The 101,048-nt window shown below is 42.5% G+C and overlaps 2 protein-coding genes and 2 long non-coding RNA genes across 9 annotated transcripts; 2 read left to right on the top strand and 2 right to left on the bottom strand.

Moving 5' to 3' along the window:
- Positions 1 to 296: 296 nt before the first annotated feature.
- Positions 297 to 22,171, bottom strand: EXO1 (exonuclease 1). Of its 4 annotated transcripts, XR_014524489.1 has the most exons (15): positions 19,690 to 19,870; positions 17,761 to 17,945; positions 15,745 to 15,864; positions 14,447 to 14,570; positions 13,594 to 13,731; positions 12,278 to 12,490; positions 11,082 to 11,269; positions 9,697 to 9,793; positions 8,939 to 9,167; positions 8,247 to 8,499; positions 5,334 to 5,823; positions 4,190 to 4,844; positions 3,292 to 3,963; positions 1,628 to 3,091; positions 297 to 656 (listed from the first exon to the last, which is right to left on the bottom strand). XR_014524489.1 is itself a non-coding variant. In XM_083496833.1 (14 exons), exons 1-14 carry the CDS (start codon positions 22,016 to 22,018, stop codon positions 506 to 508), a joined length of 2,532 nt encoding a protein of 843 aa, XP_083352959.1. In that variant the 5' UTR covers positions 22,019 to 22,171; the 3' UTR covers positions 297 to 505. The 4 variants fall into 4 exon arrangements, 3 of the variants coding, with proteins under 3 accessions (XP_083352959.1, XP_083352961.1, XP_083352960.1); XM_083496833.1 differs by lacking the exons at positions 3,292 to 3,963; positions 19,690 to 19,870 and adding an exon at positions 21,974 to 22,171 and having other exon boundaries at positions 1,628 to 1,821; positions 4,740 to 4,844; XM_083496835.1 differs by lacking the exon at positions 3,292 to 3,963 and having other exon boundaries at positions 1,628 to 1,821; positions 4,740 to 4,844; positions 19,708 to 19,869.
- Positions 22,172 to 25,867: 3,696 nt separating this feature from the next.
- Positions 25,868 to 93,754, bottom strand: WDR64 (WD repeat domain 64). 2 transcript variants are annotated; one of them, XM_083496806.1, is made up of 28 exons: positions 93,401 to 93,754; positions 92,935 to 93,065; positions 86,048 to 86,150; positions 84,749 to 84,852; positions 79,671 to 79,700; positions 77,370 to 77,480; positions 75,062 to 75,279; positions 74,492 to 74,626; positions 72,622 to 72,701; positions 67,266 to 67,405; positions 52,463 to 52,589; positions 50,985 to 51,133; positions 50,470 to 50,593; positions 50,083 to 50,255; positions 48,782 to 48,964; positions 47,656 to 47,783; positions 47,223 to 47,315; positions 45,915 to 46,008; positions 44,172 to 44,214; positions 42,944 to 43,092; positions 42,285 to 42,390; positions 41,158 to 41,219; positions 39,582 to 39,691; positions 37,963 to 38,151; positions 36,356 to 36,455; positions 34,285 to 34,365; positions 28,157 to 28,252; positions 25,868 to 26,026 (listed from the first exon to the last, which is right to left on the bottom strand). In XM_083496806.1, exons 1-28 carry the CDS (start codon positions 93,552 to 93,554, stop codon positions 25,961 to 25,963), a joined length of 3,279 nt encoding a protein of 1,092 aa, XP_083352932.1. In that variant the 5' UTR covers positions 93,555 to 93,754; the 3' UTR covers positions 25,868 to 25,960. The 2 variants fall into 2 exon arrangements, with proteins under 2 accessions (XP_083352932.1, XP_083352933.1); XM_083496807.1 differs by lacking the exon at positions 84,749 to 84,852 and having other exon boundaries at positions 93,401 to 93,544.
- On the top strand, positions 39,675 to 42,230 carry LOC310704067. The gene is made up of 2 exons (XR_014524547.1): positions 39,675 to 39,776; positions 41,474 to 42,230. It is a non-coding gene; the product is annotated as an uncharacterized lncRNA (long non-coding RNA).
- On the top strand, positions 75,286 to 84,735 carry LOC310704044. Of its 2 annotated transcripts, none has more exons than XR_014524516.1 (3): positions 75,286 to 75,713; positions 80,918 to 81,070; positions 83,988 to 84,735. It is a non-coding gene; the product is annotated as an uncharacterized lncRNA (long non-coding RNA). The 2 variants fall into 2 exon arrangements; XR_014524517.1 differs by lacking the exon at positions 75,286 to 75,713 and adding an exon at positions 76,051 to 76,553 and having other exon boundaries at positions 77,200 to 81,070.
- Positions 93,755 to 101,048: the final 7,294 nt, after the last annotated feature.

Genomic DNA, 101,048 nt, shown 5'->3' with positions numbered 1-101,048 from the left:
GGGGGTCGACGTTCAAAACCCCTACTGCTGCATGTGGCCCTTTGGATCAAAATGGGCTTTCAGATATATTATTGTGATCTACAATTTTTGTTAACCTTAGGACACAACAAATCTTTTACACTTACTTTTCCTTAAGCTTTCCCCCCTGTTCCTGGGCCATCTAGAAGTGGTATATTTACCAAAGAACCAAAAGCCACAACTTTTTAAACCGACCCCCCCCCCCAAGCTCACTTTCTTTTTGATAGCATTTTGCTTTTATATTTATACTGGATAGATAAATCTTGTCCAGCAATAGATTTGTAGCCAAATTTATTTTATTAAAGCAAATATAAACACTGTAGTTCATTTTACTTCTTTCAAAACAGAAGCGGACAAGATCTCTGATAAGACTAAAATATACAGCTCACATCCAAATGTTCATTTTGATTTGTGTGTCCAGAAGCAAATTTGCCTGGACATTACGTTGGTCAATGGCTATAGTTCTGGTCATATCTGCAAGATCAGTTCATTTAAAGATTTTCCGCTGTACATGACTGAATTCAAGTTTATTTAAAGTGGCATCGTCTGTCTCTGGAGTGAGCTGGATGTTATCTTGGTTATCTTTGATTGGAGACAGTGGCTCTGGTTTTCTACAGGACGGTAGCCTTTCAGAATCCCTGCAAAATGAAAGCAAACTGTTAGTGCCCAGAAGTACTAACTAACAGTGCTTACAGACAGTACCTATTTATCTAGTTCAAAGTGTATTTATAGCATTGTGAGCCTCTGATAGGACATTCTGAGAGGAGCTGCAAGTGATTTAAAATCTGCCAAATGTCCATTAATTTTTTTTTATCCTTGGTTTAAAAATTATTTATGAGACATATTCTACAACCAGAGAAGATCAAAGTCTGCTTCCTAGGAAATGTTCATTTCTACCCAACTAGAATAATATGCCAAGTAGGAGGAAAATCCCAAAGACTTACTCCTTGAATTAGGCAAAGAGGAATGAGAATGAGGCCTATTTGATAACATTCTTGTTCAATCTTCCTCCTTCAGCGAATACTAACACTAATTTTATTATTTATATACCACCCAGCCACTCTGGGCAGTCTGAACTAGCCTAGGTAGCCTTTATGAATCTCAGCAGTCTGATGATGCCAACATGCCTACTTCAAGAGCTGCAACAGCTAATATTTTGCCAGAAAGACACTTTTAAATTATTTATTTCACAACTTTTATATAACACTTGATTGAGATCCTATTACAAAGCACTTTACAAAGGCTAACAAAGTGCTTAGCGGTCATATATCATCTTCATCAGTATGCAATATTTAAATAAAGTTGATGAAGATCTAGTAGAAGGAAACTGTTGTATTGAGATACAGTGGTACCTCTGGATGCGAACGGGATCCGTTCTGGAGCCCCGTTCACATCCTGAAGCGAACATCATACGCGACTGCACGTCTGTGCATGTGCAGGTTGCATTTTGCCACTTCCGCGCATCATTTTGAGCGTCTGCGCATGCAGCGAAACCCAGAAGTAAAGTAACGTGTTCCATTACTTCCAGGTCGCCGCGGAGCACAACCCGAAAACGCTTAACCTGAAGCGTATTCATCCCGAGGTATGACTGTATAGGAAAAACATTCACCTTTTAAACTGGAAGGTCCTCCAAAGTTCATTAATTGTCACCTGCAACCCTGCCTTATTTTCAGAATCATGATGTTTTTTCTTCTTTGCACTGGCTGTTTTCTTGCTCAGACCACTAACTTTGGCAGGCAGCAATCTCTTGTGTTCTGTCACAGCGTGGGATTTCGCAGAATTGCCTTGAAGTAATCCAGGAAGCTGGAGATGGAGAGAAATATCAGCTGCTGTTCCATTAAAGTCCTTATGATTTGTCAGTAAAATGATCACATTGCATCACCAACAAGTGCAATTTGTTCAAAAACTCAATGTAGAGCGTCATTATATTCTGATCCCTCCCTCCCAAATGATCTCTTTACCAACAAAAACTTGTCCATTTCTAAATAGCTCTGTGTGCATTTATATATATGTATCTATATTTATGCGTATATAAAGTTACACATGTCCGACTGACATGCGACTCTGCATGCGGGAATCACACAGAACCTGTAAATGACTTTTGAAATGGCAAAACAACTATCATAAAGTTTGCTAAGCAGCAGATTTGTCTGGACACAAAGAAGAGAGGGGACCTGGTGGATTGCCACAGGGAAGACATTCTAATTTTGGTATCCCCATCAAAAGGTTCAGCTTCCTGTACCACATCTCCCATAACAAGGGAACAGAGAACACGGCTTGTGGCATTGATCTTAAGGCCTGGGCAAGAGTCGGTTCATCCTGGAGGAAGATACTCAGGTAAACAGGCTTAGGAAATCTATAGACTGCAAACACAGTTGTCCCTTAAAGCTTCTACTATTTCTAATCTGCTAGAGCAGTATTTGTACTAAAGTCTCAGGGTATCAGGGCTGCTTACAAGCAGTGCTAAGCAACGTTAAAAAAAACTAATTAAGAGAGACAGTATCCCACGATTCTAAGAAAGCATTTTGTGCAAGCATGTCTGTACACACACTTTTAGGAAAAGGAATCTGTCCCCACACAGTGAAGTCACTAACCACAAGAGGTCACTATAATTCTGAAGAATACAGAATGCTATTTAGAGTCTTAGTAACATGTGTTATAAAGAAGTTCTTTTTATGTATATAAAAAACCTGCTAGTAAACACTAGTCATGAGGATGCTCATTAGACCTGCACAGAAGCTTCTCCTTTAAGCAATCAATTACACAAAAAATCCAGAGATGTTTACATCAACCAGCACAATCTTTCCCATGCCTTCTTTATTATGAAGGGTGTTTCTCAGAGCTTTTTGGCATCGTTGCCAGTGATGAAATTCCATCTGCACCACAAAGAACAACCGTAGAATTTGTTCTCAGCTCAAGCCTATCATTAACCAAGGAACCCACAGCCTATATTGTCTTCTCAAAAGAAAGGGAAAGATGACTGATGCAATGAGGGAGACATACTAGAAAAACTGGAGAATCCAACAACTCAGCCAGGGCTGAGATTACTGGAAATGAGCTGCAGCCGCTCAGGCTAGTACAGTGGTACCTCGGGTTAAGAACTTAACTCGTTCTGGAGGTCCATTCTTAACCTGAAACTGTTCTTAACCTGAGGTACCTCTTTAGCTAATGGGGCCTCCCGCTGCCGCGCAATTTCTGTTCTCATCCTGAAGCAAAGTTCTTAACCCAAGGTACTATTTATGGGTTAGCGGAGGCTGTAACATGAGGTACCACTGTATTCCCCATTCCTTCCTCCTTCATGCACAAGAGAATAATTTTAATTAATATATTAAGTGTTCAAATGACTTCACATGCATTATTTAGTTGCAATCCTTACAACAACCTTGTAAGGTAAGTTGATATTATTATCCCCCACCCCCCACAATATTGCAGATTTGTCAGTGGGGAGGGACGAGTGGCTTGTCTAACACCCCCCCCCCAGTGAAATCATGACAGAGGCTAGATTTGAATCAGGGACTTCCCGATTCCCACCTCAGTCTCTTAGCTACTATACTGCAGCAACTCTCAGGTTAGTGAATAACCAAGGATCTGAAAACCACAGGTTCATTCTTGTTCATCTTAATTTTGATTAGAGCAAACCACAGTTCCACAATTTTATACATTATGTGTGGCTGGCTTATTCGAACGTGTGGGCAAAAATACACATCAATGCATCATTACAACGAATAGTCTAATAACTATTTGTTTCAAGGTATAACCTGACAATCCAAACAGCATCCTTGAGTAAACTCTTAGCCTGATTTACATCACAGGGTGTGAAAAGAAATAAGATCGGGGATAGTCTCTGATCTGTAACAGTCACAATAGGAAATATGTGCAAATAAAATAAATGTCAGATGAGGTCCCTAGTTCTAAAAATTTACAATCCAGGTCTTACCCGTAAGACTCATTACAGTGGTACCTCGGGTTAAGAACTTAATTCGTTCTGGAGGTCTGTTCTTAACCTGAAACTGTTCTTAACCTGAAGCACCACTTTAGCTAATGGGGCCTCCCGCTGCTGCTGCTGCTGTTGCACGATTTCTGTTCTCATCCTGAAGCAAAGTTCTTAACCCGAGGTTATATTTCTGGGTTAGCAGAGTCTGTAACCTGAAGTGTATGTAACCCAAGGTACCACTGTATTTCTATTTGAATGCCACTTTTCCACAAAAAATATGCCCAAAGTGGTTCACAACACAACAGCAAAATATATACCATTGCATCTTTACAACAAAGAGCCTAATAAATATTCATTTCAAGACATAACCTGGCAATCCAAACAATTAGTATAATAAAATCTAACAATTAAAAATGTACTATGAAAATAGGCAACAGCAATAATTTACACACCTACAAATTGATACTGTTTATTTTGAAATATATAAACCAGAGTCAGATAGGATAAAATTTTCCAAGGCATTAATAAATAATATAGCCAGCAGACAGTTCCTCAAAAGTGCCAAGCGACAGATATGACAATCAGATTTCTTAGAGCTTGGATGTGATGATCTCCAACATGTGCTATTCTTAAAGGAGCCAACAGAGATGGGGGGCAGGGGGTGATGTTTCATCTCTTCCGCTGTGCTCCCGCTAAATTTCAATGCATAGGTATGCATTTACATACCAAAAAAGAAAAGAACAGAAAAATTGAACATAAAAAACTAAAGAGGAAAAAAAAGGCATACCTTGCTATTGAACTCCATATCCTTATTTTCAGTACACAATGAGTCACAGAACTGAAAGATTTGGGAATTCAAATTACATTTTGATTCCGGACTGCAGTCAGGTTCCTACGGTACAAAAAAAGCGAAAAAGGCAAGTGTTATTTTATATATAATTTAACGTTGGCTTGTATATCATAATCTAAACAGAGAATTTCATGCTTGTTTTTAAAAGTTAAGTGACTGAAGATATGTCCCAATGGCAAAGATAAAATAATAAATGTAAGTTGCTCTTGTCTTTCTTAGTAAAGTAAAATCAGTATTTTGGTTTACAGTAGAGCTGGGCTACAACTCCCATTATCCTTATTAGCGGCCCTGTTGGCTGAGGTTAATGAAAGTAGAAATCCAACCACATGGGGGTGGGGTACATAGGGCTAGACACACTGGTTGATAACAACAGCCAGACGGACTGGCAGGGGGACCAAGAGTTTCGTCAGAACTCATTTTACAGTGGAGAACCAGATGTATTGGAATAAATGAGAGCTGTAGACTATTCCCTTGAGATGCAAGTGGCAATTTAATTAACTGCTTAACTGAAGCACAGGGTGGTGATCTTACTCTGCCAGAAGGAGCCTTTTTCTTGGTCATCCGTGAATATTCCAAAGTGCCCAGGCTATTTTGCGACACTCTGTCAAGCTCCTGTTCTGATGAGCGCTGCAGTTCTTTTAAAGGGGAAGACTCTTCATCCGACTCTTTACTTGCCGTGGTGTTTAGCGTTTGTGATCCAGACACCTCACAACTCTGGGAGGTGACTTTGCTGGGTGTGCGTCGGCGAAACTGCTGTAGCAATGCTATACTTTGCAATGGACTGGGTGTCCCAGGCCTATCTGCAAAGCTTCGAGTCCAGTTGAAACAGCTTGTCTGTGTTGTCCTGGGTGACAGCAAGGCAGTTCTAGTTTTTCCACTCTCTGAAGAGGAAGGACCAAGATCCTCTGTTACTGTATTTCCTGCTTCCACAATCTGAGAATCCACTTCACTGCCCTGCGGTGATTCATGGGTCTCACCCTTTGATGTATTGTCAGGCTGATCCATCACTTTGCAGAAGAACCTAACATACATTGGAAGAACAGAGGTAATAAATGGGAAGGAGGGATAAAGTGAAATGGCTGCAAGCATGAAGGACTCTTTGCAATTTAAAACAGCACAAATTCACCAAAAGGAAGCAACTAGGAATATTTGTTAAGGTGTCACGGATACTATTTGTTTGTTATTATGGACACTTGCTAAGTAAAACGTGGGTATTAATAAATTATACCAAACAGATAGACCTACGCTTCTCACAGCTCTTAAGAGGATAGGTACTCAACTGATTGTGTTGCAAAATGTAGCAGCAGTAATTATTATTTACTAATTTATATACCACTCAAATGCCAAAATGGCTTCTAAGCAGTTTACAGCTATAAAGTCAAACCATAATTCAAGTACACAAAACATTAAAGCATCCTTAATTAAAAATATAATTAAAACAGTGAAAACGGTAAAATCACATGTTCGGTTGGGGGGTGGGGAATGCTTGCCTAAACAGGTGTTTCTTCAGGAGCTGGCAGAAGACCAACACTGATGGACCAATAAGACTCTCCACCTAATAGTGCCAGCATAACTAAAACCTCCTTTGTACAAGCACAATAAGAGAATGGGCTTTTAGTGGAGGTATTAGAGGCATCACAGTATAGGAGATCACAGATGTCGTAGTCAGAAAGCCAGAGATTGCTTTCTAGCCTCATTGCACAGTCCACTGGCATAATCCTAGAGCAGTGACTAATACCCTGCTTCAGAAACTGAACATGGCAGTATTTTATATACCACTAAGCACTGGCGTGACATTTTTCCTGCAGATGAGTGTGCTAGAAGGCTCACCATCCATTCAGTAGCAACTTGAAAACAAGCCGGTATTTTGTGATGCCAGGTTCATTTCCTCTTGCTGTTCTTACTTTTCATTCATATAATTAAATACACAACTATCAGACTATGTGCTAAGGATGCACTATTCTACGTGTAACTAATGGACAGTGCAAAGGGAGTGCAAAAGGAGGAAATGCAAATGGGAAGCTTGTTTTTAAGGTTTTATTGCTGTAAATCACAATAGTGATGGAATGGAATGTAATATATAGTGGCATACAAATATTTTAATGACTAACCAAACCAAGAACCTGGTGCACACAACTTGCACTACGGAAGCCCTGGGTAATTTTGTTGTCGCTGCTGGCATTGTTGGAAGAGAAAAACACATTTTCATAATCAAGTGGCAGACTTTGGGGCATGTTTGTTGTTTCTGGGTTATGTGAAATCTTCATAGGCTTCCAGAACTGTATTCTAGTTCTTGAAATGTTAGGAGAGGATAAAATATGGAGAGCTATTTGAGGAGAGCAGTAACACTCTGCTGTGGGAAAAGGCAAGCTGAGTAATCCCCAATCACTCTCTCAACCTTAAAGAAAAGGTTTTTTTGCTGAAAACACCAGGAGGTTCCCATGTCTTCTCCAGATGATTTGCACTTATCTAGAATGTGCTGAATTTTTTTTTTTTTTTTTTGTATGTAGGCATACATACCAAGGAATCATTTTCCATGTACAGTACTTCCCAAGAGCAAACTTTCATATTCAATTTTGCTTTGTATAGGAGGAGTGGGACATGCAGAACGAGAATATAAAATCACTGAGGACTTTGGTGATGCAAAGATGTAGAAATCCACCCTTCACCTGACCTGCCAACCTCTTACTGACACACCCTCCTCCCCAGTTGATATTACAGTGCGTTTTGACTAATTTGAGTTGGGAAGGGTCTCAAGAGGCCACCAGATGAAAGCTTCTGCACACTGTTAATTTTGACTTTTACTTTCAGATGCCAGTTTAATATTGCTCCTCGGGCAATTTACGTCACATTTGTTTTGTGTTGTTAACTCCTAAGTCAATTTTTAAAAAGAGGATTTTATATGTAAAGCTGGTCTGGAGGCTGCTCTGACCAGATTATGATTCATCCTGCCCTTGTTCAACTTTCCTTCGGGGGGGGGGTATATATGAAGAAGCAAATCAATCCAAATTCTAGTACTGTACATGCACATAATTTATGAGCATGTAAAGGTAACTGCTTATTTACATGTGAATAGTTTTTCAAAGGAACCAAAGACTTTGCCAACTAGATTTATTGCAGGTATCTGAAGAAGTGTGCATGCACACGAAAGCTCATACCAAGAACTAACTTAGTTGGTCTTTAAGGTGCTACTGGAAAGAATTTTTTTATTTTGACTATGGCAGACCAACACGGCTACCTATCTAGATTTATTGTGTCACTTTCTCTGACGTGTCCCCTAGGGTCTTTTAGAAGGTAGCCTAGTGTGCTGAATATATTATATATTTTTGTATTATATTTTGCTTTTGAGTATGCCACTTCTACTTTTTGTAATGAAGGGAAACTGCAGAGTCAAATTCCCCAAAGAATGTAACTTTTTACATACTGAACTTGAAGAAAGCATACCTGCTTCTAGTCCCTGGAACAACAACAACTGCATCCCTCTCTTCATTCTTCTTCCGCAAGATGAAGGCAAATTTATTTCTAAGCCTAGGATGGGAGATTGAACTTTCTTTGTCTCTGCAAGAGTCCTCTGAAGCAGCAATCGCAGACACTGCACCAACAAACGCAGGGTGCTCCCCATCTTCACTGCTTTCCATCTTAGGTTTTTTGGTGTTTGAAAAATACTGGCTTAGCAGGTCACCTTCTGACAGCTCTTCTAAATATATATATGAAAAATACACACTGTAATTGGGTCACAACAGAAAAAGACTGTAAGGAATATTTTTTAAAAAAAAAACCTAAAGAAAACCATTAAGAAATGTAGATATATTGATCTTAATTTGATTCCCTTTCAGTGTAGAAGAAACAAACACTAAGTCACCAAATATTACATTAATACATTAGTTTGCAGCAGCAGAAAATTGGATTGCTATGCAAAAATGGGATATTATAAATATATACCAACTATTGTTAAACTGATTGGATTCTCTATGCTAAAGAATCCTATTCCTTCAAAGTGTTTATAGAACGGGATAAACAAAATAAATATGTTATGAGGGGAAAGCTTTCAAGTCTAAAGCCTTCGAGAACATTTTAGAGTAAGAGGAAGGTTTTCTTTTTCACATACAATCTCTTTAGAGATTTAGCTATCATACCATGCCTTGGTCTTTTTGCCAATAGCGCTTTGCTGGGAAGCTTCAGCCCTTTAATGTTAACTAGTCGCTCCAGGCCTCTGGTTGTGGGTTTCTCCAACACTGAGGCTGAATTTGTTGTAATCTTGGCAGTGGAACCAGGTTTGTAGTCTCTGCTCCAAATGCTCTTTAAATTGGGTGGCTGCTCTTTGGCATATTTGTCGTCCCAGCCACGACTTCTGGGCTGTACAGACTATAGGAAAAGGAAACAAGAAGATGTATAATAGAGGAAAGAATGACTGGAGCCTGTTTCTCTTGAGACTGTAAAAAACGATGCAAATAATTTGATCGTTCTTCAATTCTGTTCCATCGATCTACTGCTGGCCATTGGCCAGTGTGGGAGGAACAATCCAGGGACATAATCAAGCCAACAAGTGGTTAGAAAGCAACACTGCTCTTCCTGTTACCTCATACACCTCTTATCCCCATGGGAAGAGGAGGAAGTGTTGATGTATTAGGTCTGCTTTGGGTCATCCAGGCAGCAGTCCTTTGAGCAGGCATCCCCCAACTCGGCCCTCCAGCTGCTTTGGGGACTGCAGCTCCCATCATCCCTAGCTAACAGGACCAGTAGTCAGGGATGATGGGAATTGTAGTCCCAAAACAGCTGGAGGGCCGAGTTTGGGGATGCCTGCCTTTGAGCGTGCAACCACAGGCCAACATGCAACTTCACATTCCTCACAAAGTCTCTAAAGGTGATGTGGCATTTAGAAGTAAAACACTACCTGTTGAGCATCAGGGTCGTAGTCATCAATTTGCTCCATGGTATTGATGTCTTTATTCCCAAGTGCTATTTGAAAAGCAGCGCTATCACCGATGTGCCTAAGTTAATCAAATTAAGGGGGAAATGCAGTTCTTCTATTGAAGAAGAGGAGTTTGGATTTGATATCCCGCCTTTCACTCCCTTTAAGGAGTCTCAAAGCGACTAACATTCTCCTTTCCCTTCCTCCCCCACAACAAACACTCTGTGAGGTGAGTGGGGCTGAGAGACTTCAAAGAAGTGTGACTGGCCCAAGGTCACCCAGCAGCTGCATGTGGAGGAGCGGAGACGCGAACCCGGTTCCCCAGATTACGAGACTACCGCTCTTAACCACTACACCACACCACACTGGCTCACTGCTTTTTTTTCTTGAAAGCAGCGTTTTATAAAGAGATTTAGCCTCTATATAATCAAAACTAAATTCTACATCTTCTTCTTTGAATGGATGAATGCCTCCTAACCACTTTGCACAACAGCTTAGCCAAGATATTAAAGCTTTACATCAGAATTAGCCCTTCTTAACTTTATCCCTGGAAGACTCTGTGCTAAGAGTAGGAGCCGTCATTCTAGTAGGCAATAGTTTTGTAGTTGCCTGAGGTATTTGAAGCAGCATTACTGTTTATACAAGTTTAGCATTCTCCCAAAGGAAAGAAGAGGTGCTAAACGGAATCTATGAAATGAACTGGTTTAGAAATAACAGTTATGTTCTGTTTTATAGTAAGAGTCCATGATAATTGAAGATTTCAAGATAGCCACCATTTATATAATGGATGGTGGAGGCGCTAAACAGCTTAGAAAGCCTTCTTAAAAATATGGTACTTTAGGACCTTTTAACTGAGATTTTAAGAACTACTGGATGAATGAAAAACCACTAGTAAGAATTTCTACATTTAAGAAAGAGATCAGATGGCCCACTCAATAGTTCACTTTTATCAAACTTTATTCAATGTTAGAAAGCCATTAAACAGCTAGTTTTCCTTGCAAAATTGATTTGAACAATGCAAAGGAAGGTCTACATTACATTCCTGAATATTTTAAACATACTTAAAGGCACCCATTTTTTTTTCAAATGGAGCAACAACTAGCACCAGTAAGTCAAATTTAAGGAGTTTATAAGTTCCACAGATTTCTACGCATGATCTTCAACTCTGATATTGTTGGTACTTATACCCATATCCTAGGCATGTTTAACCCTGCAGCGAAAGGTCTCAAGCGTTGCAGGGCTTACTTCCAAGTAAGTATGCACAGGACCACAGCCTCAGAAGTGCTTAACTTTGCCTGGCATCCCAGAGACCCCATGAAAAGGAAGAGACTATAAAGACATTATTATTTTTATTTGATAAAGGATACTTTCCTGCATAAAGCAGTGTTTCTGGATCAACACCATCTTCGTAAGCATTCAAAGGAACAAGCTGTCTCCTGACTGGGTCAAAAACCAACTGATAGAGGAAAGTATTATTAGCACGAGTAAATCCTTGTATGTATTCTTCTGGTACCAAAATATTCATCTTCAAATACTGCCCCATTTTCCGAATGACCTGGAAGAGAAAAGGGCATGTTATGCAATGCACAGCATACTTGCGAGACAGCAGGCACAACGGCTTGGACCATTTATTGCTTGGACCCATTCATGTAACAGAGAGGGCAATGTCCTCCAACACTTCCTTCCCTATGCCAACCCTCACACCCTTCCCAAGGTTCCCTCAAACTTCGAGAGCAGATTTTCAGCGGTTGCACCAGGAAAAGGAAGGATCAAAAACCCTGTTCCATTCACGGAATTAGGATCTATGCTCATTGTTTTGTCACTCTAAAAGCATTGTCTAGTATGTACTCCAAAGCAGAAATGGTTCTTGAAAAGAGGCATGGGGCAGACGAGTAATGTTTTAAGACCTTTGACAAACTTCCTTTTAAAAAAAACAAACAACAACAACAACCCAGATTTGATATTTCCCCAAAGTCCCAAGTATCTTTTCAGAGTGAGTGACGTACACTGGAAATTTGGACCAAATGTTATTTTCTGCCTTTATTTTCTCCCTCTCTTCAAATAGTACCGCAAACAAAACAAAACAAAAAATATCATCCTGGAAAGCTGAGGAGTAGGCATGATTTCTGAAACAAGAGTTTGGACTGTGGCCTTTTATATTTGCCAGTATGAAAATAATGATAAATCATTTAATAATGATAAAGCTTGTATATAGATAAAGTCTAGGGCTGCTTCGAATCTTGGCTCATTTACAATTATTAAAACCAAAAAATGTATTTGTATCTCTGCCAAATGGACTCATTTGGAAAGATCCTATATGTAAATGTAACAAGGAAGAGTTAAGCTTTAGTCAACACGCAACATACAAGAGTCCACAAAACATATTATTGCTTAACTGTTTTCCCCAATTTACGTGAACAGCAGAACAAATTTCTTTTGACAGGTATCTACATAATAACTCAATAGAGTACTTTCCCCAGAATTCCACCTCTCCAGAGTTGGCCTCACTATCTGTGGAGCTTTTGGAAAACATAAAGTTAACTCAAGAGCCAATAAAATTTACCTTTATAATATCAGGGTTATTGGCTATTTTTATCAGCCTGCAAGCCTTGCCTAATCCAATACCGTGAAGAGACGGAAGGTAGTCACAACCAGACAGAATACACATGTAACGGAATTTCTCTTCTGTAAACACATCACCAAGTTGTTTGCACATTCCAAGCCGACTCTGGTCAATTTCTAAGCCGTTTCCACACTTGTCAATTTTCAGAAATACCTTAAAATAAAATAACGGACAAGTCCTTGTATTATTGTAATATTTCTACAAATGGTGGCCAAACAAAGAATTCTTTCCCAGTCATCAGCGTATAAACGCCTTGTATATTTTACACTACAATTTTTCATCAATAAGCAATGCAACTTTGCATTTTCTATTACATACCTGTTGCATCTCTGTGACGTTTGCAAACCCAGCAATCCCGTTCCCCCATACAGACATTGTCAAATTCTGTCCAGCGGTCACAGCCTGCCTAATGTCAGTAATACTTAGCATTTATATGGCATTTTTTTGAATGTACAAAGACCTTCATTTACGTTATTCTCAGCAATCAGGGCCTCTCAGGAGACCAATATTATTCTCAATATATTCCAGACGGGGGAAGGAGAGGCCAACACTGAGAGATGCTGACCTAAGGTCCCCATCATGCAAATTGATGGCTGGGGAGGGTTTTTAAGCAGGAGCATGCCTCACTGCACACTCACAGAACAATAGCTGCCTGGGGTCATATAGGATTAGGGGGGGCCTTGCGCCACGCGCGGAGACGTCGCTCAGTCATGGCTCCCCGCATCTTCCCCATTGTCAAATTCCTGGTCAAAGGCGGCCTGGCAGGGGGGCCCCATCTACGTGGTTTACAGCCAAGGTTTGCTGAGTGGGGCGACGAGGGGGCCCGAGCCCTCTGAAAAGCCCAAGAAGTGTTCCCCCCCAGCTGTGGAAGAACAGGCAAAATATTTTGGCTGGAAGCTTCTGGCTGCCCCAAAGACTGAATTCTCTCTCTGCAGCTACTGGAACTCAGAGGTTCAGAGGACAATCGGCGCTCTCTCCGTAACCCCCACCAGGGCCTGTGAATATACCCAGAATGGATGGAAGTACATGAAGGACCTCGTCAAATGAAACCTCTCTGATAAGCCCCCCTTTTGCCTCCTTTAATGGGGAGGTCTTAAGCACCAGAGTCTGGCCCCCATTTCTCAAGGGCTGCAATAAAAGACTTTATAATAAGAAAAAATAAATAAATCAAAAATACGATTAGAGGACTGGGTTTCCATGTATAGCTGAGCCCTAGTGCTGTCCTTTTGAGAAACGAATTACTAGATCTTTCCTACCTTTTTACATCCAAAAGCAAGAAGATCAGAATCCTCTGTAATTATAGCTTCAACTAAGCCAGTCTTGTTAAGATAGGCGAGCTGAGCATCCGCTTCATATGGAGCAACAATGCAATCTATTCCCCGGGCTCGGGCAGCCTGCAAGAGCAAAAAAACAATTAAAGCCCCCATTATAGTGCTTTACAAGTGACCCTCCCTCCCCAATTGGTCTAGTCCCTAGTTCTTCCCCGCATGGTCCTACTTGCCTCTCCTGACCACCTGAAGTTCTCCTAGTTGCAGAATTTAGGATTTTTGCATGGAATAAGTTTCCATACAAAGAGCTGCATTTAGGCTCACTGATCGCTGAGTTGGTAAACAGTTTCCAGACAGTAACACTTTAGATTGCAGCTGTGGGGTTTTATAAGATGAATGCTTCTCAATACAAATATAATTCCTGCTCCCAAAGGAAAAGAGATGCATTACAGTGAAGGACTCCAGGCTACTTTAATCGATACAACTTATTTTTTGGTGGTGTTGGTGGGGAAAGAGTACAGGGAACAATGCAGTTATTATGAGCCCTCATCTGCAGTCTGAAATGGTGCAGCCCTGACATGGGTTTGCTCCTTCAGTGAGAAATAGGAGAAATATCTCTCTCTCCTATTTTATATATGTAATATATAATTACATATCTCCTATTACTCAGATACTAACTACAGCAAATGGTTGAATAAACAAACACTACAAACTTTGAGTCACTATCTCTTCTGCAAAGCCTGTATTATGCAAACATCAGGGTTATAAGAAATGCAGTTATTCTGCCAATAAATATAAAATGGGAAAGCAGCAACAACCTACCAGCTAAAAGGCAACTTACTTTAATCACTTCGCAGGCCATAGCATGCGTAACATTAATGCTACGTGCAAAACATTCTCTGGCTTCTGATAATTTCCCTTCACGAAGCAGCTGTTTCCCTTTCAGGAGGTTTGCTTGCCGTTTTCTTCAAGATAACAAAAACAAACCCGTCGCCTCAGTGTCACACAACCATAACTGAACAGGTGGACAGCACCAGCATTGCAATACACATGGGAGACATGTGCATAAACCCTATTTGAGCATTTCAAAGAAAGCCTTGGAGGAGGCACACACAACCTAGACACTCAATGTTGCTGTGTTTCAACTTCCTATGTTGAGCGATTATATGATCAGGAAAGCTGTGTTCTTAGGGTTCCTGATCTAAGGCTTGCTTAGAAGTCTCCCCCACCCCCCAGGCATGGGAAGGTCAGGATGGACTGAGTGGGGACCGTGGGAGCATTTCCCTTTACACTTTATGCCCTCAGGGTTGTTAATGCCTGAACTATGGTGTCTGAGTCTACTATGTAAGAGCTTGAAAGCCAGATGTAAAAAGAAGAAGCATAAATATATAAAATATATTGTGTAAACCTTAGGAAGGAAGTCCCTATTGAAGGAAATGGAACATAAGCATTTCACTGCACTGAAACTGTTACTAGAATACAATCCCATGATTTTAACTAGGGTGCGAGATTTCTATGACTGTGCCTAAGTACAGTGGAACCTCGGAAGCCTTTGAACTCGAACGGTTTGGCTCCCAAACAATTGAAAACCAAACGTGATTGTTCCGGTTTTCAAATGATTTTCCAATTGGAATCCACGCCTTGGTTTTCAAACTGTTCCAGGAGTCGAACGGACTCCCGGAATGGATTAAATTTGAAAACCAAGGTATGGCTGTACTTTGTTAAGTTCAACTTCCACTTCCAAAAGCAGTGCCTCATGCTATTTACCTGTTCCAGCAGGTTCAGGAACTTTCTGGAGCAGCTTTTCAGGGAGAAGGAAAGTCTGTGATACAGGAGTAGAAGTTCTATTTGTTGACTTTTGTTAAAGCTGAATGTGTTCGCTATTGAGATGGTTGTAGGATGTGTTCAGCACTGAGTTTTTGCAAATTTAGCTAATGTTATTGTTGACAGGATCATATGCCACACTGCAGCATTACGGATGTCTGCTTAGATTTCAGCACTGCATTGCTTTATAAATTCTGCTCTCATTACAATAACATCTGAATTGTTTTCATAAGGAAGCTACTGTCTTTAAAGCACACATATCCTGCAAATCACCAATTTGAATTTCTAATGGGGGGGGGGAGGCATAAGACTTACTCTCGTCGTGACTTTTCAACTTGCTTTTTGGAAGGCAGGGTACAGCCATCAAATACTAGAATGGGTTTGACCCCAAATGACAGAAGCATATCAGCAAGCTTCATGCAATAAGCTACATATCTGTAGAAACAAACACAGTTGCCATATATCAGTTAGGAAATGTTCACCTTAATCCTAAAATGTAAACTGCTAGGGGAAATTTAATTAGAAATAATAATTTTTATTTATACCCCGCTCTCCCCAGCCAAGGCCGGGCTCAGAGCGGCTGAAAGAGTCAAGGCACACTTAGCTTTGCAATTCCAACATGTCCACAAGATTAAGATTCCTTGACAGCATCCAAGGTGAGTTAATGTGGCATAATGGCTAGAGCGGTGGACTAGGAACTGCGAGACAAAGGTTCAAATCCCCAGTCAGCCATGAAGCTCATGGAGTGACACAGAGCCTCTTTCAGCATTGTTGTGAGGATACGATGGGGTGAGGAAGAACCAGGTTTGCTGCCTTGAGCTCTTTAGAGGAAAGCTGGGATAAAAATGTAACAATTCCATGCCTAATCCAGTACTTAGCCAACAGAAATTAATGATGTGAACGTAGTTGAAAAAACAGTAATGGTAATTATAGTAAACCTATATAGAAGAGGAACAGTCATCATTTCATTTTACGTATGAATTTATGGGTATCAGTGGCCGAAGATGATCACAGAGATTTCCACATTTTTCAGACTGCTTTCATTTTAGCTGCAATCCTGAGTGCCAGCTGTTTACATTCTATTGATTAAATGGGGTTTAAGTAGCCTGCAGCAGTCATAAGTAACTTAAAACACAACCACAAATTAATATTATTCCTTTTAATTTAATTTATGCATTGGATAGCACATTATGTACTTTTCCTATTTTTCTTGTCAACTGTTGCTAATTGATTACGAGATCTGTTAGTGGCAGTATTTTCCACATATATTTTCCCCCTGACCATTACACATCAAATAAAAGACTGCAAGTCAAAACTGTCTTCTAAAAACTGTATTACTATATCCAGACATAACTCTTCAATTAGAGATTCTTTGCCAAACAGCTTTAACTGATCTGTTTGACATTTAAAGTTGTTTTTATTGTAGTACTGTGTTTATAGGCTGTATACTGCCTTGTGCCATTTTATACGAAAGTGTGGTTAATAGATATTTTAAAAAATAAAATAACAAAGAGGGCAGGAGGTTAGCCCCTGGCCTGGGGGCCTGATCCAGTTCCCAATGCAATTTTTTCTGCTTGCCACAAGAAAACCCTAGCCTTCCCTTTCCCTTTTCTGTAGTGTCCTGTAGATTGGTCTGTCTTATCACTGACATTTATGAGCTGCACTGTGGGAGCCTTTTTTGTGCTAAGCAGTGGAATAGCAATTGCTTTAAATAAATAACAAGTCACTCTGCCTAGCCCAGCGACCTGAATGGGGATAGCAATTGCTCCCTACAGTCATAGTGATCTCATCATATCAAGCAGGGGAAGGAGCAACAACATTTGCATGCTTCAGCTGGAGTGGGGTGTCCCATACATTCCTGGGCATGGGGGCCTCACCCACATGTAACCACGAAAGTATCGGTCAAGAGTGAATGTAGTTCTCAACCCAAAAAAAAGTTCAGCACCACTCTTTTACAGGAAATATTTCCCCATTTTATTATTCTTTTTTATTTATTGAATTACCATATTGGCCCGAATATAAGCCGCTCCCTTAAAATTCTGCAGGCACTCACACCCGTTCCATTTTACCGTATGTCTATTTCAGCAACGATATCATAAAAAAGCAATTTTTTTGTAAGGTTGTGAAATTAAGCCACACGTTAACTTTTCTCAGTCGGAATTTGGGGGGGAAAGTGAGGCTTGTATTCAGGCCAATACAGTATATACTGTCCTATACCCGGAGGTCTCAGGAAAGATCAACTTAAAAGCAACAATACGTATATAACAACAACAACAACAACAACAACAACAACAACCCATGAACACCCAATCTGTCCGTCATTAAACTTACTGATCTGTGGGTTCTCCTTTGGCTAGCTTTTCAGCACATGCATAGGCTCCTTTGTGGAGCCAGCAGTAAGTATCCACAGCAACTACTTGTCCTTTGTACTTCTTTATATGAGCAGATTCAGCAGCCTCTTTGATAAATTGGAGCAAACCTTGGATCCCCATTGTTACGAAGTCAAATCCAGGAAACTAGGAAGGAAACAAAGTCAATACAACCTCAATCCTTGAGAAACAAAAACAAAACAACACTCTGCAACTAAACCAAATATCAGCATGAAACCACCAAGAGGTGAAACGGTTGAGCATGGCTAAAATAGTCAGTGCTGACCCCAATGTAAGAGATCCTAGAGTTACAGTTACCTGCCAGGAATTTTGTATAGTTACCCTATGTTTTTCATTCAAGGGACCGTTCAAATGATACAAAATACATGCATAAATAAATAAATTAGTGTGCAAGTTTCATCACTGGTACAGATAGGTTAGGTTGAGCATATGATGACTGCTCCCCCCTCCATTGTGTATATATGGGCAACATAAACACACACAGGGAAGCTGCTATCTACAATGGCTCCCTAACATGCATACACACTGCAAAATACATGTGATTTTCTATACTCAGTGCCATATAGAACAGCTGTTCATTTAATGATTTCGTGATGTTTGAAACAGTCTTTGGAATAAATGTTATGAGCCACAACAGTGAAGCAAAATCTGATGTTCACCAATCCACATCTTTCCATCTCTCCCTGTTCTACACAATGTGTAAGATCCCATCTGACCTGAATTGGGAAATTTTTATTAAAACAAACTCAGGGAAAGAATCAAGGGATTCTAGTAGCTGCTGAGCTGGCATACCCAGAACCCCTTCTACCAAAGACTTAGTAACTGAAAATCTGGCAGTTCAAACCCCTTGCCCCTAAATCCTAGGATGTTAATATTCAATGCCGAACTTGATCCACAAAAATGCAGAGGACTAGTAACTCATGTTCATTTTCACAACACAATTGTTTTGGCGGGAAGCACTTACATAAAGGTTGGATGGCAGAGCTCTTCCACTCCCCCCTCCCCCCCATGTAATTACACATAAAAGATTGCACCTTTTAAGTACAATACTGCAAGTCATGTGCTAATTGAAATCAATGAATATAAAGAAACCCATTTAACCGCATCAGGATAGTGGGATTTCCCCCCCACAGTCCAAATCACACTATTAAGTTCAGTGGGGCTTGCTTCCAAGTAAGCAAGCTGAATCAGGCAGCAATCCCTTCTAGCTGCAAGGGCAGAGGAGACTATAATCTTATTTATACATTGTAATCCAGGAGTGAGCTGGTGGGAACTATTGACTGAATTGGGTGATTTGCAACTGAGCAGCAAGGATTTCCCACGCAGACACGAAGTGATTACATCGCCCCAAAAATATACTGCTGAAATGAATAATGCTTGGGGTAATCAGGAGTGGATTTTTATACTGAAGGGCTATGAGCTCCCTTCAGTTCTGGTGCTCAGAACAAAAAATGGGTTCAGAATTGCATGTATATATGTGTTTGTGTTTTGTACTAGGCTTCGGTTGGCAGCTCTCCGGGTTCTAATAAATAATAATAATCATCATCATCATCATCATCATCGAAGTAGATTCGGCAAGTTTGATTCGGCAAGTAGATTCGGAAGTTTGTGCATCATTGATCGGGGCCTAAACAAACAAAACAAACAACAAACACACTACCCTTTGTGTGCGAAGTGGGAGAGTCAAGATCGTGCATTTGCTTTTCTCAGAAAAGGAAAGTATATTGGATTCCGCCCACGCACCCACTCCACGACCCATTGGCAGGGTATCAATCTGAAAACGGTACAAATTAGGCTCGCCCACTCGACCCTCGTGGGGAGTTCAGAAACGTACAGCCGACCCCCTTTGCGGCCGCCGCTAAGCTCCTACCTATTCCGGCCCCGGTACCTTCAGCACCGAGGAGGAAGCGCCCGTTGACAGCGACGGCGGACCGAACCGGACCGGCTCCGTCCACTAAGCAAGAAGAGCGCCGGCTGCGCAGCGCGGGAAACAGTAAAGACGATTTTCAAGCCCCGCGCGCCTTCCCAGCCTCCAAGCCCCGCCTCCTCCTCTTCGCATGCGCACTCCCGCTCTCTCTTCCCTCCCTCCCTCCGAGGAAGCGAAGGCACCTCCTCTCGACTACATCGCCCAGCATGCAATGCGGTCGCCAGGAGCGTGGCCCAGTTTTCCCAAATATAACCTCGCGCATGCTGGGCAATGTAGTTAGTGCACGCTGCTCGCTGAGGAGGGCAAATCCGTGGTGGACGGGGCCGTTTCGTTCTGTTCTCCCTCCGTTATTTATTTTTTATTTATTTGTCAATCGTTTTATTTGCATGCCGCCTTTCATGCTCTCCAACATTTTTCCAATGAAAATAGGGACGCCGTATTTAATAATAATAATAATAATACGGTAATACCCCATCTATCTGACTGGGTTGCCCCCTGCTATTCTGGGTAGATCACAATATATTTTAAAACGTTTAACATTAAAAACAACTTCCCTATACAGGATTGCCTTCAGATGGCTCAGGGGTTGGATGACCTCATACCCTCCAGTATTTCTCTTATGAAAATAGGGATGTTCTACGGAAAAGCGGGACATTCCGGGATCAACTCAGGAATCAGGATGGCTTCTATAAATCCGAAACTGCCCCTGGAAAATAGGGACATTTGGGAGGTCTGGCTTTTCCAAAGTTCAAGTAGTCATAAAGAACAATCAAACCATCAAAAAGTACACAACCAAATTTAACTGTTGCCACGTAAATCATAATAAGGTCTAAAATAAATAAAGATACAAAACATAATATCAACTCTGAACCACATTATACTCATTCTTTTAAGCATGGACTCTTACACATTACAGTTTCATCAATATAATAAATAGCTGGCATATATTCATTACAAAGCTAATTTGCTTCTTGGTTCAAATATGGTCTGATACAATGAATGTTTACTTGCAAGCAAGCTCCACTGAGCATAGGCCTGCAAGCCACTGAATACGTATGCAGCTTTGCAATAACTTGTCATAGATTGGTCAGACCTCATCATTCTAACTTGGCTAGTCTGGTCATTATTTTTGTTAAACTTTACAGCTGGGGTTGGTCATTTAACAAATCATTCCTCAGCCACTTTAATGTTTTGGGTGCTTAACTTGTAGTGAGATTTTATACAACTCACAGATTTGTGAGAAAACAGAGAACTCACTGTTTTCCCCCACTCTTCATCTGTGGGCTTCTTCATATTACTGTCACTCATATGCAAAATGTTTTCTTTTTCTAGTAGGTGTAAATTAACAAACCCACTCGAAGGACAAAAATATATTCACATTTGTCACTTCTTTACCAGCGATGTAAAGTGTGCAAGATGTCCCACAGCAAATATGCAAATATGGTGGTTCAAATATAGATATTGTTTTTCGCACCTCACCTGCAGCTTTTGCAGTCTTACGGCATCAATTGAAAACTGCAGCTCTTAGTCAAATGCTGCCTACACAGTTTAAAATCAATGTGTTGCTGTAACGCTTGAAAGATTGTGAAACAGGGATGTGTCAGGGGGAAAGTACGCAAATTGACAAAACGTATGGGCTTTTATTGGTTGCAAAGAAGCTTAGAGGTTGCTGACACTGGCCTGCAAAGATCATTATAATTACCATACCATAATATGCAGTTGAGGACTCTGACCTTTCCTGAGTGCTTGACAATCACCAGCAGCAAAATCTGCTCCTGGTGATTTCTCCCAGCTGAAGAGGGAGTGTAGTGTGGCTTGTGTAGTGTGTGGTATGTGAGAGTATGGCATGGCCACACACACACACACACACACACACACTTTTTGCCACACCTCGGGGTGAATGCCAAGAGTAAATGTGGTCCACAGCTGAAAAAGCTTCCCCACCTCTGACATAAGTGCAGCTTAAGTTCTCTTACACCCTCTTTTTTTCATTCTGTTTTTAAACCCAAGCACTGCTGAAGCCCTACCTCGTACTTGGCATTTTGATCAATTGGCCACAATTTGCCGTACAATTTCCCTGCTGAGAACAGGAGCAAAAGGGAGAGTTGCAGAAACCATTTCTGACATAGGGAGAAGAACATGGAAAGCTTTGAAAGGCTGTGCCAGATAATAAATTTCAGAAAGGCAAAGCAAGCCAGGTCAGTGGGGGTGACCGAGTTTCTTTTACAGGAATGCAATTTCTCTTTGTGTGTTGAGGGTGGCGTGGAGTCATCTGGCCTCGTTAAAATGCAGTGTTCCAAAATCGACAACCTCTGTATGTGGCTTTTGGTGACCTTCTTGCTGCCTTTGACAGGATTAATAGAAAGCAGCAGCAGCTGAAATTATGGAACACAAAGAATGAGAGGCAGTTACTTAATTAGGAAGTTTTATGCAGCTATGACGACAGGGATAAAAGTCTGAACCTAGGAGGTCAGCTGTTTTGCAGGACTGTACCTATTACCAAAGAAAACAGGGTTGTGCAGATTATTATTATTTTTTACGCTTGTTAGTCTTTTTTTGCCAGTGAAACCCCAAATTACTTAAAACAACAAATGCTAGATTTTGGAACTCCCCCCTCATTTTTGTCCTTCCTCCAGCAGGTGAAGAATTTCTTGTTCCAACAGGCTTTTGGGAACTGACTGCTTTGAATGAAAGGGCTGGTGCTGTTTTTATTGCAATTATTTGTCTTGTTTTACTAGGGTGTGTGTGTATATCTGTCTTCTGTCTGTCTGGGTGGGTGATTCAAACCAAAACTGGATTGGGGGGAAATGCATTAAAATGCAATACAGTGGTACCTCATGTTAAGAACTTAATTCGTTCTGGAGGTCCGTTCTTAACCTGAAACTGTTCTTAATGTGAGGTACCACTTTAGTATATGGGGCCTCCCGCTGCCACCGCGCTGCCGCCATGCGATTCCTGTACTCATCATGAAGCAAAGTTCTTAACCCGAGGTACTATTTCTGGGTTAGTGGAATCTGTAACTTGAAGCGCCTGTAAACTGAAATGTCTGTAACCCGAGGTACCACTGTATTTCATAAGAAATGTCAGGATAGATACAGAATAGATACAGATTGTGACTAATGTCCTGTGTACACTGCTTCCCAAACCAGGGGTGGGAGTGCACTGCATCCAAAGGATTCAGAAGTGTGTACACACAGCCTAAGTCAGCATTATTTATTTATTTAAAAGCATTTCTGTGAGACCTACGAGATTGCCTTACTGCACATGCGCTCACTCGACCGCTTCGATTGACAGAATTGGCACTGCCATAGGTGTCACATAATACCTGTTCCAGTGATACTCATTGCAAGAATCTGATTGCTTAGTGTGGCAGCACCTACACTTCGGAACACCCTGCCGTTTGAGATCAAGCAGGGATCTTCACTGTACTCTTTCCACACCTGCTTTTTGCTAAAAACGTTGTTTAGACAAGCGTACCCAGATGCTTTGAAAGTTCAGGCAATTATAATCTGTTTTCAGTACTGTTAACTTTTGCATGTTTGAAAGTACTGGTGTGAATTTTTCTTGGTTTTCTTGTTTTTTCTTTTTGAAAACCGCTTCGAGTTTTTTTGTTGTTTTTTTTAAATCAAGTGCTGTACAAATTTTATGAAATAAATGAATTTCTAAACCTCTAAAATGTCTAAGATTTCTAAAAACTCTTAAGGCAGTGTACAAAAAACACAAACATAAAAACAGTGGAACAGTATCATAAAAACAAGACATGAGGAAGGAACAAAAGTAGGCATTTTCAAGGTTACAAAACACAGCTAGGATTCTTCTGTGTGTAGAAAAGTATTATGGGATTAATGCACATAACAACACACTCTCCATTAGAAGTTAACTTTTATAAAAATGACCTTAAGAAGCATGTAAGTCCCATTAGGCTCTGTTTTCTTTCTCCACAGGAAGATGAAATCTAAAATGTAATCACAAAGCATCACACCGGTCGTGTCAAGCAAGGTCAGAACATACCTGGGAGACTTCTAATGGATGCTTAAGTGGTGCTGAGGACTCCATGCATTCATCTGAGAGCCAGTTCACGCACAGAATAAGGGTGTGCACTTGAAATGTGTGGGCTAACACATCTTAACCAGCACTCAACAAAATTCCAAGGTGTTGCATAAAGCATTTTGACATGAGATTCCTACACACAGGTTTATCAGCTAGTACCAGAAGCGCAATCCGAAAAGCATTTAAACCAGTCTGTTCACACTTAAAACAACAGCATTACATTGAAGTTTCACAGCTACTGTAGGTGACTTGTAGATGGTTGGGTCACAGAATTTTTACCCCTGCTTACTTTATAGCCACTCTGTGAACACTTTTTTTGCCTTGAAATGGGAGGCATGGATACCTATGTAAATCAATCGACAGATGTTTCTTAAGAAATTATGCATTAGGATAATATTAAGACAAGAAGAATCCCTTAAACATGGATCAGTAATATTAAAATATTGATGACTGATAAAATGTTACATTTTGTAAAGCATTTACAGTGATAAGTAGCAAAAAGTCCATCATTAGACTGGGCAGGGCAGCTTTTCCCAACCTCCATATAATTTGGACTACAATTCCCATCACCCCTGCCTATTGACCATAATGGCTGGGCCTGTTGGACGTTGCAGTTCAAAACATCTGAACCAAGTTGGGGGAAAGCAAGAGTCATCTATAGCAGGACTCACTTGGAGCAGGGTCTGGGACAGAAGACAAGAGCCCCAACCCATGTTCCAGTGTCATTAGCAAGTAGGTGCCCATCTTGAAGGATTGCATCATGGGCAGATTGTTCCTCTGGGTTGCTCCCAGGGAGCGTGGTACAACACAGAGGCCCAGTAATGTGAGTGGACTTGCATCCCTCTTCTTATTTCAAGGAAGGAAACTGGTTTATCTACCTTGTCACAGCTAGTTTGCATGAGAAGTTAAAGATGTCCCCTGAGTCCCCATTTGTTTCATGTATTTGGAAGGGATATAGCACAGGCTCATTTTCTCAGAAATATTTCTATATGTTGGGTTCTCTCTCAGTGCCAGGAAGACTGGCTTACTTGGCTATTCTATATGCCAGACAAATCTTATTGCACTCATAATATAAAGTGTGTACTGTACTTGCATATAAGCTAGTTTGAGAATGTGACTTCCCTCCCCTGCCAGTGCCTCATCGGCAGGATTAGGTAAAGGTAAAAGACCCCTGACAGTTAAGTCCAGTCGCGAACGACTCTGGGGTTGTGGTGCTCATCTCACTTTACTGGCCGAGGGAGCTGATGTTTGTCCGCAGACAGTTTTTCCGGGTCATGTGGCCAGCATGACTAAGCAGCTTCTGGCAAAACCAGAGCAACACATGGAAACGCCATTTACCTTCCCGCCCATTTATCTACTTGTACTTTGACATGCTTTTGAACTGCTAGGTTGGCAGGAGCTGGGACCGAACGGGAGCTCACCCTGTCACGGGGATTCGAACCGCCAACCTTCCGATCGGCAAGCCCTAGGCTCAGTGGTTTAGACCACAGCGCCACCTGCGTCCCAATTGGCAGGAAGTTTTCAACATGATCCAGAAGGGTATTCTTAGCCTTTTGCAGCAAAACCAACAGAGAGCCTCATAGCATCTTAAAGACTAGTAACTTTATTATGGCATATAAGTTTTCATGGACAAGAGTACAGTTCATCAGAGGCACAGTATCTTCAACTGGCAGGTATGAGTGTACAGAGGACAGGAAAAACTGCAAACATTGGGGTAAAAATGGCAAAGACATGCAAAAAGCACAGTCTGTAACAATTCAACTCAAGTCTAAAATAACACCAACAAACACAGAAATTATTCCCAACAGCAGTAACTAGTGAAAACATAATCATTTTAGCACTGCTCAGTAAATCAACACCTGAGGTGGAACAGGAAGCCACGGTTTCCATCTAAGCCCAAATAAACAGAATTAAATTTAGTTATTAGTTCTAGTTCAGATATAGTGTGCTGGAGTCTCACTTTAAAATTCCTCTGTTGGAGTACAACAATGGAAAAAGAAACTGCTGAAAATGATGTCTGTCGGCTTGTGCATGCCTAGTGTTTCAGATACAAAAATCCAGAGATCTTTCCTTTTGTGTTATCACGATTTTATTTTCACCGATGTTCATTGCAACACATCTTCCTGTTTCATGGTTTTCATACTTGGATTGGCATTAGAGGAGGTTAGAAAGGAGGGGCCTGATGGGTTTTTGCAGCTTTTGCAGCTTTTGCAGCAACGGCACGTGATGGCTGTAAGAGAAAGAGCAGAACAAATGCTTACTTATGCCCATTTTAAGGCAAAGTAACCCAAATAGTATGTGAGCATTATACCAATCTTTGCACAAGATCCTGAATATCAAAGGCAGTACCAGAACACATGAATCTATTACAATCAGAAGACCCAATCTCTCTTCCCACCTTCCGTGATTCTTGTGCAGCCCTCTTGTTAAATTGCTTTGCTTGCTTTTGGTCCAGATCTTGCAAAAGACATATGAGTTTTTAAAGGAAGGCGGCTAGGATTTAGCTTAAGGAGGTTGACTGACGGGAACTATAGGGCAAGTGGGAGCAGCTTGACTACAAGCACATAGTAGTCAAGAGGTTTGTGGTGTTCTAAACAGGTGGAAAGGTTCAGCAACGGTAAGTAGTTTCCCTACAGCTAATGCTGAAAAACTAGTACTACTTAAAGGTACAAGAGTCAGTCTTCCTTGCTTTATGGTTTCAGCTTGCCTTGCAGGAAAGAAGGGGTGGTCTCTTCTCTGCTCCACCCTACTGCTAATGGGGCCCTGTCAGGCAACTTCTGATTTGGCAGATGAGAAGAGCAACATTAGAATATGTCTGCTTTCTTACACTCCCGTCTGTTACACTCTTACACTACTGGCAATACACTCCCCTGTACTTCTTTGCCAGCATTTCAGGGGGGGGTATTTACTTGGAGGGAGGGATGGGCTAATCTGTCCATTTCAGTTTCTTTCCATTTTGTAATTTTTTCACTCTTAAGTTCGGACCTCCCCCCCCCCCCAAAAAAAATCATTGTAAAAACCAACCAGCATTTTAGGGCAAATTTCACCCCAAATACATATATTTGTATGCAAATTCTCCTAACACATACATCTTTGCAAAGCAAATTTTCCCCACTATAACTATTTTCTGTATGTTATTTTCACAAATATATATGCACACTTTAGTATTTGCATTTTTGTACATTCCACTTGGCTAGAAAACTGCCTTTCAAAATTCAGAGAAGGGCAAATTTCAACATATTGTTTTGGAAAGGGCGAATTAGGGAGGTTTGCCTATAAATGCAAAGTGAATTGGATTTCTCCCCCATCCTGGCTTGTAGACTTTGAAGGTTCACTCTGATGAAAAAAGAATGCTATAACCATGTTATAACAGTTTACTGTTTTGCTTTTTGCACTTTATTATTTGTCCCAATCTTAATTTCATTTTTGCAAAACAAACTACCCACAGCCAATTGACCAAGAAATAGCTAAACAGATGTGTCAGTTCAGAAGGTGAATTATTTGAATTTAAGCAGATTCGGTCAGTGGCGTAGCGTGGGTTGTCAGCACCCGGGGCAAGGCAAGTAATTTGCGCCCCCTAACCCGTGGATTTGCACCCCCTAACCCGTGGATTTGCGCCCCCTAACCCTAACCCCCAGATGTTGCGCCCGGCCCCCCTGCACCCCCCACGCTACGCCACTGGAGGGACTCCCAAGAAGGTGAAGCGGGACTTCACCCCAGGGTATCTCGGAAGCCCTCGAGGCAGCGACGCTTCCACCCCCTGGAAAGAGCAGGAAGGGAGAGCGCTCTTGTGCCCCGGTCCTGCTTTGAGTGCTTCTCATTGACGCGTCTGCTTGGCCACTCACTCTACATGGGCCCTTGTGGCCTTGATCCAGTAGCCGGGTCCTTCTTTGGAAAGAGCGAGCGCCTCCCTCCGCCCCCGCCACACGGAGCTCAGCCTGCACGTGGGCAGGCCCTTTGCGTCACGTGCGCTTGGCGCGCTGCTCTCTCCAGCTTCCTCCCGGCCGGGCCAGCGGCTCCACCTCTTTTCCTTTGCCTTTGAGCCGCTTAATTCCCAGCAAGCAATTAGCAGGCTCGCTCCACCTCCTCCTCCTCCCGGCTTTGCTGCTGCTGCTGCGAGGCTCTTTTCCTCCACCGACGGCGCGCTGCGCCTTGGAGAGGTTCCCGCTTCCTCGAGGGGGGCCAGCCAAACGCGCCCCCAAAAATGTTGCGCCCGGTGCGGCCGGCACCCCTGGCACCCCCCACGCTACGCCACTGGATTCGGTTGTATTGCCTGAAATTTAAAATCCAGAAACTCCCTCCACGCGCCTCCCATTCTTAGACATAACATGCATGCTACATGAAGAAACAGTACACTTACTGAATGGGAAATAATTCTGCTTCTCATGCCAATACTGTCAACAGAATCTTCCTGATCCTTTGTATGAATAGGTTTAATCTTCGGAGGAGTTGCAACCTTTTACAAGTAATTTAGAAAAAAACCAAGAATTATGTGGACAGGTGCAACATTTGTGAAATCTGCACTAAGGAAAAATCCCTTAGTCAGCTTCTTGCTGTTATTTATATAAAACACTTTTGATGTACAAGTTTTTTACATTTATCATGTCCAGCCTCACAGCAATCCCCTTGCAGTAGGTCAATATTATAATTTCTTTTTCAGAAGGTAAACTGAGGCTGAGATCGAAGTTATTTGCCAGGGAAATGTAATTAACACATACATAGCTGAGGTAGGTGTGATTTATGCCAACAATGCTCTTCTGCATTCTAAATAGGACATACATGACAAGTCTCTATGCAAAAGCATAAATGGCCACAAATCTGACATCATGAATGGGATTGTCCATAAACCAGTGAGAAAATATCCCCAACTCCTGGGACATTCTGTAATTGACCTTATGGTGGCCATTGTGGAATACTTTTAATGGAAGAATACAACGCAAAAATTCATCAAGCAGTTTCAGCTTGCAGTGGGTGAAATGGAGATAAATAATTCACAAGTTAATTAGATGGTCAATACCAACATATCTGTGCTATCTATGACTGTTTGCTGTGAATGGTTCCCTGCCCACTACAGTTGTTAATACTATAACCTCAGTAATTATCACCAACTTGGTACCGTGAAAGGTTAAAGGTGTGCTTATAACATTTATTGAAGGTCTCATTGACTTCAATTTAGTCATCTCATAGCCATTCAACTTATAAATTTCTTCTTCATATGACTGACCACTGAGATTTATCTTCATGCTTCTGATAAAGTCCATGAAAGCTTATGCCATAATAAGTTAGTTATTTAGAGTGCTTCAAGGCTCTTTGGCTGTTTTTGAGAATGGGAAATAAATGCTGTGGGTGCTGAGGTGAGAGTTAAACTGACGGGTTCTTTATCTGTTTTTTTCAAAGTTACTTTCTGAGTAGTGCCAACAAGATAGGACTCATAAGAATGATAACATTGCTTGCCTATGTAGGCACGTTGGTGTTCGTTTATTTAAGGGGCCATAATGAACTTTGTGAAATAAATCTACAGACGCTTCTAGACTACAAAGCCTTTTATACCAATATACCTGTCCTCTCATGCCAATTTTTGCCATTTGTGGTGTACATATAGCCTGAAGTGAAACCACTCCACCAACATTTTCCTGCTTACAAAAATAGCCTTTTGGCAACCCAGCAAGTAGTGACCTAAAAATCTTACCAATATGGTGTCAGGTTATAATTTCCAAAAAAAAGCAAACTTGTTCTTCTGGCTTTTGCTTTTGGAACAGTGTCATTCTTTTGGTCACATCTACATGGTTTGAAGAATCCCAGCTGATTACCTTCTTCAACTATTTCCCCCAAGACAATATAGCTTGTGCCCGTCTGGCCTCTTCTTGAAAAACCTCCAAGGAAGAAGATCCAACAGCCCCCTCAAGACAGCTGCTTCCGCTGAGGTACTGTTTCTTCTTCAAAGCCCATATCAATTTTACACTCTAAAGAATTCACCCATGAACTGTAAGTTCCATTGCCACCATATAAAATGCATGTTTATTCCAGAACATGGATGCTGAAAGTGGTGCATGTTCTCTGTATTTGCCTCCCTTCATTTTAAAACCATTCATTCTTGTGCTGTCATTAGTGGGCAACATGTACAGCTCTCTCTCTCCCCCCCCCCCTGTCTCCCTGCCTTGTTTTGTTGTTAGTATTCGCTGTCAGCAAACGCCACCCTCCTTATTTGAGATCCATCCTGCGCCTTTTTGCTCAGAAGTAATTAAGGATGGAGAGACCCATTGCGGTCCTGTCTGCTCCACTTCTACAAAGGGACAGAACTACGCCTGTCTTGTTTGATTTTTAAAAGGGAAATCCTTTTAAGTCAGCATGAAATAAAAGCATTTACAAGGTAGTCTGAGAGCTCCAGTGGTGCCTTTGCCCATTTTAAATCCACCACCCCACACCTATAAAAAATTCCAGAAATAATCCAGCTACTAGCATATGGTTGTTTGGTTTGTTTGTTTGTTTGTTTTGCCGCTGTGCACTTTGAGTAGAACAGAGCAAGTCCCCACTGAGAGTGACAGAACTTGAAGGCACTTTGTTGCTCTCAGCCCCCACGACTGCAGATTCTAAAATGGACTAAAGTAGAGTAGTGAACCAATCCAGATAATCAGGATCTGGCTGGATCAAATCAAGTAAATCCTTCTCTATCCCTATAAGTAATTCTAATATGCATTGTTGTGCGCATTTTGTGAATGAGCTCCCCATGGCATTTCTTGACTGGCTGCTGTCGTTACTGAAATTATGTGATGCAACTGCCTATATGTTTTAATAGTTGTCACTTGCTGATCTTAATTACTTTAATGCACACTGTGAACTGCTTTGAGATTGATAAAGGAAAAGCACTAATTAAGTTTAAAACAAAAACAAAAAAACCCGGCATTTAAGTTTTTAAGAGTGCTTTGGATTGCAATCTCTTTTCTATAAGCAAGATACACCTGTTGCCTTTAGCCTGCCCTGACAGAATCTGTCTTCTACATGAAGTTTTGTGGTAGCAAAAACACTTAGCTGTGCTGAATGAAGGAGAATTTCTATTACTTCTGTAGAGGTGGAAAGTGATTTTGGCTTGCATTTTGGCTCATTTTCAATTGCTCATATATTACTCTCTCTAAATCTTTCTCTAGAAAGGTGGTTTGCTCATGCCAGGTATCTCCCATTGTATATGTGTGAACTTAATTTTCCTTTCCTGTATGTTAAAAAAAATATTTCCTTGTTGACTTTCATTTTGTACCCCAGTGAAAAGCGAGAGAGTCACATTCTGCAATTACTTTTGTTATTTGTTTTTAGCGCTATATAACGTATTTTCAGATGTGTCTTTTTCACAGTGCAATCCTACACTCAAGTTCAATTGCACTTTTTCTCAGTTAAGCAGGTATAGATAGGACTGTGGCCTTAATGCACAAATCCCAATTGACTAAGAGTTGAAATGGAGAATGTGGGTTTTCTGTAGCTTGGTGGTGCACATTCTGTAGAATGTGGTGCACATTTTGTTAGGGTGTTTTCCTATTAAACAACACATACGTGATGCAATTTTAGCTTTCCAAGCAGTTGTCCCATGAGCGCAGCACCGTTTGTGGGTTATTTATCAGCAACAGGAAAGTCTCAGACATGGGATAGTGTATGTATGGGAAAGAGTGGAAAGGATGTAAAGGGTGTCAGGATCAGGTCCATACCTGATTTTGTGCCAGTCTTTTATTCAGCAGACTGTCAAGCTATTTAAATAGTCAAATTTCCAATCCTTAACAAAATGTCATATTAAAATTCTCGACTTCTGAATCTGCTTTGCAGTATTTGAAGCCAACACTGCAATATTGGAGAGGAGCAGATCAGAAAGGTTGCTTAAAGTTGGTCAAACCTGTTAGCCAATTCAGCCAAGTCCATCCTTTTGTTAGGTAAACTACAGGCAGTCTATTGTCATGGGAACTCAATATTTAGAAATTTGGTTTTCCATGCAGGAAGATTTTGGGAATGTTTCGAATAGGAAACTTGATCAGAGAAGAGAGCAGTTCTTCTGCCTTCCCAGCTAAGGAAGAGGCAATTCAGGTGTTGGTGTGTGAAGAGAGTTTTGGGCTTCATAGGGTGTTGGCTGTTTCTATGGAGATCTGTTGTAGGGGTAGTGAACTTTGCCTATATGTTGGCTAAACTTTGGCTAAATGTGTGTCCCCATTTATGATCAACATGCGTATTTGTAAATAAACCCAAGTACAACAAAACACAATTAAACCTTCAAAAAACATCTTCTAAAAAGAACCAACCCTGGGTAAGTGCTGTGCCCCTGGAGCTTCTCACCACTCAAATATATAAGCATTATTTTAAAGGCAAGAACAGCATTTTATGGCTGCTTAGTCAACAAGACACAGCTTTTGGAATAATGTACTTCCCCCAAATAGAACTACTGAAATTTGTTATATTTCTATTTTTACTCGTCTTTAACTCCCTGTGACTTTGTAACAGTGATATTCCTGATTTGTAACGGCAGAGTTGGAAAAAAATGGAAGCGAATGTTTTTCAGGTTTTATTGCTTCTCTGTCAGAAAGCATGTCACAAAATTCTTTTAAACTAATAACGGGTAATGGAAGACTGACAGTGTAACAGAAAAATGAATTTAAGGCTCAGCTTTAAGGCTCAAGTGTCTAGAGCATCTAGGAGCCAACTGGGACAAACATCTGTCATGCTAGGCCCCAGCACACAATAGCAGTTTTCATCTTACCTAACACTTGTACCATGAAAGGTCAGAGATGCTGGGAGAAAGGCTTAAACATTTGGAAGGCACCATATTGGCAAAGTCCAGCCAAAGCCATGTTCATGTTTGTTTGCTTTTTTCCTGGAAACCTCTCTCATTGCCTATTCACATCCAGTGTATATCACAGGCATAGGCAAACTCGGCCCTCCAGATGTTCTGGGACTACAATTCCCATCATCCCTGACCACTGGTCCTGTTAGCCAGGGATTGTGGGAGTTGTAGTCCCAAAACATCTGGAGGGCTGAGTTTGCCTATGCCTGGTATATCATATCACACATCAGTCCTAAACATCTCTTAGGACAATGCCAGTTGAGTGCCTTTTCCAAGATTCTATGAGAGCGGGAAGAGTCACAGTATCAACTAAGATGGGAAGGCAAAAAACTTGAGTGAAGGAAAGGCAGATATTGAGCAGTGGCAGAACTGGAATAGAGGTGAATGAATTTGACAACATTGATCGTAACAATAGCACTTATACAGGACTTGTTAATGTTCAATGTACTTCACATAAAATAGCTCAGTGATTATTACAATAAAATTTAACAGGGTTGATTTCAGCATTCCACTCCCACTTACATAAGGAGGGAGAGGCAAATTTCTCTGATTTCCCCGTCCACTGAAAATCTGCTTTGTGATATGAGAACCCTCTAGAACAGCATGGCAATGTGTGCAGGGAGCTGCAAGGAGAACCAGTGGAAATTGCCTGTCCTCTTCCTTCCATGAGCAGGAGCCTCTGTTGGACTGCAGCCCCTTCCATTAGCAGAAGGGCACCTCTAGACCTTACCTAATGCCTATATTGTGGTATGGGGGAGATGGTGGCTTCCCTAAGGCTATTTAGTTCAAGGAAGAGTTGGGAGCCTGAACCCAGGATTTCCTCATTCACATAATAACAACAAGCAGAGCTTCGTTGTGTTTGCAGAATCAAGTCTTCTGAGGATAGCGGGAGGAAACAAGAATGTGAGGGAAGGTGACAGCATGCATTAAGGTTCTCCTTAGATAAAGAAAGCTCAAGACAGCCTTCCCCAACCTGATGTCCTCCAGCTGTTTTAGACTACAGCAGAATGCTTGCCAGAATGGCTATGCTGGTTGATGAAAGTTGTAGTCCAAAACATCTGGAGGGTGCTAGGATGGGGGGAAACTGAGCTGAGGAGCAATGTGCACAGCCAAGTCAAAATATATGGTATATAGTACAATCCTGTGTGTCAGAAGTAAGCTCCATCTCAATTGAGTTTAATGGGACTAGCACATACTGAGTTGAATGGAATTTACTTCCAGTTAAGTGCGTACAGGATTGCAGTCTAAGTCTGTGATCACATGCTTGTTTTCTTGGCAGCAATTCCCACTGAACTCAGCAGGACCTGCTTCTGGGTAAGTAGGCATAGGATTGTGATATAACTGTGGCTCAGTATCTCGTCTACAGACAGCCCTGGCATTATGACAACATGCTGAATGCAGGTGTTTTATAGCCCATATGTGATGCTCAAGGCCTTAGTAAAAGTCAAATATTACTCGCTATAATAGGTGAGCCAAAATGTATCTTACAGGACAGTTGATATTTTATAGGAAGGAAACAAAACTCAGAGCGGAAAAGGAATAATTCAAGCTCAGTAAAAAGGAGATACTTAAACGAGAAGCAAATGGTAGCAATTCACAATCTGAGACATTGCTTAATTTTAATGTTTCTTCCATTACGAAACATTTATTTAAGCAAATTACTTTGAACTCACCCTGTATATAGGTATAGACCCAAATACAACACCAGTATCTTTGCTGCCAGATTTGAAACTTTCCAGGGGGTGTTTGTTAATCTAGAAGACACAAACAATACCATCAGTATTTTCATTTCCAGCAAAAAACTCAAAAACAAATACTTATAATGAAATAAATAAAAAGCCCACCACATCTAATTGTATAGCATTTAGTACATTCAGTGATTTAACATTATGCCCAATACAGTGGTACCTTGCAAGACGAATGCCTCGCAAGACAAAAAACTCGCTAGACGAAAGGTTTTTCCGTTTTCGATTTGCCTCGCAAGACGAATTTCCCTATGGGCTTGCTTCGCAAGACGAAAACGTCTCGCGACTTTGTTTCCTTTGTCTAAAAACAAAGACATGTTTTGTTTATAAAGTTAAGTTATTTTCCCTTCAATTTTTGAACTGCTCTTTACAGTATGTGTGACTTTAAAGAGCAGCTAATAAACTGTTGTTGTACCAAATTTGGCTTTGTTTGGACTTTTTTTGACCATAGGAACGCATTAATTGATTTTCAATGCATTCCTATGGGATTTCGTGATTCGCAAGACGAAAAATTCGCTAGACGACAAAACTTGCGGAATGAATTAATTTCGTCTTGTGGGGCACCACTGTACTGATCTTCCTAGATACCTGAACAGAAACATGTATCAACAAATGAAAAATAAAATAAAATCTGGTGCTACCGTCAAAATGGTCAAATCAGGGCTCAGAATGTGCTTTTCTGAAACCTCCTTCTGACCTTCATGCTAACAGGCAAGGGTCTGAAGAGGAGCCTGCATTGTCTGGTGACACTGGAAGAATTGGTGACAATGTACCCCCACCCCCATGCATTGATGCAGTCTTCACATGTTCAGGCAAATGCCTTAAAACAGCTGGAACTGTGGCTTGTTAAGGGTACTGGAAAGTACAGCTCCAGGGGGGTCTGAACTATGGTTCCCATGATTATTTGTGGGGGGAGTCATGTGATTTCTATGAATGGCTTGCACCATAAAGTAGCAACAAACTGGAAGCACCCATTGTATTTAGGATGGACACTCCCTCCAAAAATTCAGTTAATCATGATTTACACATGCAACTCTATCTAGCATGGTCCACTTCTATGAGTGGCTTCATGAATGAACATTGTCTCTACAGATGGAGGACCCTTCCTTTGAAGATCACAGAGCAAAAATGAGAAAACAAAGTACCGTATTTTTTGCTCCATAACACTCACTTTTTTCCTCCTAGAAAGTAAGGGGAAATGTCTGTGCGTGTTATGGAGCGAATGCCTACGGATGGCGGGGGGATCTGCTGCAGTCGTGAGCAGAGGATCCATGGTTCCCCTTCCTTCCCTCCTTCGTGGCTCGCTTTGCTTGCTTTGAAACAGCAAAGCGGGAGAAGAGCCGCTGACTAGGGAGAGGGACAGAGAGCCTGTTACAAAGCACGGATCCACATGGATCCTCAGGATTTTTGCACTGGGTCACCCCAAATTCACCATCAGATCACATAGCATGTCCATAGCTACAGCTTGCACCAAAAAAATCACGCACCCACTGTTGCCTGGGGCCGCAGTGGTGCAAAAACGTAGTTACAAAGCATGGATCCACATGGATCCTCAGGATTTTTGCATTGGGCTACCCCAAACTCACCGTCAGATCACATGTCTGTGGCCACAGCATGAAGCACAAAAATCATACATCCACTGTTTCGTTTAGAATATTTTTTTTCTTGTTTTCCTCCTCTAAAAACTATGTGCGTGTTATGGTCGGGTGCGTGTTACAGAGTGAAAAATACGGTACATAATAAAAGCAACAAGAAGAAACCAAACCCCCCCAAACACATTTAAAGGGACATAGAATGTTAATCAGCCACAGGTCTGGTTAAGGGGAAATGTTTTCACCTGGCAACTAAAGATATGGATGGCCACCTGTGATAGATGCTTTAGTTGAGATTCCTGCATTGCAGGGGGTTGGACTAGATGACCCTTGGGTCCCTTCCAATTCTACGATTCTATGTTATGGCAGTTTTAGGGAGTTCTGACATGACAATTGACTCTTAGTACCATAGGAGAAGCCAGGGCTTTGAAAAACTTGAAATCTTGATTAACTTCAAAAGGGCCAGGCTTTTTCAATGACAAGGAGCTTCTGGTCAGAGTCTTCCATCTAGAAAAAAAGAAAGGAAAAGATGTTGTACTTACAAAACAAAAGAAACTTAATGTCATAATCATGCAAGATAAAAATAAAGTATAACTTGCAATAAAAAAATAATTGCAATAAAATTTAGAAAATTTAAAGCAGTACAGCTTTGCCCTTTTCAGGCTGCAACCGGAAGCACAGTAAGACTCACTGACCACAGAGGGACTTGTTTCTGTGTAAATATACATAGGAATGCTCTGCAGATGGATGGCCCCATAACTAAGAAATACATCTTTTCTACAAAGGTAAATTCAAAAGGATGTAAATGCTCCACATATATAATGTGAATGGTGGGGTCTTCGGAACTGAGAAGAGGGGAAGCAAGTCATGTTAGTTTGCAGAAGCTGACAGCTGATTGGCAGGTGCCTGTGATATCATGAATTACCTCACCCCTACCCTGCAGGGCAGTTGTTCCATTTTAAAAAGTTACCTTTTAAAAAAAGGGCATAAACCAACATTTAATGGCATAAACATACAAGCAGTGCTTTAAACAATAAAAAAAAGTTTTCAGCTGCCTAATAGTTGTGGGTGGGTGTGCTTACGAGGAATATCTGCATTTGAACTGGTAGTAAGTACATCTATCAAATGCAGTGCAAAAGCAGGTAGGACAAGGGGATTTCACCCTGTGGACGAAGGAACTGCTGACTCCTGCCTTAGGAGTATGGGCCCTAAATGTGCATAGTGAAAGTGCTAAACCTAACACCATGTTGCTGAATTGTACTGTTGTCATTTATTTATTTATAGACTACCATTCATTGCAATGTGTATTACAAAGGACAGCTTTCACAGGTTCTAACCCAAAAGGGTGGTTATTTATACCTCTCTTAAACCTTAAATGTGCACTCACAACTCATTTGAAATATTAATTTTATTTCACGAGCAAGCTGTAGAAATCTTTACGAGGGCATAAAGGTAACTGGCAGCTATATATATATATATTTTAAAAAAACCAACTGCTTAAAAAGACACAACTTCATTTATTAATGTGAATAATTATCTTTGAGTCCTATCAGAACAGGGTGGAGAGAATATGAAGAAAGTCAACCCCTTGCTGATTTGTGGAGAGGTTTCGGGGACACTGTCCTTCAGATCAGCTGTGGCATCTGCGAAGTTTCACAGGCATTGCTGAGCTTCAGGGGGGATATTGTGGTGACTGACAAAAGTTTTGTGACAGTGAGATGGTAGGTGGGTGGAAAGGATATTTGGGTCCATACTTGTGGCCACAACCCACATTGTTTAGCTTCAGTTCAGTGTATTCTGTAGTAATTCTATATAGCAGAGATGGGGAACCTGTTACTCTCCAGATGTTGTTTTCATCATTCCTGACCAATGGCCAAGATGGTTGGGGCTGATGGGAGTTGGAGTCCAACAGCTGCTGGAGGGCCACAAGTTTCCCATCCTTGCCTTATACACAAGTTCCTATAGAAACTGCAGGTGTTTCTCCTCATGCAATCTAATATGTGGCCAATCTTACTTCTCTCTGTCAAGGACCAGAGGATATTCAAACTTCTGCTTTTTATCCATATATTTGCTGTTGTCTCTTATGCTGAAGGGGATTTCATTCACGTCACAGGGCAAAATGATATCTGCGGATTCCAAGAGTTCAAACAACCTGCGCTGACCAAAGTAACCAATGTAGTGTCCATCGGGAGCATGCCAGAGCCTGTGTGAGGAAGAAGGCCAATAAAGAAATGTTTAAACAATATCGATTTCTAAACAGAAGACTACTAACCAAATACTAACCAAAAACGAAACAGATTTCCACTTGAGAAGAATTGGAATGAGCACAGCATAATATATTAAGAACCAGTGCTCAAAACCTCTTTGTAGTGGTTAGCCTGTGGCAGCTCCCAGAAAAATAGTTATTCAACATGTCCACCAGGAGCAGAAGCTGCAGTCAGGCACAATAATATCTTTGGCAGTTGCTGGGATCACAGTGCTCCAACAGGGCCCATGGTAGATGTTTGCCCTGGGCCCTCTATCAAAAAATTCCCCTCAAACAACTCTCACTGGCTTTCAGCAGTGGCCATATTTTGGGGGGCAAATGACCATGATTTTTCTATACTGTACCCTGGAAGTCAACTCAACTTTTGAGCAAAAACATGGCTGCCATTGACATGGAATTCTACTCAATATTGATCCAGAGCAGAACTCCAACCTATAGTTACCCGAGTAAAAACGTAAGCACGTTGCAGGATTCCCAAAAAATAGACCAGAGGCAATTATATTTCACCCAGCAGAGCTTTACTCCTCCTGAAGGCAAATGAGCATAATGGTCACAAATCCAATACATTCAGGATTGGCACTGTCCATAAGAAATCCAGTTGCAGCAGACTTAATTTAAACTTACAATAACTTATAATAAGATTAAACCTTAACACTATATACAGAATACCACACCAGAAGGAAAGAGATAGAAAGAGAAAGTGAAACCCAGGCTCCTTCTCGCCTGTTATTATAGTCAGCATGACCTTGACAGAAGAGGTAACAGAACCAGTTTAAGGCAGCTGTACTCAGCTTCTCTGAAAAAATAACCCAAATACCATGAACCTTCTGTTTGTTTCTTTCACACAGAGAAGCTTCCAGAACCCTCTTGAATTAATTAGAATGGGAAAGATATCTACACATCAGATCAATACTTTCTGTACCAAGAAATCCAAAATGACAGCCATAGCCAAGAGAAACCTCCAAGAGCCCAGCAAAAGTTCTAGAGAGGCCCAGAAGGAGAAAGGCCAAATGGACAGCATTTGCTGAGTGACCCCTCAATGCTGGAACTGGCCCTCTCTGCAGTTTTCCATACAGTATCCCAGGCCATGCTGTGATATTATTTGCCAGCATGCAAAACTGTGACAGAGGTCACATTCACACCATTCATTTAAAGCACATTTATACCACTTTGGAAACCATGGCTCCTCTCAGACAATCCTGGGAACTGTAATTTACCCCTCAGAGCTACGATTCCCAGCACCCTTAACATATTACACTTCCTAGGACTCACTGGGGAAAGCTATGTGCTTTTAAATGCCCCATCAAGCGGACAAAGCAACTCTGGCATAGGCCAAATTCAAATGCTTGCCACTAATTGTAACTAACCTGACAGAACTATCACTAGCAGCAGTCACCACAAGGCATTTTTCTTCTTCATAGAACAAGCTGACTATTTTGGCGGAATGAGCTCTCCAGCAAATTTGTTGCTTTATATGCTGCAGAATAAGAGTAATACGTGAGACAGCTTTGGTGGGCGTTGAGAAGCTCTAACATTCAAGCAGCTGATGTGAACAGGTGTAGGTAAGTCATCCCAACACAGCTAACCAACTCTTTATTTTACTTTTACATATTTAGAAACAGGTTCACAGCTGGAAGGATTCAAACTGTTGTACAAGATAAAATGAGAAAAAAATACAAAACACACCAACTTTAAAAACAGTAAAACCACCTAGATGATCAGAGAACCTTGCTACCAGTGCAGACTGCATACGGTTCTGAACATTTTGAATTGAAGGGTGGAAAATGAATGCTTTAAATAAATACTGGTTCAGTCCTCCAGCGTGGAAGTACATCATGTCTGGCAGGAAACAGGCCTGTCTGTGTCTCCATCAAAGATGGACATCAGGCCTCAGGCACAGCTACAGAAAAACGCTGCTCCATTTTCAGACCAGGAGTGTTGCTAGGTACCTCATTGGCTCCATGGGCCAGATCCTTATCAGGATCGGCCTTGCGGGCCAAATTGCTAGAAGGCAATGGTTTCTTTCCTCATTTTAGCAGCAGTTTCTAGGGATCCCCTCCTAATACAATGGTAAGAAAACCTTCCTGTTTCTGCCAGAGATTCTGATACACACCCTTTCTTGCTTCAGAATTGCTCTTTCATTGTTTTAGCAAGGGATTCCATGCAGGTTTGCATGGACAGTGCCACGGTTGTCGGCTGGGAAACAGATATACAGATATACACAACAAACACAGGATATAACTGCACCCTTGTGCTCATCAGAAGACGTCACAAAAATATCCTTGTGGGGCCAACTTGGGCCTACTGGCTGGAGGGCCCTCCTAGAGTACAGGACTCAGGACACACAAACTTGCATAGGATAATTTTTGTATAAAATGCCTCTAGGAATGGTGGGTGGCACCAGTCATAGCTGCCCTAAAGGCAAGCAAGTAATTTTTTTTTTAAAAAAAACTTTTTTAAAAGGTGAGAGGGAAGGAAAGGGAAGGCCAGCCAAGAGAGATTCACGGTTCAGGCCCTCTGGGCTATCCCTAACAACACCCTTCATTCAGATAATTAGTGAGGTGTGGTAACAAATATCACCATATTATAGAATGGATTATTATATTATAGAATGGTGATTATAGAATGGATTTTTTGGAGGGTGAGGTGGGCTGACCATTTGGATTACTTGTCAAATCACAAACATGTGCCAGATTTTATAAATTTTCTAGAATACAGTAAGCCCTGGTCCAAGCATAAACCCCGGGTCAAACACAAAGCCTCATGTTTTTAGGATTATACTAGACCTTCACCGTTCTTTACATTTTATTTATTTAACATGAAAGTTCTGATTTGCAGTGCAAGCAAGGAAAGAAAATGGGCAAAATGGCATTGGTAAGGGGATACCTATTTCCCATGTAATAAGTGAATTAAAAGCAAGCACTTGTTTTACAGCTGCCTCACCTTGTTGGTATCCTGTGGATCTTCTAAGAAGGAGCCAATATGCCACTTTATAACATGCCCCTCTGCAAGAGAAATGCCCCATCAAAAATAATATTTACACATATGGATCAGGAGCAATTCACAGATAATTTCATGGCTTATGACATCCGTAAATAATGACCAAGATGGGATCTGGATTAGTCTTTAAATTAATAATAGGATTATACAGGTTCAGATAGAGCCTTCTTGAGGCTGGCACCTTACAATCAGATTGTTCAGACTCAGAAAGGTCAATGATAGTTTGTAACAGTTTGGTTCAATTTTATCTTATTTGCAGGTAAGGAGGACCACTGTCAAGAACCCCCTTTTGTTTATGAGAAGATTTGGTTAACACATTAAACATAATGTAAAATTAATGTTGTGGTCTATTTCCCTTGATATTGTAGAGTTCTAAGATTCTGGTTCTGATTTAAATTATGATTACTGAATCTGGATTATGTGCCCAGTTTACAGCCCTAATTTTCCAAGATGTGATTTGTTCTGTGTTGTTTGTTTAAAGAAATTGTTACATGATTTACCATTTATTTTGTATCAGGATAAGAATAACTGTTCATTTGACAATATACAATAGCCGAGCACTTTTGATATATCTGAAAAACTAATAAAAATATTATAAGAATAACTGTTCATTTGACATTATACAGTAGCCGAGCACTTTTTATATATCTGAAAAACTAATAAAAATATTTTTTTTTAAAGAAGAAAAAGATCTAGCACTTGGCTGCTTCCCTGTTGCTGAGCACTGATTCCTCAGGGATTCCTCAAAGTAAAGTATTATTTGCTTAGCATTTATATGCATGTTTAAACCAACGTAATTAAGACTACAGCCCTCTATTCCCTTCCTTTTCCTCCCTTTCTGAGGAGACATATGCAGGATTTCTTTTTAATTTTATTTCACACTTGCATGTGCTTAGTACTGAGTGCTTACAGATATTCTTTAGTTATCTTCAAAAGTTTGACATGGTTTTAGTAATTTGACCGATGGCCAGGCTTTGAAAAGGGTTCAGTTCTTGTCTGCACCCATCTTTTTTTTTTTTTAAATGCTTACAAACTGTTATGACAGCCTTAACTGATAAATGGTTGCTTACCTTTATTAGCGGCAAAAAGTGTTTTAGAAGATACACCAGTGCACAGTGCTGTCAAAGGAATTGGAGGATGTTTTGTGAAAGGCAAAATTTCTCTCAGTAGATCTCCCTTCACAAACAAAAACACAATCGGACTTTCTTTTAACAAAGCAGCGTTTTCTGACATTATGGGTTTGGAGTCACACCAGTCTACTAGCACCCTGGCTAACACAGCAATCCTGACTCCTGGCTAGGGATCAGCAGGGCAGTGAGATTTGACTAACAAGGGGGTGGGGTGGGGGGGTTGCTACCACAGCTGAGGGGCCTGAGGCTTGATCCCTTTGAGGAATCTGTTGGGCAGATCCAAAGTTGTTAGTGCGGAATCCCTGCCCCCCAAATGCCCCATTTTGTGGCTTTCCTGAGGCTACTGCTGGAAGAAAAGCTGGATCAGAATGAATTCTAAACAATGATTTTTTTTGTTCTACATATTTTTTAATCCTTTCCTTTGTTGATGAAGCATAAATAGTAATATAATTTTATGTGTTTCCTACAAAAACAGAAAGAGGACAGGAGATGTAGAAGAATAATCTTTTTGGATTGTACATCCTTTGGCTGATAGCACAATACAAGGATGCTTGAACCCATTGTTTTCTACCACAATCCAGTTATGCAAAAGGACCTACCGTTATAGTCCAGAGATAAATAAAACCATCTTCATGGCCAGAGGCAAGTATAGGTCTTGGACGACGTTCTGTTTCCTGATTTGGAGGTTCTAATAAAGCAGATCCCAGTGTTTTGTTCTCCAAGGTGGGAGACCCTGTAAATTTTGCTTCTAAAAGAAAGCATAATTGATTATAGGGAGAAGGCCTTTTCAGTTTTGGCTCTCCATTTGAGGAATTCTCTTCCCAATGACATCTGCCTGGCACCTTCACTGTCAACTTTTGAATGTCAGGCCAAAACTAATCTCCCCCTGTCCATGCTTTGGATGGACTATGACATTCTTTTCCCTGTTAGGGGGCTGCCAAAGCTCTCTACTGGGGTGTGTATGTTGTTTTATGTATGGTTTGTGAATTGCACATGTTTTAAATATCTTGGAGATCTTTTCATGCAACAAGCAACTAACGAAAAGTTCAATAAATAGTAAGAACTTTCAATTCATCACAATAGTGCTTATTTTTTCCTTTGAACATGGACACATGCTTTATGGCAAAATGTGTTTTATACTAATATTTCAATGTCTGCATCTTCATCAACAGCCTCCAGGGCAGAGGTTGCTAAGGGGGTATAGATTTGCATGGAATTCTACATCTTGGTTAAGTCATTAAGTATCCTGCTGAGGTATAACTTGGTTCAGTCTGATTTCCTTGCACAATCATAAGCTTAACTTGAACTGAAAGTGACACAAGTAGATAGTGACAAAAGAGCTGCCAGATAAGTAAGGCTCAATCTATTTGTTTCATCTTTGTGTAAATAATCATGATCATTATTTGGGTGTCTAGTAGTGAGTGCAGTTCACAATTCAATGCAAGTTCATGGTCTCCAGAAAGGGATCAGTTCTGGTAAGCAATTGCTCAAAGATAACATGCATGGGTTTCCTAGTCTTTGTATATAAGATTTAATCCTTCATTTTACCAGTCTTAAATAATAATATTCTGGCAACTTCAGTTATCCACTAGCATAAGCAAACTCAAACATTTAACTGAAAAAGGACTTCTTCAAAACCTTTCTGTGTCATTCACTGAATGAGCATGTTTTCAAAACCTTTTCTGTGGTATTTACAAATGTTTAACTATTCTTTTACTCAACCACTTGCTTAATTTCTGATAGCTTTTTTTTAAAAAAAAGTTTTCTCAAACATAGTCTTATATTAGAAGATTTTCTGCAACTTAACTCTGACATTCCAGTTCATACCTGAAGTTTCTGTTTTGGTATCAGTTTCACTTTTAACAGCTTCCTGAAATTAAACAATAGCATGCATATTGAAACAGAGGTTTGGAACTGAAAATAGCTTGCATAAAGAGTAAACTCTAGTTGTTGACTACTGGGAAGAAGAAAATACTTCCATTCCCAGAAATGCTGACTGATTCAGAGTCCACAAATAATAGCCTATAAACCTATTCCTGTGACAGTAATAAATTTTAATTCTGATTTTTAATTGTAACCTGTGGGTGAAAGCCAGGTAATACGTTTAACACAATCACCACCACCATTTAATGTATTGCAATTCCACAGTTTCACTGTGCAGTCTCCCTGTAGAATCATATTTATCCTCAACTTGCTCACTGTGCATGTGCACAAATCCCTGTTCTTACTGGCCACTGTGGCACTTAATGCTAAACCATGGTTCTGCATGAGCTAGGAGGAGCCCAAGCAAAGTCTCAGGCTTGCACAGTCCGCTGGTTTTTGCCAGCGTCTAATTTCACTTCCCCCTAATCTCAGCTTCTTTATCTATGAACCAGAGAACATGATTTAATGTGGCATTTTGCATTTTTGACATTTTTACCTAACATTAATCTCCAGCTTTTGCTAGTACAGAGGCTATCATATTTCTCACATGTTCTGATACTGAGCAGACAGTACAGTACAGGATTTTTGGACGCACACATCACAATAATTGTAGTGATTATTGAAAACATGCTTGCATATTTGACTTTTTGCATGGAAGAGGGAACTGGCCTAGCTTGCTCATCCCGTCTCCAGGAATGATCATTAATTGCTACAAATAATCTATTCTTAAAATGTGACTTGAAGAAAGGGAAATTCTGCTCATGCACTGGCCCTTTGAGCATTCCTCGTTATATCTGGAAATGCTGCTGATGTGCATCTGAAATAACACGAGAGTACTGGGGGCTGCTGCCCTTGCTCAGTCTGCTCATCAGCCCAAATTACACACCAAACTCCTTCCTCCAATGCTCCCTTCCTTTACACTTGACCAAATGCCCCTCCCTTAACATCTTAGCCATGCCCCCATCTATCCCCACCACCACTTGCTGACACAAGCCCCTTCCTCTTCCAGTTTGCTCCAAGCCCCACCAGGTTTTAAAGGAGGAGGGGAGGAGCTTCAGAGACCAAATTTGCTAAACTGTCTCCCTCCACTGTTGAACCTCACTGCAGTTGTGTTTAATGGAGGAGGAAGGCACTTCACAGAGCTGTTTGCCAAGCTGCTCTTTGAAGCAGTGGCGTAGCGTGGGGGGTGCAGGGGGGGCCGGCCGCACCGGGCGCAACATCTGGGGGTTAGGGTTAGGGGGCGCAAATCCACGGGTTAGGGGGCGCAAATTACTTGCCTTGCCCCGGGTGCTGACAACCCACGCTACGCCACTGCTTTGAAGCACCTCTGCTCTCCCCATTAAACAATGCACCTCAGCCACCTGCTACCCTGTTGTCACACTGGAGTTGCCGTAGCCACCTTTTGGAGACCACGCAAACTGCAGCATGACAGCAGCCCTACATTTTATGTCTATAGGCAGCTCTGTATGGTTACTCTGTATGAGAGAATAACATGTGCTAACACTCCTTTCTCTCCCATGTTGCCTTTATGAAGATAAACACTTCACGCTTTGCTGTCTTGTCTTAGTTTTTAGCAAATCTAACTGTTAACATGCACAACATTCTTACAAGTGTTTTTGGCTGCTGTACAAACGTCAAAGGACATACCTTCTTTATGCTTGCAAAGCTGCTTTCCACCTCCTGTGTAGTGTTGATATCACTCGGTTGGTCTAAACTGTCGGTGGAAGTCTCGCTAAGTTTCCTTTGTGAAAGAAGAAGAAGAAGAAGAAGAAGAAGAAGAAGAAGAAGAAGAAGAAGAAGAGTTGTTGTTTGGATTTGATATCCCGCCTTTCACTCCCCTTCAGGAGTCTCAAAGCGGCTAACAATCTCCTTTCCCCTCCTCCCCCACAACAAACACTCTGTGAGGTGAGTGAGGCTGAGAGACTTCAGAGAAGTGTGACTGGCCCAAGGTCACCCAGCAGCTGCATGTGGAGGAGCGGAGACACGAACCCGGTTTCCCAGATTACGAGACTACCACTCTTGACCACTACACCACACTGGCACACTGAAAGAGAGTCTCTAGGTGCCAAAGAATGTTAATAGGCATTTGAGAATGCCAAACAGAAATGCCAGAAGCTTATACCTAAAGAATACATTGTATTGGCAATGAGGGCCTACTCAAAAACAAGACTGGCAGATTTCCCCAATGACTTTAAATGGCAAATGTTTTGGAGATGGGACAGAATGGAAGCAATTGCCTTTGCCATGTGGAATTTGAGCAACACCAATACCAACCTGAAATGTAACCTGATGGGTTGTGAATGAACAAGGCCAAACATGCAAGGAGCTGATTGCCCTTCCCCACATTCCTACCTTAGCAGGGGCATATACAAAACTAAGTTAGACTTTGTTCATCTAGCCCAGTACTGAATACTCAGTGCCTGCCATATCTACTTAAGAGAGCTGCTGTCTGTTGGAGAAGACAGCACTGGCTGGACCAATAACATAAAGACCTAAACTGTTTAGGGCCAGGTTATTTGAAGGACTGCCTTTATTGGGGAACCAGCTTGTTGGTCTGCCATTAAAATTAGATTGGTGGGCACTGGGGACAGAGCTTTTTCATGGGGAACCCCTGTGTGGAACTCCCTCCCAAGCAAATAAATAAATAAAATCTTTGCCCCAATTAACAGTAATAAAGAAACACGGGGGGGGGGGGAGAGAGAAGGAGAAGCCCACTTGCATTAGTGGAAGTCTGCTTGTGCAACACTGGCTGCCACCACTAGGTTGGAGAAACGCTCATCAGTTTCACCCAAGTCCAAGAGCTAGCTAGCTCACTGTTTCTTTAACCCAGTATAGATCTAATGCAGCATCTGCCAACCTTGAGCCCTCCAAGCAACCCCAAACACCTGGAGGGCTCCAAGTTAGCAAAAGTTGGCCTAATATGACTTGTACATGCCTGATATATAGTCCACCTACCTCTGTGAGGCAGCACCTCGGTAGAGGAACAGTAACCCGTTGATTCCTAATAATTCTTCTCCATCTTCTTGGACAGTGTTTCCAGCTTTAAATCTGTAAATAAAGTATTTTTTGCCTTCTAGGTGTGTACTGAAGGATGCATTGGTTGGGAACTAATTCCAACCCTTTCCAGATGTTGAACTGAGCAAGGCCAAGGGGTAGCACATAGCTTCTGCCCTGTGACTCATATGACCCAAGCCAAGATGGAGGCAAGGAACTGGTCTCCTCTGGCAGTGTGAGCAGTAAGAGATGATCTGCCCAAGTTCCCCGCTTTATGTATCTCACTTGCTTGCTCCCAATTGTCTGTCTCTCTGCTTACTCAGAGTCGTGATCAGCCAAGGTGCATGAAGGACAGCACTGTGGCAAGAGCCCTCTCACAGCTTTCATTACTCACATGTGCCTGGCAGTGGCAGATTCAAAATCCCACATGATGATTGCGCCATTTGCACTTGCGGTAGCTAACAAATTATAACCTTCCACTCTTAGCAGGTCAAAGCATTTCACTTCCGTTTTCAGAGGTAACTGAAAGACGACAAAAGAGGACGATTGTTAAAATTGTATTTAAAAGCCGGTATGTACAGTCTCATCATTTTAAAGGATAGAAAATACCTGCCTTTGCTTCTTAAAATTCTTGTTCCAAACTGTGAAAACACAGGACTATGCAATCACTGTGCATTTAAGCATGGCTAGCAGCAAACAAAAGTGTCATGGCATTTTCCTATCACCCAGTCCAAAGAAAATGATTATACGGCTCAAGAGGCTGCCTACATGAAAAGTAGGCTCCTGGAGGCAGAGAAAATTGGAGGGAAAGAGTACGGGATCTTTTTGGCCCAGTAGGCCAGATCTTTATCTGTCCCCACCCCTGCAGGCAAACATTGACGGGTGGTTTTTCCATACACCCAACAAAGGTCCCTTGCACTGCTCTCTATAATCCTATTGAGTTTTCTCTCCAAAGAGACCTCTCAACAGTAAAAATGAAGTTTACTTCATGTGGTTACTTCTCAGTGGTGAGTATAATGTGTACCCAGGCTCCAAGACACTTCCTTCTTAGCAGGTCTGGAAAAGTCTGGAAATGCACCCACCTCTAGGAATGGAAGAGAAATTCAGTTCAGTTTGAATTTTAATGTGAACCCATCTAATTCTCACTTACTGGAACAACAAGCAAAGTGAAACAATAGAGCAAATAAGCAAACAGCCACCCATCAAATTTTCCATTTCTTCAAATTTTGCAGTGAAGCTACAAGGCAAGTCATATATACAAAAATGCACATTCAAGGATAATCTATGCATTGAAATGCATGCATTAGTGAAAATAACATATACAAATGCATTTTATTAGGGAAAACTGCACACAAAAATGAGTATATTAGGATAAATTTGAATTAAAATGCTCAATTTTCATGAGGATTTTTTTTAATTATTGTCAACTGCTATGGATATGTGGTGGACTGAAATGAAGTTTGGAAAAAATGAGAAACTGAGAGAAACTGAAATGGACAGATTTGCCAATCAATACTCACCTCATTCTTTGATTTTTTCACAGGCACCTTATCAAGCAGCAGCTGAACATCTGGAAAAAATCCATTACTTTTCTTGGCATTGGGACTCAGTTTTAGGGACATGAGTGGATTGCCTTGTAGAGCAAGTGATACTGCTTCAGGAAGCTCCCAAGTAATGCATAGATAAACTTCACCTTCATTACCCTAGGAGAACAAAGAGTCGGAAGAATAGTAGCACAGAAAAATTTGAAAATCAACTTGGCATGATTTATTTCTTCAAATATAAATATTTTGGGGTGGTGGGTTTTCTAACTGAGGCTAACCTAATTATTCATTTTGGGGAGGCACTTCAGATATACTGGGAGAAGGATTTTTATTAAAGATTTTTTGGGGATACAAAAGTACGTTCATTGTCTCTATTTCCAGGTTGTAGAATATTTTCTACTGATCAGTTACATTCCATGTGAGATATTAATGTTGTATCCAGTATAAGGTTGGGGGAGAAGAGAGGGGGGAGAAGGGGGATGGTGAATTTACATTATTTTACTTAGTGTAAAAGGTCTGTATAGTTAAAGCTATGGTTTCCCCAGTGGTGATGTATGGAAGTGAGAGCTGGACCATAAAGAAGGCTGATCACCTAAGAATTGATGCTTTTGAATTATGGTGCTGGAGGAGACTCTTGAGAGTCCAATGGACTGCAAGAAGATGAAACCTCTCCATTCTTAAGGAAATCAGCCCTGAGTGCTCACTGGAAGGAAAGATCGTGAAGCTGAGGCTCCAATACTTTGGCCACCTCATGAGAAGAAAAGACTCCCTGGAAAAGACCCTGATGTTGGGAAAGATGGAGGGCACAAGGAGAAGGGGACAACAGAGGACGAGATGGTTGGACAGTGTTCTCAAAGCTACCAGCATGAGTTTGACCAAACTGCGGGAGGCAGTGGAAGACAGGAGTGCCTGGCGTGCTCTGGTCCATGGGGTCACGAAGAGTCGGAGACGACTAAACGACTAAACAGCAACAACAACACTTAGTGTATGTGTGAGGTTTTTGCATCTGTGTCACTTTAGTAGGTTCTCTTTCATTTATTTTTTTCCCTTGGCAGTGAGAGAGGTTGGAAGGGCAGGGCATGGTTGGTTGTCTTTAGTTGAGATATACTGGATATATTGAAACCATGGGAGGAATTCAACCCCTTCCTGTTAGTGCAAGCATGGTTTTTAACATTGTGTTCTAATGTTGTAACTTGCTCTGGGACCTAAGGTTGAAGGATGTAGAATTCATTGATAAACCAACCAACCAACCAAATGAAAACAAGCTATAACAAAACCTGAACAATTTTGATAGTCCCACTGTACTCCAAGACCAGGATGACATGTCTACTTCCACTAGCCTTCAGGTAAACCATTTGCATCAGCCAGTGTTCATTAACTGTGCTTTCCCTGATTAAAGGCAAAACTTTAAGTTGCTGTCCACTTCCAAAATCCCAAGTCTTCACAGTTCCTAAAAGTGCAACAAAGCAGAAGGAATGTCACTCATCATGGAAGCAGCTGAGATTTCTCCTTGTCATATAGGAAGCAGCCCTCAACTGGCCTTCATTATGAAGTCCTAGAATACTGAAAATAGGTTCCAGTTAAGTATTCTTACAGCCCTCATCACAAAGCAATTATATAAAGATGTGGTGATATTACAATCTGCAATTATAACACAGTTTTACCATCGCATGCTCCAGTGGCAAGGTGGAATCCATTTTTATCAATTGCTGCACATGTCAACTCAACATTAGGTCCATGGGCATCCTCAATCTGGTATATTTGTTGGCCTGTTTCCAGTTCCCAGACCTAAAGATAAAGTGAATTATATGGAATTCAACCTACACAGATATATATTTACATAGTTGTCACTTTCTTCAAATATCTATAGTAAACATTAAGCAAAGGGAAAAGAGAAAGTGTAAAGAAAAAAGCTAAGAATTCCTATTCTAAACATTTTCTCCTGGGTTTAATGCAGGGATCGGGAACTTGTGGCCTTCTCGATTCAGTTCCCATCAGCCTCAGTCAGGATGGCCATGGTCAAGGATGATGGAATCTAAAGTCCAGCAACACCTGGTCCCCCATACCTGGCTTGCCAATATGTAGGAAGATAAAGCCCCCCAGATAGCCTACTTGCTCTTAAATCCTTTGTGCAAATATTTTGCTTTGCACTTGAAAAGCTTGCAGGATTCATACTCACCTTTACGATTGATTCGGAACAGATAGTTAAAATTTGGCGAAAGACTTTGTTGTAAATCAGCACATTGATGCTCCTCTCATGCGTCTGGGGAACCTGTTTTGTGTCTTGTATAACTCGCGTGAGAGGATAAATATCAATCACAGCTGATCCTGTGAATCATATAATAAGGGTTATTGCATCCAGTTGCATGCTATTGTCAGCCACTCTGGCAAACATGTCCAACGGGGTGGGTAAACCTTTTCAGCCCAAGGGCTCCGCTGAGGGTCAGCCAGCCCTCCAAGGGCAGCATGCCAGTGAAGATGTGGCCAGGACCCACTTTGTTACTCCTGTACGCCCTAACCACACATAAAGATTGTGTTGGCTTTGCTGGTGTGTCCACACAGCACCAACTGCCCTGCCACCTCAGACCTCGCTGATAAGCTGCAGATGCCTGACTGTGAGACCCATCATGAATGTTGCTTGACTCTGCAAGGACCACCATGAACTCTTGCAGTGTGTGTATGAGAGGAAGAGAGTGGTTGAGTGGCAGGAGGAATGAAAATGGGAGCCTGCCCTTTCTGAAAAAGCAGAGAGGATACAACATATAAAGACTGAGTCTCTTGCACAATCAAAGGCCACCACATATCATAACTAAACACCTATGGAAAGATTAATAGTGAGTGAACTTCTTCACCAAATGTGAAAGACAAATATACCGTATGTACTGTACGTTTTTTTCAAGATGGGAAAACGAGAGGGGAAGATGTTACGGGGAACTATCACTGACCTCAATGACACATCAAGTATTCTCATCTGAAGGCAGCCCTAGTATAGGGCCAGTATAGGGAAGATTTGTGAGGTTTAAGGGTTTATCATGTTTTTATTTATGTTGGAAGCCGCCCAGAGTGGCTGGGACAACCCAGTCAGATGGGTGGGGTACTAATTAATTAATCAAAACAAAATTAAAAAATCCCTTCCAACTTAGTTGGTCTCTAAGGTGCTACTGGAAGGATTTTTTTTATTTTGTTTCAAATACGGCAGACTAACACGGCCTGTAATTAATTAATATTAGTAATGATTTTTTAAAAAACACTGTAGTGGTGAGGAGGAGGAGGAAGAAGTATATCAACGTTACATATCTTACAGGAATTTCTGCCTCTGTGGCTATGAACTATGATAAATCTATTTTCAGACTTTACTTCATATAAGTAAAGTACTTCACATAATAATTATGTTCAAGATTTTAATGGATGCCAAATAAGTGCTTCTCAAGGACAAAAAGACACAAGATGTTTGTGGCTTTAAATTATCAGCATCATAGGTTGGGAATGCTTTAATTATTTAAAGCCACCAGTTTGTTTTCCTCACATTTCTGTAGCTACTCTTGGTCTAAACAACGCAGCTGGAAGGCCACCCATTTACTTTTCACAATTATGTATCAGCACCCCAGATTCATATCTGAAGAGGTTATTTCGCTCCTAATGATTAGACAAACACACCTGTAATAAGTGTGCCATGGTTATTGTCAAATACCATAGTAAAGATTTGTGTCTCTCTAGGCCCTGCTTGGGAATCGTGGAAGACCTGCATCAGGGAAAGTGTCTGGATATCCCACACTCTGAAAATCTGAAAGAAAACCAAGATGGGTTATCGTGTGGTACAATAACTGCATTTATTTATATATGTAATTCATTTGCTGCCCCATAACACAAAGTCATCTGGGTGGTTTCCAAAGAGTAGGTAAAAAAACAATGCATAAGAGAAACAAAAACCAAACAATAACAATGCAACAAGACAGAACTTCTCTCTCACACACATTTTTTTTTTTTAAGGCCCAGACTGCCTAAGTTATGTATATGACTTGGAATCAGTTCAAGGCCTCCTCACTATGTTGTTTTATATGCGCATTTAAAAAGGCCTTCAGTGCAATATTTCCTCATTCTGGGATTTTGCTGTTTTAATTCTGGTGGTGGTTAGCATAAAAATCAGGTACACCACATGTGGAAAATAAATAAAAAGTTTATTTGTAAAAAAAAATGGGTTTTTATGCTAATATTTTTGTTTATGATTTGTTTGAATTATGGGTTATTTTATATTTTATAACTATTGCTTTTGATACTTATCTGTTAATTTTTTATCTGAAAAATAAGCTTTGAAAATAACTGATTTGGTAACCAAAAACCAGCATTATTTCTCACTTTTTCTTAAAAGCCAGCATGGATACGTTCTTTATTTTTTTTTTCTACCAGCATCATTTGGGCAAAACCTAATTCGCATTTCCTAGCAATGTTAATGCCTTTTATTCAGCAGGACTAACAGCATTTAGAAGACCACAACCTCATGTTGCAGTGCCACAGATTTCTCAATTAAAAGTCAATGCATTTAAAAAAAATAAAATGGTAACAATTACTGCATCAGAACAAGATATTGTCAGAGATTGATGCCTATACACTGCGCCCAAACTATGCTGATCACAGTACACATGAGCATTATTAAATGCAGGGCTTGATGGACAGTTCTCTCCAGACATTGAATTCAGGAACATCAAACTGACATATAACATAAAACGTCCCCACAGATCTTCATGTGCTGTGGATTTAATGTTTTGGGATATTTATAGATGTACCAGTGTGTTCGCCTCATCATTGCAATATATGGTTTAAAAACACCCTTCTGTTTGCAAGCCTGCCTGTTGTCTAAAGAGAAGTTCCAAAACAAGGAGCAATCATTTTATACTCAATTTGTGAAATTACTAACGTTCTGGGGGCTCTTGGCCGAACAGAGTTAATCGGATTGGGGATCATGCTGAGAGCCAGATGGCTGCCTAATAGCTTTGTATGGCTTTGTTAGCACATCTGTCATAAGCTACCTGTTTTTGGTTCCATGCTCCCTGTTTCTTCCCAAGAGAGAGAGCTGAATGGACAAAAACTCTCATCAGTACAAAACAGCCTGTTACAGAGGATGAACTCCTCCCACCAAAAACAGAAACCCCATCTCTACTTCTCCCTCTCGCCTTTTATAAGTCTAGTGAAACAACGTGTCATAATAAACACAACAACCATGGAAATGACAGAGAAACTAGGAGTGCAGTGGTTTTGTATCATAGTAGATCCACTGAAATTAATAAACTATCCTACATTATTAAATATTATACGGAGAGGAGAGAAGTGATGGCACCAGTGCGTCCCTCTGCAATGTCTACTTCAAGCATCAGATACATAATGTAAACTGCCATGTGCAAAACGTTGTTCTTTGCCTATTACTAAGCAACCTTATATCTGCCAGAAATCCTGAAGGTGTTTCCCTTTGTCTAAGCTACATTGAAATCTATGGGACAGTTGAATTATGGACAAGGGTGCCACGTCCATCATCTATACAGTGGTACCTCGGGTTACATACGCTTCAGGTTACATACGCTTCAGGTTACAGACTCCGCTAACCCAGAAATATTACCTCGGGTTAAGAACTTTGCTCCAGGATGAGAACAGAAATCGTGCAGCGGTGGTGCAGTGGCAGCTGGAGGCACCATTAGCTAAAGTGGTGCTTCAGGTTAAGAACAGTTTCAGGTTAAGAACAGACCTCCAGAACGAATTAAGTTCTTAACCCGAGGTACCACTGTACATGCATACTGTACATTTGCTTTAGATTGGACATTTTCAGCCACTTTCTTTGCCTAAGCTGTGTATGCATGGACCAAGAATCTCAAAATTCCTAGAGTAAGGGGGGCTAGCCCATGGTCTGCAGGCCACATCTGACTTTCAATACTTTTTTGTGGCCTGAAAATACCCCCCCCCTTTTTAAATTTTCTGATCCTTTGGTATCCCACTATGATGTCAGGGTGCCAACAGATATTTTTGTGTCCACAATGCCTTTCCCCAGTGTTTCCTACTTTTAAATGTGTGTGTGTGTGTAGTTATCAATATTAATAATTGTATTTATCAGGGGGGTTTTCCACAAAAAGTGACCTACACTAACTTACAAACACAATGCAAAGTCTCCAAGATGATTACCCACCCCAGTACTAAACGGATTTTCACTCTTAAACTGACTGTACTTAACAATTAGAATCATATAATCTTAGAATTGTAGCGTTGGAAGGGACCACAAAGTTCATCTAGTCCAACCTCCTGCGATGCAGGGATCTTTTGCTGAACGTGGGGCTTGAACCCACAACCCTGAGATTAAAAGTCTCATGCTGTCCCAACTGAACCACCAAGGCAGATAAATTATTTATTTCTTCATCAGCTAAAGAGTTTATTGTGTCACCATGCTCTCTTGTTCCACAAAAAACGAAACCACCATATGTTCTATATAGAAGTTCAAATTATATTCTATATAGAAGTTCAAATTATATTTTGGATTTCGTTTTTCCATTCAAGCATGCCACCCCCCCCCCCCCAGGATGCACTTGACCTAGAGTTTCCCACAATTTGTCAGGGAAGGACACATTAAATTTTGATTAAAGTCAGTGGATTCTAAAAGTAATTGCATTTTAAATCACTTTCTCTAGCACCAAGATGGAAACTAGTAGCAAAAACATAAATATAACATCAATCAATTTTATGGGGGCAAAACTTGAATGAAATGTCATTATGGTTTCACTCAGACTGAAGACAGATTTTGCCTCTAATGCTCAAATCAACTTTAAATAAGAACCACTTGGAATGCATTCAGTAGAAATGACTTTTTTACGGTCTGGTCACTGAGGAAATCAATGGTTTTAAATTAGCTTAACTATGACTGGATTCTTCCCCTTTAAGATCCAATTTAAATATATGCAGCTGTATAAACAAACAGTGCTTTAAAAGGGTTTCTTCTGCATTTTTAAACAGTAATTCAAATGTAGATGCACCTTAAATTTTAAAATGCCTCTTTTGTTTTATATTATTGAATGTATAGTAACATGTGGCATATTCTAGACAAAACACTGTTCCCAGGATCACTTGTGAAAATGCTATAGCACAGTGTAGCCAACAAGCTGCTCTCTAGACCAGTGTTTCCCAACCTTTTTTGGGCAAAGGCACACTTGTTTCATGAAAAAAATCTCGAGGCACACCACCATTACAGCCCCGTGACGTCAGCGCGCAGCGTCACGCCGGGAGGGACATGAATTGCTAGCAAATTACATAATCACCTCCTTGAGGGCTGGCTCATCTTCTCCGAAGGCAGAACCCCATTAATTAACAGCACAGACTCACACCATAGCCAAGACGAGGGGGGGAAACCTCAGTCATGCACAGTCATGCACATGTGGGGGCTAAATGAGGACGAAGACCGGGCAGAGAGCAGGGTTCAAATCACCCCACCTGGCCAGGACAATCCCTGGGTGCTCCCTTGGGCCACTCACCTGACCCACCTCGCAGGGCTGTTGTTGCGAGGATAACACGGGGAGAACCACGCGCGCCCCCGGGAGCTCCTTGGAGGAGAAAGCGGGCGATGAATGCAATGCACGAAATATATGAGAGGCGAGCAGGTTTTGCAGGTGAGGGGCCCCCGCCAGCCTCCGCTTCCAACACCCGGCGCAACGATGCCGAAGTTTCCCCCCAGGCTTGGCTCGGGGAGCAGCGCTGCTCCCCCCCCCGGCTCCCCTTCGCCCTCCCGGCTCTCTCTGCCACCCACTGGGGGCCCCCCTCACCTGCCAAGTCCGGAGCGCCGGTGGAAGTTGCATGCATGCATGCAGGGCGCCGCGTTGCCATTGCATTGCACTGCACTCCATGCAACGCCTGCACGCATGCATTGCCTTGCACGCCCGCCAAGGGGTCTCCCCGCGGTCCGATGCGTCCCCTCCGGCGCGGATGCAGCATTGCAAAAATAAAAAAACCCCGACGCAGCCCTACCTGGGGGGCAGCCTCCGCCGCTCCGCCTCCGCGGGGATCCCCGGGCTCCATCCTGCTGCCCGATCTCTGCGGGGGCGCAGGCAGGCTGCACGGGGTCTGCGCGGAAGAGCCCCTGCCCGCCCGGCCGCCGCCGCGCTCATTCCATGGCCGGGAGAAGAGCGCTTCAAACAAAACGCCCGGCCCACCAGGAAACGTAGTTCGCGCACCCCACGCGGGCGCGGAGCCCAAGGGCGAGGGGACTACGGATCCCGGCAGCCCCCGCGCCGGGGGCGGAGGGGGAGAGGCCGGGTGCAGGGATGGAGGGACGGGTGGGCGCGCGAGTGAGTGAGTGGCAGCCGCCAAGCCTTGGCCGAGAGCCAGGAAGGGCCTCCCCGGAGGAGGAGGAGGAGGGAGGCGCAGAGCGGGAGGGAGGGAGGGAACCCCATGGGTCATCTAGTGACGGCGCCCCAATCGAAAATTTGACTTAAAAAAAAAAATCTTTCGAATTTTTTAATTTTTCCCGCGGCACACCAGGCAACATCTCGCGGCACACTAGTGTGCCGCGGAACAGTGGTTGGGAAACACTGCTCTAGACCAGGCATAGGCAAACTCGGCCCTCCAGATGTTTTGGGACTACAACTCCCATCAACCCTAGCTAACAGGACCAGTGGTCAGGGATGAAGGGAGTTGTAGTCCCAAAACATCTGGAGGGCCGAGTTTGCCTATGCCTGCTCTAGACACTGCACTACAACTCCCATAAGCTCCAGCCAACTTGATCAATAATCAGGGATGATGGGAGTTGTAGGCCAATAACAGGAGGGCACCATGTTGCCAGCTCCACCATAGAATAGCAACTCTATTTGTGTCTATCAATAAGACAGATTTCAATGAGATGTGCAGTGTAAACATACATATAACTACAGTACTCAGAGGCAAGCCACATTCTGTTCAATGGGACTTACTCTCAGGTAAGTGTGTATAGCAGGGGTTGTCAACCTGGTCCCTACCGCCCACTAGTGGGCGGTTCAGGATTCTAGGTGGGCAGTAGGGGTTCTATAGCACAAGCTGAATCCTCCTTCCGTTGAGCACTGGTGGGTGGTAAGGAAATTTTACCAACAAGAAAGATGCATTAATGGGTGGGTAGGTATAAAAACTATACACCCCTGGTGTATAGTTGTAGCCTTACTCTCCTTAGTAAGTGCCATATGATCTGTGCTTTAGAGTTTTGACTTAGCTTTTTTTTTTAGAAAGTAGGGATTTTGTGCAGGATTTACAATGCATTTTTCTATTCTAGTGTTACAGATTTGGAGTGCCAGTGTTTATTAGTGAAGAGTAGAAATCAAGAAATGGTAGTGTTGAGATAATATTTGGGACAATGAAAGGAAAATACAGGCTGCGGCAGTTCTCCTGGGGGTATGTAGCCTATGCTCACTAGCCGGACTAGACTGGCTGAATGTAGCTCATTATGAAACAACAAGCAGAGGTCACCTCAAGAGGAATCCCCCAGGTCTTGGTAAGACAGAGGTTACCAAGGTGGCCGGGAAGGGTGTGAGGTGACAGGAAGGAGCTTCAGGTTTTGGCAGGGTTTTCTAGGAAGAAGAAAGGAAGTCAGGCCAGCACTCCAAGTGGGGGCTGGAGGGCCAGAACCATCTTGGCTGCTGGCTGGGAAGGCGGCAGCCCAGAGACTTGGGAGTATGGTTGGCTGCTCTGGACTCCAGCTGGCAGAAGCCATAAGAGAAGCAGGGAAAGTCACCCTTGAGATGACAATGCTGTAAGATCTGCAACTCCCTCCACGTACGCTCAGGTTGTGTATATATATGAATAAGCCGTATTATATCTCAAAGTCACTACAGTCTGTGCCGTGTCTCGATTCTCAATGGAAACACGACCCAGGGTGAGTGTTTGGAATCGCCTGGAAGCTTGTGCACTGCTCAAAAGAGATTGAGGGTTGGCGTAACAATAGGAAGTCTAAAGCTCTAATCTTGGCCCTACTAATCTGCAATGCAAAACTTTTCTGGGTCTCGCACCCGATGGCCATGTATACACAATTTTCTAAACTTCAGGATTGTATGAACAGAATTCCATTATGAGTTTAGAGAATCTGATCTTACACAATGCTTTTCCATGGAAGGCATGATAGTTTGCCATAAATTATTTGGCAATGGATAAATAATATAGCACTTTGAGCTCATTACGTGATATCTGACAGGCACACTATTCCTTTGCCATTCAGAAGAGAAAGTTGCCATTTCATAGGTAAGTCCCAAAGCTCCTACAGAGAGAGACAGGAACAAACACTTTCACCTTGATCTTTTTCCTCGTCCTGTGGGCATGAGCTGCAGCAATTATGCAAGTGACAAGTTTAAACATGAGTAACTTTGACACAGTTTGCTGCAAGCGGGCTAGGGAGTCAGCGTCACCACTGTGCATGTAACAGTGTACACACACGCATGGCTGCGTGAGGTCAGGCACAATGAGCAGCTGAGAAATTCCAGCACATTTGCTCGGGACTTTTGGAGGTGACCAGCGACAAACCGCTTTGGGGGAAGGCTTTTATTTATAGAGAACAGCGCTATTCTGAGTTCTGACAAATTAGAGAACTTGCCTGGGCAAAGTAACAAATGACCCATGTAGACCGCCATGTGAGTGCTGGTTTTTGAAACGGAAAACTATGAATCCATGCATAGTTTGGTACTGTTGACACCGTATCAAAGTAAGTGCACCTTGAGTGAGATTCCACATGCTTTTGCATGTGATCCCACTGATCTTACTCATGCTTTGCTTCATCTATGGAGAACACATGAGTGTGAGCAAGGTGCTAAGCCCAGTGGAAGAGGTCATCCTGCCCAGGAATTATTTGCTTTCCCCTGTACCTGGAAATGCTTGAAAAAGACAGAGATGTGTATTTAAGAGAGATGTAACTAGCTCTAACACTGTGCCTCTTAAAAATCCCTAAAGAACATTCTTTGAGTTATATGAACTGTCATAACAAAACATTTCAGTTAAGATCTTTTCCCAACAGGCTTCTACAATAACTGAATATAGGTAAAGAATATGAAGGACATCTGATCCTGGAGACTGACATCTTGAACAGTGCTCAGAGCTCAAGTCGCATTAATCTCAGTGGGATGAGATACCATCAGAACTGCAGCTTGATTATTATTATTAGGCATTACATTAAAATTGTCTGGCTTTCACCAGTGTTTTGACTGTGGATTTTACAGTCTTTCTGATAGCACTGTAGTCCACTTACACAATTCAAGAAGTCTATGGAGACCTTAATGCGAGTAAAAAGGAAAATTACAGGCCAGCTGAACAATTATGACACTGAAAGCTATTCCTGGAGGATACAGGTTTCATATCTGGGTTACTTTTCTCACAGAATGTTTCTCCCGTTCAGTTGGCTCTCGGCTACGTAGGGAATGGATGGAATTCTGGCTGTGCTACTGTATTGTTCGGATTTGAAGGAGCCATTTTAAATAATCAGAGGGTGTAATTCTTTGTATGTTTTCTCAGTAAGTCCCATTTTGTGTAAGATTCCAAGGGCCCCAGAAAAAAACAGACAAGGACAGTGCTCAGGGCGGATCATGGTTTCATTAAAATGACTTTAGTCAAAAGTGAGGCCTCCTAGACTCTTTCATAGCTTTCTAATAGCAAGACAGTTTCCCTGGTTGGGGAAGAGAGAGGGGAGAGACTGAGGCACTATACACTTAAAGCAAAGTCCCCTAGGACAAGGGATGGATTGTTAAACTACTCTGCAAGTTCTAACTCTGTGAAGGTAATAGGGGTCTCCTGAAAACTCTCAGCAGCCTTAACAAACTACACTTCCCAGGATTCTTTTGAGGAAGCCATGGCTGTTAAAATGGTAGGATACAGCTTTCAATGTATAGTGCAGATGGGGCCTGAGTACTGGGTTTGAACTGCTCCAGATTCCAGTATGTTACACAACTGGAAAACATGGAGTGGATCACTGTTCAGTGGAGCCTCTGTGTCTAGTATTACAGTCTGAATATCACATGGCTCCGCTCAGAATTCTATTTTGCTGGTTTTAATTTGTTAATATATGGAAATGGCTTTAATATTTAGTCAAGTAGTAGCAGAAAGGGGCTGCCAGTATTAGGGGAAGGAGCCCAAATCTCATTTTGTTTCTTCAGTTGGCAAACGTAAAAATAGACGCCACTTGGCGTCCTGAGACCTCCAACCATAATGAATTTCTTAAGAGTTGCTAGGAGTCTCTCTGTAAAGAGAGGGAGGCAGGGTTGTTGCTGCTACTGATTTTATATATATATATATTGTATCTTATTATGATTTATGTGGAAATTAATCAATTTAGTTTTGTATTTTTGATGCTTAATTTGTTGTCTATGACTACTTTTGTTATGTTTGTAATTAGGTATTCCCCTCCCCCATGCTGAAAGCTGCCTTGAGCATGGCTTTAAATGGGAAGGTGGCATACAAATAAAATGATGTATGTATGTAAAAGTCTTGCCCTCTGGATTATATGTAAAAATCAAGGAGATAGTTAAATACATGCTTAAAGTTGACATCCTATACACTGTAGGTCAGGCATAGGCAAACTCGGCCCTCCACATGTTTTGGGACTACAACTCCCATAATCCCTGACCACTGGTCCTGTTAGCCAGGGATGATGGGAGTTGTAGTCCCAAAACAGCTAGAGGGCCAAGTTTGCCCATGCCTGCTGTAGGTCTTGTTCCTTGAGTTCAATAGGGAAAAAATGGTGGATCGCGTTGCCCCATTTTCATGCAACATGACAAAGGTTGTTCCCTGCTGCTACTTTGAACAAAACCAATATGTAAAAACAAAAATGTACATTTTCACCACTTGACCCATTTCAGTCCATTTTCTTTTCTAGGCCGAAGTGCCAGATGTAGATAGGAAATAGTCTAGAATTTGTTCAAACAGTGAATTTTGCTGTGATTGTTCTTACAGTTCACACCCTATTTATTGCGACTGAGTCTCCATTATAAAATGTACGTCAGTCTTCCATCCAGAGAGCAATGGGGTGGGGGGTGGAGAAGAATGGCTATATTCAGTAAGCCTTTATCAAAGATTTGTATTCACAGATAGGCCCCACAGCTTTCTATTTAAACCCACAGCACTCTGCTGCTTGCTCTCAACAAAGAACCTTTCCGTGAGTAGAAGCAGCCTGCTGAGCCCAGTGCACTATGGGAAACATCTGTCTAATTTACAATGTCATTTCAATGGATGGCGTTGGACAATGTGAACAAAGGCCACTTGGCTGGAATCCGGCTAAACCAGAAGAAACCGAGTGAAGCTGAGTATTTAAAAATAAATTGTGGATATGGCTTACAAAAGTCAGACTTTTGCAACATTACAACTACAGTGGTACCCCGCAAGACGAATGCCTCGCAAGACGGAAAACCCGCAAGACGAAAGGGTTTTCTGTTTTGGAGGCGCTTTGCAAGACGAATTTCCCTATGGGCTTGCTTCGCAAGACGAAAACCCATAGGGAAATCTCCGGGGACCTGTTTTAAATTGCTGGCGGTCGGGAGCAAAGACTTTCACCCACAGCCGGCCTTCAGAAGAGGTCCTGGACCTCTTCTGAAGGCCGGCGGGGGGGCAAAAGTCTTTGCTCCCCCCCCGCCTGCCTTCCCGGGACAGCGGAGACTTCTCCGCTGCCCCGGGCGATCTTAAAATGCTGGCGGGCGGGAGCGAAGCGTTCGCTGCCGACCCCCAGCATTTTAAAATCTCCCCGGGACAGCGGAGGCTTCGCTCCCGCCCGCCAGCATTTTAAAATCGCCCCGGGAAAGCAGGGGCTTTTAAAATGCTGGCGGTCGGCAGCAAAGCCTTCCTGTCCCCGGAGCTTGCGGGGCGGGAGGTGGGAAGAAGGGCTTTTCTTCCCAACGCCAGCCTTCAGAACAGCCTTCTGAAGGCTGGCAGTGGGAAGAAAAGCCCTTGTCCCCCCCCCCCCAGCCTTCAGAAGAGGTCGGGGGACAGACTGTCCCCGGACCTGGTCTGAAGGCGGTTTCCCTAGAAACGCATTAATTGATTTTCAATGCATTCCTATGGGAAACCGTGCTTCGCAAGAAGAAAAACTCGCAAGAAGAAAAAACTTACGGAACGAATTAATTTCGTCTTGCGAGGCACCACTGTATACCGTCTAGAATAGTAACATTTATAACATGACACCCTGAAAGTATTTATGATGTTTACGAATGGAAGTGATTATGTTTTTATATTTGTTGGAAGCTGCCCAGAGTGGCTAGGGCAATCCAGTCAGATGGGTGGGGTACAAATAAAATATAATAATAACAATAATAATCTATTTTTCTGAATGGACGCGGGTGGCGCTGTGGGTAAAACCTCAGTGCCTAGGATTTGCTGATCATAAGGTCGGCGGTTCGAATCCCTGTGGCGGGGTGAGCTCCTGTCGTTCGGTCCCAGCTCCTGCCCACTTAGCAGTTCGAAAGCACCCCTAAGTGCAAGTAGATAAATAGGGCCCGCTTTATAGTGCGAAGGTAAACGGCGTTTCCGTGTGCTGCACTGGTGCTGGCTCGCCAGCTGCAGCTTTGTCACGCTGGCCACGTGACCCGGAAGTGTCTTCGGACGGCGCCGGCTCCCGGCCTATTGAGCGAGATGAGCGTGCAACCCTAGAGTCGGACACGACTGGCCCGGACGGGCAGGGGTACCTTTACCTTATTTTTCTGATTACCGTATTTTTCGCTCTATAAGACGCACCAGTACCATAAGATGCACCTAGTTTTTGGAGGAGGAAAACAAGAAAAAAAATATTCTGAATCTCAGAAGCCAGAACAACAAGAGGGATCACTGTGCAGCGAAAGCAGCGATCCCTCTTGCTGTTCTGGCTTCTGGGATAGCTGTGCAGCCTGCATTCGCTCCATAAGACGCACACACATTTCCCCTTAGTTTTTAGGAGGGAAAAAGTGAGTCTTATAGAGCAAAAAATACGGTAGGTTACTAACTAAGTGGGTATGGGAATGTTGTGGAGACAGTTTTATCTTGATTTAAGCAAAGGATCTGACAAAGTTCTGCACTGTATCTTGGTTAGAAAAAGAGCACTTATCAATAGTTCATTGTCAAATTTTGGGAGGTTTCAAGTGGGATCCTTCAGGGCTGGGACTGATGCTCTTTGACATGTTCATCAATGACTTGGATGAAGAAGCTGATAGAATCTTTATCAGATTTGTGAAGGTTACAAAAGTGTGAGGAAACCTAACACTCAAAAGGCAAGAATAGAATTCAAAATGATCTTGATAGAAAACAGAGCTGGATCCCCCCCCCAATGCCGTTCAACAACAACAAACGCAAAGTTCTGCATTTCGGACAATAAAAAAAATGCACAGGTATCAGACTTCGCAATAAGGAAAGTAATGAGAAAATGCACTGCGTAGAATAAGAACTTGCTTTGATGCAACATCAACAAACCTTCCTGCAAACAACTCAGAATACTCATTAAATAGCCAACATTGTTTAATCTCCCTGCAAAAAAATCAGGATGACTTCCCAGTATATAGATTCTCTGGAAGCACCCTTGGAAACGTAATGTGGAATTGTTGCACTTTGTTCACTGATATGGGGCAGCCACATGATGTCATCATCAAATGGTTGTCTTACTGGGTTTTCCCTGAGTTGCTTCCATCTGTTTTTAGACCACAGATAATCTCGGCCAGTCTCATTTTGAGCTGGGAAGACACATAAGCTTGGCTTCCTCTCTGTTTCAAGTTCAAAAGCATGGCTTTGCTCCAACCCCCCCCCCCAACCTAATAGGGGAGCATGATCAGCTGGAGTTTTAATGCTGTGAGCCCTACCATCTTATACTCAGCTTGTGTAAATGTGTAAATAAAACCATACATCACAACGACACCACCATCTCAGGTAATCTTCAAAACCTCTCACCACTCAGGAGAGACGGATGCGGATAACAGAATGTACTGACATTTCAGGGGCTGAGACCGTTCACCACGCCTCTTCATTTCTGGATGTGAGCTCTTTGAATTGTGGCCAACCTCACATTTCCTCAGGTTTGTTCAATTACACACTTTTAATTGATTTAATTACTCCCCACGGCCGCCGCCCCCCGTTTTATCAGCTTTATCAGGCCAAATTAATTCGCAGCCATAATCTGACAAGGAATGCTGCTGTTCTTCAACCTCAGGAGAGCAGAGTCACAGCAGGTAGTGAATGGAACGTAAGTAGGGAAGCAGATACTGGAACTCAATTCCCCACTCTGGTGTTGCGCTTGCATCATCAACACTAAGTCTTCTTAATTCCCTCTAATAGTTTCCAGAAGGCTTTTGTTTTGCCTTGATACAAACAAAGAATACAGTGGACTCTGGCTGGGCTTGCCAAGAGCTCATTCATGCAATGGTAGGCTGATGAGAAAACAGAAAATACACTTTTGATACTATAGGGATATAGTAAGATGTATCTCCTTGCTACACCTGGCAGGTACATTGCTATATTTTTATTATTAATTTATAATGATTTATATTATATTATATTATATTATATTATATTATATTATATTATATTATATTATATTATATTACTCTGACTCTCTCACTTTCCAGCTTGCAGCTTTCCTTCTACCCGGTGCATTTTTTAAAGAAAAAGACTTCATGGTACTCACCATGAAGTACCGTATTTTTTGCCCTATAGGACGCACTTTTTCCCCTCCAAAAATGAAGGGGAAATCTGTGTGCATCCTATGGGGCTAATACAGGCTTTCGCTGAACCTTGGAGAGCGAGAGGGGTTGGTGCGCACCGACCCCTCTCGCTCTCCAGGCTTCAGAAAGCTATCAGCAAGCCTGGGGAGCCCGCGGGAGTTCCCGCAGGGCTCCCTAGGCTGCGGATAGCAGCCTGCTGCACTGTGCGCGGGGTGTGCTGAAGCAGAGCGCCCCGCGCTTCGGGCAGACATCGGCCAGCCCCACAAGCTCGGGGGACAGCGGGGAGGTGGAGCGCCGCCATACCGCTGTTCCGCAACCTGATTTGGTTTCCCCGACCTGGTTTTGGGGGAGAAATAAAGGAAATTTCCCCCCTTTATTTCCCCCCCAAAAAACTAGGTGCGTCCTATGGGACGAAAAATACGGTAGTTACAGTAAGTGCTACTCTTAACATTGGGGGGAAAGGGTGCCAGTACTGTGTACCCTTGAGCAAACTCAGAAAAAAAAGCATTGCTCCTGGAAGGATAACAACAGGGAGATTTAAAGAAGGAAATATTGGAAACTCAAGGCAGTAGAAACATAAGAGGATTAGTGCCCCACTGAACTTGGAGCTTGGGAAGCCCCAACAAAAATTTATAATTTGGCAGAATATTTGGACTATATGATATGTATTTGTATAATTTGGAATACTTAATGTGATTTGATTTGATTGTTAAAATGGAAAATTTAATAAAAATTATTATTATTTTAAAAAGCATTGCTCCTACCTCACATCACTCCAGTTCTCGGCTCTCAGCCTTTGTCTTTCTAACCACCCATCAGCTGGAGGAGGGGCCTCCACCTTTTTGCCGTCTCGCAAAGATCCACTTCCTTTGTTCCCCTTAATGGCCCATCACCCTGGCCATCACCTCACCGGGAAGCTATTCCAAGAATTAGAAGTGGGGCTCAGGCACTAGAAGGGTCTTGACATACAGCCTACTCCCCCCAAACACACAACACTATAAACTTATATTCCAGTACTATTTTTAAGTGTTATATTCCAGTACAAGTATCAAGAGTGAAAAATATACGTGCAAAACTCAGAAAGGATCAAGATTGCACTGATTGTGCTTTGTTTGTTTGTTTACTTTTTCTCTGAAGTCTCCAGAGAAATTCAAACTCATGGCTAGATCATACCAGTCTCTAGACTGAATTAAATCCATTTGGGACTAAAGAAAGAGGAAAGAAAGTATTGGAGTTACCATGATGTTAATGCAGATTCTTTTTAGAAATGCCGGATAAATAAACAATTTCACTATTTGCAAATGGATATATGCTAACAAGATTTTCTATAGTATCCCTTTCTTCATGCAGCCATTTCCCATATGTTTATATCCTGCTTCCCTGGGCTTTTCCAATATATTCAATAGAATAGAGACCGGGGAAACAGTGAAAAGAGTAGTTTTGGACTAATGCACTGTACAGCTGACTACCTCCTATATTCAGTGCTTTTTTTCCTGGGGGGGGGGACGCAGGGGCCCACATACCCCTAAACATTTTGTGAATCTAAGTTTGGCCTTATTGAGGGGCAGTATTTCAATACGAGTAGGAAAATGAGAATACCCCTGACCATTTTTTAAAGAAAAAAAGCACTGCCTATATCTATTAAGAACTAGAAGGCCTCAAAGGATAGATACCTCAAAGGAAAAGTTGTGGTGTTGTCTCATCTCTCTCTCTCTCTCTCTCTCTCTCTCTCTCTCTCTCTCTCTCTCTCATTTTTACTGACTCATGAGAGAAAGCAGCAGCTTCTCTCAGTAAGACACAGTGAAAAAGTAGTTTACCTTTGCAGTCGAAAGGCTAATAATGTGCTGGTCCTTTTCATTGGTGACAATCTCTGTTATGCTAAATAAATGTCCCATCAGCTTCCCCACTGGCTTCGTATTGATGTTAGGATGCCACAAACGAAGAATTTTATCATCTCCTGGAGAAAGGAATGGACCAGTGAGCCTGTTACCTGGGCTGCACAACAACTCAATACTGGCAGAGTTATTAATATACTGTATTATTATTATTATTATTATTATTATTATTATTATTATCATCATCATCATCATCATCATCATCATCATCACAGACTGGTACATGATATGAGATTATTACCATATCATTTAGCAGTTTGTGGGGGGGTGGGGGGTAGCAGTGCTTACACTTGTATGGTTATTATTTTTTCTATGCATCTCAATCCAACATGCTGCCATTTTAAGATGTAACCTCCATTTTGGAGGGTGGGAAAGCTCTTTGTCTGTCTGTGTTTGTTTGAGCTATTAGCCTGTCAGAAGCAAATTTGTGGGATTTGTATTACTTTCTTCTGTAGCTGCATGTAATACTGTGTTGATATTGCAAGTACCACATGGGAATTCTTAGCTAACTGGTCTAATGGGAGGGAGGGGAGAATTCTGTTTCCTCTCTATGTCCTTATTCCTGCTTAGATAACTGTATATTAAGCACCTTTGTAGTAGATGTTAAGTGTCTGACCAGCACAGTCACAGATTGTGCAGTGTGACTTGGGGTGGTTTTCTTCTAAATATTATGTAGAGTTAGTTGTTGGCCTCCATTGCTCTTGAGGGACAATGGAAGAGTCCACCATTGAGGGTTAAGTCAAACTGTTGGAGAGTTACAGTGCCAGCTGCTGAGACTGATACAGGAGAGACATATCTTATTGCAGCTGGGGCAAATGAAGGCATCCGGTTTTGCTGTTACGGATGCACCATAACATTTCTTCTCTCTGGGCTACTCCCAGAAGTCATTCCTCCTTGGCCATTGATGTGGATACACAACCTGACTGTCTCCAGGCACTGTAGTCATCTGCAAGGAATGTCCACAGCAAGGTTAGTGTTGCAAGCCTTCATTTCACATTTGCAGACATCTTTATAGCAGAGTTGGTCTGCCAACAGGCATGGTGCCTCAAGCCAACTCCCCGTAAAGCACATCCTCAGGAATCCTGCCATTTGCCACTCTGCGTACATGACCAAGCCAGCATAGACGTCTCTGAGACATGAGTGCGAACATACTGGGAATGTGAGCTTGGAAGAGCACATCTTTGTTTGAGACTCTGTCCTACCATGTGCTGCCCAAAATCTTCCTGATGCAGTACATACGGAAGGCATTGAGGCATTGCTCCTGGCGGGTAGTGAGTCGTTGCCTATGACTCATTTTCATAAAGCAGCATGCTTAGCACACAAGCCTGGTAGATCTTCATCTTGGGAGTTGTTAGCATCACAATCCTCCATACCCTTTGGGAAAGATGAGCCATTGCCTTTGCTCCCTTGCCAATATGCTTGTACAGCTCAGTGTCAATGGAAGTTGCTGGTTATGCTACAGCCCAGTTAGACAAAAATGTCTACCACCTCAAGCGTGTGGTCACCCATGCTGATGTGTGGAGTGCTGGCAATATCCTGAGCCAAGATGTTGGTCTTCATCAGGCTGATGGTGAGGCCAAACTCCAAGCAGACTTGGGCAAAGTGGTTGATGAGTCTCTGTAGAGCTTCCTCAGAGTGCGCTGTGAAGGCTGCGTCATGTGCAAACAACATCTCTTGGATGAGAACCGACTGCACGTTTGTCTTGGCGTGGAGACATGCCAGGTGGAACAGACCCCTGTCGCTCCTTGAACGGAAGCACACACCATCTTCAGTCAAACTGAAGGCATATGAGAGCAATAGAGAGAAGAATATCCCAAAGAGACCCACTGAAATTAGGGTTAGGATCCATTAATTTCAGTGGACCTTCTCTGAGTAAAACTTAGTTGACTACCACCCTGTGACACAGGAGTCTCTATTCATCATGTTTCATGCAGATCTGGTGATCCTTCTCCCATGCATATGATTCCTTTGAACTTAACAAGAGCCAGTGTGGTGTAGTGGTTAAGAGCAGTAGACTTGTGTTCTGGTGAAACGGGTTCGCGTCTCCACTCCTCCACATGCAGCAGCTGGGTGACCTTGGGCTAGTCACATTTCTCTGAAGTCTCTCAGCCCCACTCACCTCACAGAGTGTTTGTTGTGGGGAAGGAAAGGAAAGGAGAATGTTGGCCGCTTTGAGACTCCTTTGGGTAGTGATAAAGCGGGATACCAAATCCAAACTCTTCTTCTTCCTCCCATCTCTTTTAGGGGGAGCAACTGCTACCCTGATAGTGACTGCAGAGGTTTTAAGGAACCATCTTCTGTTCCTGACACCTTATCACAGTGTCAGCCTGTTCTGACTAGGACCGATTGATCCTCTGTTGAAAAAAACAGGCACATCTAGAAAGCAGGTAACCAAAGAATGTATAAATTGCTCAAACTAATACTTTGTGACTAGCTATTTTAGACGGGGGTGGCTGGTTTACTGAAATGTTTCAGTAACACAATTTTAAAATGATTTATTTAGCACCTGGATAGGCTCTGGCTTCAGCATGTTTGCTGTTAGCCTTTACGGCAAAGGGCTGTGCTTCATTTCCCAGCCATGTGTTTGGGAAGCCAATTACAATACATGTACTTGAAAAGGAAAACCTGCTGTCAGTCTTTACAGATGCACGCCTTGCATTTTAAAGAAAAAATCAAGGAGGTCTAGCATAATGCTAGTTTTTCCAAACCATTCATCTTCTTCTACTTTTCCATTACTGTCCCTAGGGTAAGGAAGCAGCCACCATGTTTTGATGAATAACCTGAGAAATGCTTATACCAGCCTTTGTCAACCTGGTACCCTCCAGAGGTTTTTGGGACTCCAACTCCCATCAGCCCCAGCTAGCATGGCCAATAGTCAGAGATGATGGTGGCTGTAGTTCAAAGCATGGGGAAGGCACATATTAAAAAGGTTGTTTTGTATCACTATTATGTCTCCATGACTAGGCATAAGACTGCACTCAACTTCCATTGAAACTTCTTTGAGTTCCAAGAATAAAGCTCTGTTATTTCTTATGCATCTTTCATCTAAAATGTCAGCCCAGCAGGCAGGCAGTAGGGATGCTTTTTTGGTGGTGTTGATGATGACACATGGAAGCAGCTGTCCCTCAAACAGAGAACAGTGTGACGATCAGGTGTGGGTAGGTGTGAATGGAAAAAATCATAAGCAATTACATAGTTCCCTGTATTTGTCAAAAAACAGCATGTGCTATAGAACTGGCTCGGAGAAAGTGTTAGGCAGACTTTGAGCTGCGTAACAATGTATAAAAAGGATTTGAAGGCAGCTAGACATCTGCAGCATTCATTAAATTTATGACTTCTAAGAATTATGTTGACATGAATGATGAGCAATAAAAGAATACACTCTCTGTTCAACCTTCTTCCAATACTTCTGAGCAAAATGATGAAAAGACAGTTTTATAAGCAAAGGTTTACTGAGTTATAACTTAGTTTTTCAAATGATTTAAAACAACATTATTCCACTGACAGGCAAGACTTGACAGCACTTTATTAGAACTGTATGGCAACAGCCATGGACAGCCCAGCAATTAATACTAAATATAAATTGCTTTTAGTCCCAAGTATTAGTATTTTGGAGCAGCTGACTCATTTCTTAAATAAGTTCTTGTTTTAGTTGCATGATCAATGCATTCAGCAAATGTTTGTGTAATTCAGTAAAAAATATTGCTAGGATGTCAATTTTTATTTTACAGGGAATAAGATGTTGAAAATTTCAGCCACACTCTCTCTGCTAATCAATAAGAGGATAGCGGTAGCCTAGCTATATTTAGCATCAGACATTTTTATTTTTCTCTGCTGATTGAGATTCATAGAGTAGTGCTATAGCTGGACCCAAATGTGCTCAGTTTTAGACATACCGTATTGGCGTGAATATAAGCCTCACTTTTCCCCCCAAATTCTGACCATGAAAAGTTAAAGTGCGGCTTATATTTGCGACCTTACAGTATGCAGCCAGGAGCAAACAGCGCCCCGCGCATAGTCCTCCATCCTCTCCCTCAAGGCCAGGAAGGGAGACAGTGAGGAAGGGGAAAGGCGCTGGCAATGCAGCACGGCTCCCCCCCCCCCCCATATGCAGCCTGGAATGGAGTGGCTTATATTCATGTATTTTTTCTTTTTTCTCCCCCCTCCCTCCAATTTTAAAGGTGCGGCTTATATTCGGGTGCGTCTTATGTTCAGGCCAATATGGTATTTCTTGTCAATTATTCCACATGCTCACTGCTGCTCAACAAACAACGCTGCTGATCTGAACAACTGGAGGCTCATTGTGATGCTGAATACTAACCTAGCAAAGCCTAGGTGTTCCACCTGCAATTTGAGATGATTATTTCACTTTCTCTATAACAAACCTACAGTACGTCATCCCAGACATGAAACATGAAACTAGGAGAAACACCAACAGTCTGAGATGATGCTATATAGGAAGACTATGTCTACCGTCTGCTTCTTCCTCACATTAGAATATGGCAGGATTGCCTTGATGCTGCTACTTCATCCAGAGACTGATGTAAATTGCAGCTGGTACATTGTTGTCAGGATGGAGCACAGGAAGACAGGAAGTAGCCTTATACCGAGTGAGGCATTGGTCAGGCAACATGAGAACAGGCCTTTTCTGTGGTGGCTCCGCACTTGTGGAATGCTCTCCCCAAGGAGGCTCACCAAGTGCCTTTGAGAGCCAATATGGTGTAGTGGTTAAGAGCGGTAGACTCGTAATCTGGGGAACCGGGTTCGCGTCTCCGCTCCTCCACATGCAGCTGCTGGGTGACCTTGGGCCAGTCACACTTCTCTGAAGTCTCTCAGCCCCACTCACCTCACAGAGTGTTTGTTGTGGGGGAGGAAGGGAAAGGAGAATGTTAGCCGTTTTGAGACTCATCAGGATAGTGATAAAGCGGGAGATCAAATCCAAAGTTTTCTTCTATCTTTAGGAGCCAGGCAAAAACATTCCTCTTCCCCCCAGGCCTTTGGCTGCTTAAGCAAACTGTGGCCTTTTAACCTGTGGGAGGTATTGTTTTTGTTTGTTGTTATAGTATGCATTTTTGTGTTTTTATGTTGTGGAACACCCTGGGATCATTGGATGAGGGCATTATAGAAATAATAATAATAATAATAATAATAATAATAATAATAATAATAATTTATGTTTTGTAGGCAGCAGCAATAACATTGCAATTATTTAGCAACCGAGAAATTTTGGAAACGATCACCAAGACTTATTTAGTAGACTGAAGGCATTTTTACCTACCCCCAGTAACAACAATATTGGCTTTTCCACAGTATGTGAAAGCGTTAACTCCCCTGGGTACTGAGAACTCCCTAACAGGTCTGCAATGACAAGAAAACATTTGATTAAATAAGGCTATAAAGTCTTATGCAAGGGTGGTAGCCTGTTCTCTCTTCCAAAATGGAAGGAGTAATGAGTAACATTAGCCAAAGTAGTACATAATTGTCCAGGTTTTTGTTCCCGAAACATCACCAAGGAGCCATCAGAGCCAGGATCAGATCCTTACTCCAGGTTCTGCCTGGTGAGTCCTCAACCCCTCAGGGAGGAAAGGACCCCCCCCCCCCCCATCACAAAGTCCCTTCAGTAATAAAAATTGTAAATTCCGTCTGCTATCCCTGGGCTCGCCACCAAGGCTGGAAGCTCAGACATCCTTCCACACCTAACCCTTTCTCACAGTTCTTTCTCTTATGGCTCTCACTCTGTCTCCTTGTTTTATCTCTGTAACCCCATATAAATAAGTATTCTGCTCTGCTGGCTTTGCTGGGGCAGAGGCTCTGTCCTTCTTTGCTCCTTAATTTCTCCTTCGTTCAATAATAAGAAGGGCCACAGCTCAGTGGTACAATCCCCAGCACCTCCAGGTACGGCTGGGAGAGAAGCCTGCCTGCAAACCTGGAGAGCCACGGCCAATTAGGGCAGACAGTACTGAGTTAGATCAACCAATGGCTTTGTCACGGTCTGGCTTACGGGCGGTCGAAGTCCCGGCTGAGGATGTTGGGACTGGGGGCAAGACGGCGGGGTGGGAGCAGCAATAGGAGCTAGGAAGCCAGGAGTCAGGAAGCCAAGGGTCTGAGGGTCAGAGAGCCGGGAGTCCAGAAGCCAAGGGCCCGAGTGTCAGGAAGCAAGGAGTCAAGAAGCCAAACGCAGCAAGGCAGGAAGTGTGTTGCTGTGGTAAAGAGCCAAAGGGAAATGCTGACCTTATATCCCTTCCCGGCTCTTGCCACCAGGTGCTGTGAGTTACCAATCGGCTTCACCTGTGCGGCTGCGCCTTACCTCTTCAGAACAAACTTAGGAAAGCCCCAGTTCTGCAAAGCGCTACCAGTCACAGTGCCTGGCTCCTGCATGCACTCCTGACAGGCTTGTCTTGGTATTAGGCAACTTCCTATAGTCCTATGTAGTGGGAGCAAACCCTTTTTTGTATTTGACTCTACGTGTGTGTGTGTGTGTGTGTGTGTGTGTGTGTGTATAAACTTTATAATGTTATGGTATTCATTGTGTGTTTGAATGATATTTGGGGGGGATGATAGTTAATGCTGATGTTTGCTTTTTTCTGAGAATTACCTATTTGCTTATACTTTATAGCATGTACTATATCTTCTTTAGTATTATAAAAAGACAAAAATCTTCAAATGACTGTTGAGATTGTAAACATGAAATTTCATTAAAAAATTAAAAAATTGTCCAGTAGCACCTTGGAGACCAACTAAGTTTGTTCTGGGTATAAGCTTTCGTGAAGTGTGCATGCACATGAAAACGTATACCCAGAACAAACTTAGTTGGTCTCTAAGGTGCTACTGGACATTTTTTTATTTTTAAAATTTATTTCGACTGCGTCAGACCAACATGGCAACCTGCCTGAATGACATTTCATGTCACTTCTATGGTGTACAAGAAAGAAACCAACATTTCAGACTAACAGTGTGTCCTAATTTGCAAGATAGTTGTATAGTTAGTTCATGATCACTTTGGTAGGCTTTAGATAACTAATTTTGATTTCATTAAAAAAAACCCCACAGCTCATATAACTCACAATTCCTTTAAAGTTTTCAATTTGACTTAACCCATATGTGTGACTATTTGTATGAAAATAATATATAGTACAATAAGGACTTACGTGTTGTCTTCAAGTCTTCTCAGGTCATCCAAAACCAAAGAATGAACACTGTCCAAAGAGCACGATCCAAAACAATTCAAGGCTGGAAAGTATTTGACTTTCACAACCCAGTCCTCATGTAGCTTGCGTCTAATGCTGGGGGTGATAAAACAAAATACTAATTCAAATATCTACGTATATAAGAAACTGGGCTCAAATGGAATATAAATTATAAGCTCTATACCAAGTAAATAATTTGAAATGGGATTCTTCATGGTTTGCTCTAACCGTATCCTACTGATGTCAAGGAAAACCTTGCCCATTGTTCTATACTAGGTATCCCCAAACTCGGCCTTCCAGCTGTTTTGGGACTACAACTCCCATCATCCCTAGCTAATAGGACCAGTGGTCAGGGATGATGGGAATTGTCGTCCCAAAACAGCTGGAGGGCCGAGTTTGGGGATGCCTGTTCTATATGATATTTATGTTCTCTTTGTGTCAAGAAGTGTGGCAACTTCCCATCATGGGCTCTATTTAAAAACAATAACTTTCAGTCTCAATAATGAGAATTGCCAAAGTATCTGGACTTACCTTTTGAATTTCCTAGAATCGATAACCATAATTTGTGCTTTCTTTTTAGCTTTAGATTGCTTCAGGCCGAAGTCATCGCTGGTCATGGTATACATATTTACGTATCCCCCATCATCCCCCAGTAAGATGTCATCCTTCACTAGTAGTTCTGCTGGTCGCTGAACAGCACAAACACAAATAACGCAATGTTCCACGGGTTTGATGATAAAACAATTGTCCTATGAAATAAAGCAGATTGTCGATTAGATGTTTTGGCATTTATTCTATTAATCCACCAAGAAGTATTCTTGCCTTAAAGATGCTATTCAGAAAATTATGTGAGAAGATAGTTCGAAAGTCCTGGCTGCAACCTGTGAGATATATATACTAGCTTGTCAAATATGCCTAAGTAAGCAACTGACATTCCTTAATTAACTCTTCATAGTTATTTTTGCAGCATTCCTAAAGGTCTTGTGTTAAGTCTATAAGTAATGTACTAGTTTAGTAGACCAATGGAAATCAAAATTATCCCTTTGTTTCCCCCACCCCTCCTTTCCAGCATCTTCTCCTATCATTTCTGTTTTTGCTTTATTTTGTTTATATGCATCCACACTTCCCCGTTCGTTTCTCTGGTGCTGTTGAAGACTGCATAGGATTTGCTACAGTTAACACGGTATCATCTGCGTAGAGCTTTATTTTTTGCTGTTTTATTTATCTGTATCCCTTTAATCTCTTGATTCTCCTTTATCTCAGCAGCTAGTGGCTCAATGGTGGAAACAAATGATAAAGGGGACAGAGGATGTGCTTGCCTTGTCCCTCGAAATAAATATACTTGATAATATGCCATTCACAAAAATGTCTGCTTTACAATCAGTACAAGTAGTTTGTACCCCTGAGTTATTCCTATGCCATAGAGAAACAGGTTTAATATTGAAACCCCCCCCATTAAAAAACCTGAGAACTGTAGTTCTATAAGGGGGACACTAGGGACCTGTCAGGAGAATTCTCAGCAATATCAACAAACTATGATTTCCAGAATGCTTTGGGAGAAACTATGGTAACTATCCTGATAAAAGAATATGTGTGTGTGTGTGTGTGTGTGTGTGTGTGTGTGTGAGAGAGAGAGAGAGAGAGAGAGAGAGAGAGAGAGAGAGAGAGAGAGAGTTAAGTGAAGTGCTGTAGCACAGTGGTAGAGCAGAGGCTTTGGGTACCTGTCTGTGACCAACAGAAGCTGTGACCAAACAGAAGCTGGGCCATTTAAAACAGTGAAATGGTAAGGAAGAATTATCCTCACCCCCAGTGCTGTAGTCCCAGTCTAGTCCCCTGTTGCTACTTTTAACAATAGCACCCCCCCCCAAAAAAAAGAGTTACCAGACTATCCAATCACAGATTTCCCATGTCAAGCCTATTTTTGGTCCTAATTGGCTCTCTTGCCCAGGCTTATATCCCTTCACGATCTGATAGGATATTTGCTGCATGTAGGAACTGAGTCCATTCTCCATTCTCTATACCAGTGTTTTTCAACCACTGTTCCGCGGCACACTAGTGTGCCGCGAGATGTTGCCTGGTGTGCCGTGGGAAAAATTGAAAAATTCGAAAGATTTTTAAAAAATAAAAAAGTCAAATTTTCGCCCACTAGGCAGGCGCCGGACTGCGTCCACCCTATTTTCCATCCGTCCTGGGTGGGGATCAGATTGGATGGGATCGGATGAGAGCGGACAGGCGGGCCACTCTCATCCGATTCCCCATAGAGAGCAGCGGGGCTCTGACATCTCCCTCTCCACACACAGTGCGGAGACGGAGCTGTCATCCGCCGGCTCAGCAGGGATCAGCGGATTGATCCCCGCTGAGCAGAGAACGGTCCGCAACGTTTGATTCCAGCCAGAATATCAGCTTTGTGTTCAGCCAGTTGCGCACTGAATAAAGTATTTTATAATTTTTCATATTTCTGTTTACTTACTATTTCATAATAAAGTAATTATAAAATACTTTCTTTGTGTTTATTTGATTCCTATTCAAGAGAATGACTTTATATATAGTCAATATAGGCACAGAGTTAAATTTTTTAACATTTCCTAATGGTGGTGTGCCTCGTGATTTTTTTCATGAAACAAGTGTGCCTTTGCCCAAAAAAGGTTGAAAAACACTGCTCTATACAGCTGCTTACCAGCTATAGTGCTTCAGTATGAGATATGCTAACAAGAATGCAGAATAGTTGAGTTAAACTGAAGCACAATACCAAAAAACATTCTTTGGATTTTTGTTTTATCCCCTTACCCCTAAAACGCATATGCACATACACACAGACTTGCATGACTCAGTGTCTTACCAGGGCAGTGCCCTGTGTTTTATAATCCCAGATGATGATGGTTCTTTCCGTCACAGCAACAACACGCTTGAGCTGACTCAGGTAATCACATCCAGTGATCCAGGAGGTGTCCTGATTAAAGAGAAATGTTGGCAGAATCAACCTCTTTGCTAGTTTGCAAAGAAAAAACCTTTGTCTTTAATTGATGTCTGAAAGTCTCCTTAGGAATGATTTATAGAAAGAAGAATTCAATGAATATTTACAGTCAAAGTATCAACTACAGCTGTAAAAGTTGAGTTTGCCAGAATTTGGTGATAAAGTTGTGTTTATGGAATTACAAATATTGTGCCAGTGGAATAAAGATGTGGAAGTATTTTAATAAGTTATAATATAACTTTCATAATCAATTACATGCGCATCCTAGCTTTTCAATATCCCTAGAATCAAGCTGAAATTGAAATGTGGACTGTTTCAGACATTTTGTAGTCGCTTGCATCCGATTATGATGGAAACCCTTTAACATTTCTGCGCCTCAACACAGCTATAAATTAATTTCATATTGTGTGTTGGGTGCTACACGAAGATATATTGCCCTGTGCTCTGCTATTTGTATAGAGCAATCTGAAACGCTAATGGATTCTAAATTAAATTTAAGAGGCTATAGCTGTCAAAATTATTGCAGAACCTCAAGTTCTGTTTACAGCCAGTGATGATTATGAACCAGATCTAACCATGTTAAAAGAGAATCAGTTGCAATGGCAGAATTATATAATTTGTGTCCAAATGAGTACAGCAAGGAACTGGCAGGCCTGCTATGGGAAAAATGTTTATAATAAGAACATAGTTCAAGTAATATGATCACCTGGGGAATGCAGTCAGAAGAGAAAATTATACTGCCCCATAATCAAGAGCAGGGAAGAGAAGTTATCCTAATGAATTGATTTATTACTCACTGTTGTGCCAGCAGCAGCTGTTGGACATTAAATACAATAATCTCTAACTAGCAAGCTCAACTCTCTTCAAACAACCTGGCAGCAGTTAGTCCCCAGATAAATGATGCACCTAATCTAAAGGAACCTCTCTCTGTCTTCAGATGCCTATTAACGCCAAACAGGATTAGCAGCAAAGCATCAAAAGTTTGTGATAGTTTAGATAGGTTTTCTGAACCAAAATGGCAAAAAGGTGTTCCAAAAGGGAATGTGCAGTGCAATCTTCATTGTAGCGATGGGGAAAATCTGTACGGTGAATGAATGGATGATGCGAAGGTGGACTCCCTTTGTAGTAGCGGGAATAGCCCTGACACAATATGTCAACTACATTACCTGTACAGTTATGTGTACATTTCAGTTGGTTTCTCAGCATTTTGGTAGGAAAAAAGAAACACAGCTGCATAACACATACGGCTTAAAATGAGATAACTTTGTTTGTATGTGTGTAAATGCACAGATCTGTATCCCCCCCCCCCCCGTATATACAAAAGCAGAGAGTCTTTCATCATTGGTACCATGATTTTTAATAAATAAGTACTTGGTAGTCTTTGAAGAAGTCACTTGCATGTTTACTCAGAATTGTTCAGCGGACTTACTCCCAAGGAAGTATATATAGCATTGCAGCCACACTTTCCTAAACTGCAGGAAGTTGTTGCCAGAATACAATCAAGCTTTCAAGAAATGTGGTCAGTGCTTTGTCCCAGCTTTTTTTGTAAATTAAAGATGGATGAGTAACTACCAAAGTAATCTTATTGCCACTATTTACGACTCAAAAAATAGGTTTGATTTCATGAATTACATCATAATAATATATAATATTGCCACTCTGGGCAGTTTCCAACAGAACACTAAAATACAATAACCTATTAAACATTAAAAGCTTCCCTAAACAGGGCTGCCTTCAGATGTCTTCTAAAAGTTTGGTAGTTATTTTTCTCTTTGACATCTGGTGGGAGGGCGTTCCACAGGTCAGGTGCCACTACCAAGAAGGCCCTCTGCTTGGTTCCCGGTAACTTGGCTTCTTGTAGCGAGGGAACCGCCAGAAGGCCCTCGGTGCTGGACCTCAGTATCTGGGTAGAACGATGGGGGTGGAGACGCTCCTTCAAGCTTTTTAATCAGCTTTTTAATGCATCTTTTGACCTAAATATGTAATATAATCATGCCATAGATAGTATTTTCATACTCGAATAGGAAATAATGAAGCTATCAAACCCAGCGTAGTTCACAATGCAAAATTATATGGGAGCTTCAAATACAAACATGTACAGGTACTTGTTTCACTTCACTGATGTCTAATTTGTAATTGAATTTTTGAGAAAAAGAGTCAACTTACGGGAATGCTTGTGCTCGTCAGGATCCTCATCTGGAAAATCAATGAAAAAATCATGGAAGTACGTGAGATGCAGTTGCAAGAAAAATAGTACTATTTAAACTCAGGTTGGTGGCAACCAGGTAAACATTTCAAGAACCAGGTAAGGAAGTGTGAGATGCAGTCACAGTTCTCTCTGCTCTGCTCTCAGAATACATGTGTGGCTAGAGCATGTTTGCGACAAAATCAAAACCACACAGAGCACACACGGACATTGTTTTAGTAAACTCACAGTGCCACAGTCTCATATGCAGTGCTTCCTTGAGTTAAAAATGAGGTGCCCATACCCAAAAATGAGGTGGTTGCCAAGGGCAGCATTAAAAGAGGTGGCAGGATTCTATACCAGTGAGTATTGTCACCAAAAGCACTGCTTATATATATATGAGCTTGATTTTTGTCTTGCCATTCTTTCAATTTGATACAGGCAGGATATTAAAAATAATTGAACATGGATCTAAATTACAGTAAGATGCTCATTTTTAGGCATCTGCACTGGAAGATGGCTGCAAATTTTCTAGTAACTGGTTTCCAAAAAAACTTCCCAAGAGCAAAGCTGTTGATCATAAAATTGGCTGGTGTACTTGAAAGTATCAAAGACATTGGTTTGCTTTCCCTGTGTATTGTTTGTGACAAACATCCCTGAAGCATGTTCAAATATTTGCAGTATGTCAAAGGCTTTGAACTGTTGCTCATGAAAACACATCAGACCATCGAGATAATTTTTTAAAATGGAAGAGCTTGGTTTTTTGTTTTTTTATAAAAAAATGGACTTATTAATGATTGCCTACAAAAGGCAATTTAAGCAGAAAAAGAGAAATGTTGAGACATTTTAACGGTTATTTTGAATGTTATTCTGTTTTGTGCAAGAAAAAAATCTTGCTCTTAGAGGTACTACAGAGATTAAAGGCAGTCCTAATATGGGAATTTTCCTGAATCTTGCTGAAGACAGGAAATTTAAAGATTATTTTTTTAGTCATAAAAAGTGGACGGTAAACTCTTTATCTCATTAAAAAACGATTTTCTCAAATTATTTGGGGGGGGGGTAAATGTTCATGGTGAGATAATTTCTAGAATAAAAAGGCAAAGCATTTTTCACTGTTATTTCATTGTACTCCAGATGTTTGTTGTCATGAGCAAATGTGTCAAATGATCAGCTATGTCCACATTGATGCTGGAAACATTTTGATCAAGGAACTTCTTTACATCCGCAGGTGTGGCAGTGGAGGTGTCTTACCCCAGTAATGGACTGGATGAGAGCCAGCAAACTGATGTTCCATCCCGATAAGACTGTCAGTGGGTAGTTCCCTAGGCTGGATGGGAGTTTGCCTACTCTTGATTAGGTTACACTCCCTCTGAAGAAGCAGGTATGTAGCTTCTGAATCCTCTGCTGTTGCTTGAGGCTCAGGTGGCCCTAGTGGCGCACAGTGCCCTCCATCAGCTTCAGCTGGTGGTCCAGCTGCGCTCCTATTTGGACAGGGATAACCTAACGTCTGTTGCCTACGCTCTAGTAAGCTCTGTGTTAGATTACTGCAACACATTATATGTGGGACTGCCTCTGAAGATGGTTCAGAAACTTCAGCTGGTGCAGAATTCAGGGGCCAGGTTGCTCACTGGGGCAAAACGGGTTGAGCATGTAACACCAAACTTGGCCTGATTGCAGTGGCTGCCAATCAGTTTCCAGGACCAATTCAAAGTGCTGTTTTTTACCTATAAAGCCTTAAACAGCTCAGGACCATGATACCTCAAGGACTGCCTCTCTCCAACCAGGCCTTTGGTTGATTAAACAATCTATGGCTTTTTAAATGTGTTTGTGGGATGGCGGTTGTATTAGGCATACTAATACAAACAAACAAACAAACAAATGGATTATTTTTCTTTACTGATATTGTGAATGATGAGAGCTTCAGTCGAAAACAAAGAAAGTGGATTCTAAAGCAGTATACCGACTTTTGGGCCACCCTGTATTGTATTTTCATTTTGTAGTTTTATGTTGACCACTGCCCTGTGGTCTTTGGATGAAAAGCGGCATCCAAATTTAATAAACAATGTTAAGGGACTATTCACACAAGTGCCTCTTGTTTCAACTGGGTTTAAACTGCAAAGAGAAACCTCCCATTTGTCAGAATGCTCATTCACAGTCATAGAATCAGAGTTGGGAGGGACCCTGGGGATCATCTAGTCCAACCTGAATATGCACCTGTCCCATACGGAGATCGAACCTGCAACCTTGGCATTATCAGCATCACGCTCCAACCAACTGAGCTATCAGTCAAGTGGTTTATTCTCATGTGTAATTATATCCTTAATAACCTGCCAAAGATGTAGGCACACTCATACCCTATTTGTTTTCACAACAGCAGGGACTGTTATATTAATGTGACTCAAAATTTCCATGCAGAGCTTTCAAAAAGTAAGGTAATATTTTTTTGAGCTTTGGAAATGAAATGGAAGTACTGATGTCAATGTGACATCAGTGGAAAATCTTAGGTAGCAGCTGGGAGCTCTCTGAGGGGGATTATTTTTTAGAGCAGTTCTTTGTAGAACTGTGAAAGACATATAATGTACAGGGATACTGAATAGGTTTTCTCCCACATTCCTTCAGTAGTTCCCAAATGTCTCAGCCTTGCTTTAGTGTTTAATCACCTGCAAGGATCTTTTATTATCTTGTACATGCCTATAATGCTTATTGTGTCTTAATTAAATTGAAACCCTGGGTGTGTTTTGCTGCTTGGAAACATTACTGAATAGTCACGACATTTCATAGGCTACTTGCACAAGAGCTACAGAAATATAAAGGTAATAAACAGCACATAGCCTCATATTTGTGCCTTCTGCCAGGGTAGTTTACTGCTGCATTTAAACAAAGGATGTTGCATCCTTGGGAGATTTATTAGCATAGCTTTTCTTCCCCCTCTTCCAACATCTCACTTAAACGGGTTACAAAAAAAGAAAGAAAAAAGGATGAAATACAAGTGGTAACTGCCAACGTTTTATGGAATTGATTATTTTGAGACAACATCTTCCAAGACAACAATTCCCATTTACACCACAAAGCACTCATAACCCACCTACTTTCAGCAGCCAGAAACACCATAACCAGACACTGGAGAGACCTGTCAGGGTACCAAATAGTATGGGAAACAGCCCTACTAGAAAAATTAACAAATAAACTGAAACTGACACGGGGACAAACAGAAGAAGACGCCTTTACCCCAGTATGGCTTCCCTTTATCACCACAGCCCAACAATACAATGACAATAATCCACCAACAGCATACAAATCAATATGGCTGATCCAAAACACCCACGCACCCACCCACCCACCCCACTCACACACGAAAACAAAGATCACCATAGCCAATCACAAACAAACAACCACGCCCTAGGCCAACCCCAACCTCTCTCACCACCAAGTGAACAGCAGAGATCTGGCACAAACAACGCTGACACCAAACCCTACATACATTAAGCAAAATAGAAACATTGCCACCCGACCCCACCCATCTTCCCCCCCTCCACCCCTTTTCTTCCTAATGTCTCAACAAATGAAACTGATTTGTAAAAATGTTACATGGAAAAAATATGAGAGACATTACACATACTCCTGTAAAACAAGAAAATCTTTAATAAAATTTGAGACATGGGTTTTCACCAGCTTACCAATATGTACATGACCTCCACACACAAATTATGCGTGGTCATACTGATTCCCATGTTTGTACACTCCTGTACTCTAATATTCTGTTTTAGGAAAATGGGAAGCTTCCAATGGTAGTTCCCATTGGGAAGGAAGGGAGGCCACCAGTGGGTGGTGCCTAAGCCCATGATGGGCAGATATGGAGCCAACCAATCCTGCTTTTGCCCACATTTTCCTCCCTTCTGCGCTCTGCAAGGGCAAAACTGAGACCCAAAAGGAAGAAGGTGGAGGGCATTGCCACCCATGGACAGGTTATAAACAAAAAGGTAGGCAGGTGGGGACTGATTGAGGGCAGAATGAGGATGGTGGGGCAGTGCCCCATTTGCCCTAATGGACCAGCCTCTGACAGAAGCTGCCTTCTCCCAAGTTGGATAATTGGTCTACCTAGCTCACTACTGCCAGCACTGAATTGCCCCTCCATTTCTGACACAGATGTTTCTTCTAGGTTTACCTGGAGCAGGTAAGGAGCAGGTACGTAGAACTGCCATGTTTTACATTCTTAGCAGTTTCCATCACATACTTTGAAAAAAAATCTGGTTACATCATTGTTGTAAATTCCATTAGAGTTTCTTATGTCATCCCAGCAGGTCCCTCCACAAAGATGTGAAGCTGGAGTTGAGTGCCCCTTGTCAAAGCCTTTTCCAAAATGCCCAGCTGCAGGCTTTTACTATTCTCAACAAGGAAGGAAATGGAGGACCCTGCTGTGGAAATGGCTTAACTTGTCAGACTGAACCTGCTCCTGGAGATCCCAGCCATTGACCATCAAGCTTGCTCCTATCTGGATGATCCTGAATTTTTACCTGCATAATTCTCATCTTTGTCATGATAGAGTGTTGGGATGCTGAGAACTGGTTTCCAAGTCATACAATTTTTTGAACAATATGTATTAAATGTCTGTGTATGCTACTCATTTTTCTGAAAGCCTTTGTCTGAATGAGTGGGAAAGGATGGGTGCATTATGTTTTAGAAGGAAGAGAAAGCAAACAATATACCAAGAGCTTCTTTTCCTACTAATGCATCATCCAAACTAAGGTGGCCTGGGCAATAACACATTTTCAGTTTGTGCAATGGCCATTTACTTCAATTAAGCTTCCACAGAACACTTTCTAGTGACCTGTTCTTACTTTGTTTGAATTTGGGCCTGAATAAAATATGAAAATTGTATTAAATGCCTACGTATTTCAGGAACCTGAAGTCAGATATCTCTTGTATGGCAGACGTTTGCTTGACTATCTCACTCATATATAACCAAAGGGCAGATGCATTTACAATTGTAATTAGCTGTTCATATTAGAAAGTGCTCTGTACCATAGAGAAAACAAATCTAGTTTACTTCAAAAATTACCTGGCTGGAGAAAACAGACAGCATCCCTTTTTGTGATGCTACTACTAAAAAATCCAGCTGTGGTACTTTCACTATGCACTTTATTACATCACGTCTCTTGACTCCTGCCAAAGACAAAATACATTCTAAAATCTGCACAACAAAACTACTAGGAATTAGGTAATGCACACAATTAGTAACAAGGCGAAATACACATCTATATGGAATTTTGCCTAACAGACATGTCTTTGCAGAGAAATTTCCCCTAATATAATTCATTTTAGAAATTTGTAGTTTTCACTAAATATATGCATTTCCGTACATGTTAGTCTGCTGGAAAACTACACTGCAAAATCGTATGTAATTGTTTTGGAAAGTGCAAATTAGGGAGATTCACCTTTAAACGTGAACAAATAGAATTTCTCCCCCATCCCTACTTGTATAGAAATGGTACAGTCCAGAGGCAAGTATACCAACTCAGTGAGAACTAAACTGATATTTTTTAAAAAAAGTTTTTATAAACTTTTATGTCAACTTGTTTTTTATGCTTTATTTTAAGTAGATAATTACTATTGTTCTTTGTGACCTGCTTAGGGCCTTTCTGTTGAGTAAGTGGTATATAAATGTTGTAAAATAAAATAAAATAAGTAATGGTTAAAGACCAGTGAGTGCATTTACAATAGAATTACAAGCAGTTTATGTCAAGGGCAGTTCATAGGTGAGTACAAATGAACAGATGGTTGCAGCAGAGCCATAGAATGCATTAAAAATATATAACATGGCATCTTTGGAGACTTATAAAAACATACTTTTATATATATAAAAAAGCATCATGCTCTGATTTTGAACTTCTGCTATATTAACAAAATGATCATATAGGGAGTTTCTTCGGTGCGACTTTGGTGTTGCCAACGGAGGGGTTTGCTAGTTGTCTTTTGGCTGGAGAAAAATGCAACTCAAGAGTTACAATAGAAATGCTGTGATTTAAAAAAAGAAAATCAACAAACTGTTTGGGAAATTTACTTTAATTACCTAAGAGTCTAACAGGAACCCTATAATATCAGGCACAGTTCAATCCTGGGCAGGTCTATTCAGACATAAACATTTCTGAGTGCAATGGAGCTTTCTCTCCAGCAAGTGTGTATAGATTTGCAACCAGAAGCTGTTCACTGAATGGGTGGAGTCACTACTCTGACTTCCCGGCAGGTGAGCTAATGTTGCTTATTGGGAGAGGAGGAGGGGCAATATATTGTTCTGCCCACATCTGATGACACATTATGCAGAATTTCAATAAGCGGAGAGAACATTAAAAGATCCTACCTGCTTTTGAAATCCGCTGCTTTTTGGATACCAGGAAAACCATATTTTCTTCATCAAGCTGGGCAGCAAGAGCATCACCCTCCAGTATATAATATCCAAAGATCTAAAACAAGTCAAACAAAATGCAGCACCATATAAGAAGAACCTAAACTGCATGGAGAAATGATGACATATATTTTAAACTCTACATATATTTAAAAGTCAGTAGTAGTCAGATGGATGGTGACAGCAGTCACGAAATTAAAAGACACCTGCTTCTTGGAAGAAAAGCAATGACATAGCTAGACAGCATCTTAAAAAGCAGAGACATCACCTTGCCAACAAAGGTCCGTATAGTTAAAGCTATGGTTTCCCCATTAGTGAGGTATGGAAGTGAGAGCTGGACCATAAAGAAGGCTGATCGCCGAAGAACTGATGCTTTAGAATTATGGTGCTGGAGGAGACTCTTGAGAGTCCCATGGACTGCAAGAAGATCAAACCTATCCATTCTTAAGGAAATCAGCCCTGAGTGCTCACTGGAAGGACAGATCGTGAAGCTGAGGCTCCAATACTTTGGCCACCTCATGAGAAGAGAAGACTCCCTGGAAAAGACCCTGGTGCTGGGAAAGATGGAGAAGGAGAAGGGGATGACAGAGGACGAGATGGTTGGACAGTGTTCTTGAAGCTACCAGCATGAGTTTGACCAAACTGCGGGAGGCAGTGGAAGACAGGAGTGCCTGGCGTGCTTTGGTCCATGGGGTCACGAAGAGTCGGACACAACTAAACTAAACAACAACAAGTAGTCAGATGATGGCTAGAACACAGGTGGCGGAAGTCCCACTACGAATATGACTAGAGTGCATAATTGTGCCTATTTCACTGCTTCCTCGAGAACATGGCCAGCAGAGATCATCAGGGTGGTCCGTTGCTGTTGACATCCATATCAGTGGTTGGCACCCAGGACACATTAGAAACCATCCAAGAGTTGCTTGCTAGGCATTTTGAGGATGAAGTCATCGATATCTGTAGCTAGCTAGATGCCATGACTGATGCATTCTCAAACAATAATTCCAGTGCTCCATCAAGCCATGTTTTATGCAATCAGTTTCAAGTTTTGCAGCCTAATGACATTGACAGAGTGCCTGTGAGTATGTGCCCAATGACGTTACCTTTGGATTCTTGTCTTTCATGGCTGATTCATGCTAGTTGGGTGGGGAGGAGGGGGCCAGCTCTGCCACTGTAGGCACATGTGGCTAGATGTCCCTTTTGCCACCTTTGGTTGGTAAGACAGCTACAGCCAATCCTGGATCAAGATAGCTCAACCACAGCTGTCTGGCCTCACAGTTGGATTACTGCACTATGCTCTATGTGCGGCTCCCCTTGGGGTTGGTTTGGAGGCTGCAGCTGATACAGAACGTCACAGCTAGGTTGCTTGTGGGGCAAACTATTAACAGCATGTAGCACCTTGCTTGTGGGATTTGCAATGGCACTCAGTCTGCTACCAGGCCAAGTTCTATACAGTTCAGGACCAGGTTACTTGAGACAGCAGGATATATATATCCTGCAGATTATATTTTGCTGCAGATTATATTTATCTCTATGTATGTGTGTGTCCTCACAACTACTGCAGTCCAATAGAGAATGTGATAGACTGAAAGATCAACTCTGGGTTTTTCCACAGCTAACACTACAGACATCTTTATTCTCTAATGCATCACTTCTAAATGCTGTTAATGCAAGATAGAAAAGTGTAAACATTGGAACCCAAGGGGTTATGCAGAGATAAGGCATACATACTTTCAAAATTAGAGGAATCTTGAATTTAAACTCTATTTTCCAAAACAAGGCTTGAGGGCATAGAAGGCAACTGTCTGGTCACCACTGCCACACAGTACATATTGTTCAGGATGAAGTGTCAGGAAGTTGACCATTTTCCTGGTGATGAATGGACCAATAATTGAGGCACAGGAAGGCAAGAGGCAAGGGCTTATGAAAAGCTGGCCAAAGAAGAATAGTACAAAGTAAAAAATCTTTATGCAATCAAGGGGCAATTTTAGCTAACTGAACAATTAGATAGAACCCAGAAGGATATGCTGAGCTGGTTTCTCATGCAATGCTAAGTCAAACCATGGCTTAGTGTGAATGTGTGAGAATTCAAGTCTGGAGTTCAAGGGTCTTCAAAGTTTATGATACCTTTGGTAAGGGCTGTTCTCCAACTGAGTGCTCACAGGCCAGTGATTCCTAGTTGTCAGTGTTTATGCTACATTTTTCTTAGATTTGCCTTGGGAGGGTCTTTAAGCCTCTTTTGCTGACCACCAGCATTATGTTTTCCATTTTTAAATTCAGAATAGAGTAGTTGCTTTGGAAGACGATAATCAGGCACCCAAACAACATGACCAGTCCAACAAAGTTGATGCTGAAGAATCATTGCTTTGACACTGATGATCTTTGCTTCTTCCAGTACACTGGCATTAGTTTGCCTGTCTTTCCAAGTGATATGTATTCCCCCCCCCCCCCCAGAGACTACTGTCTCCTCTTTGGGAACCTGCAAATTCATGCTAAGAAACAGTTTGGCTTAGTATTACATGTGAATCAGCTCAGTGATTACTTGAAACCCCTTGGAGTAAGGAAATTTCTCCAGGCTGTATCAGACTGTGTTCATGGTTGATAGAAACAACAAGCAAGATGATGGGGGTGGGGAGAAAAGCTATGTTCTTTTTGTCCAGGAGAAAGCCTTCAGGAGGACTCCAAAATTAGGTTCCAGGCAAGACTGAAATGAAAATCAGACTCAACACACAAAATATGGGATGGCTCATTACAGGAAGAAGTCATTTCAAAAGCTTTCTAGTCAGTGTATAGGTCTGCCTTTGATTTACAGACACAGGGAAAACAGAAACACGATTTCAGTCCCTTGTGGAAAATGGCCATTGTCTTCAAAAGCAAATTTAGCTGTGGTTTCAACAGATAAACTTTGAGCATTTCTCAGCTATGTAACCAAATCCTAAGGGCCTTTTAGCATTGCAGCCAAAGTGCCTTATCTTTTAATGATGCTTAACCTCCATGGCTGATGGTGTATTAGATGTTATTTGATTTTCTTGTAATTCTGTATCCAGTTTTCTACCATAATTTTGATCCATTGTTGTACGAGTGGAAGAAGGCAAGTTCACACAAGATGTTTTTAGCAGGCTCTGAAAAGAGCACAGTGAAGGTGGATGCCTGATCTCAATAGACAGACAGTTCCAAAGGGTGGGTACTGCCACACTAAAATATCAAGTTCTTACAAATGAGGAACAGGTACGATGTGTCACCTGTAACAGAGCCAGTTCCTCAGACTGAAGCATATATGGGCATATATGGGGAAAGGTGATCTTGCAAGAAAACTGGTCCCAAACTGTTAAGGGCTTTATATATTAATAGTAACACCTTGAACTTGACCCAGTAGTAAACTGGCAACTGGTTCAGGTCCCTGAGCAGACGTGTTAAAGGCTAACAGGGTTTGATTCTTTCCCCCAATCTTGCTGCAGCATTCTGCACTAACCGAAGTCCCACATGCAGTTCATTGCAGTAACCAATGCACAAACTATGTGAATACAACTCATAGTTCCAGGTCAGTAAGAACTTACTGCCAAGGATTGTTGTGATGACAGATGTACAATCTGTCTGCACAGAACATCTAATCCATGATATAGCAATACCAATAAGGTACAGTATGAGGAATCCACAACATTTCCCTCTTAGCATCCTTTCTTGGGCAAACCCCTCATATCCACACCCCTTGGAGATAGAGATCAGATCTTGCCCTCCCCTTTTTTGCAGGCTCCAGCTTCTCATTCCTTTCCCCCCCCTTTCTTACTGCTAGCAAAGGTTTACATGAAGAACTAAGCAAAGCACTCTTTTAAATTCCTCTCCAACCCTAGAGAAGACAAGAAGGATTTATAGGCAAAAGAATGATTTACATGCAGCTTTCAAAAGGTTAATGGTGTAATACATGGACCACTTAGCTACGGTCTACTGATCTAGTTGGTGAAAAAGGCACTGCAATCAGAAGCACATTCATCTGAAGAGAACTTTATGGACCCCAAATTGCCTCTGGAGCCAATCACATCCCACCTTATGGAGAGCAGCCTATCAAGTGCTTCTGTAGCTGCTTGTGAGCTTCATTGCCCTAGCAGCATAATACTTTAAACATGAAAATCAGAAGGAGCCAATGAAAGAACTCCAGGGTACAAGTTCTACTTTTTGTAGGAAAAAGCCATGCTTTAGGAGCACCACTTGTAGAGTTCATTTTTATTTAAGGTTTATGAATATTTATAAGCTTTAAAAATGAGGTACCAGTGCTCATATACTAACAACAGAATTGTGGATGCCAGCACAAAATGGCTGACATGGACAGCAAAATGAAAAAAGGTGATTGTACTCTACTGTATACAAACAAGTACTGTATGCCCAGATCAAGGGTAGTCATAGTACCACTCTATTCTGCCTTGGTCAGACTACATCTGGAATACTGTGTCCAATTCATGGCACCACAATTTAAGAAGGATGTTGACAAGCTGGAACGTGTGCAGAGGAGGGCAACCAAGATGATAAAGGGTCTGGAAACCAAGCCTTATGAGGAACAGTTGAAGGAGCTGAGTATGTTTAGTGTGGAAAAGAGGAGGGTGGGAGGAGATATGATAGCCATCTTCAGATATCTTAAGGGCTGTCACATGGAAGAGGGAGCATGCTTGTTTTCTCCTGGAGTGTAGGACTCGAACCAATGGCTTCAAGTTACAAGAAAGGAGATTCCAACTAATCATTTGGAAAAACTTTCTGACAGTAAGAGCCATTCAGCAGTGGAACATACTCCCATGAGAGATGGTGGACTCTCCTTCCTTGGAGGTTTTTAAACAGAGGTCGAATAGCCATCTGTCATGGATGCTTTAGCTGAGATTCCGGCATTGCAGGGGGTTGGACTAGATGACCCTTGAGGTCCCTTCCAACTCTAAGATTCTATGATTCTACAAGAGCAAAGTCGGAGCAGTGCCGAAGATACACTGCTGGGAGTTGTGGTTTGAGACACATGTATCCCATAACTCTGGAGCCTGTGTGCTACATAAATAGCATGGCTGAACTGGTAATATTCTCACTTGTTCGTAACATCATCCCCCTTCCCACTCAGAAAAGCCTCACCAAAAACCACAGGCTACTTTCCAGTGATTACTATTCCATGAGCTGAAGCAGCATAAAGTTAGTCAGCAGCCAGAAAATGAATGGTGTGAATTATAAGAATTGCCTTTATCAGCTAAATTCATGCGCTTCCCTGGAACATCAGTTAAGCGGAAATTGTCAAGAGTTCACTTTCCTGATGAAGTGCTTTTCATGGTCACAAAGCCCACTTCAGTCTCCTTATAAAAGGCAACTCCTCCGATTATTTAGGAGCTAACTATGCATTATTTCAGTCACAGAGGAGATGATCTACTGCAGGTGCAAAGTTGAACAGATTGCAAGCCCTTCAATCATTCGCTTGAGCTGCTATCCTCCTTGGGTTCTTCTTGTTCCATAAGTAGGAATGCAGGAGAAACTTGATCAAAAGACTTGCAAGGGCCAAAAAAATGGTTCGTTCTCTGTGCTGGGACAGCCTCCTGCCCAAGAAGATAGCTCCCTCTCATCCTCACTGCCTCACTTAGTAAACCCTTTCCTGATCCCCATGGTCTCACCCTACCAAATCCTTCATTATAATGTATGGTTACCAGATGTCCCCGGGGACAGTCCTCAGATTTACAAATCTGTCCCCGGACAAAATCTGTCCCTGGATTTGATTTAATGTCCCCGGATTTAGATTTTAAGTGTTGTAGATTTATTAGTAGGGAATGAATGTTGTGCGATTGCTTCAAAGGCACAAGATACATCATATGGGGATTTCCGGCGAGGCAAAATGGCGGGCACCACGGCAGTGAACAGCTCCTGAAGCCAGCCAGAGCCAACTGTGCTACCAGGCTGGCTCCGGGCTGCTGAGACTGCCGCTGCCACTGCCAAGGGGGAACCGCTGACACACACAAACCGTGACCCAAATCGAGCCAGGAACGAGAGCGCCCAGCCACCCGGTCAACTGATTTCTCTTTTTTTAAAAAAAAGTGTCCCCGGATTCTTTGAAAAAAATCTGGTAACCTTATTATAATGCCCTGGTTCTCATGTCACAGTAAACCAAAGAGCAACTTGCCATGACTGTGCTGGCTCCTGAGGAGGCACTTACATGGCCTTTGCTCCTCCCTTGGCTTTTAACGTCAGTGTGGGACATCAGCTAAGCTACGGTTTAACTTAGCATGGTATCTTGTGTCAGTAGTAATAGTAAAAGTGTATCAGCATTCTCTTTCTTGTAAATGGTTTAATATGTGAGAATGCAGATTGGATTGCTTTGACTTAGGGTTGAGCTCAAGACACATTTATACACCGCAAACAGCAACACCACTACGTTTTAGAGCATAATTCAAAGTGTTGGTGCTGACCTTTAAAGCCCCAAACGGCCTCGGTCCAGTATACATGAAGGAACATCTCCACCCCCATCATTCTGCCCGGACACTGAGTTCCAGCACCAAGAGCCTTCTGGCGGTTCCCTCACTGCAAGAAGTAAGGTTACAGGGAACCAAGCAGAGGGCCTTCTTGGTAGTAGCGCCTTCCCTGTGGAATGCCCTCCCATCACATGTCAAGGAAATAAGCAACTATATCTTACATTTAAAAGACATCTGAAGGCAGCCCTGTTTAGGGAAGTTTTAATGTTTAATGCTGTATTGTGTTTTTAATATTTTGTTGGAAGCCACCCAGAGTGGCTGGGGAAACCCAGCCAGAAGGGCGGGGTATAAATTACGGTATTATTATTATTATTATTATTATTATTATTATTATTATTATTATTAACACGTATCTACCTCACACCATTCCGTTCGCCCATCAGGATTGTTGCTAATCTTCCTATAGAAGGTTTTAACATCTTGTGGTTTCACATCTGTACCAAACAGCCTCTGGACTTCAGCAAAGAATTTATCGTAATCAATTTCCTCTGCAATGAAAGAAAAGAAGACAAAAGCTAACACATCAGCACAGCTATTTTCGATACTTTTCCAACCATCACCTCGTGCTGCAATCCATCATCATCAGTGTTTGGAGAATTTAGTTTTGTCTTCATTTTCATTTGGAATCCCTTTTCTGTCTCGTAATTTATGAAATAGTACAGCAGGGATCTTTGGCTTCCTGGGTCCCAATATTAGAGAAAGTTTTGGGCAAGAAAGGGAGAAATGGTAGACTCCTTTCTAGGGTGACTTAATTCATTCTGAAGGGTAAATCCATTTATCACCCCAAATTCCACCCCTCTGCGTGTACAACCGGATTACTTACCAGCATCTTTTATATACAAGCCTAATCTTTCATCCCTTTTCTGAGCAACTGTCTGGTCAACTAATTTCTGAAACAGTTTCAATAGATTTTTGAAATCGGCTCCATCAGGAATGTTGTTGGAAATATCATCATCTTGAGTTTTTTTCCTAGACATTCTGTTTCATGAGATGGGTGGGACGCAGCAAAATCTCCTTTCCACACGCTCTAATGCTCCTTGTCTTGTTTTCTTCTCAGTTGTATTCTCTGATGTTAATGCTTTGAGAAAATGCCAGCTGCATGAGCTGAAGTGTTGCTTAGGTGAATGAAAAGTGGTGACTGGCCTTGACATGCAGCTTCTCAGGCAGGCAAGTGTGTGCCACTAACTACCTGATGTCATAACTCTTCATTGAGCCTCATTGGTCATTAGGTCCAGCTAGATCACAAACCACCATAACTGGCAAGCTGCTGAAAGTCAGTTCAATCTCCATCAGAATAAAAGTAGGACAAGGAAGAAGCAAAATGCTCTGAGATTCGATTTATTTATCTCATGCAGGAAACCCAACCTTCTTCATTCAACTTCAAATGTCTAGGGCAGGGGTCAGCAAACTTTTTCAGCAGGGGGCCAGTCCACTGTCCCTCAGACCTTGTGGGGGGCCGGACTATATTGGGGGGGGGGGGAGAATGAATTCCTATGCCCTACAAATAACCCAGAGATGCATTTTAAATAAAAGCACACATTCTACTCATGTAAAAAATAATAATCCCGGGCCGGATTTAGAAGGCGATTGGGCCGGATCCTGCCCCCAGGCCTTAGTTTGCCTACCCATGGTCTAGGAACTGCACTCTCTTATTATTCTACCCTGTCGGAACCTGTGAAATAGGATATAATTGCTGGCAATTGCTAATGTGCAAGAAAAAATCAAGAGAAGAATTCAAGTTGTTTAAACAGTGTATTTTACTGCAATGCAGCACACACAAGCAGGAAAAGGAGGTATCTATCTACAGCTAGATGGGAACCTGAGCATACAATAGGCCAGGCCATACTAATGTGGTACACTCCAGATGCTGTGGGCTACAACTTCCATCCGTTGCAGCCAGCCTGACCAATGATCAGAGGTGATAGAGGTAGTTCACAACAGGTGAAGAGTACCATGTTGGCAACCCCTGCCATAAGCCATGAGGGGCTGAACAATATGCAGTATGAAGCAGGAAGAGCCCCATAGAACCCAGGCTCATAAGATTAGAGTATGTCACAGCAAGTGTCTGGGATTGCTTTGTCACCCAGCACTCAGCTGGCATCTGGAGAAATCCTGAAGGGGCAGAATCCCGGCTTGAAGTCTTGTAGGACTAAGTAGCTTTCTGTGTCCAGGGCAACTATCTACCAGCAACTATCTACCAGCTCCATCTGGTATGCCAGCTGAGACCCTACCTGCCTGTGCACTGTCTTGCCAGTGTGGTACATGTGCTGGTTATCTCCTGCTTGGACTGCTATGTGGTCGACATGGGGCTACCTTTAAAGGTGACTCAGAAACTACAACTAATCCAGAATGTGGCTGCCAGACTGGGAGCGGCCGACAGGACCATACAACACCACTTCCAAAGGATCTACATTGGCTTCCAGTACATTTCCGAGCAAAATTCAAAGTGTTGGTGCTGACCTAAATGGCTTCAGCTCTGTACACCTGAAGGAGTATCTCTACCACATCATTCAGCCCAGACACTGATATCCAGATACAAGGGCCTTCTGGCGGGTGCCTCATTGCGAGAAGTGAAGCTACAGGGACAGGGCCATCTTAAGCATATCCGGCACCGTGATGCAAAGATCCTTCTGCCTCCCATTTCCCAGAGTTGTCGACCCTATGGCATAGCAAGGTCAGGTGGTACCCGGTGCGGAAATTTTTTTGTCAACCCCCCTTTGAAACTATTAAAAGAAGGAAAAATAAGATACTTACAGTTGCAAGTGCTAATTTCTGGTTTATTTACTTAACATCGTGAGCATAAGCACTTAAAACCCATTTCCCCTAACTTTGTTCTCTGCAAATTTTGAAATCACATCAACTCCCAGAGTTGGTGGAGCTAGAATAAAACCCAGCCACCCCTCCAGTTGGACTCCGTCCATGGAACCAGTGAATGTGTGTGCTGCCTTCTTCCATTTCAGGGGGGTATGTGGGCTAGATGACCCTTGAGGTCCCTTCAGTCCTACAATTCTGTTGCCACAGGCAGAAAAATGTCTCAGGCCAAACAAAATGTGTGGGAGCCAATCTGCATGGCTTCATAAGAAGAGGAGACACATTCATGGAGGGGATGGTTACCCATGGCTACCAGCCAGGATGGCTCTGCTCTGCCTCCACGATCGGAGGCAGTGATGCTTCTGAATACCAGTTGCTGGGAACCACAGGAAGGGAAGAGTAGATAGTTCTCACTCATCCAATTCTCTTGAAATGTCTATGAGGAGTTGCAAACAACTGAAGATCCTTATAGTTTCTCTTTTCAGCAAAATATAGACATATGCAGTCCTTTTGATGTTTCAACCTCTCTGACCTTTCCCAAACTTTAAAGTTTCAATTTATCTCTCCAAGCATTTTTATAAGCACATCCGGCTTCCAACTTTAAGAAGGTGGCATGGGGGCTCTGAGATGTTGGCACCGCCTTCCCAGTGATCTTTGTAGAAATAGTTTCTCCTTTCAAAAAGACACAGGCATATCCAGTCCTTATCAATATTTCAGCTTCTCTAGCCCATTCCAAACTTTAAAATTCCGACTTATCTACAAGAATATGTACTTTATACATACTTTGAAAACAAACTCAATCTTTTTTAAACCACTCCAGCCAAGTTGTATTCATAATCCACAATTAAGAATCCAGTTGAAGGTAATAAAGAATGAGTTTCAGTTAATTTTTAGTCTCAATGTCACATCAACAGGCAAATATACCATTTATGCCTGCACGTTTATAACACATACAAAGCTGTTCTTTTACTGATTGCAGCTGAGTCCAAAGACCATGTAAGACTATACTCAAATCAAGTTACAAAACTCAGGAAGAGATGAAAACTAAGGGTTTAATTTGATAAAAGCTTCATGAGTTAGAGGTGAGGGTTAATATAACTGTTCTGGGAGGTAGTTATGAGCATTAGGGGACAGATATTCCTGCTGAGATAGACTGTAAGCAGCATGATCAGAAAGAAATGAAATGCCATGTGCTGGGGCGACCTCTATATACACACATACACACACATATACGTGTGTCTCTCTCCCCCCCCCCCCATCTGGCCCCTTAATAGAGTAAAAACAATTGTATGATAGAAGCTGCTCAAACGCCTCCTCCCCTTTCTAGAACTCCTTTATTCCACACCCCACACAGATGACCAAGATCGCGCTCCAGAAGCAAGCATTTGATATTTAAATTGGAAAGGCAGGTTTATTTTTTTGGTGGGAGGGTAGGATCTGTTCCTAGGGAGTTTCTCCTCCGGGACAAGGCACAAAGAGGACACGGCGCTCCCCCTGTGCAAAGCAAGTTTTGTGAGGCAAGCCACTTTACTATTTCCTCTTATTGCCCCCCACAACGTGTAAAACCATTGGCTGCCCAGCGGAGAGCCTTAGACACTGTAGCTCGAGACTGCCCAGTCTGCTCGGGCACAGGAAGTAGTGAGTCTTCATAACACCAACACACACACACACCCAACGCCCCAAAATACATAGCGACGTGGTTTTTGTGATTATTTTTTAATCCATTCTCTGCACAGCACCTCCATCTATTGCAAGGGGGAGACACAGCCCCGATGCACAGAATTTGGGAGTGGAGGAGGAGGGAGGAGGTTGCTGCTGTGTTGTGGGTTTGGGTGGGGGGGTCTTTTTGGAGGGGTTGGGGAGGTGTTGAACTCGTGTCTTTTTAAACGGGAGTGTGCAGGGAGCCGAGCCTGGCTGCTGGAGCCGGCCACGGGGTTGAGGATTGTTATGTACTGAGTTGAATAGGATCCAAACTGCAGCAGTCTGATTGGTCCTAGAACAATAGGATCCAAATTGCAGCAGTCTGATTGGTCCTAGAACAATAGGATTCAGAATGCAGCAGTCTGATTGGTCCTAGAACAATGCAGCAGTATGATTGGTTGGCAGGAACCACCCAATCATGCTCCAGAGATAAGTGAATCCACAACCTGATTGGCTTACAGTAGAATTCCGGGATTAGCCAATCATGTGCAGCCCATTGTGTAAATAATGAATATAAAGCAGATACTGTGAGGGGACTTTCATTCATTCCTCCTCACCACTATGAGCTGAATAAAGAGCATGAAATCACTTTGCGACTCTGAGTATATTTCACTGGTGACGAGGATGGGATCCCGCTGAGCTGACTGCCACACACAACACCGCAGCACCGCCACCTGCCGCACCGCTGCCTCGCACCGTGTATCCAGGCTTCAGCTCCGGGACACAAGGAACTCAGAATGGCAGCCAACAGCAGCTTCTCGCCATTCAATCCAACATCTGGAGACTGGGAAGCATACGCCTCCTGTTTCACCTTCCTCCTAGAAGCCCAAGGGGTCACCGACGAAGAAGACGCCAAGAAGAGGGCGATATTCTTCAGCGTCTGCGGAGAGGAGACGTTTGAAGTCGCCCGGGCTCTCCTTGCGCCTGAAGACGTCGCTACTGTTCCATACAAAACAATAATGGAACAGCTGAAGGGGCACTTTTCGCCGCAGCCCTCAGTGGTGGCTCGCCGAAATGCCTTCTACGCAAAGCGGCAAGCCCCTGGGGAAACCATAACTGGGTTTGTGACCTCTCTCCGCCAAGCCGCCCGGTTCTGCAACTTCTCAGAGCTGGAGAACATGCTTCGTGACCGCCTCGTCGGTGGCCTGAAGGATGAGAAGCTGCAACGACGCCTCTACGCTAAGAAGGACCTAACGTTCCAGGTCGCTCTGGAGGAGGCCCTGGCAACGGAAGCTGCCGAGAGGTCGACGCAAGAGGCACAGCCGAGCCTGCCATCCCAACCGAGGGTCCACCACGAAGACCTCACCAACGACTCAGGATCCGACAGGGAGGAGGTGCACCGAGTACAGCAGCGCACTCAAGCAGCGCACAGACCACAGCTGCCTCGACGAGAAGGAGGAAACTGCGCAAGCTGCGGGGAGAGTCACGAGAGGAGGACCTGCCGTTTCCGCAACGCAGAGTGCAGGCAGTGCAGAAAATTGGGACACATCGCCCGGGTGTGTCGGGCTCAGCCCACCCGACACCATGCATCAGATGACCAATCCAAGAGCCCCAGGTCCCGGGGCCCAACGCACCAAGGCAACTCGACGGAGGTCATGGACTGCCAGGTATACCAGTTGCCCCACCCCAACGTAGAGAAAATTTATGTAGAGGTACAGATAGAGGGGGCCCCATGCCGCATGGAGCTTGACACGGGTTCAACTCTATCCATAATCTCGGCAAGGACCTTAAGGAAACTGTGTCCTACTGGGGGTCCCAAACTCAGGCCGGCCCCATTCACCCTACGGGACTTCCAGAAACGTAAGGTCCCCACAATGGGGGTGGGGACCTTCAGGGTGCAATACCGAGGGCGGACGCGGCAACTGGACTTGCTTGTGGTCAAGGGCCCCTACATTAGCTTACTGGGATTGGCATGGTTTGGACCACTGGGGCTAGCTGTCACCGGGGTGAACCACACTACCTTACAAGTGGACGTAGACGCCATATGCAAGGAATTTCCAGGGGTTTTCGACGGGAAATTGGGACAGTATACGGGCCCCCACATTGCGCTACAGCTTGACCCCGCAGTACGACCGGTCAGGCTCAAGGCCCGCCGGGTCCCGTTCGCCTTGAAACCCCGTATAGACGAGGAATTGGACCGACTCGTGGAGCAAGGAGTGCTGGAGCCGGTGCCTAATGCCCCCTGGGAAACCCCAATCGTCACACCCGTCAAGCCTAATGGTTCGGTCCGCATCTGCGCAGACTACAAATGTACCATAAACAAGGCCCTCACGGCCCATGCATACCCAGTGCCAGTGGTCAGCCATGTCCTTGCCACCCTGGCTGGGTCGAAAATTTTTGGCAAGCTGGACTTGGCCCAAGCATATCAACAGCTGCCAGTAGATGAGGCGACAGCAGAGGCACAGACGATAGTGACGCACAGAGGAGCGTTCAGGGTAAAGCGGCTGCAATTCGGGGTCAGTGTGGCACCAGGCATATTCCAGAATCTAATGGACTCTCTCCTTAAAGGGATTCCTGGCGTCACCCCCTTCTTCGATGATGTGTTGATTGCCGGGCCTACACCAGAGGAGTTTGAGGACCGCCTCCGCACCGTTCTGCACCGTTTCCAGACGGCAGGTCTCAAGGTGAAGCGGGAAAAATGTCTACTAGGAGTGCCTCAGGTGGACTTTCTGGGATTTATGGTGGACGCAGAAGGGGTCCACCCGACTGGGGACAAGGTACGGGCCATTTGTGATGCCCCAGCGCCCAAGAGCAAGACTGAACTTCAGGCCTTCTTGGGACTATTGAACTTTTACCATTCCTTCCTTCCCCACAAGGCGGCAGTAGCGGAGCCCCTACACAGACTCCTGGACAAGCGGGCCCCTTGGGTGTGGGGCCAGCGCCAGGAGGCTGCATTCCAGGCAGTCAAGGACTTGCTTGTCTCAAACTCGGTCTTGGCACACTTCGACGAGAGGCTGCCGGTGGTGCTAGCATGCGACGCCTCACCCTATGGCATTGGCGCTGTCCTGGGGCACCAACTCCCAGATGGAAGAGAGGTACCGGTGGCCTACTTTTCCCAGACACTCAACGCAACCGAGCGGAACTACTCGCAAATCGACAAGGAGGGGCTTGCAATCGTGAAGGGAGTAAAAAAATTCCATGATTTCTTGTACGGGCGGCCCTTCACCGTGGTGACTGACCACAAGCCGTTGCTTGGCTTGTTTGCCCCTGAAAAGCAGACCCCCCAAGTGCTGTCTCCTCGCGTCCTCAGGTGGTCAATTTTCCTTGCCAGCTACCAGTATGCACTGATTCACCGACCTGGGAAGGCGATGGGCCATGCGGACGCCCTCAGCAGGCTACCACTACCGGAAACAGGCCCCGACCCAGCACCTGCACAAGAGGTTATGAGCCTGGAGCTGCTTCCCGACCGCCCCATTCAGGCACAAGAAGTTGCACACCATTCCAAGAAAGATAGGGTCATCTCCCGGGTCCTGGACTGGGTGTGGAGGGGATGGCCCATCAGCAGCCCTGGGCCAGAATTCGCTGGCTACACAACCCGCAAACATGAACTGTCAGCCCACAAGGGGTGCCTGTTATGGGGAAGCAGGGTCGTTGTGCCCCAGCCCCTCCGCAAAAGGGTCCTCACAGCCCTACACGAGACACATCCAGGGGTAGTAAGAATGAAGGCCCTTGCCAGGAGTTATGTGTGGTGGCCGGGGATCGATGGAGAGATAGAGGCCTGGGTCAAACACTGCCAGGCCTGCCAAGAATCCCGCCCAGATCCCCCAAGGGCCCCAGTCCAGTCCTGGGAGTCTGCCCGAGCACCATGGTCACGCCTGCATGTGGATTTCGCTGGCCCCTTTCAGGGGAAAACATTCTTCATAGTGGTGGACTCCTACACCAAATGGCTGGAAGTCGCACTGGTACCATCCACTTCCACGTCCGCAGCCATCCGGGTACTATGCAGGCTGTTTGCAACC

This window comes from Podarcis liolepis (genome assembly GCF_965112155.1).
Source record: "Podarcis liolepis genome assembly, chromosome: 3".
Taxonomy (NCBI): domain Eukaryota; kingdom Metazoa; phylum Chordata; class Lepidosauria; order Squamata; family Lacertidae; genus Podarcis; species Podarcis liolepis.
The sequence above is the reverse complement of the archived record's forward strand: the minus strand, read 5'-3'. Positions and strand labels throughout refer to the sequence as shown.

Coding starts and splice junctions, on each gene's coding strand:
- EXO1 (XM_083496833.1), bottom strand. CDS start 22,018: ATGACTCCACGCCACCCTCAACACACAAAGAGAAATTGCATTCCT. Junction 12,491..13,593: donor TTGCTTTTGGATGTAAAAAG/GTAGGAAAGATC, acceptor TTTTATTTTAAG/GTATTTCTGAAAATTGACAA. Junction 657..1,627: donor AGGACCTTCCAGTTTAAAAG/GTGAATGTTTTT, acceptor TTCATTTTGCAG/GGATTCTGAAAGGCTACCGT.
- WDR64 (XM_083496806.1), bottom strand. CDS start 93,554: ATGTCTAGGAAAAAAACTCAAGATGATGATATTTCCAACAACATTCCT. Junction 86,151..92,934: donor GGCGAACGGAATGGTGTGAG/GTAGATACGTGT, acceptor GACTTGTTTTAG/ATCTTTGGATATTATATACT. Junction 47,316..47,655: donor TCTGCCACTGCCAGGCACAT/GTGAGTAATGAA, acceptor CTTTATTTACAG/ATTTAAAGCTGGAAACACTG.